We start from the raw sequence: 144,179 nt of genomic DNA on the forward strand, positions 1-144,179 counted from the left end.
ACCAGTTCGAATTTCCTGATGTATTAAGCTCAGACTATTGCGCTGTAATTTTGAAAACTCATTTACTCTATTTTTTTTGTAATATGAAGACCGCAAGTTTCATGGGTATCTGCAAACGTTTCTTGGAGTTTTGATTAAGTATGCATAACCTGAGCAGTTGCAGAGGGCCCCTGCACTGACTGAGGTTTCATTTTGTTTTGTTTTGTCTTTTATATTTAAACTGTAAATTTATCATTTCTTCCATATTGTTCATAACCATTTTTCATACTGACCCTATTTATAATGCATCATTTCTTCGCTAATGCAGAATAGTTTCTTTCAGTACAGAATAGTTTCTTTTTGTTTAATTTATTTCTAGCTTCTATCAATAGTTGGAATTTGATATCCAATAGTGCAATGTAGTTTATTTCATTTACTGTTTCACTAGTTTTTAAATTTCCAAATAGACTGATCAGTGCCATTACTGTTCCTACCATTTTATTACTAGTTTAGTGACTCGTGGAGTAGATGAATGTTTCTAAAAAGCCCTTCTAGTTGATAACTCATCTTAAACTAAGTGGTTGAATACTTCATTCATGCAATGCGTCTTTTCTACTTTTTTTTGAATTTATCTTCTCTTAGAATAATGAAGTACATAATTCCTCAAAATGTCATCCCAAGGAGGTTTGTGTTCCAAAATTGAGAGGCAGAGTAACTAAGTATTCATTTAGTTTTGTTGCAATTTCACTTTCAGTTTTTCATTTAGTTTTGTTCCTGCAATAGACTAAACATTAGGTGTAATCTCACTTTCAATTTTAGTATTTCATTTCGTTTTTGTTTCCATAATAGATAGTTTCAATTTCACTTTTTAGTTTATAACTCATGATTTGGAAATAATGATATGATTAAGAATAGAAACTTTGTTTTCATTTCTAGATTAAACTTTTCTTCCAAATCTTACTTAAGCTCTTTTAGTTCTCATTTCTTTATGATCTTAGCAGTCTTTACAAAAGTATATTTAAGATTTTGTTAGTTACACTGTAAATCATTATGGATTAAAAGATTAGAAACCCCCAAAACAACATAAAACTAAAAAACGATGAAGTAAGAAGGGTTATCTAGCACATATAGTGCACTACACTTCATCAGCTTATGATACCCGAATTTATAATTTATGTAGAGAAATTTAGGACACTAAATTGACCAAACATTTTGGCGTTATTGTAGGGGAAGTGTAACTAGGTAACCTTATTTCTTACACTCAAAAAAAAAAAAAACAAAACAATGACATGCATATAGAAAGAGACTCTAGGGGTAGATTTATAGTTAGGGGCAGAAGTTCGATTCCTACAACACCACCTACTCCACCAAGAGTTAGAAAAGACACACCTCCATCCCAGACTCATATTCCCACCATAAGATTCCTAGAATTCAAGGGGAAAAAACTCAATTAGAAGATTCTCCTACTTCATCTACCAAAGCAGTCCTAAGAGAGAAAAAGTTTGAATCTCCAACAGCAGGAATAACCTTTCTCACCTCAACAAGAGAGCCTATTGTAGTTGATGAATTAGGAATACCTAGTGAGGAAGAATAAGTAGAAATTCTCTCCCATAGTCCATTAATAGAAGAACTAGAGGAGGAGGGAATAACCTTGCAGGTTGAGCCCTATACTGACTCTGAAGAAACTATAATGGCAGAAGAAGAACAAGATGGAGAATTGTCACTATTTGGAGGAGTGGGTAGAGGGATAGGTAGAGGAAATAATGGATGAGGTAGAGGTAATAATGGAGAAGGTAGAGGAAATAGAGAAGTAGACAACCCTTTTGGATTCCCTGTAGTGGATGAGGAAACACATACCACAATGAAAAATATTTCACCATCTGTCCTCCCAAACTTCTATGGGTTGAGAAGTGAGGACCCTAAAACATTTTTGTTTGAGTTTGAAGTGTTGTGCAGAACCTATGGCTATCTAGAGGACTCTCAAAACCTAAAATTGCTCCCTTCAACAATAAAAGGGGCTACTTTGAAATGGTTCATGGGGTTAGTCACTCAATCCATTAGAACATGGAATGACATGAAAAAGACATTTTTGGATAGATACTTGGATTATTGTATGCCTACCAATCATAAAGATGAGGTGTTCAAAATGATGCAAAGAGAGGAGGAAAACTTAGAAGATTTAATTCATAGATTCAACTGTAATTTGAAAAGAGAAAAGATGAACAATTTAGATGAAGAAACTTTGAAAGCTCTTTTGTTAAAAGCCATTAGAGATGAGTGGATAGATATACTTAACATGATGGGGAAGACAGATATCTCTCAACTTCCATTGAGTGGCATAGGAGAACTATCTGTTCATCTCTCAAGAGGGAAATCAAAAACAAGGGCCGAGAGATCCTTCTCTTGTTAGAGCAAACAAATCTACAACTGGATATGTAAGCAGGGAAAAAATTGGCAATATGCTTGATGAGTTTAAAACTGACATTCTAGGGAGCCTTAGTGAGAAACTAGACACCGTTAAAATTCAAAACAAGAAGAAAATAGAGGCTGATGCTTTAGCCATATTTTGTCCAAAATGAAAAAAAAACATGCTCTAAGGGAATGCCCTTTAGATGCAAAAATTGTAGAAACTTGTATGATTTGTTTAGAAAGTCATGAGACCAAGGGCTATCCCTTAATCCTAGGTCTTAACACTATCTTTCAATAGGAAACAATCCCAAATTCTACAAAACCTCTTTGTTTTGTTTCAAGAAGACCTTTCCAGGGGCCACAAAATCAAGGATTTAACAATCCAATGTATCTTCAGCCCCTACCAAACTAGAATTCTTGGCAGCAATCTTGGCCTCAACCTCAATCTCAGTATCAATCTCAACCATGGGCAGAAGGGGTTCAAAATCATTATGGGATATTTTCTCAATATTATCAATATCCTCCATCCTATTAGAATTATCCTCCCCCACAAAATCAATAGCCACAACTTCCAAATCAGAACCCTCAACTTTCATTGCCATTTCCACAACAACGCCCACAACAAAGTCAAAATCCTCAACTCTTATTACCATTTCTATAGAAACCAAATCAGCTACCTGCCCAACCATTACCAAACTCCAACAATAAAAATTCTCAGAATGCTTACATGGTAGAAGGACAACAATTTCCAACTTACTTGATTACTCCTCTAGATCTTAATGATGTTCAACTAAGATCTGGTAGGATATTAGAAAAGGAAAGACCTTCTGTAGTTATTCAAGAACAAGACACTTTTGAGGAAGATTCTTTAAAAGTCAATAAATTTTTTGAGGGAACATCCCTCCAAAACCAAAAAATTGAAAAAGAAAAACAAAAAAAACGAGTGAACACAACTCCTATCGTTGAGAAACCAGCATCTACTTCTACACCTCCTTTTCCTGAGAGACTACAAATTGATAGAGGGGTAGAAAATTAAATCTTGTTGCCCAATTATGATTTTCTAAATGAATTGAAGAATGTCTGTATCAGAATTCCTTTGTCACAAGCCATTAGATAAATTTCAATTCTAGCTAAGACAATAAAGGAGTTGAGCATCAAAAGACCAAGAAGAAAATAAAAAGAAACAAAAAGAATTCACCTGGTAGGAAAGATAGCAAACATAATGATGGGAAAAATTGCCATGCAGAAATATGTGGATCCAGGGAGTCCAATTGTCAAGACACATATAAATGGAATTAAAATTCCAAATACATTGATTGACGTAGGGGCAGAAATAAACATTATGAGTAGACAAACTATGAAGCAGCTTAAACTTCCTAATCTTCTTTACACACCTTCCTTACTGCAACTTGCAGATAAATCAGTAATGAAATCAGATGGTGTACTAGAATATATTTCAGTATCCTTAGATTCTTGGTAATATCCTATTGATTTCATGATATTAAATCCCAAGAATAATTTAGGAGGACATCCACTAATATTAGGAAGACCTTGGTTGGCCACAGTTGATGCTTTTATTAGTTGTAGATATGGTGACATGTATATTTCTGATGGTAATTCAACAAAGAAATTTACTTTGTATCCTCCAACAAAAGCAATCACAAAAATAGATGACAAGGAATGGATTGATGATGAAGATGATATTCAGCCTCTCTTTACTATGTCAGAAATTAGTGAAGATAGTCAAGTTTTGAACACATTGGAAAATTTTGAAACATCTTCAGAATATAATCATGCACAACTCCAAGAAAAATCTAATGTTGAATACTTGTCATCTAGGCAGATGTCTCTCTATTATATGGAAGAGTTCGGTAGCTCTACAATTGAAATTTTTCCAAGTAGGACATTGAACATAAACAAAAACTTGGAGAAACTACAACAAGAAGAGCTAACCAAAACATTACAAAAGAATTATGCTGCATTTGCATGGGAATACGTCGACATGAAAGGCATTGATCCTAAGGCTTGTATCCATTATATCTATATTGAGGAAAACAATAGACCAATCAGACAACCTCAGAGAATGAATCCAAATCTTAGCGAAATTGTGAAACAAGAGCTCCAAAAATTACTCAATGTAAACTTCATTTACCCAATTTCAAATAGCTAATGGGTTTCTCCTTCGGTAATTGTTCCTAAAAAGAATGGTAAATGGAGGGTGTGCATTAATTATCGAGAACTGAATAAAGCAACCCTTAAAGATCACTTTCCTTTTCCCTTTATAGATCAAGTGTTAGATACATTAGCAGGTAAGAAGTATTTTTCATTCTTGGATGGTTTTAGTGGTTATAATCAAATTCAGGTAGCACATGAGGATCAACATAAAACCACATTTACTTTTCCATGGGGAACTTTTGCCTACCGAGTACTTCCTTTTGGGTTATGTAATGCTCCTGCAACATTCCAAAGAGAAGAACTAGAAATTTTCTCTGATCTAATACATGATTGTGTAGAGGTATATACGGATGATTTTACAGTCTATGGAAACACATTTGAAGAAGCTTTGGAAAATTTGGAAAAATTCCTTAAAAGATGTAAAGAAACAAACCTTTCACTAAGCCATGAATTTTTTTTTTATGATGTTTATAGAAGGTATTGTTTTAGGACATCACATTTCGGGAGATGGGATTAAAGTTGACAAATCTAAAGTTGAAGTCATCTCTAAGTTACTAATTCCAAATTGTGAAAAGGATGTTAGAAGTTTTCTAGGATTTACAGGGTACTATAGAAGGTTTGTAGAAAACTTCACTAAAATAGCATCTCCACTCTTCAAATTGCTTACAAAAGATTTTGAATTCAGTTGGAATCTTGATTGCCAAATAGCATTTGAAACCTTGAAAGAAAAAATATCTGAAGCACCTATTTTAAGAGGTCCAAATTGGAAGCTTCCTTTCCATATTTCCACAGATGCTTCAGATACAGCTCTAGGAGTTGTATTGGGACAAAAATATTTGATTCCTTATGCCATTTACTATACAAGTAAGAATTTGACTCCCACTGAGTTGAATTATACTGTGACTGAAAAGGAATTTTTAGCTGTTGTTCATGCAATTAATAAGTTCTGACACTATATAACATGCTATGAAACCTTTTTTCATACAGATCACTCTACAATTAGATATTTGATGCATAAACCTATTACTAATGGAAGAGTTACAAGATGGCTTTTACTTTTGCAAGAATTCAACTTTACTATGCTAGATAGACCTGGAAAAAAAAAACACAATTGCTGATTTCTTGTCCAGGATTTAGAATATCAAAGAAGACTCTCCAGTTGAAGATAAGTTTCCTGTTGAATATCTTTTTGCAATAAATACTCAAAATTCTTAGTTTGTAGATGTTTCTAATTACTTGGTTATAGGGAAGTTACCTTCACATTTTCTTCCTAGAGAGAAAAGGAAGATTATTCAAGGAAGTGCAAGATATTCATGGATCACTAATGAATTGTATAAAACAGGGCCAGATCATAGGATCAGAAGGTGTGTCAGGGAAGATGAAATTCCTGATATTATCAAAGCATGTAATGATGAGTCATGTGGTGGACACTTTGCTGACAAAAGGACAGCCTATAAAATCCTTTCTTTAGGATATTATTGGCCATCCATCTTGAAATATGCTAAAGAATATGTCAAGAGGTACGACAACTGCCAAAGGGTAGGAAAACCTGGTCCCTCAAATGAAATGAAATTATAAACTCAAGTACTTATTGAACCCTTTAAAAAGTGGGCTTTAGACTTTATTGGACCAATTAATCCTCCATCTGAGCAGAAAATGTATATATTGGTATATACTGATTATGTCACCAAATGGGTAGAGGCCAAAGCATTACCTTTTGCTAACGAAAAATCTGTAGTTAATTTTTTTTTAGGACATCCTTACTCGTTTTGGTGTTCCAAGAGAAATTGTGACAGATCAGGGATCTCAATTCACATCCAACATGATAGAAAGGCTTATGGAGGAGTACAAGATCAAGCATAGGAAATCTACTTCCTATCATCCACAAGCAAATGGTCAAGTGGAGTCTACAAATAAAGTGATTAAAGGAATCCTCACCAAGACTATGTCTCTAGATAGAAGAGATTGGGTAGAATGGCTTCCTGAAGCCTTATGGGTCTATAGAACCACATGGAGGAACACAACGGGACATACACCCTATGAAATTGTTTATGGGAAACAACTCCTGTTCTCTATAGAGTTCCAAATTAGAACTTTCAATATGGCAGTCCAGTTGGGAATGGATTTATCAGAGGCTCAAAAACATAGACTAAAGCAATTAAATGAACTTGATGAAATTATGCAAGAAGTGATTCAAAGGATTGTTATTGTCCAACAACAAAGCGCTAAACGGCATGACAAATACATCAAGGACAAGAGGTTTCAAGAGGGAGATTGGGGACTGTTATTTGATTTAAAGTTTAAATATTTTCAAGGGAAGTTTCAAACTCATTGGCTTGGGCCATATGAGATTGAAAAAGTATTTAATAATGGAGCAGTGAGGATCAGAACAATAGATGAAAGTGAAACTCCTCTCCTTGTGAATGGTCATAGATTGAAAATATATCAGAAATCAATTTCAAAGGAGGAGTTCATCAAGATCTTCCAGAACAATTCCGAAATGAAGTTAGTGAAGAAGAATCCTTCTTCTCCACCAACTTAGTCTTTATTTTTCCTATCTAAAATAATAAAAATAAAAATAAATAAATAAATTGTATAAGGTTGAAAACCAATCATTGATTGCCATGCTTATACAGAAAATACAGGGTGAAAATCAGAAGATTCTGACACCCTATATTTTCCATTTCCTTTCTGAAAAAGTGGTGACAAAAAGCCACAGTCACTCTACATTCTGCAAAATTCATTGTCTCATCTCATTTCACTATGTTTTACTTTTACAGTTTCACTTCATTCCATTGCCATATTTCACTAATAAATTTTTCCTTTTCCAGCATTTCTCTCATCTCCATTTTCATTTATCATCTTGTATTATTTTCACTTACATAGCCATTTCCATTTCATTCACTCATAAGCCATATTTTACTCTCTATTTCACATTCTACAGTTGTTTTCATGTTCTACAACTGATTCCATTTCGTAGCTGACCCTATTCTGTACCTAATATGATTCTGCAGCAATAGTTTGATTATCAGTCCAAGCATAAGTGGCCAATTCATAATAAAATCTTGTATGCAAGTAATTGAATAAAAATCAACTTTGAAGACCAATCATGCCTGAAGCACCTATGGAGCAAATATCAGAATATTAACAAGCAGAAGGTAAAAGTTTCAAAGGTAAAATAGAAAAATTTATTTCAAAAAGAAATTCAAAAACATAAGCTTGTATAACATGTATGATCACATGTCTCCTTAATTAATCATAATGTGATTTGACCGCCACAATGTCTCCGCCATATCTTCCACCTTCAATGACAAACAGTGCAATGATTCCTTCATAATTGATCTCCGCTTCAAACTCCATAACTTGTACTTAACCAGACTTTTATAGCTACACCTGTTAATGGTCAGATTAATGACATGACTTACCTATATACGAATCTTCAAACCTTGAATGTTTATTTATTACATGCCAACTCATAAATTCTTCTCTCATATTTACGCAGCGACTTTGTGCATACAGTTACTCTGTTTCCATATATTTTGTATATACAGTCATTTTGTTTCATATTCATAGTCATTTTGTTCCCATATACCCTATCATCCTATTTCCATATCCATAATCATTCTGCTTTTGTATACATAGTCTTCTTATTACCATATACGCAGTCATTCCATTTCTCAGACAGTGAGAGTAGTTTTGAAGCGTAGCCGAGAACAGAGGTTATAGGGCTTATTGTTAGAACTGAGCCCCTAGGAGTTAAATACATCGAGGGATATCAGCAGTTGAAGGGAATGTTACAGAAGGCTGGTTGGTCGTGTTTTATTGAGAAATTTAATGATTACCATAAGGAAATCACTAAATCCTTTGCTAGGTCATTTGATGGCATGAAAGTGGAAATAGGTGACATCAAATTTGCAGTTACCGAGTCCTTCATAATAAAAGCAACGGAACTCCCAAGGCTAGGAGAAAGGTTGTTTAAGAACAAAGAGTTTCCTAATGAATCTTGGAAGGTGATTCTTCAAAACCAAGGTATGGATGTTTCAGTCTTCAGATAAGGGATTCAAATTTTTGCACTCAAAAACAAATGGAGTAGCATGTTGTTAATACTACAAAAATTTATTACATGTCAAGGGAGGTTTGGGTCTATGTATGTTTATCACATACGATTGTTAATGAATTTTCTAGAGAATGGAACCCTCAATCTTCCCTTTTCCCTTTTGAATAGTCTGAGAAGAATGGCAACTAATGTTCAAAAGAAAGTTGAATCAATAGAAGCCACTCTATATCACCATGGACTAGTGAAGATTTTAGTTGAATTTCATTTAAGAAGTGTAGGGGATACATGGGAGGACTTCTTGGTAAGGAATTTCTTCCAAGATGCTCCAGATTTATCTAAGGGAAGTCATGTTAAAAGAAGTAGAAGGAGAAATGTCAGCATTGGAAGTTCCTCACAAAAAGATGATGCAAAAATGTCTCCTAAAATAGAGATAAAAAAGATGACTAAGAAGAGGAGAAAAATGAAAGAAAGGGTTGAAGAGATCCATAAGGATATTCCTGAACCTTCATCGCCTCAAGAAGATGAACAACTATTTTTTGAAAGACTAACGAAGATCAAAGATAAAACCAAGAAAGATAAGGAGAAAGGAAAGAGGAAAGAGGACACCAAAGAAGAAACCATAGGCTTCCAAAACTTGAGGAGGAGCTCTAAAATTCGAGGCAAGGTGAGGAAGGTGAAATCAAAAGAGGCCCAATTTATAAATTTAGAGGAAGAAACTCTAGCTCATTCCCCTGACAATATTCCATATGAACAAAGTCCACAGAATTCTCCTCCACAAAACTTTTAAGGCAACTCGAGTAGAGCTTCTCCTAGCATAGATCCAGTACAACAACAAATCTATGACTACGTAGAGTCATTAGAGAAATAGAGTACATTAGTAGACCTAGGGACTTTAGTTAATCTAGAGGAGCTTGTTACCTCATAAGAAACTCTAGCTAGCTCCCTCAAATAGGAGATCTTTGAGCTAGAAATTAATTAATAGGCACATCCAAACAGAAAATGAAACGTTAAAGGAACATAATAACCTGGATAGAGCTATTCATGACAACACTATGCTTCACTTGGGAATATGGTACAAAAAGAACAGGAAACTAAAAAGAAAGAATAAGAAGCTGAATAGGACACTTATTAATCTCAAATATAGATTTATTATGAGGAAGCCAAGGATGGCAGTCAGTGTAAAGAATAGAAAGAAAAGGAAGTTGGATGTGTTGGCTGAAGTATTAGAACGAATGCAATATGAGTAGGAAGTTCACAATTTTTATTGCATGGGGACATGCAATATTTTTGTAGTGGGGGTATGTTGAGCCTCAAAATTTCCCTTTCCTTAGCAACTTTTCTCCTCCCTTTTCTTTTTTTTTCCATGAAGAAAATGAATCGCTTTCATCAATAACTAGAACATATTGCCTTAAGGAGAACATTTTAGTGATTTACATGTTATTCTTTTATGTTTTGATGTTTGAATAAGTTTTTGTCTTTTAGCTATAGAACGCAACCTATTCTGCAGCTAATCGGCTATCGCACAGCTACTTCCATGCTTTAACCGGATCCACATGTCAGAAAGAGAAAATAAATACATGGGCAACTTGGAAATCATCATGACATCGTTCATGTCCTATTCACATAGCCCATGTTGACAATGAAGATGGTACAAGACTCCAGTGAAAGGAGAAGTCAAACGTAGAGACCAAAGGCAAACAAGACTTTGTTTTTTACATGTTTCAGAGTGATGGGATCGGAAATAACTTCATGAACCCATAGACTCCAACAACCATCTGTGCAACCAAATCCAACAAACATCATCTTATATTTATGTATCTAGTAGCCGAGGAAGAGAATTCTGGCTGCCTGTCTATTATTTGTTTTTGGCTATAGCTTATTTTTCTCCACAAATAGTTGTATAATTCTCTTATAAATACCTATGTAAAGAAATCAGGACCAATTTGAATTTCCTGATGTATTAAGCTCATACTACTGCTCTGTAATTTTGAAAACTCATTTACTCTATTTTTTTTTAATATGAAGACCGCAAGTTTCATGGATATCTGAAAGCATTTCTTGGAGTTTTGATTAAGTACACACAACCTGAGCAGTTGCAGAGGGCCCCTACGCTGACCGAGGTTTCATTTCATTTTGTTTTGTATTTTATAATTAAACTGTAAATTTGTCATTTCTTCCATAGTGTTCATAACCATTTTTCATACTAACCCTGTTTATAATGCATCATTTCTTCACTAATGAAGAATAGTTTCTTTCAGTACAAAATAACTTCTTTTCGTTTAATTTCTTTCTAGTTTATATCAGTAGTTGAAATTTGAGATTTAGTAGTGTAATGTAGTTTATTTCATTTACTATTTCACTAGTTTTTAAATTTCCAAATAGACTGATCAGTGCCATTACTATTCTTGCCATTTTATTACTAGTTTAGTGACTCATGGTGTAGTTGAATGTTTCTAAAAAGCCCTTCTAGTTGATAACTCATCTTAAACTAAGTGGTTGAATACTTCATTCATGCAATGAGCCTTTTTTGCGTTTTTTGCATTTATATTCTCTTAGAATAATGAAGTACAAAATTCCTCAAAATGTCATCCCAAGGAGGTTTGTCTTCCAAAATTGAGAGGTAGAGTAACTAAGTATTTCATTTAGTTTTGTTGCAATTTCACTTTTAGGTTTTCATTTAGTTTTGTTCCTACAATAGACTAAACATTAGTAGTAATCTTACTTTCAGTTTCAATATTTCATTTTTTTTTTGTTCCCATAATAAATAGTTGCAATTTCACTTTCAGTTTCAGTATTTCATTTAGTTTTATTGTTGTAATTGAATAGACAGTAGTTGCAATTTCACTTTTTAGTTTATAGCTGATGATTTGGAAATAATGATATGATTAGGAATAGAAACTCTATTTTCATTTCCTGATTAAAATTTGCTTCCAAATCTTACTTAAGCTCTTTTAGTTCTCATTTATTTAGGCTCTTAGTAGTCTTTACAAAAGTAGATTTAGGATTTTGTTAGTTACATTGTAAATCATTAGGGATTAAAAGATCAAAAACCCCCAAAACAACATAAAACTCAAAAGAAATGAAGTAAGAAGGGTCATATAGCACATATAGTGCACTACACTTCATCAGTTTATGATACTCAGATAGATAATTTATGTAGAGAAATTTAGGACACTAAATTGACCAAACAGGTACGACTATGTGTAGTGACTTTTTCTCAAAAATCATCTCGTGCTTCTTTAGACTTATCACTCCATTCATGTCAGTGGCCCAATCTATTCCTAGTAGCACGGGATAGGGATTATTTTCATCAAAAATTTCTATGACTTTGAAATCTGCAAGCGCGCTCGCACCTTCGATATCCACTGTTATTCCCTACAATCTTCCCATAGGTAGGACCTTTTTCTTGTTTTCCATTCGCAATTGAATAGGAGACCATTCTAGCGCAAGCCTGCCCATGCACTCCCATGTCTACTTTGGCAGGATGTTCAAGTCTGATCCTAGATACAAAATCACTTGATCCATTTCATATTCCTCGTCTGTGCAGTCAATCTCATCTCCCTTCCTTTTCATGTTATGTGCTTCCCGAGCTTCTGGACTACGTGCGGTTCTCCTGGCATGGTTCCATTACATCTAGTGATGAGTTCTTATATTCCCTTCATAGCTTTGCTATCATGCAGCAGCTTCATGCATGTCTTAAAAAATGTACTGAGCATTGATAGGTCCATTTCCAGTTCTAGTTTGTCTTTACTTGTTGAAGTGGAGGCATCTGCGAAACTCTTCTTAGCCTCCATGAATGTCTTCTTAGTGCGCTCTAAATCAAATTCTGGTTCCCTTGTTGGAGCCTTGCAAACCGAGGTACTCTCTTTGGGCTGCTTGCCATTGTCATCTCCTATCGTGATATCACTTTGGAGCACGATATTTACATTCAGGTCTTCCTCGAGTGGTTCAGACCTCATCATTTGTAGGTTCTGAGTCGGGGGAGGTTTGAGTGCTCCTTTATCGCACAACCTCGCTATCAACATGGGACATTCCTCTATCTCATCATCAAACTGAGTACAATATAATCATGATGGTCTCGTTAGATTTTTACAATCGCAGGCATAATGCCCTGACTCTCCGCAATTGTAACAAATCAGCTGTCTATGATCTCTTCTTGGTCCCATTCCACCTCGACCTCGTCCACGCCCCTCAAATCCAGTGCGCACCATCCCTGCATTTTGATCGAGGGCCCATGTTTTAGTCTAAACTCTGTAGGTAGGAGTCTTATCCGTCATCAGACCATAACTTCTACAGGTACGCTCATCATGGCCTATTGACCTGCAAAAATTATAGAACAACTGTTGGGAACTCTATGTATACTTTTGTAATAGATGGCAGTTATCTGTAGCATGCTTTCCTCCTATCTGAAAAATCACTCATGATAATTCAAGTACCATGCACAGTCCTACTTGTGCCTCTGGTCTCAATGGCATTGGTCCTCCTACCACCAAGTAGTTCGTGAAGACTGGAAAATGATCCTTGTCATGTCCCTGGCCCTTGCATTTTACACACCATATCTCCTCGTGTACTTCTGGGTGGGCTGACCTATCTTGTTTCAAACTCTGCATATCAAGGCAAAATTTTTTCAATTGTGCATGGATCTGTTGGACTCCGAGGTTAGGATCTTTTAATAGGGTCTCATGCGTTATCATTGCGATCTCCAAGGGCTTGGCCTGAGTGGATAACTTCTATTGTGACAACACATTCTTAGATGTAGTGTTAGTTATGCTACAAACCATGTTGGTGTTTCCCATTTGTCAAGGTCATGTTGGCTTCACGAATCATACACTTCAGTATCTGATCTATCTCCCAGGGGGTCTCGCCTAAAAGCATCACGATTTCCTTAAATCTAATAATCGAATGTGTCTCTGATTTTGGCCTGCTAAATTCCTTGTTTAATGCAACTTGGATATCTGCGATCCCTGTGTTTGGATTTTCATTGGAATGCTTAATGTACCACATTAGCACGTGATCCTACAAAGCACTGACCAGCTTGGCTTTCTTTATATTTTCTTCTGTGACTCTCTACACTTCCCATACAGGATTTACCACGAACCAAAAATGGTTTGGATCTTTGTTACCTACTCTGAACACTGACAAATTTATCCTGCTCTCCATATTGAACTGTGGTGGTGGTGGATGTGGTTTGGGCGAAAACACAGCTGAAGATGGTGAAACTAGTGGTGGTTAAGGTGGGGGTGCTATGCGTGGATTTCACTACTTTATCATACTGATCGCACTTCTTGGTGAAACTTTCACTAGCTCTTCCTCGCTTTCCCGTAGAGGTGAAATCAAATGGCTAAACTCTAGTTTTTGTCTATCTTCATTTCTATAGATCCTCCCACTCTGCGTAGCCCCAAACATCAATTTATTCGTATAACGCACTTTTCACACAGTGGCATTTTAATCCAAGTGTTCAAATATTTAACGTACTGACCTCACAGTCCTTTGATGAAGCATCGTTCTACCTTGCTATAGATGACTGAAGCATCTACTATGAACTCGGTGATAAAACCTCCTATAATTCGATCAAGCCAGTGATCCACAAGGCACGCGATCTTATCTTCTTATGCCTGCAATCTGCGCACCAACTTTGGAGTCCACACAATAGGTTTGTCAAGCCTACACCTTCCTTGACTATCTGCTAGCTTCATGATCCACTCATACAACTTCGAAGGGAAGGATGAAAAGAAAATTTCATGGATTTCTGTATATAAGTACCAATTTAACCACTCTTCCTTTGATAACTACAGATTCCTGTTTTCTTGTGCTGCGAACTTGTGAATCTTTTTGTCAAACCACTCTTCAATTCCTTTCTTTGTTGTGTTCTAGTGATACGACATCAAACATCTCTTATGCAGATCGTGGACCCGACAACAAAACCATTTGTTGGCTTATAGTGGCCTAACCCAAGTTTAGAGTTAAGTTATCCAAACAAATCCCAATACTACTGGCCCTTTCAGCAACATTTCACAGAGCGGACTGAGGTCATACCCAATGTAATATGGGAGGGTCCTAGAACTATGTTTCCACACCCTCAAGATGTTTGATGAGTTTCAATGGTCCACGGTTTGACCCTATGCACAAGTCACTTTGCGAACTTTCCCGTACCTGTCAGCCTGATATACTGCCTTTGCGTAGCCCTACTCGAGGCCTGAACACTGCACTTCTGCATTACTACCTAAGACCTTACTGTTATTCGAATGTTAGTTGATTATTTTAGCCTACTTGCATGCTTTCAGTTATACTTAACAACATAAACCATTCATACAGGCGCACACAGTAAATAAACAATATATTTGTAAATTATATCAAACATGCACTAACCCAAGAACAAATAAACAGAATTACGATAAAAATTCTCTTTATTAATTCCTTCTTTGGTTACAGACTCAACTCTACTCTACACACTCAGCTGCAGACTACTAGGCCTTTGCGCACTCAGCTGCAGAGCCTTCTCCTACTCTATAATCCAAAGACACACTTCACCTTACTTCCTTAGCCTCTCTTCCTATCTCTATACTTCCTCCATTTTACACTTAGAGCCTCACTCTATTTATACAATCCCATGGTCCATAGACCATGGGTGGGTCTATCCAGTTGACATTACATTAGAAAACTAGGGCGAAAAACCCTGTGAATCTATCATACTTTTCACGCTCCGCGCCCACAATTTACGGATCTTTACAGCAATATTGGGTAAAAACTTGGGCTTTAAGCCCTAAAACATGCCTTGGGGAGATTCCATGCCCAACACATATTCCCCTATTGTTAGCTTGATATTATGGCACTTTTTAGAGCAATTTATAGTTCCTCCATTTTGAACCATCAATTGACACTCTAGTGTTGGATATATGAAGCAATTCAATTCCTTGGCTATCTTACAATGAATAAAATTATGGGTACTACCTAAATCAATAAACACTATTACCTTTTCTATTCTTGATATATGCTTCTATCTTGAGAGTATGAGTAGTGGTAAATCCTGCCAATGCATTACAGGATATGGTCATATTCATTTCTTCCTTCTCCAAGGTTGGTTCCTGGTCTATATCCTTTTCCTTTGATGTTTATTTTTCCTTTTCTTCCTCCTCCTCAAAATATATGTAGAATAATTTCTTCTAAGAACACTTATGACCTTTAGCATATTTTATACCAAAACTATAAGAAAGCCCTTTTGATTATTTTTCCTTTAATTACTGTAGTGTCAACCTTGTAGGTTGTGGAATACAAGGAAGAACAACACTTCCATACTTATAGTTGTGAGTGGTAGACTTCCTTGTTTCCATAATTTTTCTTTCAACTTTTCTTGCCACCCTAAATGCCTTCTCCAATGAATCAGGTTCCCAAAGGTGAACCTCATGTTGAATTTTATCTTTTAAATTCCCTATGAAGACATCAATCCTATGCTCCACTGGAATATATTACCCTAATATTCTATTTTTGGAAGTCTTCAATGTTCTCCTCCATTGCACCCTTTTTTTTTAGAGGTATCAATTGGATAAAGAAGTTGTTCTTGTTTGTGTCTTCATAATGTTCTATAATTTCCTCCGTAAAAATTGACCAGGTGACAAGTGGTTTATAAGAAAAAATCCATCTATATCATACAAATTGATTGGGCTCTAAATATAAATATGCAATACATACCTTTTTTGAGGGTTTTGTTCGGAACGAGATCCACCAAGGACATTTTTGGGGCTAAAATCCCATGTTTTGGGTCAATTGTGTAAATTCTCCGCATTTTGTGGTCGCAGAGCGTGATGGCATCATGAATCATGAAGGGTTGTCCGCCATTATTTTTTAAATTCTAAATTCGGTTGTAAATATCTACCCATGGTCCATGGACCATGGGATTGTATAAAAAAAACTAAGTAGGTAAGCTCTAAGTAGTATTAAGTCTTTGGAAGAAGAATACAAGTCTTGGACTCATGGTAGAGAAGTCTAATTTTAAGGTCTTAGCATAGGTAGAAGCTCTGCAACTGAGTGCACAGAGACCTAGGGTGGAAGTCCATAGCTGAGTGCATGGACCCTTGCAGTTGTGGCGCAAAGAAGATAGAGTCTATAATAATCTGAAGATATCAATAAAGAGAAGTATTCTACAAATTATGTGTCTTTATTTCCTGTTAATGCATATGGTTATATTGTGTTTTGCATTTAATTTAAAATGTTTATGTAGTGAGCGAATATATGTGATTATATTGGGTAAGTGAACGCGAGTAAGAATATCATATTACACGGTGCTAAATGTGATTGTTTAGTAAGATAAGTAAAACACTTAAGATAACTTGGGAACTTGTACAATACAATGTCATAGCAACGCGAAAGTACCTAGACCATAGATTAGGGCTACGTGAAGGTCAATCATACTCCTTCACAGAGGTACTAAAGGACGGAATAAAGGGTTACACCGATAGACCCCTAGAACTTAACAACCTATGCGAAAGCAGGAATAAAGGGTATAAACTGACATCACGACCATCTCAAGGTGCAAAAACGTGGTTCCAGCATTCGTCCATACTGCTTTGGGTAAGACTTTGGTCCACGCTCCATGGGATGATGTCGAAAGGGACAGTATTGTAGGGATTTGTTTGACTAACTAACGCTGAACCTGGGTCAGGATCCACGCAGCCAACAAATGGTTGTGTTGCCAGTACCTGGAATCTGCATAAGAGATGTGTGATGTTGTATCACTGGAATCCAAATAAGAAAGAGATCGAGGACTAGTTGGACAGGAATATCCATGAATTTGTGGTGCAGGAGAACATAAATCCACAACTAACAAAGGAATAGTGGCTGTATAGGTACGTGTATATAGAAATTCATGGGATCCTTTTCTCTTCATTTCTAGTTGAGTTAGACGAGTGGATCGCGAAGCTAGTGGATAGCCAAGCAAGGTGGAGACTAGTCAGTCCTATTGTTTGGACCTCATAGTTATTACATATACTAGAAGCCTCTAAGGATAAGATCACATGTGTTGTCGATCATTGGCTCTATCGCATCATAGGAGGATTTGTGACTGAATTCGCGGTCAATACCTCAGTTAGTTACAACGAGGTGGAGCAACACTTTTCAAGGGTCCATGAGGTAAGTGTTTCCGGGAAAAATAGTGTCTTTTCAATCTGCTAGTCCCACTAAGACGAGTAGCTATCTTAGAAACAAACAATCAAAGAAAATTGTGATTTCCTTTATGTATGATAGATAAGGGAGAAGCAAAGAGGACAAACCTGAATCTTCCAGTTGGCTCCTTTCTTGTTTCCTCTCTCACTTGATAGAGCTTGCCACTCTTCTCCTACTTGTCCCTCTTTAGAGAATACCTATAGAGGCAAAGCAACAAAACACCATCAAAGAATCTTGATCTATAATATCATAAGCAATGCAGAATCAGAAACACATTGACCATACAATTGCATTCACAAATAACAAGATTCACAAATACACGATTATATGGAGGAAACTCTAATAACTTTATTAATAGTTACTAGAAGAGAGGATTACAACCCAGCTGTCTGATCTAGAATCATCCTCCTAGCATCAAATCCCTTTTCACCTCATGAAAAGAAAGATCACCCAACAATACAATGTCTCTTCTCAAAGAGAAACCAACAACACTTCTTTAAGATCTCTCAGATGAGGGATCCATTTATAGATATTTGCAGAGGTGTGAGTTAGCTATAGGTTTTTGATTAGTTTCATTCCACTGATAGTTCTTGGTCCCACTTTGAGATTTCATTGATCTCTTACTCATCCTTGGGCGAATTTAGAGAGGCAAGTGTCATATGAGAAGTTTCTAGAAGATTCTCTGGGTATCCACTTAGCAAACTGTCTTTGCCATTTGTCTACTCTTGCTCATCACACCCTACAAAAGGCTCTTTCAGTATGCATCACACTTGGCTAGTGTAGCAGCCAGTATGCATCGCACCTTGACCATGGAGCAGTCAGTATGGTCCAGGTTTGGCCAGTTCTAAATGGTTTTTCAGGTGGAACTTCTGGAAAATGATGTAATCAGTTGACCATGATCTTTCAGGGTATGAAACAACACTTTTAGGGGTTAAAGAGCCCTTGGTTTTTCGACATATATGATTGGGGTGGTAGTGCCCAAATATGTCTGTAGTAGTTGCCCCCTAAAGCATGAGGTCGTAAATCTTCTGATGTCGGGTGAAATGCTTTATCATGAGGATCCGAGGTATTCGAACTGGAAGGTGACATGTATAAAATACAATACAATATATCATCATCATATTATTTTCATGATCTACCTGAGGTGTGTTATAGACATTTTTGTGCCTTACATCATGAAGCATGAAATGTCAATAATCTAAGGGATCCAAAGTCCCTAAACATGTTGTTCCTACCCCTAGAGGAACAAGGTCAGCAAACCACAGCACTGAATATCAGTTCTCCACCTGAAAACACTAAAAGCCAAGCTAATTCTGGATCATGTCAACTGCTCCACTGAGCATCTGTGCTAAATGTCAACTGCTCCACTGTGTACCTGTGCTGAATGTCAATTGCAAAGAAGGCTACCTGCGCTGGGCGAGTTTGGCCAAGTGGCACAGTCATTCTTCAAGGTGTCAATGCCCAGGAAGCTTCCAAAATGACACTTGGATCAGGGAATTCGACTGGTGATGAGTAAGAGGGTCTAGATCTCCAAGTGGAAGCAAGAACCTCCAAGTGGACTCAAGAACTGAAGAATAACTGAAGTGGGAGAGGACACTAGTCAGCTTCATGCCAGCTACAAGCTGACTCATCCTTTCTCCAAAACTCCTATATATAGAGCTCTCTCATGAGGTCTAGGGAGGCTGGAATCTTGTGAATGTAAGGAAGTGATGTTGGTTTGAGTATAGAACTATTGGTTGATTTGCTTTGAAGAAGGTGAAGAGGAGATTTCTTTCTGCTGGGAGGTGATGCTGGATTGGGCCTCTTATGGTTGTATCACTTCTTGAACTTTACTTCTTCCATTAATAAAGCATTTGAGGTTCTCCTATATGCATGTGTTTCAATGGTGTATTGTTATACTTGTGTATTTGATTTATTCTAATCCTTGAATCAATTATGAATGTATGCTTCTTGTAGTTTCCATCTCTTGTTATTTTGCAGGATCTTGGTGTAGCTGGGCCAGTGAAAGAGCAAGGAGCTGGGAGCAAGCAGCAAGGAGAGAAGATTGGATCAATCATTAGCGGAAGACATCGGTTAGTGGATCTCTTCCTCCTCTCTCTTACATCTCATAAAGAAGTAATCTCAAATAACTTTTCTTTGATTGTTGCTGAGGTACTATCACCCTTAGAGTGGGATAGGGTCATTCCGTATTGGATACTTTTCCCAACAACAAATTGGCGACTCCACTGGGGATCGTATCTTGTTGGTTGTTTGTGTTTTTGCTATTCATTTCATAAACACAGGGAGTACCGAATCGAAATGCATTTGGATCTTTCAAATGCAAAGTAGAGGGCAACTACTCTAGCTCAGTTGTTGGGCATGTTTATGATTTGAAGAGCTGATCCACAAGGACACTAAATAGCTGTTAGTGATAGCTTTTCATCCTCCTTTTCATCCCTTAGTGTGTGCTTGATTGATAGCTTTTGATTTGGCCAAAAACTGTGAATTTTTGAGCAATCTGTGACCCGGAAACTGAGAAAAACGAAAGTTTATCTCTTCAGTGCAGGCACTGTGAAGGCAGTCTGCATTTCAGCGCAGATCCCGAAGGGGCTACCTGCGCTGAATGTCAAACTGACAGTGTACCACCTGCGCTGAACCAGTTTTGCATTGTGCTACTGGGGTTCCCTGCTGTTTATTGCCCTGTTTTCATCCTTGTTTTTGCAACCTGTTATCAGTCAATGTACCTATCTGAAACCAACTTTCCTTGCCACTATTCCGCCTTGGTTGTATAAAGAAACTGTATTTGTTCTTTGCGTATTTCTTATATCATTTGCAGTTTCCCATAACGAAAAGTGAACTAGTCTTGCTGTGGCCTCTTAGATCTAGACCTGTGATAAGTGTCGTTTTGATCTTAAGAGTTAGTTTGTTTGCTGTTCATAGTTGATTGAGCTTTCGCTTTCGTCATATGGTTTGAATTTATATATTTCTAGTGTCGAAACAAGTAAATCTTAAGGTGTCTTTTGATTTTGGACAAGCTTGTTTGCTTTCACTTGAAATTGAATTCAAAGTTATACAACAGCTTCCTTTTTGTATTACATCAACATTAAGAAAGAGAAAAGAAATACCTGCATTGTGCATGTGCATTTTGACAGTTTGCATGTTGATTTAGGAAAAGTGCATTAGTGTGTGCTCTATGATCTGTGTGAAAAGATGATGTCTTTCTTTTCCCTCAGTAGTTAAGATTTTCAAAGTTGAAAGATTGAAAAGCTTGCTTATCATAGACTGCATTTAGGAGTGTTACTATACATCTCGTGGTGATCCATAAAGGCAAACTGCTAAACAAGATCAACCTTAAAATAAATTGAATTTACATAACAACGCATTGAAACATAACGCAAACACATAGAGGTCTAAGCTAGAGACGTGTTCCAGCGTCGTTAAACGTGATATCTTAGCGTTGAGTGGTTGGGTGACTCCTCCACGGTGAAGCGATAAGTATCAATACGGACTTGTGCTCCCACGTACCGTCGCGTATATATTGGGAGACCCCTATAGGAACAAAGCCTTTATCCATAGGAAGCCGTGTCGGCCGCCCTACTGATCGCAATGCAGTGAACACAACATTCACGAAGATCGACCACTCGTACCGTAAAACGTATTCTGTGGTTTTACGAAAAATTTGGCACACCCTCTGCCTAGAACTCCAGAGCAGTTTCTTTTGGCCTTTTTCAAACTCTATAACTGAAAAAGTCCATCTGAGCATTTGTCACTTCGGGCTCGTTAAAACATCGAAGGAGACTAGAGTCATCTTTAGCTTTTTCTTGACTCTTAAAAAGTGAAAAAGCAAGTTGTGTCTAAAGCGTCGTTATAAAATTTATTTTAAACGGAACATAATCACCTTCTATTCCTGCGTTGATCTGTAGGTTGAGAACATGGAACGCCCCAACCAAGGAATTCCACATGATGGAAATCCTAGTCCTTTCTCCTCTTGGGGAGAAGTCGGTGCGCCCCACATGGCCACATTGTCGCTTCCAGGACTGACAATTGGCCTGCCAATTTGGCTATTCTCAACCAATGTAGTTCAGAACACCATGGTTCCTGAACAGTCGAGTCAACAGTTAGATGAGTCTAGAGCTGCCCACCATCCTTCTACTTCCTATAATTCTTCCGCCAATCCTTCATCTTCGCAAGGTAGAGCCGGCAAAAGCCAAGCTCCCATGGAGAAGAGGGAGAAGAAGAAGAGAGAGAAGAAGAAGAAGGAGCCTAAGGCGCCTGGGGGCAAGCAAAAGACATCTGACAAAAATCCACGCACAGCACAGACCGGGCCTAAATCGCCATGTGTCATATGTAGAGGAGACCACTTCCATAGAGATTGTCCCTGTATTCCCCGGATACTAAGGGACGGGTCCCCTCGTTTGCACAATTCGGGAGCATCAACCTCTGGTAGCCATGTTGAATGCTTACCGTCAACTAGCGAAAGTGAAGGTTCAAGACAAAGAGGGGGAGCAAGATCCCCCTGCAGACTGTGTGAAGGCGATCACGCCATCCACCGTTGTCCCTTCTTAGACGAAGCGAAGAGAGTTTTGGAAGATCGTCTGGTTTCACCGGTGAGACTTCCTCCTGGATACAAAAAACTCGTGCCAAGTCCTTCGTTGGTTGAGAATACAGCTGGCCCGCTCAAGTGGTCAGCTGAAGCGTCAGTCATTGAAAATGAACCTACTGAATCTAGACCGGATGAAAGTCCAAAGGTCGAAACGGCAGTTGACCCAGTTCTGCCTTCGGAGGTTTCATCTTCAAATGACACCGTCAATGAAGATTCATCTTCAAATGACACCCTCACTGAAGAGAATAAGGATGACACCATCCAGATTCTTTTCATCAACACAGACTCTGATGAGCGTCAGGGCAATTCGCCCATTCCTTTATCGCAGGAAGGAACATCGTCAGGGTCATATCCGGCCGTGTATTCGGTCCCACCACCAAGCAACCTGGTTGTATCCTTTGATTGGAACCAACTAGGCAGACCCCGGTTGCCAGCCAGTATGCCATTCAGAATCATAGTCCAAATCTACAGAATGGTAATGGCTGGCACTATCATTGATGAAGGGGCGTCTGTGAGTATCCTTTCCTCTATTGCTTGGAAAGCACTGGGTTCCCCGGCGCTTTTGCCTGAGATAAGAAATCTCTCGGGTTTTGATAAAGGAACCAGTCGACCATTAGGGATCCTCCCCAATGTACCTGTTACATTGAAAGGGAAGACCGCTCAAATGAACGTGATGGTCGTTCAAGGACCCTTGGATTATAACCTACTCCTTGGACGAGACTATATATATTGCATGGGAGCTATAGTCTCCTCACTCTTTAGAGTAATGTGTTTTCCACACGAAGGAAGAATGGTCAAGCTCGTAGACCAACTTTCATTTCTGGGATCACGCATCGCAAATAGTCACATACCAACCCTGAATGGTCTATTCAATCAAGAAATGTCTCCACCCCCAGTCCTCCTTCCCGATGAGTGCGAGTGATTCGGAAACATGGGACTGGAACCCAGGGGGCATGCATCCTGGTCTGCTTCGGGCAGAGGAAACCTTGGGTATAAGGTAGAATTTCTGCGAGAGAATATGACTAGTCCGCACCCCGTCCGTGGATGGAATAGGGGTTGTTCTAGAATAGGATTCTTTTGTCAAGGTTACTTGTTTGAAAAAGGTCATTCACCATTGTCTACTTCGATAGACACTACCAAGGAAATGTTTTCGTTTGAAGAAGTTAACAAGACAATCTTTGGGTAACCAGAAAGAGGCAAGCCTCACCCTTTAAAACAAATGTTTTAACGGATAAGTAGGGGCAGCCTTGAAATTGTACTTTATACCTGGGGACATGCAAACCTTTTGGAGTGCAAGCTAAGAGCGGTTATTTATCTGTTTTTGGGATTAGCCGTTTCCGAACTTGCATAAAGAAAGGATGAGAGGGAGCATAGCTTTGGTAAGGCGCAAGCTCTATAAAAAATGGGATCTTTCAGGAGACATTATTATCTTATGACTGGTATATCGAGCAGTTTTACCACGGAATTTATGCTCGTTAAAAAATAGAAAAGCGAGATCCGAGCAGTTTTATCACATAGTTCACACTTGTTAAAAAATAAACATAAGATTGAGCAGTGTTTTGGACGCATTCAAGCTCGTTAAATAAAAGATGAACCTATCCCGGTAAGTAACCACTGTGATCGTAAATTTATTAGCCATAAAAGGCCTTGGTCGTGTTTGCACCTACCACCTCCATTCCATTTGGCCGATCGTTCACCTCCATATGATTGTTTACCCATTTTGAGGAACAGTTGCGAAGAGTGATTTCACCTAGCCATCCTTGTGACACTGCCGTGATTGGAAAATTCCAACCTGTACCTGGAATCTGCTGCTATCCCTGTTTATCACTCGTTCCTCAAAAGACGAGTCTTCTTTGAGCTCTTTTCTCTTGACTCGTAAAATATGAAAAGTTTGCCGAGTTTTTTCCTTCCAGCTCGTTAAAGTGACCGGAAGAGCTATCCCTCCTCTAGATTTTAATCTTTTTGGACCTGAGGGATTATTACACAAAAAGGTCGAGCGCTTGTTTTATTCGACTCATTAAAGTTATCGAAAATTCATCCCTTCTGTATTGTTTTATAATTTTTTGGACTTAAGGGATTAGATGACGAAAAAGGAATTTTGGAGTTAACTTTCTGTATCTTTTCAGACTCTCTAAAAATGAAAAGGACCGAGTTTTCCTTGTCGTTAGACTCGTTAAAATGATTAAATAGCGACAAACTTAGCTTTAGACGAGAACGAGTTTCCCTATCGCTAAGCTCGTTAAAACATAGTGATGGGCTTGCCCAAAGGGCAGGTTATAGAACAAGCATATGTTATCCTCCTCAAGCTTGACAAAAATAAAGAGGTACTGGTCAGAAATGACTGGGGAAAAATTGGGAGAACCTCAAAGCTTTAATGGTAGCAAGTCGCTCTTGAACATGACACTTTTCCTCTTTATCACATCGGGTTGGGTTGTTTCATCCGCTGGTCTCATCACCATGGTCTCGCCAAACCATCCACATTTGGGGTAATGCTACCGATCCATCGCATCAGTGTCGTTATATGTTCAAGCGATGTTGTTCAGAAAGAGTCAACCGTGTCCCATCCACTGCCATACATTATCCTTCATCCATCCATGATCGCCACCCTGAATCATATGCCACAGATTGTTTTCACCTCCACTAAAATCATTAGCTCCGTTCCGTGTCACTGATGTGGGATTCATTAAGGCCCTCCTTTGACGGATCGCTTCTTGTCGACTTCAGCTCATTATCCAAGAAGTTGATCTAGGAACAACCCCCTCAGTACTTTGAAGCTTGCATGCCTCAATGGCAAGTTTCTCACTTCCGGCGACAGGCATACATCAATGACCTTCGACCAGAAGATTTTGCGTGGTGTTCGACGCCAAGTCCTTTATTCACACCATGTAAATTGTACTGCAGTACCTTGAGGGTCATTATCATTATTGGTGATTCCTCTCGCGCTTGTTAACGGTTTACATCATTGACCGGTAATCAAGCGATGTCCTTCCATGTTCGACTTCAGCGCAATTCTCACATGGATCGACTTGTACTTAGAGTGAAGATCGAATGAGTTTGAAGACCCCAGATCTAGTTTCATCCATCCGGGCTGCGATATATATTCAGGAAATATAAAGACATTTGACATGTACATCATTGCAGCAGATGATCATCCTACTCAAAGGATGATAATTTCAGCAGAGAATTATCAGTCTACCATCAGACGATCGTCTGTTCTATGTACCAAAATGAATTTATAAAGCTGAGCATGGGAATGCCCGCCTCAGCTAGATCATGAAAGCAGAATGAAAAATAATGTATTGTATTGTATTTTATTACAGGTCACCTCTCAACGATTGAATGAACTTCGAATCCTCCTGATAAAGCATTTCACCCGATAAACGACCTCATACTTTAGGGGGCAACTGTTATAGACATTTTTGTGCCTTACAGCATGAAGCATGAAATGTCAATAATCTAAGGGATCCAAAGCCCCTAAACATGTTGTTCCTACCCCTAGAGGAACAAGGTCAGCAAACCACAGCACTGAATATCAGTTCTCCACCTGAAAACACTAAAAAACAAGCTAATTCTGGATCATGTCAACTGCTCCACTGAGCATCTGCGCTGAATGTCAACTACTCCACTGTGTACCTGCACTGAATGTCAACTGCAAAGAAGGCTACCTGCGCTGGGCAAGTTTGGCCAAGTGGCACAGTCATTCTTCAAGGTGTCAATGCCCAAGAAGCTTCCAAAATGACACTTGGATCAGGGAATTCGACTGGTGATGAGTAAGAGGGTCTAGATCTCCAAGTGGAAGCAAGAAGCTCCAAGTGGACTCAAGAACTGAAGAATAACTGAAGTGGGAGAGGACACTAGTCAGCTTCATGCCAGCTACAAGCTGACTCATCCTTTCTCCAAAACTCCTATATATAGAGCTCTCTCATGAGGTCTAGCGAGGCTGGAATCTTGTGAATGTAAGGAAGTGCTGTTGGTTTGAGTATAGAACTATTGGGTGATTTGCTTTGAAGGAGGTGAAGAGGAGATTTCTTTCTGCTGGGAGGTGATGCTGGATTGGGCCTCTTATGGTTGTATCACTTCCTGAACTTTAATTCTTCCATTAATAAAGCATTTGAGGTTCTCCTATATGCATGTGTTTCAATGGTGTATTGTTATACTTGTGTATTTGAATTATTCTAATCCTTGAATCAATTATGAATGTATGCTTCTTGTAGTTTCCCTCTCTTGTTATTTTGCAGGATCTTGGTGTAGCTGGGCCAGTGAAAGAGCAGGGAGCTGGGAGCAAGCAACAAGGAGAGAAGATTGGATCAATCATTAGCGGAAGACATCGGTTAGTGGATCTCTTCCTCCTCTCTCTTACATCTCATAAAGAAGTAATCTCAAATAGCTTTGCTTTGATTGTTGCTGAGGTACTATCACCCTTAGTGTGGGATAGGGTCATTCCGTATTGGATACTTTTCCCAACAACAAGGTGGGCATTCCCATGCTCAGCTTTATAGGTTCATTTTCATGTACATAGGACAGATAATCGTCTAGTGTTGCAGACTAGTGATTCTTTGTAGAGTCATCATCCCTTAGCTTGGATGATAATCTGTGCAGCTTCTGTGCACATTTGATGTCTTTATATTCCTGAATATATCGCAGCCCGGATGGATGAAACTAGATCCAGTGTCTTCAAACTCGTTCAATCTTCACCCGATGTATAATTCAATCCATGTGAAAAGATGTTCTGAAGTCAAACATGGAAAGACATTTCCTGATTACCAACCAATGATGTAAGTTGTTAACGGGCACGAGAGGAATCACCGATGATGATAATGACCCTCAGGGTACTACAGTACAATTGACATGGTGTGAATATATGATTTGATGTCAAACACCATGCAAAATATTTTGGTCGAAGGCCATTAATGTAAACCTGTCGCCAGAAGTGAGAAACTTGCCATTGAGGCATGCAAGCTTCAAAGTACTGAAAGGGTTGTTCCTAAGTCAACTTCTTGGATAATCAACTGATGTCAAAAAGAATTGACCCGTCGTAGGTGGGCCTTAATGTATCCCACATCTATGACACAAAATGAAGCAAATGTTTTTTTGGAGGTGAAAATGATCTGATGATACAAGGTTTAGGAATGGCGGTCATGAAAATGGAGGGTGAAGGTAATGCAGTGGATGAGGCATTAGCTGGGTGGTGAATTCTCTGAATGACTTCTCTTGAACATGTTGATGACACTGAGATGGATTGGTAGCATTAACCCCAAAAGATGGATGGTGTGGAGGACCAATGGTGATATGACCGGTGAACATAATATCCCAACCCGAGTCAATCATGGTGATGGAGTGAAAGTGTCATGTTCAAGAGCGACCGGTTACCATTGAAGTTCTTCAAGTTTTTTTCCCCTTTTTCCCCAGACATTGCTGACCAGTACCTCTTTATTTTTGTCAATATTTAGGAGGATAACATGTGCTTGTTCTATAATTTTCCCTTCGGGCAAACCTGTCGCTACATTTGGTGAGTCTAGAAACAATGAAAATCGCTCTTGTCCGGATGGACAAGTTTGTTGCTATTATTTTAACGAGTTTAACGAAAAGGATAACTCAGTCGTTTTCATCATTAGAGAGTTTTAAAAGGGATGAAAGGAAACTCTAGCAGTCCTTTTTCATAGCATAATCCCTTAAGTATGAAAAAGTATAAAATAATATGAAAGGGATGACTTTTCGATCCCTTTAGCGAGCCAAAAAATACAAGCGCTTGATCTTTTTGTGGGATGATCCCTCAGGTCCAAAAATATTAAAATGTAGAGGAGGGATGGCGCTTCTCCTTACTTTAACGAGCTAGAGAGGCCAATAGCTCAACAATCTTTTCATATTTAGCGAGTCTAAAAAGAGCTTAAAAGAGACTCATTTTTTGAGGAACGAGTGATGTTTTCGGGTAGCAACTGGTTCCAGGTAAGTTTGGAACTTCTCAAAACATGGAAGTGTGAAGAGGGTGGCTAACAAGATCACTCATCACGACTGTTCCTCAAAAGGGTAAACAATCAAGTGGAAGCATATGATCAGCCAAAAGAATGGAGGTGACGGTAAGAGCACAACCAAGGCTTAAAAGGCTGATAGCAATGCAATCATAGAGGTCGTTTACTAAAGGCGGGTTTATTTTTTAATGAGCTTGAACCTTGCGTTAACACATGCTCAGTGGTGGGTTTATTTTTTAATGACCTTGAACCTTGCGAAAACATTGCTCATGATAGTAGTCAAAGATGTTCAATTTACCATCAACATGCTAAATTTCTTTCAACGGTCATACAACCTGTTCAATTTCTCCATCAAATTGATTAGAAATACAAAAACATGTCTGAAAAATGAGTTAAAAACCAAAAATTTACCTGAAGTATGTGAATAGTAACATAAAAAGAAGTTTTATCTCTCATTTTTACCATTTCATTCAAATTTTGGATTTTTGGAGCTCTCGAGGTGTTTTCCCCCTCAAATTTCATCAGCTGATTTCAGGAGATCTGGTGGACTATTCTCCGCGCCTTTAGGACCAGGTAGGATCTAACCCTGAGCTCTTTAATTACATTCCATCCTTTTCTAATTTTGAGAAAGTTTTCCCTTTCTTCTGGGCTCCATGGGTTTGAAGAATTCGTTCTCCCTCCATCGCACCTGGCCTGCATCAAAAAATGTGATGCATACTAAGCTGGAAATTGGCTAGTTAGTATGCATCTCACCTTGTGCATAGGCAGGGTGCGATGGGCATGGAAGGGAAAGTTTGTTCAATGATTTTTCATGAAATCTTTTCCTGTTTTTTCTCAAATCAGGATCTTAATTCATCTTTTGTTTTTTTTTCAGAGATTCATTGGATCAAGATGGTCGTTACATGGCATGAACGTGAGCATGAAGAAGAGGACATGATTGCCTTACATGATCTGGGTATGGTTACTGCATTGCGAAACTGTGGCTTGCTAAAATTCTTCCGCATATCTAGCATGAGGCAACAAATCAATTTGTTGCAATATTTTCTTGATGCATGGGATCTGATCAACCAGGTATTCTAGATTAGAGGAAAATCCATTCCTTTGACAGTCAAGGATATCTACTTTTTGACTGGGTTATCAAGGCGTGGTGCCCCTCTCTCACTATCGGGATCCGCCCGTGGGGGTGAATCTGTGAGGGATTATATTCGCCAGTTTTGTAGAGATGGATCTCAACCTAGCAGGGATGGAAAGATCATTATCCGAGATGTCACTAATCAATCCTTGAGGACAGTTTTGTTCACCTTTGCTAGATTGGCTGGTAGCACAACTTTTCCTTTGGCCAATAAATCCTATATGCAGTACACCCTGGAATGGTTGGAACCAAAGGTATTCAACTTGTGTGAGCTGGTACTTCCACTCATAAAAGAATAGCTCTCCAAGGTAAAGAACATAAGATCCAAGAAATTTGGTTACAGTTACATTCTGACTACTTTTTCCTTGGAGAGGATTCCACTGATGCAGCCACAATACATTTCACTAGTATTTCCAGCACCGAGGGAACCACGAATGCAGAGATGGGTTGACCTCATGGTGAGACATGCTGTCCAGTCACAAATTTCATTCTCTAATGCCTTCCTTGAGTGGTTCGACCGTCAAGAGATGGCCTTCACAGAGTATCCATACGTTGGGATGGATTTTCGAGGCGACCCGGATTTGGCATTACCGACTGGCGAGCAGTGGAGTCTTATGGGTAAAATGATCTGACCATATCTTTTTTTATTGGTTTTATAATGTTCTTGTGTTTTTTAAATGTTACCAAGACTAATCAAACTCGTATATGTATGTAGATGTTGGGCCAGTGCGACCAGCAGCAAGCCATAGGGCAGCAGCTGACGTTCCAGCAAGAGAGGATGTAGGGAGGGCTATCCTTCACGATCTAGACATAGCGGAGACCCTGGCAGTGCTACATGATCAGATCGAGGGTCTCACTCTTGCTATTCAGGATGCGAGGACCAACGAGTTACCTCTGAGGTTACTGCACCATACTACTGGCATGCCGAGTTGATGGACTAGGCTCTTATGTATGATCGCACAAACGGTGACTTGCTATCACTAGCACCATTAGTTTAGGGTGCTTTTCTGCATTTTTGAGTTTTTGGGTCGTATGACCGATTTTGTCTTGGACACAAAACATTTTGTAAAAACTATAAACAGTTATATATTTTTTATTTTCGGAGTTTTATTTTGGTTAAGTTATGTGATCCTGATGCAAATGTTAATGTGAAATGCTTTTTTTTTATAAATGCTGCAAATTTCTATCTAACACATAATTTGTTAATGAATCAGTTAATGTGTTTAAGTTTATGGAAATGTGTTGATATTGAATAGAATCAAATTGCCTTTCCAAAATCCTGACCCTTAGGAACATACGATATATAGCTGGATTCCGAATGGAATAGATGCCATTAAGTTGTAGGATGACGAGTTACAAATCTAGCTTGAAAACAAGTCGGCATATGCTGTTACACAGTAATTTATCACTGCCTTCCTGTCAGTTACCCTGCTGTGTCCAGAAGTCACAATCACTAAGTGTTTGATCCCTGAACTGGCTTAAAAACCCGTTTTTCCAAAGTTTTGTGCATCAGCGCGTCTGTTCCTAAGATAACCGCGATGACCAGCGCCTCACAGTGTATTTCGTGCGCTGCCATCGCGGAAGAACATCACTTTTCCGCGATGACGCACAGCGCGGCTTTCCCGTGTTCTTCCGCGCTGACATGACTTGTTCAGTTATTGTTATGTGCTGACAGTGCGGCAGTCTCCATATAATCCGCGCTGATCCAGTTTGGGCGAATTTGTTCAAACAACCATCCTTCCAGATCTCTCCAGGCTTGGTTGTTAGCTTTGTGAATATCGACTCCCTTCTATGGCATGTCTGTTCGACCCTTTGCAACTACTCCCCTTGAAGATAAGCTCATCCTTCCACCTTTTTAGGAGACTCCTTCTCCTATATAAACTTCCACCATTACCATGAGCAGCTAGTTAGAAACTAGTGGGAACTAGCTAGACTTAGCTTGGATTGTACAGAGCTTGTAGTGCTCAGATTGCTGCTATAGGTTTGGTGTGTTAGGAGTGGAAGTGATTGATTGCTTGGGGAAGTTTTTTTGTGACATTTGTGTGAGAGAGAGAGAGTTGTTTGTCTTGGGAGAACCATCCTCAAAGGTGAATGCTTGAGATACATGCTGACTGATCCCTCCTGAGAAGTTTATCGACGTCAGAACATTTGGTTGTACTCTTCTCTATTCTGATTAATGATAGATGACTGCTATTATTGTTCCATTCTCGTTTGTTTATGCAATGGATAAATGTGAATTATGTCTTTTCTGACTGACATATAGTTACTTCTACTAGATTTCACGCTTGCGTTTGCTTTCTCTTCGTGTGTGCAGGCGTCCGTTCGCGGGGATCGCGGAGGACGGTGACCAGCTGAAGCGAAGAAGCGAAGGAGACATCTCTTCGACCAACGACAGCGCAGGAATCCAAGTAGGTGCTCTTTACTTCTTGTTTAATTGTAACTAGGAACATGCGTGGCAGCATTGTGTGATTGTTGCTAGACCCCTATTGGGCTAGTAGGGATCGCCTCTATCCGTAGAGGGGATTTACCTCTCCAACAATTTGGCGACTCCGCTGGGGATCAGCCTTTTTGTCTCTTGAGTCCACTTTTGTGTTTGGCTTTGATTGATCTCTTTTCGAGTTTTTGGGATTGTCTTTTTGCTTATGAACTTTCTGGGCATTTCTGGGGAGCATTTTTATCATTGAAAAGCTCCTGCCTTTGGTTTGGGAAGTTTTATTTCGGTTTTCCTTGTTTTTTGCTCTCAGCGCGTTTTATTTCGGAACAGTCGCGCTGACATCGCGACTCTGTTCTTTGGTTTTCTCTTCATCGCGCCTGTACGTCTAACAGCCGCGCTGACCTCGTTTTCAAGGGCAGCGCGCTTTATTCGTGTTCTTCCGCGCTGACATCGCGCCCACTCTTCTTTGTGATTTTGGTCGTCGCGTCTGTGTGCCTTATATCCGCGCTGACCTCGTTTCTTCTAGGGCAGCGCGCCTTTTCCCTGACTTTCCGCGCTGATGTCGCAAAGTTGCTGAAGGCCTCCCCCTGTCAGCGCCAAGTTGCTGAAGGCTACCCGCGCTGAGCCTGAAAAACTCATTTTTGTCAAAATTGATCTCCTAAACCTCTTGTTGTGACTTTCCCTTCTTCTCCCCACTTGTCTGATGACTTGTTTTTCACTCTCTGAACTTTGAGCTGTTTGATTACGGAGCTCAACTCCATAGGGTTTCGTTTTGCTTGGTTTGAGTTTGCAAACAACTTCCCTTCTAGCTGCTTGGTTCGTGTTTTCATCCTTACTTTTACGATTGCTGGATTGTGTTTGGGTCTCTAATTGACTGGTTGCGACTCTGGTCCGTCGGATGTTTGCTTTTCTCTATTGATTTCACACTCTGAACCCTAGGACATCTAGTGGCCGTGTGTGTGTCAAGCCTCCCATGAGGATCCCTGTTTGCTTGATTGATTAGCTCGTTCTAGACTCGTTTTCGCATCTTTTCAGTGATTGTCAGAGTGTATTGGATTGTGCTTCCAAGTGGTCTTTTTCGCTTCCTCCTTGCTTGCGATCCTTGCTTGTTTTGCAGAGCTTAGATCACATAGCTCGTGCATTGCCTTGTTTCCTTTTGATTTCGAGACTTCGGTTGAGTGTTTTTGGGAACTTTGTGTGCTCTCATTAAGTAGTTTACTTGGTGTTCAGGTTCCTCCAAATTCCTTTAGGTGTTTTATGTCACTAAAAAGAAAACGAATTAGTAGCTTGCTTTAAAATTCGAAAAGGAAAAGAACATTTCATTGATTTGCATTTTCAAAAGAAAAGTTTCCTTTCCTCGCTTTAGTTGCATTTAGCTGCTTGTTTGTTTGTATTCGTTTTGTTTAAAAAATTCTTTGCTCTCTCGTAGCTAGAATTCATCGAACGAAACGAAATTCTTTTGCATATAGATTGCATCTAAGTAATTGTGAGCGAACATACGATAGAGCTTGAAATCGAAACTTAATCTCAAAGATCAACTATAAAATGAACCAAATGAATCTAAAAACGCATTGGAACTAAACGCAAATATTTAGAGGTCTAGGTTAGAGACGTGTTCCGGCGTCTTAAAACATAGTCACTGTTGTTTCACATTAGGTTGGGTGATTCCTCCTTCTGTGACTCGATAGTGGTCTAATACGGACTGCGCTCCCACGTACCGTCGAGTATATAGGGAGACCCCACTAGGCTTTTATCCTTTATCCATAGGAAGCCGAGTCGGCCGCCCTACAATTCGCAATGCAGTGAACACAGCATTCACGAAGATTGACCACCCGTACCCTAAAAAGTATTCTGTGGTTTTGCGAAGAGTTTGGCACACCCTCTACCTAGAGTTCCAGAGCAGTCGCTTTTGATCCTTTTCGGACTCCCTAAACGAAAAGGTGCCTGTGAGCGTCTTGTCACTTCGTGCTCATTAAACATTCGAAGGAGACTGGAGTCATCTTTGTCCTTTTCTCGACTCCTGAAATATGAAAAGGTCAAGTTTGGTCCTTGCGTCTTAAAATTAATTTGGCCACGATAACATCACCTTTTCTAGGTCTTGTGTGCGATAGTTTTGAGTAGGCTTTTATCGATAGTTTCCTTTAAGAGTTCTAAGGGGTCTGGTCATCCTGGCTGACCCATCAACTTCTGGTATAAGTGACCAAGGTTCTCAATCCTCTGTTGCTCCCGAGGTACCAGTTGTAGGCGGTACTCTTCCCATTGTTCCGAGTATCCAGCCTATCAACGCGCGGTCCCCAGGCAACCCAGATTACTTAGAGGATTGGAATCCCGTCTGGGAGGAAGATTGGGATACCCCCCAAACCCCCCGTACCCCTTTAGGTATGTCATCTCCGATGGAGGGGGCAGCTTCCAGCACGGGTGAGACACCCGCAGTCACAGACATCGAGACACCCGTGGTCACAGACATTGAGACCCCGATCCCGTCTTCATCTCCCCTCCCTCCACGATATCAATCGCTGAGGGATAGGTATGATGCTAGAACAACTTCTACCACTATATGGGATCCTAGTCTCGCTGCCTCGATCGGCCCTTTTGTTTCGCAGCCTCTTTTCCCACCCCTCACGTCAGAACTCAACCCGCCCGTCACCTCAGTTCCCACTCAACCTACTGTTTGTGTAGCACGTTCGACTCCGGTCGTCAGTGCTGTACCGGTTTCCTCGTCTGAAGTCCCTCAAGCTGGTTCTTTTGTTGGAGGCATTCCAGGATCAGGACCGTATGATGCTTATGGGGAACCTATAACGGACCCAAATTACGATGGTCATGTTTTCTTCTTCGATGCAAATGGTGAGTTCCTTGAGGAAATCTCAGGTCTCCCTCGTCGCCCTTTCGAAGAGAACGAGGAATCTTTGAATGTCATGTATGACCACACTACTAAGTACTTTGGAAACCGAGACCCTCCTCGGCAGCCCATAGGACCACCCAATCAGGACCCGCCATTCTACGTGCAGCCCCCTCAAGGGCAACCATTGTATGGCCCGCCTGACCCAGGACAATCTGGGCATCCACAAGGTCAACCTTACCAGGAACAACCTATGGACATGGGAGGTCCGCCATACCCATATCAGAATCAACCTACTGGGCAGCCAGAGCAACCGTCTTTTCAAAACCAGCTTGGTTTCCAGCCAGGGTACCCCTCTAGACCAACTGGCTCAGTTTACAATCCTTCAAATCAACCAGCCGTCCAGCAAGGGTATCCCTATGGCCAGGGTGGACAACCCTATATTCAACAGGGCCCACCTACCCCTCGAATCGCAAATCCTTCTGGGCAAGGGGGGCAACCCTCTGCCCAGCCTATATACCAAAGAGGGCAGCCTGCCGTACAGCAAGCCCAACCCTCTTCCCAACCCGGTTACGGTGGGGGACAAACGGGCCAACCGTCTATCCAGCCAAATCAACCCGGGGTCTACCCTCATCGTCAACCTGGACAAGCTGGCCAGCCTCGGCGTCAACCAGCTATCCAACCAATTCGACCACCCGCTCCGCGAAGACAACCCTTGGTGGCACATGGACAACCTGGCGTTTAGCAAGGCTATCCTGCTGGCCAACCAGGTCCATCTCGAATCCGACCAAGTCAACCTTCAGGACGTGTGGTCCAACCTCAACCGGTTCAAGGACAATACTCTGGGCCTCAGACTCAAACAGGTTATCAACCTCCATATCAAACGCAGCCTGCCTACCAGGCTCCGTATGCAACCCAGCAGTCACATGGCTACCAGCAACCCGAGGGGCAAAATCAGTATGCTCCTTACCAAAATTATCAGCAACCACAGGTCACTCCCTATCAAAATTATCAATATGGTCAACCTGGCGGGCAAGCTGCTAATTCATGGGGAGCTGGGGGGCAAACACAGGGACAGTCGTCCGCACACGGACAAAACTCCTACGGACAAACTCCCTATGTGCCAGGTCCTTTCGGACCAGGTCCATCGGGACAAAATTCCTATGCGGCCGGTCCTTTCGGGCCAGGTCCGTCTGGACAAAGTTCGTGGGGGCAACCCCAATCTGGGTGGAACCCTAATACCGCCTCGAACCCTCAGCCACAGATGTCCTTCAACCCGCAGCTACCATTTTTGGCTACGTTGGAACTACCCGATGTGTCCAAGTTAACAAACGATCCTATTTTGCATAACTCATATTGGCCACCGGTTCCGACCAAAATACCAGGTGACTGTCCAAAGTTCGACGGCAAAGCCGGAGAGGATCCTCAAGCCCACGTAATGACATATCACCTTTGGTGTTCATCTAACTCATGGCTTGATGATTCTATCCGACTGCGCCTCTTCCAGAGGACCCTCACTGGTTCAGCCGCAAAATGGTACATCGAACTTAATCGCGGTATGTTTTCAGACTTTAACTCGTTGGCTATGGCCTTTCTTACTCATTTTCAGTTACCCATCCGGTACGAGACTGGGACCCATTTGCTCACGTCTCTGAAACAGGATACGGCAACGCACATCTCTGATCATATACATGAATGGAGAAGGCGCCGTCGTTTGATTAAATTTTGGATTCCCGATCAACTCCTGACCGACTGGTTTACCACGTCCTTTGTCCCTAAAATTGCCAAAGATATTGCAATGGGGGCGTGTGTAACTGAAGAGCAAGCGATTGCGCGAGCTCAATACCTCGACTTAGTATATTCTCAGTCAGGTACTTTGTATGACTATTTGCCAGATGCCCCGAGGCACGGACAAACCAAAGCTCCACCGAAACCGTCTATTGATGGAGTTATTGGCTCCGTGAATTCATCAAGTAAGAAATCAACCGCAAACTCTGGGAAGCAGAAACAAAACGCCTCTAACGAGAATGCTTCTCAGAGCCCATCTATTCTTGGGAATACCTCCGAGGTAAATGCCGTTCAGTCCACCGCGGCAGACAAATCTTCGAAAGGCAAAAAGAAAGGAAAGGCCAAAGAAAAATCCGGACAACCTAAGCAGAATCCTCCTAAACCTCCCGCCGAGGAAGGAGCCAAGCGGAAGCCTAAGTATCCCTGCCTCATTTGTGAGGAGGATCACTACACCAAGGACTGCCCCAGGCGGTCCGAGGTTAGTCGGCTTTTAAAAGGTGCTTCAGGGTCCCCCGCCGTGCTTAAAGAGCCTTTCCCATCCCAGCAGACGCATCAGGTGGCAGACCCTTCTCAATCCTCTTCCTCGTTCGGTTCTCAAGTATTCATGGCGGGAACCATCCCCGTCCATATTACGACTCGAACGAAAGATTATCCATCTTCAGCCGGGAAGGAGCCGGAGGTCCCCTCCAGCGCTCCCGCGTCCAGTTCTGGCCCTCTTCACATTGAACGGCCCAGCACCGAGACGATCCCCCGACCCCCTCCCAAAGGTGTACTCAGGAAGTCATCTTATAACCCCAATGCTCGTGCCGCTCAGCATTATAGCATTGTTGAGGACTTAGCTCAGGCTCCCTCTGTTATGTCCGCGTTAGAAGTCCTCCAGAGCTGCCCCTCCCAGAGGAAGTCCCTGCTATCAGCAATTGGTGGCATCGACCCGGCAGATTCGGATCTAATTTCTTTTGACCTCGAAGGTTTCACGCAGAGATTGCCTCATCAGGTGGCATTCCTTATACAAGTTCTCATCAAAGGCAAGACGATTCACCGTACTGTCATTGATGAAGGAGCCTCAACCTGCATCATGTCGGTTGCTTGTTGGAAGGCTATTGGTTCGCCTGCTCTGAGCCAGTCTCCCACCACCCTAGAGGCGTTCGATGGAAGAGAATCTCGTCCACTTGGTATCCTCCCGCGTTTACCTATCTCTTTAGAAGGGAAAACTGTAGAAGTCGAGGTTGAAGTCGTTGACGCTAATCTCACTTACAACCTCCTTCTAGGACGAAGCTGGACTTATGCCATGCAAGCCGTGGCTTCCTCCTTATTCCGTGTCGTTCGTTTTCCCCATCAAGGAAAAATCGTCACGGTGGACCAGCTGTCCTTTTTTGCTTCCTCTTCTGAAGGGAATGTACCATTCGTGGAGCATACCTTCAAATCGCTCGAGAGTGTGGGTGCCGGATTATTTAAAGATCCCTCCCTGATGGGAGTCTTTCCCCTCCCACCTCCAAATCTCGCCTCCGTTAACATGATCACAATGCATTCTGATCCATGGGTTCTCCCTCCCATGAATCAAGAAGACTCCTGGGGCGAGATGATGCCGTTGAGCCCAGCCGAGCTCAACTACATCGAAATAGTTGCTGCATCGGCTTCAACCTCCGAACCTGCTATTCCAGGCAGCGTTCCCGATTCACCTGAAACCTTCCCTTGGTTGGGAGGGAAGGCCACTTCGAACCCCCTGAAGGAATCATTCCCATCCGACGAGGCTATTATCGAGACTATGTCTCCCGAAGAGCTCCCTTGGTCAGATCACCACCATCGCTCTTCGTTCCTCCCTCCTCATTCGGAAATGGCCACGTGTCTCGGAAAGTTTGCTTCGTGTCTCCCACATATCCCTCTCCAAACACCTATCCAGTTATATCAAGTGTCTTCGGAAGGGAACATGGGTAACATTACGCAGACTTTGGCTATCGACATCTCTGTCAAAACAGGGGTTGTCGAAAATATTCATATTGGAGTCACATGTACTCCTGAGGAAATTCAAATCTACAAAGATCTATTTCGTGAATTTCGTGATGTTTTCGCATGGTCTTACGAAGAAATGCCCGGCATTGACCCCAGTATCGTGGAGCACGAAATCCCTACCTATCCTGGGGCTAAGCCTGTTCGTCAGCGTTTACGCCCAGTGCACCCTCGAAAGGCTGCAGCCATCAAGGCCGAAGTTGAAAAGCTTTTTCGAGCTGGTTTCATTTATGCCATTCCCCTCACAGAATGGGTATCTAATATAGTTCTTGTCAATAAAAAACAGGGCACTATTCGGGTTTGTGTTGACTATCACGATATCAATCGCGCCTGTCCAAAAGATAACTTTCCTACGCCTTTTATTGATCAGCTTATCGATGATTGCGCAGGAAGCGAAATTTATTCGTTCATGGACGGCTTCTCTGGTTACAACCAGATCAACATAGCCGCCGCAGACCAGCACAAGACTGCTTTCATTTGTCCTTGGGGCACCTTCGCTTACAAGAAGCTACCTTTCGGTCTCAAAAATGCCGGCGCCACTTTCCAACGTGCGATGTCGTATGCTTTTCATGATATCCGACACATCGTACAACCTTACCTGGATGACCTACCCGCTCATTCAGCTAAACATCAAGACCATCCATCTCATTTACGCGAAATCTTCCTTCGCTTTCGACACTACCGTATTCGACTCAATCCGCATAAGTGTGTCTTCTGCGTGGAATCTGGCCGACTACTCAGGTTTATCGTCTCCCGAGAGGGCATCCGCTTGGATCCCCTTAAAGTCGAGGCCATTGTGAATCTTCCTCCCCCTGCCACTCTACAGCAATTACAAAGCTTGCAGGGAAAAGCCAATTTTCTCAGACGATTCATCCCAAATTATGCCGAGGTGGCCAAGGGTTTCACGCGATTACTAAAGCGAGACACGCCCTTTCATTGGGACGCTATCGCTCAGCAATCTTTTGAGTGTCTTAAAGACCTTCTGGTCTCAGCCCCGCTCCTAAGACCTCCAAATTACCACCGTGACTACACCCTTTATCTGGCCGCTGCCGATACCACCATCGGCATGGTTTTAGTGCAAGACGATGACGATGGCTCAGAGCACGTTGTATACTATCTTAGTCGCAACCTCCTCGATACAGAGACTCGCTATGCATATGTCGAAAAGTTGGCATTGGCCGCTGTCTGTGCCGTCCAACGTTTCCGTCATTACATCCTGTTGCGCACAACGACCGTGATCTCTGACTGCAACCCCATGACCTATATTTTGTCACGTCAGTTGCTGGGGGGCAAATACTCGAAGTGGATCGTAATCCTCCAAGAGTTCGACTTGGATTTTACTGCCGCCAAGTCTAAGAAATCATTGGTCTTTGCTGAACTGCTCTGTTCCTTACCATCTCAGTCTGCACCATCTCATTCAGAGGAGCAAATTCCGGATGAAACGCTCTTTCTCATCAGCACTCTCGACCCATGGTACGGGGACATCATTGTATATTTACAAACGTCTTCGTTTCGTCCCAATACATCAAAGGAAGCCCGACGACGGATACGTCATCAGGCTCAACCGTATCGCATTTTAGGCGACACCCTGTACCGCCTCGGCGTCGATTCTATTCTTCGCCGATGCTTAACTCTCGAGGAAGCTGAGCGAGTCATGAATGACTGCCACTCCGGCGCTTGTGGCGGCCATATGTCCGGATACGCTACCGCTCAAAAGATCCTCCGCGCTGGTTATTTCTGGCCTTCTATATTCAAGGATTGCATCCTTGTTGTACGCGCATGCCATGAATGCCAGGTTTACCACCGGAAGATGCGTGCACCTGTTGCACCACTGCACCCTGTCGTAACCGTAGGTCCATTTGCCAAATGGGGCATCGATTATACATCCTATAACCCTCGTTCGGCCGAGGGGCATGGGTACATTATCGTTGCCGTGGATTATTTCACCAAGTGGGCCGAAGCAATGCCTACATTAAACGAAGACGGTCACACAGCGGCGCAGTTTTTATTCAATCATATCATCACTCGCTTCGGAGTCCCTCAGGCTATTGTTACAGATCATGGAAAGCATTTCCGAAATCATATGATGACAGAGTTAACGAGCCAGTTAGGCTTGCGTCAAGATAGTTCGTCACCGTACTATCCTCAATCTAACGGTCAAGTTGAAGCCGTGAACAAAGTTTTGATCACCATGCTTCAACGCACCGTCAATACACACAAGTCAAACTGGCATCTAATGCTTTTCCCAGCCTTGTGGGCCTACCGGACTTCTGTGAAGGATGCCACCGGTTTCACCCCGTTTCAACTGGTCTATGGACTGGAGGCTACCCTTCCCGTCGAATGTGAAATTCCTTCATTAAAATTAGCTGTCGAGTTGCTTCCCAACACCACTCCGGTGGAGGAACGGCTTCTTTACCTAGAACGGTTAGACGAGACTCGTCGTTTGGCCTCTCTGGCTATCGAAGCGCAGAAGAAGAGAGTCAAAGCTCACTTCGATCAGAATATTCATCCTCGTTCCTTTGTTGAGGGAGATTTAGTACTGCTCTACGATCAAGCTAAGGATAAGCTGGGGGTAGGAAAACTCGAATCCATGTGGTTAGGTCCCTACATCGTGAAACGTGTTTTACAAAAGGGCGCATATGAGTTGATTGATTATGAAGGAAATCCTCTTGACAAGCCCCGAAATGGGCTGTATCTGAAGAAGTACTATGCATAGCTGCTCACAATCACTTTGTATATACGTGTGTTTTTGAGTTTTTACTGCATGAGTTTCTTTTGCTTTGGTGTGAAGGCGTGTTTTTTGCCCCTTATTATGCTTTCTCTTTCCTGCGCAGATGTCTCGTACTCCTTATGTTGGTTTCGCTGATGGTGCCTGCCGTAGTACTTGTAATTTGTCTTCGGCAGCGTGGGTGATCTACGATCCTCACGGGGAGTTGATAAACCTGCAGGGTGTATGCCTAGGTCGTACCACTAACAACGTTGCCGAGTACAGTGCTGTAATAGAATTACTTGCCGAAGCAGTTGACCTCGGCATCCGAGAGCTAGTGGTGAACCTGGACTCCCAGCTGGTTGTCCATCAACTCAACAGGCGATATTCCGTCAGAGACCAGCGCATATTAAGGTTGTACCTACGTGTAAGATTGTTAGAACGGAATTTCGATTACATTACTTATCAGCACATTCCGAGACGATTAAATACGTTGACTGATGCATTGGCAAATCGTGTATTAGATAGACATTTGTGAAACAGATAAACATCATACAAGGAAGGATAGAACAACATAGTAAGACCATAAGCATATGTAAATAAATCATTTCAAGCATAGTTTGCACGTGTGTGTTTTTAAGCTTGCATTAAACATATAAAATCCATGAGTCGAGTGTCGTGCAAATTCATACATAAGATCACAAATTGTACTGAACAAACGCATAACACAAGATAACACATCATCACATGTAACAACGACTCATCCAAAAATCGGTATGTATATATATATATATCGTGTGGCGCATTGAGGCGCTCAAAAATAGAAGTACATGTCCCAAAATCTCAATACATCTGAGTCATAATGTCTCAAAATAAACAGTGGAAATAAAACCTAAGTGACTAATCGGCTGGATGGTGCTCTCTGTAGTACACAGCCGCTCGTGCCACCCGCCTCAGAAGGCGGTGCACTCTGGGTTCCACACCCACTGTGTGGATCTGATGCTCCACAGGAACCTCCTCGACCCCCTGGAAGTCCGGCACCCCCTCCAGCAACCCCTCAAGGTTGCGAGCCACAATCTCTGGTATGTTGGCCCCTGGAGGGGCTAAGGCCAAAGCTCCGGCTCCCGGGCCCTCTCTCCGTGCCGTGGCAGCCAGGCCAATCGGTCTAGTAGGCCCCACATCTGCATGACAAGACATTTATTAGGACATGTACATAAAAAATTAAAAAAAAATACAAAACTCAAAAGACAAAAAGTGTCATACCTGCATCATCCCACTATTCACCTGGAGGCAGCACCAAGTCAGGATCATTGCGGAAATCCATCCCCGCATATGGCCAATCCTGTACAAAGATCTCCTGCTGGTCCAACTAGTCTCTGAAAAATGCCCCCCAGCTATGTGGTCGGCCGCCACCCCCACGTGGCATAATCCGAGCCCATCGTGAGGCCCTCGTCTCTCGAAGATCTCTGGGGGCATCCACCGCCATAGACTGCAGCCGCATGGCTGGTACTCGCTCCAGAATGAGCGGGACCAGGATCGATCCATACCCGAACTGCTTCGTCTCTCCGCGACGGCAGTTACTCAATTGCCTCTTCATGTTGTTGCACACTGCAGTGCACCAATCAAACACGGTAGGCTCGAGGCACTCGAGGGCTAGTAGGAGATGGGTCTTGGATGCCTCGTGGTTCGCCATGCTGCCCGCTGCCCGGGTCACCATGAACAGGATGGTGCGCAGCACTATGTCTCTCACTGTGGGGATCGAGCACTTCCCACTCCGCGTCTTCACCGCCCCTGGGCAAACCTGAGCCATCAAGTCATCCAGAGTACCGCCGCTAGGTCGCTGCCCCTCCAAGATGGGCCTCGCACCTCGGCGCGACAACCCAGTCAAGAAAAAGATATCCATGTGGTCAAACTCAATGTCGTGACCACGGATGGTGAATTTTTGGTCCACTGGGTTCCATGCCCTGATCAGCAGCTCCAGCAGATCATGTTGGGCCCTCAGACGCGGCGTAAGGAAGAATTTCATGAATCCGCACGCCCGCATGGCGTTGCAGCAATTCACGTCTCCCCAAGCAGCCACATCCTCTACATCGTGAACTCTCTCTTGCCATTGAAAAGCCATGATGTCCTGCATGAACAATAAAAACCAATCAGAATTGTTTTCATGGAAAAATTTACGTTCATTTATTAAAAAACAAAACTTTTCCGCGCCATCGCGGCTGTTTTAGGGACAGTCGCGATGACAATGGCGGCTCTGTGTAAAAAATGCGAGGTCAGCGCGGAAGAACACGCCTTTTCCGCGCTGAGCCGAAGTTGGTTACATTGGCTATTTTTCGGTCAGCGCGACCCCGTGGGCAATTTCCGCGCTGACCGAGGGCGCACCCATGCAAATAAAAAATGCCCAATTGGGCCCATTCAACCGTTAAAAAACTCCTAAAATGAACCAGAATGCAGGGCAAAGGAATGAGAACCTACCTGGAAGAAGCAGATCTGAAAATGGTCTCCGGATGGGCTGGAAATCGCTCCGTCAACTTTTTGGCTTCTCCACGTTCTTCGCACTCCAAATAGTAAAATGGTAAAAATGACTTATTACCCCCCTATTTATAGTAAAAACTCCTAAATTACCATATTTTTTTGGGTTTTTACCATTTTTAGCCATAAAACTAGCCTTGGTTCTGTTTTCAAGCATGTTTCAATATGTTTTTTACGTATATCGAATGGATTTATGCGGGTAGTGCCCTTGTGCAGGTACAGGTATCGCAGCTTGGTCATGACAGTCCACAATTCATGTGATTCCCAAAGTGTCGTCTCTAAGCTCTTTTCCGACGTTAAACAAGAGAAGATGGCCGAGCTCCCTTTCAGCTCGTTAAAGGGAACGAAAGGCGGTCGTTTTTAAGCTCTTTTTCCGACCGTTAAACCAAAAAGATCGCCGGGTGTTTGTCGTTTCGCACTCGATATTGGCTCTAAAACGACGTGTCTTCGACCACTTTTTTACTTTTTCCGGTCGGAGACACTATTCATGAAAAGTACTCCTCGGTTGTAATGACCGGGCGGTTCTTTTGAGCACAGTTTTATACTTTTTCGGGCTCGAGAGACACAACTGTACGAAAAAGGACCCCCCTGGAGTCTCCTTTTCCGCATTCTTTTCAGACTCTCGAAACAAGAAAAGAAGCCGAGTTTTTCCTTTGTCAGGCTCGTTAAACACTCAATGACGTCGGATATTGTCAACATGACACACATCGAGCATATGTTATCCCCGTCAAGCTTGTCATCCAAAAATAATCGGGGTACCTGCCTGCAAAGGTGGGGAAAATGGAACTTTGATTACAGTCGTCTCGGCAGTACGTCACTCTTGAACATGGCACTCCGCTGTTTCGTGTCTGGGTGGGGTCATCTCATCTCGTTTTCACTAGCCTCCATGGGTTTGGGATATCCTATTTGACCTCTCATCTGTTCATTGCCGTCATCATCCTATCCGCTGCTCATTTGATGTCAAGTACTGCCAAATCCGTTACAGTGCCGTTATATGTTCAAGAGAAGTTGTCCTCTGCCCCAATGCAACCTCGTTCGCTATCTCGTCGCAAATCATTATATCTTTGTCTCGTGTCGATGATGTGGGAATCATCATGGCCCACCTTCGATCAAGGCCACTTCTCGTCGACTTCAACTCATTATCCGAGAAAGTGACTTAGAGACTCCTTCCAGGTGCCTTGGAGCCTGCATGCCTCAATGGCAGGTTCCTCGTGTTCGACGCAAGGTTTACATCATTGACCTACGATCGAATGATTCCGTGGGTGTTCGACACCAGCTCATTGATTCACACGCCACGGATTGTACCTATAGTACCTTGAGGGCCATTGTCATTATTGGTGGTACCTCTCGCGTCTGTTAACGGTTCTCATCATTGGCCGGTAATCAGACGATGTTCATGCATGTTCGACTCCAACCCCTGTATTCACATGTGTGGACTTGTACTCTGTTCGAGTCGAGATGGAGCGCAAGACCCTGGATCCTTGCTCACTGTGGTCCAGGTTGCGATTTTGTGGATAATCATTACATGACTCATTGATGGATGGCTGCGCCCAAACCTGAGTCTTCATGGATGGCTACGACCATACCTTGTCATTATTATGGTCTCTTTAGCTGGGTGGCTGCGTCCATACCATAGACCAGTCTCGCATGTCTTTTGGATGGCTGCGCCCATGCCTAGACTGCATGTATATGATTGTCAAAGATTTTTCGGTACTTCCTGGCGGTATTCCAGTTCGGCGTGTGTTGTAAAGCATTTCACCCCTCCCACTCTCTCGGTCTTCATGCTTTAGGGGGCATCTGTTACACAGTAATTTATCACTGCCTTCCTGTCAGTTACCCTGCTGTGTCCAGAAGTCATAATCACTAAGTGTTTGATCCCTGAACTGGCTTAAAAACCCGTTTTTCCAAAGTTTTGTGCATCAGCGCGTCTGTTCCTAAGATAACCGCGATGACCAGCGCCTCACAGTGTATTTCGTGCGCTGCCATCGCGGAAGAACATCACTTTTCCGCGATGACGCACAGCGCGGCTTTCCCGTGTTCTTCCGCGCTGAAATGACTTGTTCAGTTATTGTTATGTGCTGACAGTGCGGCAGTCTCCATATAATCCGCGCTGATCCAGTTTGGGCGAATTTGTTCAAACAACCAGCCTTCCAGATCTCTCCAGGCTTGGTTGTTAGCTTTGTGAATATTGACTCCCTTCTATGGCATGTCTGTTCGACCCTTTGCAACTACTCCCCTTGAAGATAAGCTCATCCTTCCACCTTTTTAGGAGACTCCTTCTCCTATATAAACTTCCACCATTACCATGAGCAGCTAGTTAGAAACTAGTGGGAACTAGCTAGACTTAGCTTGGATTGTACAGAGCTTGTAGTGCTCAGATTGCTGCTATAGGTTTGGTGTGTTAGGAGTGGAAGTGATTGATTGCTTGGGGAAGTTTGTTTGTGACATTTGTGTGAGAGAGAGAGAGTTGTTTGTCTTGGGAGAACCATCCTCAAAGGTGAATGCTTGAGATACATGCTGACTGATCCCTCCTGAGAATTTTATCGACGTCAGAACATTTGGTTGTACTCTTCTCTATTCTGATTAATGATAGATGACTGCTATTATTGTTCCATTCTCGTTTGTTTATGCAATGGATAAATGTGAATTATGTCTTTTCTGACTGACATATAGTTACTTCTACTAGATTTCACGCTTGCGTTTGCTTTCTCTTCATGTGTGCAGGCGTCCGTTCGCGGGGATCGCGGAGGACGGTGACCAGCTGAAGCGAAGAAGCGAAGGAGACATCTCTTCGACCAACGACAGCGCAGGAATCCAAGTAGGTGCTCTTTACTTCTTGTTTAATTGTAACTAGGAACATGCGTGGCAGCATTGTGTGATTGTTGCTAGACCCCTATTGGGCTAGTAGGGATCGCCTCTATCCGTAGAGGGGATTTACCTCTCCAACATATGCCATGTGCAATGGCATCAGAGAGAAGCTCCATCAACGCACTGTACTCAGTGATGTTGTTCGTTGATTGACCAATACATATTCCTTTGAAACTCACTAACTCGCCGCTTGGATCAAAAATGGCCCAAGCTACAGAAGATAGGTTCCACGTACTACGACTAGCTCCATCAGCGTATCCAATGAATGATTCCAATGGGTCCGACATCTACAACAAATAAAAAGTGGATTACCTAACCAAAATGAAAGCTCTTGACGAAAACAAAAATGTAACAAAATCATATCTATAAAGAGATTACTACACTTAATCAAGCATAGTAATGCTTAAGATACAAATCGTTTTGGGGTTGCGACAGTGGAATCCCATCGTAATCTACTAGCTCGTACAGTCCTTTTTCTAATACTCTTTTAACAATGTAGGGGCCCATCCACATTGGTTCGAACTTACCTACTCCCAATTTATCGGAGTTCTGATCATATAGCAAGACCAGGTCACCTTCTGAGAAGACACAGGGTTTGACATTTTTGTCAAATTTCACCTTGAAATGTTTCTTATGAGCTTCGTTAGCCAATGCGGCATCACGACGGGTTTCATCCAATTGGATTAGTTCCAAGAAACAGGCCTATTCCTCCGAAGTTTTTGGAAGTAGATCGATTGCGAGCTTGAGAGATGAAATTTCACACTGAATCAGTAAGACCACTTCCAGGCCATACACTAGCTGAAAGGGTGTAAACCGATCACATTTCTTACCGATGTCCTATATGCCCACAGAGCTGACTACAGGATTAAGTGCCAATTCTATTTGTGGATTCCAATCATCCTTTGCAGTATGTGCTTCAGGACTTTGTTGATGGCCTCAACTTTTCTGTTAGATTGCAGATAATATGGAGTAGAACTGTCCTGGGACAGTCCTAATTTTGCAGCCAATTCAACCATCATGTGATTGCGAAAATGCGATCCATGATCTGTGACTATAGCTTGTGGAACACCAAATCTAGAGACTACATGATTGAAAAAGAAAAGAGCAGCCTTTTTGCTGTTGTTGTTTAATGTAGGCATCGCCTCATCCCATTTTGTAAAATAGTCAACTGCGATTATGATATACCCATGCCCCCCAGCTGAGGTGGGGTTACATGTGATGAAATCTATGCCCCATTTGGCGAATGGCCCAACAGAAAGTACTGGATGCAGTGGTGTGGGTGGTAGTTTGGCTTTGTGGTCAAAAATCTGACAAGCATGGCAACTTTTGACTGCGATTATTCAATCTTCGAATATAGTAGGTAAGAGTAACTAGCTCATAAGATTTTTTGTGCTGTGGCATAACCATATTGATGCCCCCCACATGCACCTGAATGGAAATCATTCAGGACTTCTTCGGCTTCCTCATGTGTGAGTCACCTTCGCAGAACTGTATTGACACCACGACGGTAAAGTGTATCACCGAAGATCATGTAGTCTTTGGCTTGGTATCGAGTACGCCGCTATTTGGAGTGAGAGGTGTTAGGCCTAAAGGTTTGGGTTTGGAGATAGATCAGTAATACTCCATACCATGGATCGCTTGACGATATCAGAAATAGAGTTTCATCCACGATTGATGCTTTAGATGTTGAATCGTTGGACGACGATGGGAGGTCGCATAGTAACTCTGTGAAAACTAGAGATTTCTTTGATTTGGATTTGGTGAATTCCATATCAAACTCTTGCAAAATGGCTATCCATTTTGAATATTTTCCCCCTAGTAATTGACGCGACATAATGTAGGTCATAGGGTTGCAATCTGATAGAATGGTAGTTTTGCGAAAGAGGATATAGTGTCGAAATCTCTGTACTGCTTGAACAGTTGCTAGAGCCAGCTTTTCAACATAGGAGTACTTGATTTCTGTATCATTTAAGTTTCGACTTAAATCATAAACTGGATGTTCAATTCCTTCATCTTCTTGTACTAAAACCATGGCAATGGTTGTATCTATTGCAGTGAGATACAGGTTAAAGTCTTTTTGATAGTCAGGAGCGTACATTAATGATGCTTTTATTAGGGAATTCTTTAAAGCATCAAAGGAAGCTTGCGAAACCTGATCCCAGTTGAAGGGAACTTCTTTTTTCAAAAGATGTGTATAACCTTTAGCAAGTTCAACGTAATTTGGAATGAATCTCCTTAGAAAGTTTTCTTTCCCTTGGAGTTTCTGAATCTGAAGCAAATTTGAAGGCAGAGGCATGTCGATGATTGCCTGAACCTTACATGGGTCGAGTCGAATTCCATCCTTAGAAACTATGAAACCAAGTAACGGACCATAACCAACACAAAACACACACTTGTGTGGATTGAGTCGTATCTTTTAGTGTCAGCAACATAGAAATATAGCTCTCAAATGCTGTGGATGATTAGTCTGCTTTCGCGAATGAGTTGGTAGATTGTTGTGATATGGTTGAACGATGTTCTTGATGTCATGGAAGGCATAGTTCATTGCCCTTAGAAAATTTTCCCCTGCGTTCTTGAAACCGAAAGGTAGTTTACTCTATGCGAATGTGCCCCATGGACATATAAATGCAGTCTTCAATTGGTCCTATGGGAAAATATTGATTTGATTGTATCTAGAAAATCCATCCATGGAAGAAAATATTTCACATCTGGCACATTCATCAATTATCTAGTCGATCAAGGGTGTAGGGTAGTTGTCCTTTGGACAAGTTTGATTTACATCCCTGTAATGGATTCACACTCTAATCGTTCCTTTTTTTTTCATCACAAGAACAATATTCGATACCCAATCAGTTAGAGGAATAGGGTAAATGAAACCAACATGTAAAAGTTCTTCAACTTCTTGATTTCATGTTCAACGATGCTCGAGTCTATTCCTGGAATTTCTTCATATGACCATGTAAAGACATCTCTAAATTCACGAAAGAGAGTGCAGTATATTTCCAGTTCTGAAGGAGAACAAGATTTTCCAACATGAATATTCTCTACAACATTAGGTTTGGTCGAGATATTTATGGCAATAGTCTCTTCAATATTGGACAGATTTCACTCAGAATCCATCGTATTTATAGTGTTTGATAGAAAATAAAAACCTAAAGGATGATTAAGGTCACCGGAATAATCTTCGTCATTGTCTTGAAGATGGGATCGATGGTGGTAATATTCCCATGGTGCCTCCCCTATCATCATTGACTGAATGATTCCTTCATCTGTAGAATGTATATGAGACCAAGGATCTGAAGAGGTGCCATATTCTAGAGACCTATGTATCCAAACACTTGATCAGTGTTGATTTGGGTTTGCCGCCCAGGCCTAGAGAATTGATTGCTACAAAATTTCTATGGGGCTTGGGGGCAACACTTGGCGATGATCCATACTAACAAAATGTTCAGAAATCTTCTTAATCTTTGATGATGTAGAAGATACCATATTACAAGTTTCCACTGTGACCACTTCCGCCAGATTACTCGGAGGTGAGAGGGCAAAAGTACCCATTAAGGTGGGGTCTTTTAGGAGACCTACTGTGACATTTTGAAGCGATTGAGAGCTTCCATGGATCATTGGAATGCTTCTCGTAGCTTGTGAACTATTGGGGAAAAAGGTTAGTTAGTCAACGATTGTAATTCCGCCTTGGAAGGGAAATGCAACCTTTCTAAAATATATTGACACAACAGCAGCCATAGCATAAATCCAGGGCCTTCTGAGTAGGATATTATAATCAAGGTTTCCGTCGATAACCTCGACTTCAATTTCTACTGTCTTTCCCCCTAGTTCAACTTGCAAGTTACTTAATATCCCGTATGGCATGTATGTTTTCCATCGAATGCTTTTAATGTCATTGATGATCGTGACAAAGGTGGTGACCCTGAAGTTTTCCAGCAACTCAATGACATAATATAGGTAGATTCCCCCTCATTAATGATTGTTCGATGAACAATTTTGTTGAGGGTTTTTACCTGTATAAGGAAAGCGAGTTGGGCCGGTAACTGAGGTTCATATCTTTCGTTGTTAAAGGCCATAAGATTGGAATTTGTTGGTTCAATCCCACCTATTGCCGATAATAAAGCTTTCTTTTGGGAGGGGCAATTTTGTAGTACTTCAAGTGTTGACATAGTGGATGGCGATTGAGCCAGATCCTCTACTATGTTATAATTTTGTGCTGCTCAAGCACGAGGATTAAATGTCAATTTATGTACTACTCCCTTTGGTGGCTTTATAGTTAGTTCAGGAATGATGGGTGGTACAACTTCTGACGAAGTTGTTGTTGAACTACTAGGTTGATTTGTAGCCTTGTTGTTTGACATCTGTGGATTCCCGCGATCTTTATTCCTCATCGATATCAAAGCATCATTTTATTGTTTCGAGACGGATAACATAAGCACTTGGGATGGGGATACATGATCGATAGCAACCAGATTAGTTTCTGGGTTTGTAAATGGATCAGTCAACACCACTGAGGTATTTGAAGTCTTTAAAAATTTCTTGACCTCAGCTTGATGTGGACAATCGTTCATCCAATGTTCTTCATTACATATGAAACATGGTTGACCTGGTTTCTTTCACCCAGTAGGGTTTTAAGAATATTTTCCAAGAGTTGAATCTTCCTATTTCTTCTTTTTGTTTTTCCCTTTCTTTTTGCCCCCCAATTGCTTTGGCTATTTGCCCTTGTTGGATGACAAGACATTAACCTCTGAGGCAGGAAGTTTGTCATTTGCTTTTCTACTAGAAACTGCAAGGGCTTTACCAGATTGAGCCTTTGCAGTTTGCGTACTTGAGGTACCAATCACGCCATCGCCAGCATGAGATTCCCTATATGATTTAGGCGGGGGAGGAAGGGAAAATTATGGTCTAGGAGCATTAGGGATTTTGTCATAGAGCATGCCAGAATGAGTATAGATCAAGCCCAAATATTGTGCATGAGAAATGACTTGCTCTTCAGTGACAACTCCTCCTTTCGCCACATCTTCACTAATAGAAGGTAATAATGACTTAATAAAACACTCAACTAGAAGCTGATCAGGAACATATGTCTTTACCATTCGACGATGACGTCGCCACTCATGAATATGATCTGTTATGTGAGTGGTTGTTGTCTGTTTAAAATTGGTAAGGAGTTCTGTTCCTGTTTCGTACCTTATGGGTAACTGAAAGTGGGTTAAAAGGGTACTGGCAAGGTTGCTGAAGTTATCAAATGAAACGCTAGGTAATTCAATGTAACATTTCACTGCCGTACCAATTAGCGTTCGTTGAAAAAGGCGAAGCCTAATCGAATCATCATTGAGGGTGTTGGATGAACACCACAAATGAAAGGTCATTACGTGGTTCAATGGATCTTCACCCAAATTTCCATTGAATTTAGGAATACTAGAGGGAAGTTTATGAGGAATCGCTGGCCACCAAGGGTCATAAGCAATTGGATCATTCGTTAACCAGTTCAAATCTGATAATTCTAGAGTTGCTATAAAGGGCAATTGTTGATTCAGGTTTGTCTAAGCATGCCCAGGATAAGATGGGATCACATTAGTAGTAGGTCTTTGCATACTAGCATAATGTATCTGATGCTGATAACTTTGATAAGGTTGATGGGCATATCCATTATTGTAAGGTTGTTGATAACCTCTTTGAAAATAGGGTTGCCTGTGACCTACAAAGCCTTGTTGCTCAGGTCCTCGGTAAGCTTGCTGGAATTGTGGTTGTTGATATTGTACTAGCCATGGTTGTTGGACCATTTGTTGTTGCCCAATACTAGACGATTTACCAAGATGCAGAGTGATAACACCCGTTTGAGCCTGAGTTGTTCCAGTTAAGGAAGCACTAATATGAGATTGTGATTGAGCCGTAGAGACAAGAGGCATTGCAACCTGGGATATTTGAGGTTGACATACAATAGGCTATGCTTGTACTTGCGATACAGTCACAATATCAGGCATAGTGGTAATGTTCGACACTGGTTGGGCTGCTTGCATTGAATATACACCCCTTGGTTGTCGAGGCAGTATTGGTATCCAACCACCGAATGTAATTCCAGTTTGACTTGAATTTTGTTGTGAGCTCTCATACAGTTGTTCCCCAGGAGGGAACAATGAAAAAGCATACTTCCCCCCATATGGTGGCAATCCAATGCTCAAAGGATAAATGGGTCTTTGAAGACTGGGCTGCCCAAATTGAAACTGGTATGCAGGATCAATTTGCTAAGCTTCAACATAAGAAATTCCAGATAGGATCTTGGAGGAACCAATAGGAACAGACCATGTAGTCGAAACAGTCCCTGGGTGGACTCCATCTAGTGATAGATAACTAGTTGGAATAGATGGTATACCAGAAAACATCGTAGGAGTGGTAGTAGGAAGTTATGGTGCGGCCGTATCAGATGAAACAGTCCTAGATGTTGACGGTTGTTCAGACATATTTAGTCTATCTAAAATATTTCCTAGCGATTCGACAAGACCTTGCGATGAAGGATGATTAAAAGAACTAACTTCGGGAATAGAAGGATATAAGTGAATCCCAATTCCAAAATGCAATGGAGTATTGGATGGAAGATCCTCTACTATCTCCTTTATGGTAATCAGTCCAGGCAGGGCTGGAATTTCAAATCCTCTCTGCCCGTCAAATGAAAATTTGACGACGTTTTTGAACTTTTCATGCCCTTCATTTTACGTTCTACTCAAATTTTTGAGTGTCAATCTTCCCTTATCTAGAAACTAATCTTACATCTCAGTGTCCATTAATCTCCCTCTCAAAGTGCCTTGTTTTCCTAAGTTAACATAAGTGTTTTTAAATAGCATGCAACCATACCTTTAAGACTTTATGAGATTTTTTAGCTTTTGAATTAATAATTTTGATTATATACTTAATTGTTAACACTTAAAGAACACTAAAAAAAACCACATGATTAAGATGATAAAAATCCTCAATCACCATTATTAAATGAAAAGTTGGAAAATAATAACACATTGTAAAAGTATGACATTTAAAAAGACAACATCCCTCCTAATCAATAATAAATATTGATATGATGAGGAAAGAAGTTGGAAAGTAAGTTGTAACAATATCTTGATTAAATAGAGCATTTAATAGGCCTCACTCGATACATTATAGATCAATTACTCAATTCTCCTTTCGGTGGTAATGTGAATATGGATTTTATACTTTTTTTCTTGTACATTGATGATTTCAATTAGAAATACTTTTGATGGTTTCATACTTTTGAATGTTTATGATAAAATGATGAGGCATCATGCTCTACAAACATTAGGAGCAGGAGAACATGTTAGATGTAATTAGCTTCGAGTGTTCAACTACTTTAGTATCAATTTTAAATCTCTCTATTAAAAAAAAAGACAATATATAAATATATATGAAGAGTGCATTTAATCTTCAATCTAAGTATTTGTTATAAAAAAGGAAGAGTGCATTTAATCTTCAATCTAAATATTTGTTATAAAAAAGAACCTCAACAGCTAGTTACGAGTGGCAGTGGCAGCCTGGCAGGACACAAAATGTTTCAGGCAAAAATATAATCTCATGTATTTTATAATATATGGATTTATATGTGTAAGTATCATATTACATACAATAGATATTTAAATGTCATCTCAAAAGGAAGCGTTTGGACAAAGTGAGTAGACAATCAAGCTTTCAAAATATACTTTGAGTTTTCATTTCTGGATAACATAACATGAAAATTAGTTTACTGTGATTAATAATAGAAGCAAAAATATGTCACCAGTAAAAATTTGTTTGAATCAACTGTAATAATGGTTTCCAGCGATTGCAGTAGTAATTTCTAAAATCAACTAGAATAATCATGGGTTTCAGACGTGGTAATTAAATTGAATTAAGGAAGGTGGAATAAGCACTGTTTGAGCTTGCAATGACATAAATGTGAATGCTTGAAACTATAATAAATCTTTCGCTTTCCACACTATAAATAAAAGTCAAAAGCTAGAGATTTTTTTACACAAAACAGAACATTTAAAATATGGTTAAAAGTAATATGATACATAGCAAAGTTGACTGAATGATGTACAGATTCCGACTTAAAAGAAAAGTGTTGCGGAGGACTCCTGTTGTAGTCTGGCTTGTTTGTAAAAGATTTCACAATTCAGAAAACGAACCCATCAACAACCTTGCCTATATAGAAGCTGCGCCAATATCACAATGTCGAGGCCACCTGGAGTTTCTAAAATTCAAGCCGCGAATGCCGAGACATGATAAACAAGGCAGGAATGCAATCGATATCTACCTTTCCCTACTCCTCTCGTTCGTCCTTCTCTCCTCTTTCAAAACCAAAACCCTACACTCTACGAAGTTGGAACTCTGTTGTGTACCGGTCCCTGGCTAGCATTACTAACTCAAAACAGGTATCATAAATTTTGACGGTTGAAATCCAAATATAAACGTCATTTTGACAGGTTGCAAATCTCTAATACACGTCAAACTTGACGTGGAAACATTTACACTTACCGTCAAATACGTCCTAGAATTCAAAATACGTCCTACAGGACGTCAAATTCCAGGCCTGAGTCCAGGTGGGAGAGGTAGACCGTTAGCTCCGTAAAATATTTCTGGAGCCGAAGAAGGTATAGCTTCCGCAATGATAGATACTAGAGGGGTGACACCTTATGAATTCTGGAACTCAACTTCCAGATGTTCAGGTAAGTGAAATTCAGTTTCTGGATCAGCCCTAGATGGAGCTATTTTAGGTATAGAAGTGTTTACCATTACACTAGGATTAGTTCTAATTTCCTCTTGTAACTGGGGAAATTCTTCTATAAAGGCAGATGTACCAGAAATGATCAGAGTAACTGTAGTCTCTGATGATGTTGAAACACAAGTTTCAAATAAACCAGGAGAGGTGGACTCAGTTAAATGAGACCATTTTTCCCAGAATGGTTTCGTTTCTGGCATCAAATATTGTTGACTCGCTAGCCTCCGTGAATGACAGGGTTTTGATTGACTTTCCTCCAAAATTGCGGATTACTTGATCAACTCAAAATTAAAAAGGGGAAAATTTTATTTCGAATTAAATAAATTTTAATGACGCTTTGACACAACTTTACTTTTTCAATTTTTAAGAGTTGAGAAAAAGCTAAAGATGACTCTAGTCGCGTTCTATTTTTAATAAGCCTGAAGTGACAAGTTCTCAGATGGACCTTTTCTTTTAAGGAGTAGAAAAGGAACGAAAGTGACTAATCTAGAAATCTAGATAGAGGGATTACCAAACCAATCTCAAAACTGCAAAATACACCTTGGTGGTAAATTAAAGAGGAATTACCAAGAACTTATGTACGATAGTCAATCTTCCCGAATGTTGTGTTCAGTGCATTGCGATTGATAGGGCAACAGACATGGCTTCCTATGGATAAAGGATATCAGCCTATTGTGGTCTCCTAATATATACTCGATGGTACGGGGAGAAAAATTTCGTACTAGCACTTGTCGTATCAAAGAGGAGGAATCACCCAACCTTTGATGAAAATGATAGTTACCAGGTTTTAAGACACCAGAATACGTCTCTAGCCTAGACCTCTAGATGTGTTGTGTTAGGTTCCAAAGCATTGTTATGTTCATTGAGATTTATTTTAGAGTTGATCTTGTTTAAAAATTTGTGTTTCAAGGTTCACCACGTGATGAGATGTAAAATTCCTAAATATGCAATCTAAAATGATAAACAATCATTTATTTTAGTAATGAAAATCGTAGCTACTAAGGAAAGAAGATTATGATTCTTTCAACAAAGAGCAGAGAGAACGCACTAAATGCACTTTTCCTAAATCATTTTCGCACACAGTCTAAATGCAAATGCAGATGCATGTATTTTTTTTTCATTTCCTTAATGTGAGAATGCCAAAAAGGAAAACTAAGTATAGATCTGAACTATTTTCTTCAAAGCGACACTTCGACAGTTTCTTTTCAAAATGAAAGGAAGACTAAAATGACACTTTTCGATTTCAAATAGAAAACTTCTTTCGACACTTTAAATATTAACAATTAAAATCAAATACAATGACAAAAGTACAATCAACTATCTAGAGGAGGAAGATTTTACGACACTCTTCTTTTTGATTCAAAACAACAATTACAACACTTCTTTGCATCAAAAACAACAGTTCGATTGAGCTACTTTTAACAAAGAAGGACTATAAATGATAGACAAATACATAAAAACATTTACAAATTCCTATCAATGGAGGCTGAATAATGTAAAAGAAAGAGGCTTCAACAATGAGATACTGATCATGAGCAGCAAAACTACTGAATAGAGCTAAAAACAAGGAGGAAAAAACCAAATTTCAAAGAAAAAAACAGTATCATTGAGTCATCGCACCTCTCCTTAAGGGAAACAGGGATGCATCTCACCTACAACACATGGGAGGTGTTATGCATACAAGTTTCCAGTTACAGACAGTGCGATGGGCCAGGGAACGAAACTGAGTTTGGTTTTTGCTCAAAATTTGCAGCTAAGTTTAGTGATTTAAGCTGAGCTATGACAGACAGTAAAAACAAAGTACAGGGGTATGATCTTTAGAGTTTATTGAGCTACCACAAGGGTGTTTAGGATGCTTGTAAGTAATATGTTCAGTTCATAAACCAACTCGGAGATTGACTAAATCAACATTCATCTACTTTGCAGTTTCATAGCAAAAGCAGTTCGAAGTCTAGCTATCTAACTTTAGGCTCTGTCTATAGTTTATAAAGCAAACAAAAATAACAAATAAACAAACTATTCTCTCCCCAGTGGAGTCAGCACTTTGTTTCTGGGAAAAATAGTGTCTTTTCGATTTGCTAGTCCCACTAAGATGGGTAGCTATCTTAGAAACAAACAATCAAAGCAAATTGTGATTTCCTTTATGTATGATAGATAAGAGAGAAGCAACCTAGATATTCCACTTGGCTCCTTGCTTGTTTCCTGTCTCCCTTGATATAGCTTTCCACTCTTCTCCTACTTGTCCCACTTTAGGGAATACCTATAGAGGCAAAGAAACAAAACACCATCAAAGCATCTCGATCTATAATATCATAAACAATGCAGAATCATAAATACATTGACCATACAATTGCGCTCACAAATAACAAGATTCACAAATACACGATTATATGGAGGAAAACTCAAATAAATTTATTAATAGTAGAAGAGAGGATTACAACCCAGTTTTCTGATCCAGCATCATCCTCCCAGCATCAAAGCCCTCTTCACCTCATGAAAAGCAAGATCACCCAACAATACAATGTCTCTTCTCAAACGGAAACCAACAACACTTCTTTACAAACTACAAAATTCTAGCCTCTAGTTCTCTCAGATGAGGGATCCATTTATAGATATTTGCAGAGGTGTGAGTCAGCTCTGGGTTTTTGATTAGTGTCATTCCATTGATAGTTCTTGGTTCCACTTGGAGATTTCATTGATCCCTTACTCATCACTGGGCGAATTCAGAGAGGCAAGTGTCATATGAGAAGTTTCTAGAAGATTCTCTGGGTATCCATTTGTGTACTCTTGCTCATCACACCCTATGGAAGGCTCTTTTAGTATGCATTGCACCTGGCTAGTGTAGCAGCCAGTATACATCGCACCTTGACCATGGACCAATCGGTATGGTCCAGTTTTGGCCAATTCTGAGTGGTTTTTCAGGTGGAACTTCTGGGAAATGATGTAATCAGTTTACCATGACCTTTTAGGGTATGAAATAACACTTTTATGGGTTAAAGAACCCTTAGTTGATCGACATATATGATTGGGGTTGTAGTGCCCAAATATGTCTATAGTAGTAAGTACTTAAAGTCTTTGAATACCTGGATTAAGATGTTATTGTGCAAAAAATGGGTTATGCAACTACCTTGATGTTCGAAGCTACACGAAGCGGAAAGACTTATAGGAATGAAAGAAGAAAGGGTCCTAAATATAGTCCATTGATTTCACCTCCAATGGGTGACGAAGAGGGAGTAGTGCAGGCTTCTTCACAAAGTTCAATTCATCTAACAAGACAATGATTCCCACGACTACCACCTCCATCCACACCATCTCCAAATTCACCAATGTCACCTATGACTTCACCCATACCACCACTACCTCCACCATAGTTCAGCATGGAAAATTCAATGAAGCTTCCTTTGTTTAAAGGCTTGGGAAATGAGGAACCAGACCAGTTTTGGTTTGTCGTGAAAGTTGTATGGGAAGCTTAGGTTGTTACAGATAATCACATGAAGAAGGCAACATTGGTTATTGCTTTGCAAGATTGCGCAGTAACCTGGTACATCAAGTACTCTAATGATGACCCAAATGCTAGGGTGGTGGACATCCATACTATGCTGAATAAGGAATTTAGTAGGCCTAAATTTGAGGCATAGTTGATTGTGGGGTTCAAGTAAATCATGATGGAAAGAGGTGAGACAACTTGGGAATTGGATTAGAGGTTGAAGTGTAAAATCCGCGAAGCTAACATGAACTTAACATATGGAGAGCACCATGAGTGGTTTGTGGATTTGCTCCTACCACACCTAAGGGTTGCACTGTCACAACCAAAAATTACAACTCAGGTAGAGGCCTTGGAGATTGTAATGAGACTGCATGAAACATCGATCAAAGATTCGAATCTAGGGGTTCAATAGATCCATGTGTAGTTACAAAATATTTTCCTTGAAATGCAAAGTTTGAAGCAGGATAGAACAGTTTGACCAAAGGTGCATGAAGAGGTATGGTGCCTAAAATGTAAAGGTCAAGCGCATGACAAAGACCATTGCCCGGTATTTGTGAATTGTGTTATATGAGGATGACTGATACCTTTGAGGCTGGAAGCTCAAGCAAGACCGAGCACGGGGCCTATGTTGTGGTAGGTTATATGTCATGTAGTAGGGAAAGATACGATGGATAACCATCATTTGCTGCAGAAGTTTGTACAAACACTACAGGAACTGTTTTGAAACTTCTGCAGGTTGGTAGGGCATGATGAGTGCAACTCTAGAAGTTATGAATTGATGATGGACATAACAGCTTCCTATGTGGTTCAGGCAGAGAAGAGACCACTTGACCAGAGTGTAGGGATGGCGCGAACAACCTTTCAGTGTTGTGGATGAGGCTGAGGCAGAGGTTGTGGACAACTAATCTACTACAATTGCAGAGGAACAAGACACTATGCCCGCGCATGCAGTAACCCTACATGACCATCATGAAAATATTGTACTTAGTTTGATCATGAGACAGAAGACTGTCCTATGCTGATAGCAAGGATATGCGACAAAGGGGCGCTAACACCTCAGCCAACTCAGAACTTACAGATGATGAGGTCTAAGCCTCGCAAAGAGGATCTGAATGTGAATATAGTGCTTTGAAGTGGAATTGCAATAGGAGATGACAAGGGGAAACAACTCGAAGATAGCGCATGGGTTCACAAAGCTTCGGCAAAGGAGGCAGAGTTTGACTTGGAGCATGCATGCAAGACATTCATGGAAGCAAAGAAGAGCTTAGGTGAGGCCTCCACTTTAGGGAGCAAGGATAATATTGATTAAGAATTGGACCCTTCTATGCTTATGACCTTTCTAGAGACCTGCATGAAGTTGTTGCATGATAGAAAGGCTATGAAGGGATTACAAGAGCTTATAATAGATGCATCGGAAACACTCCAGGTGAACCGAACATGGTATGAAAGATTGGTAAGAATAAAGCATGGACAAGATGAGAGATGAGACTGACCGTGCAGATAGGAGAATATGAAATGGATCAGGTTATTTTGGATTTGGGGTCAGACGTGAATGTCCTACCAAAGCAGACATGGGAGAGGATGGGAAGGTCTGCACTGTAGTGGTCCCCAATTCAGTTAAGGATGGAAAATCAACAGGAAATCATCCCCATGGGAAGGCTGCAAGGAGTAGTTGTAGATACTGAAGGCACAAGCACGTTTGTAGACTTTGATGTAATAGAAATTGTGGATGACAACGACCCCTACCCTGCACTTCTTGGCATCAATTAGGCTACTGACATGAGCGGAGTAATCAACCTAAAGAAGCGAAAGATGATATTTGAAAAGAAATTTCTCTGTGTAATAGTACCACTAGATCCTACTGAAGGATCATGCTATACTGAACCAATCTGCGATTATGAGAGCAATGATGATTTGCACTATATATATAAGATAACAGTGTGACACCAAGATTGGTTGAATCTAATAGTGGATGGATGAAATACATGGGATCACGAGAGTTCTTGCACCTCAAACTTTGATGAAGAATCAGAGCACTGGTAGAATCAACTACATGAAGTAACCATGCTAAGATGTGACATGATGACCCGATTGTTGCACTATGTATTGTTAGAGGTAAGAAATTTGACCACTTATGATGTCTTGAATGCTGTAGATGTATTTCTGGATGCATTTGAGAGGGAAGTACTAGAGAAGTAGTGCTTCCAGGCTTTGGACTTGGCACTGCGTGCTACGCCCGCGAGATGGTGGGGTACACACAAGGTTATCTTTGATGATTGGCGCGAGAGTAGGAGGATGATGAGAACATGATTTGGGAAACTGAAGGTACGAACGATAGAAACATATGATGGGAAGGATGATCCGTGTGCACATTTGGCCAAATAGGCTCAGTCTTATGGAGCGAAGCCCCAACCAGAATCAGTGCACTTGTTCTATCATCCCAATGAAAAGGTACTTGGAAACAAAGCTCCACCATGGTACAAGGTAATGGGATATTCTATTTGAAGGATCCATAATGACATTTAGCTTTGAAGATGGGTTTGACTGTATTGATGAAGCACTACAAGAAGTAAAAGCAGTGATCTTTAGGATACCACAAGATTCTTTGGATCTGATTCAGTTCGATTGGAATACTCAGCTCAGCCATTCATTGGAATTCTATAACGTGGCTGTTGAAGAAGAAGATGAGGATTCGCGAAAGATTAATATCCCTAAAACGGAGGGTCACCACGAGGTTGAGGGACCATTGACTGAGAATCCTGATATAACCACGCCACTAAAAATGAAATAGGTAAATATTGGTACGGAGGTAGAGCCCAAATTCACGAATATTGGAGAATACTAGGATGACGCAATGGTGGATAAGGTCACTGAATTGCTCTGCGAATACTAGGATTTATTCCCTACCAAGTTTACAGAGCTAAAATGGATAATAGGAGACCTGGGCATTATGAATATCACATTAAAACCCGACGTAGAGCTGGTTAAGAAAAGACCTTACCGCCTCAATCCAAAGTGTAAGGAGAAGGTTTGCTTAGAGCTAGACAAGATGCTTGCGATAGGCATCATTAAGCTCATAGAAGAATCTGATTCAGTAAGCCCAATGGTGGTACAGAAAAATAAGAAGAAGGATGAAATAAGGATACGCGTAGATCTCAGGAAGTTGGATGATGCTTGCATACATGATCCTTTCCCGACTCCATTCACTGATAGGGTATTGGATAATGTAGGCAGCCAGGAAGCATACTCCTTCACGAATGGGTTCTCTGGGTACCATCAGATCAAAATCACATCGGAGGTTAGAAGCAAAATGACCTTTACGACTGAGTGGGGATGTTTTCAGTACACTGTAATTCCTTTTGGATTGAAGAATGTGATTGCAATTTTTTCGCGCTTATTCATTGTTGTGTTCAAGGAATTTATTCATAAGTTTCTGGAAGTGTACTTTGATGACTGGAATTTTTTTGGGTTGGTCAAATGCCATGTTGCAAGTTTGTGCTTAATGCTAGATACTTCTCGAAGGTACCAAATGTGCTCAATTTGAATAAATGTATGTTTTGTGTTTCTTTTGGGACTCTGCTGGGTCATGTGGTTTGTAGGCAGGGACTAATGGTAGATCCCACGAAGATCGCAGTGATGCTTAACTTGGAATCACCTATGAGTGTGAAACAGCTATGCGTAACCCTAGGACATACTGGGTATTACAGGAAGTTTATCAAGGGCTATGCCCAGATCATGTGCCTATGGAAAAGTTGTTGACAAAGGATGTCATGTTCTGTTAGAATGAGGACTGTAAGAAAAGCTTCGATGTATTAAAAGAAAATATGGTCACCTCCAATGACCATCTTTTCTTTTAGTCTTCCCAGATTGGAAGAATGAGTTCCATGTACATGTCGACGCATCATGTATAGCGCTAGGAGTAGTACTAACACAACCTAGTAGAGGAGAATTGGGCCATCCTATAGCATTCGCCAGTAGAATTTATCCAAGGCTGAGAAGAACTATTCCACCACCGAATGTGAAGGGTTAGCCATGGTATGTGCACTCTAGAAATTTAGACACTATTTACAGGGTGGCCATTTTAAGATGTATACGGATCATTGCACATTGAAATACCTGGTCAATAAGCCTGTGTTGGGGGGGATAATTTGTAGATGGTTGTTATTGTTCCAGTAGTATGATTTTGAGGTTATTGTGAATCTTGGATGACTGAACATGGGACTAGACCATCTATTGTGCATCGAAACAGGGGAATAGCCCACTAATTTGGAGGAGGGATTTCCTGATGCGCAACTATTTGTTGTGCACGCCATGGTTGGTCACTTTGAAGACATAATACACTTCTTAACGATAGGAACCGCCCCGGAAGGTTACACCCTCCAATAGAAGGAGTTAGTGGTACGCACGGCAGACTTTTCTATCATTGCTAGGCATATGTACAAAATGGGGTCTGATGAGATATTGTGATGATATGTACCAGAGTTTGAAAGGAGTAGTATCCTTGCAGATGCTCATGGGGGCACCACGAGAGGTCATTATCCAGGAAGAGCGACCACGTAGAGGATTCTATGTGCAGGCTTGTGGTGGCCAACCCTCCATCAAGATTGAATACCTTACTGCAAGGCATGTGATGTGTGTCAAAGGATAGGTAGGTCATCACGAAGGGATGAGCTACCTCTAAATCCATATATGATGTTACAACCCTTTGAGAAATGGGTGAAAGATTTTGTGGGACCCATTCAACCCCAAGGGAAGAAGACAAAAGCATGGCACATTGTCACCACGATGGAGTATTTGACTCGATGGGTAGAGGCACAACCTGTGAAGGATTGCATAGGCGCGACTATTGCGAAGTTCCACTTTGAGTATGTACTAATGTGATTTGGGTGTCTAAAGATTTTGATGAGTGATCGCGGTACGCACTTTCTAAATGAGATTATCAGTGCACTGACAGAGGAATTTCAGGTATATCACCACAAGAGCATGCCTAACCACCCATAGGCTAACGGGACGATGGAAGCATTCAATAAGGTGTTGGAAACCACACTAACCAAGGTTTGCAATGCTCAGTGAAGAAATTGGGAACTACGCATATCTGTAGTACTATGGGCCTATCAGACGACATGCGAGAAGTTGACTGGACATACACCCTTTAGGCTTGTATGCGACGTTGAAGCAGTGATGCCCATGGAATAAATTGTGCCTATTCTATGCATAGCAGCACTCACAGGTATGAAGGATTGAGGAGCCCTGGAAGAGAGGCTCGTGCAACTGAATGAGCTTGAGGAAGAGATATTTCTAGCTGGATTCCACCAATAGGTCCAGAAGCAGGGTGAAAAAGCATGGCATGATCAACACATTAAGCTGCACACATTTAAGGTAAATGAATTGGTTTTGTATATGACAGCAAGTTTGATAAATTTACACAGAAATTCAGAATGTACTGGTTAGGGCCCTATATCATTAAGGAAATTACCAATGGTGGAGCGGTTTAGTTGGTTAAATTGAATGGAGATCCCTTCCCAAGAAAGGTGAATGGTAGCAGATTGAAGTCATACACTAATGGTCCGACCATGTGACTATATGAGGGTAGCATAGTCTTAGGACTCCAGGCAATTGAAAGGAGGAGCAAGACTATCAACTACATTGCCTAGGTTGGGGAGCTACGCGATTGGAGGATTGAGCGAAGCAAGGAAGTGTCACAGGGTTCACAACAATGCTCAGGGAGCTGCAATACCCATGGAGAAATCATGCGGGTCAACCAGAAAGTGATCATTAAAGTCATTGTTCATGATTTTATGGTAGAAATGCAGCCAAATGCAATAGGCAGCTGACATTTAAGATGAACTTTATGGGTCAGATCCTTGAAAATATGTTGCCAGTCTAGCATTAATGAAGCGAATGTGGGGGGACTAGTCAAATCTGAATTCAAAATTCCCTATAAATTGTAGGCGGCTAACCAACAAAAAACACTTGGCATTTTGAGAATTGAGTTGTTGAGCTTTCAGGCACACATGAATCGAGACTTCTTCAAAGGTCTCATAGCAAGTTTGGTGTTTGAGAAATTACCAAATACGAAATGAGAACTATTGAATATCATCATGTTGACACCTGCAATAGCTATCGACACTGAAGCAGTGACAACCGAGGAGGTTGTGCGAAACGTTGTTAGGGAGGTAGAAGACGCTACCCAGAGGTTGCATAAGTATTAGCGAAAGTTCCTAAATCACCATGGAAACCCAGACCGAAGCCAACCCCAACCAAGGAGAGTATGAAGGATAAGAAGGGCAAGCATTTTGTGATACCAGTGAGTGCGTCGCTGAGAAGAAACCCACCAAAGGAAAAGCACACCACATAGGAAAAGGGAAAGGCCATCAATCTAGAGTTGGAGGGGGAAGAAATCAAAGACATCCTGATGGATGATAAGGACTTGGGGATAGACGTGGAGGAATTTGAATTCTAGGGTGCTGACCCTATCACTGAGTCACCTAAGTACATCCCTCCATGCAAGGTCAAGACTAGGGTGCCAAAAGAGATCGATGAGAGTAAGGTCCCCTTGGAAACCCCTCTGTTGTCGGACGAGATTGTCATTGAAGGACCACACTTGGGGTAGCTTCCTATGTTAAAGTTCGAATATTGGAACTTAGTTTCTCATGAGAAGTTCCCAAACTTGGTTAATGAGTAGCTAATGCACCACATTATTGACAGAACCACTAGGATGACCACATTGGAGCCATAAAAGTGGCTTAGGGGAGTAGACAATGCAGGTTTTCTCAACCTCCTATGGGTGTCGCACTACAACTACACCCTGACTATAGTATTGGTCATCAAGTAGCTACTATGCTTGGTGCATGATGGGTGTTTGTGGCATGAGGAGCCAATACCCATCACTGACAGATTGATCCATAGGATCACGCGGCTGCCCTACACATGTGAAAATTGAGCCATGATGTTTGGCGGAAAAGATGGCGAGCAGGCCCTGGTGGAGGCCATGAAGGAGAATTTTAAGCTTGTGAAGAAACCGCGATGCTATGCCATCTCAAGTATCAGTGAACCTGTAATCAAGGTGGCCACGCAGATTTTGGTAGGAAAGGTGATGAGGCAGTATCGCACAAATGAGGTGCTGACAGCTGTCGTCGCGTGAGCAGCCTAATGCATTGATGGAGTCAGTTCAATTAGGTGCACTATCTCTACGGTGAGTTCCTTGCGAACTTTTGAGAGGCACAGGAGCTCAACAAGACCTTACACTATGCATGGCTTTTGTTGCAAATTATACTGATAGCATGGGAGCTGCTAGAAGATAGTCAATTCCCCTCGGTCACACCGAACCTACCAGAAGCAATGAAGTACACTTTGTTGTGGGTGATCAAGGATGCATAGTGCATCAAAGATAATAAGATCTTCTGTATGTTTATGGAGGTTAACATCCACATTGCTATCAATTGTAAACCATGGTTATCACTTACTGTGTTTTCCAACCTGCAGGACTATGTGGAGTTCAAGGCATATTTTCACCATGTGTTGATCAAGGCAGAGATGGACCCTTCACAAACATGGTATGACTTGCCTTACTTGGCAACAAATGATGCAATTGATGCAGTTCTTGATTGCTAATTGTCAGAGTGGTGCACTACATTAGATTTGGCGGTGGGGGCGAGAAATTCCGTTACACAATGCAAGAAGGAGGAGGCCAAGCTCAATATGGTGTAGTTGATCGAGAAGAGGAAGAAGGAGGCCATTGACAAGGCCCAGATGAAGCGCGATGCTTCCCAACAAATAGGTGGAAGAGAGTGGGGCTCTAACAAAGGCGCTAGGTCACCTTCACTTGAGACAGAGGAAGAAATGGATGAGAAAACCAAACAGCACGACATAGACCCATCGACGACATCCTCCCACAGCAAGCGTGTAAGGGAGAAAGAGAAAGGAGGGTCGAGAAAGAAATCCAAGGCCACTAAGACGTCACTGGACCCAATCACCCTCACAAAGGCGATTTGAATGAAATTGGAGACACAGTGCGGGATGTCACTGCGAAGGCCCTATAGTAGTTTGAGCATCAACATCAACTGATATTGGTGGCCATCTAGACAGGTCTACAGGAGCTAAAGAATCGCGCATCACAGGCTGGAACAGTGTCCACCAGCCTCGCTATCGACATTTCATAAGCTATCGAGATGCTACGTGTGAAGGTCTCCAGTGTGATAGTGCTGCCTGATGGGGCACTAACTACGAAGAATGAAGCTGACAGGCCTGCTGTCAGTGCCATCAAGGGAGTGGGGTTGAATCTGGAAGTGCTCCCTCACAAGGCACTCCACCTACTATAGGATGGAGTGATCATGGAGGTGAGGGCCCACGAGCACCCTAATTTGTAGGTGATCAGTGAGCAGACAATTAACAATGAGCATATGGCCCTAAAGTGAGACTTTACCGTCGCCTCCGTGACCGAGGTAACCAACCAAAACAACCGTATAATTCAGGTCATGGAGGAGGCATTCCAAATGGTCTCAAAGTTGGCCATTCGTGAGGAAGAACCAGTCAAGGTGCATGTCCACCAGCTTGCTATAGGATTATGCGATGCTCCCATACAGATGGATAGGATTTAGTTGGAGATGAACATATAGATTACATAATTATAGTTGAAGGCCCAGCCTTCAACTCCGTCAGAAGTAAAGGAGGAGCATGCAATCATTGTCACAAAAGTGATAGCGGCAATTGGCGTGCATAATAGACTGCACACAAAGTTTTGAACAGTCATTCAAGGTCATGACGAGCCTACAGGAGGACCCTAATGTACAATGAAAGAGACAAAAGCGCGATAACTGCAACAACGCTATGATGTGGTAAAAGGCACAATGTGAACCAGCGTTCTCACGCAGATACTGGAAAAGCTATAGGGGGCCAAGCAGTTGAAAGAACAGGTAGATGCAACACAGGACAAGGAGGCGGTGCTAAAGGTGCAATTGAAGCCCTGGTTGGATGAGTCTTATGCGGTTATAGCCTTAATTGAAGGAAAGCTTGTGAATCTGCCACCAACTCAGTAGAAGCTTCAGGCTGATAGTTCAAGAGTAGTGATTGAGCAAATGGTTAAAGAAGAAAAGAAAGGGGTTTTACATTTCACTACAGAGGTTGTGGTCATATAGATCGAGTTCGAAGGTCTTTATGCCAAGATCTCCGCACCCACAGGATGACTCGAGGGAAAGTCATGATGTTTGTGTTGGGGGCCTATTAGGAACAGGATACCCCAAGGATAGTTTTGGGGCTAAAAGCTGATGTTTTGGGTCAATTGTGTAAAGTCTTCGCATTTTGTGGTCGTGGAGCGCGAAAGTGTCATGAGTCGTGAAGGGTTGTTTGCCCTTATTTTGCAAAGTGTAAAGTCAGTTCTAAAGATCTTCCCATGGTCCGCGGACCATGGGATTGTATAAAAAGAGCTATGTAAGCTCTAAGTAGTCTTAAGTCTTTGGAAGAAGAAGACAAGTCTTGGAGCCTTGGTAGAGAAGTCTAAGTTTTGGGTCTTAGCATAGGTAGAGGCTCTGGAGCTGAGTGCACAGAGGCCTAGGGTGGAATTCTGCAACTGAGTGCGTGGACCCCTGCAACTGTGTGCATAGGGCATATCGAGTCTGTAATAATATGAAGATATCAATAAAGAGAAGTATTCTACAAATTTTGTGTCTTTATTTCTTGTTAATGCATCTTGTTATATTGTGTTTTGGGTTTAATTTACAATGTTTATTTAATGTTTGAATATATGTGATTATATTGGGTAAGTGAACGCATGTAAGAATATCAGATTACATGGTGCTAACTATGATTGTTTAGTAGGATAACTAAAACACTTAAGATAACTTGGGAGCTTGTACAATACACTTTCATAGCAGCACGAAGGTACCTGGACCACAGGTTGGGGCTGTGCAAAGGTCAATCATACCCCTTCATAGAGGTATTGAAAGACAGAATAAAAGGCTAGAATGACCGACCCCTAGACCTTAACGACCTAAGGTATTGAAAGACAGAATAAAGGGCTAGACTGACCGACCCCTAGATCTTAACAGAGGGTATAAAGTAACATCACGACCATCTCAGGGTGTGGAAACGTGGTTCCAGCATCCCCTCATAATACTTCGGGTGAGACTTTGGTCTGCGCTTCGCAGGATGATGCCAAAAGGGCCAGTAGCGTAGGGATTTGTTTAGCTAACTAACGTTGAACCTAGATCAGGCCCCACATAGCCAACAAGTTTCACATCATGTAGATCAAAATATTTGTCCATTTATAGTATCTAAGTTACCAAATCATTTCCATCAAACTTCCTCATATCTATCTTTAGAATGTGGTGGTTATTACACCCAACATTTGAGTCTCTAAAATTGTACTTGATATTCCTTTTGTCTTCATCATGATTTTCATAGATTGTCTTGTCACCACTGGAATGCCTTTCTTCTAGTAACTTTGCCAAACCTTCCTTCAACCCGTTTATCTTGACATTCATCATTGCTTCCATGTCTTCTTTTACACCAACATTCAAAACTTCCATGTGCATTTTAATACCATATATCTTAACTTCCATGCCATTCTTCAAATCATCCATCTTAGCTTCCATGCCATTCTTCAAACAATTCATATTACCTTCTGTTATTTCTTGTGAGAGTCAAATTTGTTGCACTTGGTCACATAATTTTGATATATCATTTTGCATTTCTTACTCTTCTTTATGCGTCATAGTAGATATTTCAAGTTTTTTACTAGGTGTTTCCATTTTCTTTCTTCGGGGTATCAATTAATGATATTTATGCTTCACTATTCCCTTTGAAACACTTAAAATTATTTTTTCCAACAAAACTTATAAAAATTTAAAAAAAGAACACCTTTTTCTTACTTTGTAGGAACCCGATATTGAATCTATTGTATCTCTGAAAATTTGGATCTCTAAGGTCTAAACTTTTGTCATGTTGTAGCTCTCTAAGTCCTCTTTGCAACACCCCAAGTCAGATCAAGATTAGGTTCTTCAATGGAGATTTATACCCAATATCCCCTAATGACCTGATTATAGGCTAATTTAGTAGAGTGAAATTATACAAAGTGCCACGTGTCATTGTTTCATCCTTCGACCTGTTATCCTCCACAATTTCTGGGGCTAAGAGGAATCGACAAAGTTAACCACAAACCAAGCTTTCAGTTTGGTAGCTAGCCCTACCAAACCAGAGAGTGCTCTGTCTATGAGATCATAGCCAAAGAATTGACTATAATGTAAAAGGATTTTAGGCTATATATGCTAGGCTCAAGTAGGTTTTAATTTTTTAGGATTTTGATGTTGGATAAGGGATGAAAACTAGGTAACTAGGTCAAAGGATCAAAAGGGTAACAACAACAAACATATAAAGGAGAAAGGAAACAATAGTTTTGTGATGGTTTAGGGTTTGTCAGTGTAGTGTAGTGTTTAGAAGAAATAATAGGTGTTAATGAGCATATATATCATGAATTCATTAAGGAAGAAACAAAATAAGATATTCCCATCAAAACAGAGCTTTCTGAAAGGAATTATGCTTATAAACTTAAGGAAAAACCATTAAAGAACTGATGAATGGTAAGAGAAGGTGAATATATTTTAGATGAAACTATAACAAAGAAAATAAAAGATCACACACTCACTGCACATGTATTCCTAGATAACAGTTGCAACTGGTCCTTTCGTTTCCTAAAAATGCTCAAGCACAAGCTACAAGAGTTCTCTCCTCAAATGTCAAAACCTTCTCTCTAGTTGAGAAAATGATACATATAGATGAAAATAAAAATTTTCTGCACCATCAGGGGTTGAACCCATGAGTGGTGTGACAGTTCCCATGAATATCTCAACCAACATTAGAGACTAAGAAGGTTGGATACAAACTCTTCATTTAGACTTTGACTTGAGTTCTCTTCATTAATGAGGCCTAAGTTTACATAAAAAAACTTAACAAGACTAATTACCCACTATAAAAACATATTTATAGTAATATTACTCAGTTACATCATCCTTTTTAATTTTACCAAACTCGAACTAAGGATTACAAAAAATTACACAGAGAAAAGTTTACACAAATCTCAAAAATTTCCACGTGTGCAACAAGCTATTCGAGGCCATTTTTGAGTGCCTTTTTGAAGTCAAAATCAAGATATCTAGCTCATTATGTAAATATGAGAGAGTTTATATGTCTTTAGATTATTTTTTCACTCAGCATAACCCATTTTTGGCTGATATATGGCCCTTATCCCTAGGTATCTCTAGGTGTGCAACAAAATGAAAAAAGAGGGGAAGAAAGGAGATTTTTAGCTTCGTTTTTGCAAATTTCTCAAATGATGAGCCTTGTACCAGGAAAGTGGGAAAATGGGTTTTGAGAGGGGGTCGAAATATTTCCAAAAAATTTATTTTTCATCATTTGGAGCACTGAGGAAGAAGCGCAGCGTGAGCTTGCTATGCTCCTAGACAAAAATTACCAAAAATTGCAAGACTGCACCAAAACACAAAATTTTCTCCAAATCCTCCCAAAATTTATCCAAAGATGCCTGATGAGGTATCTTACACAACCCTGGATGCATAATCAAGAAACTCTAACTTACCCTTCTCCTCCTGGCTGATTAGGGTTTCTTCTAGTTTTGCCTTCAACTCCTTGATTTTGCCCTTGCAAAGCTAATTTTCCTTGTAGTAATGGATGTCCATTTTCCTTTGCACCTTGTTATTCTTGTTGGCCTTTTCAAGGAGATTATCAAGGTAGAAATTGATTTTTTTAAGAAAAAACTCCCTATCCTCATTTATTTCCATCGCAATCCTCTCTTCAAAGGTCAATTCTTCCATTAGTGGCTTTTGTTCTCTTTCCCTCTGAAGTGCCTTCCTAAGACCCATTGTCCTTGGTCTCTTCCTTGCCACATGTCTTGTATGATACTCAATGTCCTAATGGTCCACCACTACCTTACATTTCATCTCTTGCTTCTTGGCTTTGAATTGTGCTTTCTCCATGACCAGTTGTTTTGCCTTAAGTTGACTGTTTTCTTGCACAAGGAATGAAATGATGAGTTTTCCCTAGACAAATTGTGCTTAAGCTCCATGATCTAAGAATCCTTATCTTCGGTGACATGTTGCAGGGTTTCATGCTAATTTTATGCCTCTAAGTAAGCTAGGTCAAATTCATGCTCTATGGGCTCCTCATCATGCAAAGAAACCTCATGATGTGATGGTGATCCCTATTCTGCCAATGTAGTAGGTGTGACCCCTTCCTCAGTCTGAGGAGAAAACACAACCCTTTTGTCTCTCTGATATGTCTTTCTCACCTTAGGCCTAGGTGTCTTGGAAACCTCATCATGTTTTCTTGATGACCCCACCTCCATGGTTTGTGCTCATATGTTTTGGTGATGGCTTGGTGAAGTGGTTATAGGCATTTTCAAGGATACCTCAATGAAGGTGTCCCATGTCATGTTCTTCTCTGCCAACTGATGGAGTACTACAACCTTTATCAGGCTATGGTGAAGGAGGCTAAGATAGTGCGCTTTTCCTTTCAATTTCACCCTCTTTAACATTTTGGTTAGGCTTCTATACAAGTAGCTGCACAAATTGAGAGACTTGGCAGTGGTAAAGTGCATGAGCAGTCTTATGTGGTATTCATATAACATAGAAAATCTACCCTCAAATGTGAAGAACTTGATGAAAACCTTCATTAATGGTGCATATCTATCCAACAAGTCTATCAATTGGAAAACATGTGAGTGAGCTCTTTTGCAATGTGATTTCAAGTAGGTTTTGTACTCTTCTAGGTCTAGGTTCATGCCTTTGAACCAGTTTTCACCATGGTTTGATATGCCTATAGCTTGAGAGATTGCATCCACTGAAAACATGAAATCAGTACCTGCAATGGTTATTTTGTATTCCTTCAAGGTGAGGGAAAATATACTTGTGAGATGCTCATGGTAACCTACTTCCTGCACTCTTTGACAAAACCCTAAACAATTGACATCTTCAAAGCATTTCATGACAAATGGGGAGGAGGTGATTTCATTGCAACTAGATGGCTCAAAACATAGTATCTTCCTCCCCCCCCCCCCCCCCCCCCTTTTTGTAATTCCTCTTCTCTGATGGTGACGAGTCACACTCCATACTTCAAACCCTAGGTGAAAGGCAAGAAAAAACAATGAAATTTGCCACTGTGAGGGAATGAGGTGGTATGATAGACTTAGGAGTTGGCTAAATTTTTAAGGAAATTTAGGAGGGTATGGGATGATGTCAGTGAGTAGGGGAAGAAGGAATTTTGTGAAATGAGTGAGGGGAGGGGGTGGAAAACACCAAAACACATGCCTACCCTAGAAAGAGATAAAGTGGACTAGAGTTTAGAGGAAAATGATAGAAAATGAGGGTTTAAAGATTTGTGACGGTTGAATATTGTGTATTAGCTGCAAATAGAGGTGTAGGGACAAGGAATATATGGTTTAGGGCACAAATTCATCATTTTAAGATCAAAACCATGAAAATCATGTAAACCCTAAGAAAATAAGTATTTGATCAACTTCTTGACATATCAGGCAAAGGAGTACTATAGACATATTTGGGCACTGCAACCCAATCAAATATGTCCATAAACCAAGGGCTTCTAAGTCCCTAAAAGTGTTGTTTCATACCCTAAAGGAGCAACGTTAGCTGATTACATCATCTCCCAGAAGTTTTCCATGAAAAACCACTCAAAACTAGTCAAAGCAGGACCATACAAACTGCCCAGTGCAAAGGGTGCGATGCATCTCACCTACGACATGCAAAAAGTGCGATGCATACTAGAAAGCCCTTCTGTAGGGTACAATGAGCGAGAGAAACTAAATGGCATAAGCAGTTTGCTAGGTGGAGACCCTGAGAATCTTCTAGAAGCCACTCATTTGACACTTGCCTCCCTGAATTCGCCCAAGGATGAGTAAGAGATCATGAAATCTCCAAATGGAACCAAGGACTATCAGAGAGATGACACTAATCAAAATCCCAGAAGCTGACTCACCCCCCTACAAAAAACTATAAATGGATCCCTCATCCCAGAGATCCAAAGGTTGGAATCTGGTAATTTTCAAAGAAGTGTTGTTGGTTTCTCTTTGAATACATTGTTGAGTGATCTTGCTTTGTATGAGGTAAAGAAGGCTTTCAAGCTAGGAGGATGGCGCTGGGTCAGACCAAGTGGTTGTAATCCTCTCTTCTACTAGTTTTACTAATAAATCTACTTGATTTTTCCTCCATATTCTTATGTATCTCTGCATATTTTGTTGATATATGCATTTGTATGGTCAATATATATCTGATCCTATATTATTTACAGTGATAGATCTCTATGCTTTGATGGTACTATGCTACTATGAATCTACATGTGCTCTTTGAAGCGAGACAAGTAAGGAAGCAATGGTCAGATTTCGTCAAAGGAGAAAGGAAACAAGCAAGGAGCCAAGTGGAAGACTGAGTTTGGTACTCTCTGATTCTTTCTCATCTCTCTCTTGTAAAGGAAAAACAAGCGACTTTAATCTGTTTGTTTCTAGGATAGCTACCCATCTTAGTGGGACTAGCAGCTCTGAATAGACACTAGATTTCTAGATAAAAAAATGGCGACTCCGCTGGGGAGCGATTAATTTGATTTCTTGTCTTTATTTGTTTGATTCATAAACCACAGACGGAGCCTGAAGTTAAGCCAGCTAGCCTTCGAACTGCATTTTCTATGCAAGTGCAAAGTAGATCAATGCTGCTTCAGTCAATCTCCAACTTTGTTTATGAACTGAACAATTGACTTGAAAACATCCTAAGTGCCCTAGAGGTAGCTTGAGTAACCTCATTAGATCAGACCCTGTACTTTGTAGTTATTGACTATCATTTTCTTGGCCTAAATCCCTGAACTACACTACAAATTGTGACAAAAAACCAAGGTAAAGTCTTGTCCCTGGACCATCGCACCTTCTCTTCTTGGCAATCTGGATGCATCGCACCTCCTGTGTGCAGTAGGTGGGATGCATCCCTATTTCCCTATGTTATAGGTGCAATGATCAGAAAATACTAGTTCTGCCTCCATATTTTGGCTTTTTCTTCACTCTCTTCATCTTTATTCAGGAGTTTTACTGTTTGTGATCAGTAGACCACTGTTGAAACCCCCCTCCTTTGCATCATTCGACCTCCATTGTCCAAATATTTGTGAATGTTTTTATGTATTTTTTGCCATTCACAGTTCTCATTTACAAAATGGTAACTTAATCGAACTGTCGTCTTTGGATTTGAAAGTGTCAAAAGTGTCATTTTCAATCAAGGAAAAAAATCCTTCTCTTTTTGATAGTCGATTACACTGTTACTCTTGTATTTGATCTGAATTAATAGTACTTCAAGTGTCGAAAGTAGTTTTCAATTCAAAATCGTAAAGAGTCGTCTTGTCTCCCTTTTGTTTTTTTGAAAAGAAAATCGTTAGTATTGTCGCTTTGAAAAAAGATATAGTTCAAATTTGTGCTTAGCATTCTTTTTGGTCATTCACACATTAAGAAAGAAGAAAAAAAATACATGCATGTGCATTCGCATTTAGACCACTTGTTGATTATGATTTAGGATAGTGCATCTAGTGTGTGCTCTCTCCTCTATGTTGAAAGGATTTCATTTCTCTTTCCTTAGTAGCTAGGACTTTCATTGCAGAAAGAAGATTAAACGACTATTTATCATCTTAGATTGCATTTTAGGAATTGTATATCTACATCACACGGTGAACCTTAAAGGGAAACTTCTTAAGAAACATCAACTATAAAATAAATTCAATGAACATAAAAACGCTTTGGAACTTAACACACAACATCTAGAAGTCTAGGCTAGAGACATATTCCGGCATTGGGAAGCCTGGTAACTATCACTTTCATCGTAGGTTGGGTGATTCCTCCTCTTTGAGATGACAAGTGCCAGTACGGACTTCTGCTCCCACATACCGTCGAGTATATATTGGGAGACCACAATAGGCTATATCCTTTATCCTTAGGAAGCTGTGTCTGCTGCCCTATCAATCACAATGCACTGAACACAACATTCAGGAAGATTGACTGCCGTACCGTAAAAAGTATTTTGTAGTTTTGCAATTGGTTTGGTAATCCCTCTGTCCAGATTTCTAGAGTAGTCTCTTTCATTCCTTTCTAGACTCCTTAAAAGAAAAGGTCCATCTGAGCACTTGTCAATTCAGGCTCATTAAAAATCAAAGGTGACTAGAGTCATTTTTAGCTTTTTCTCGACTCTTAAAAATTGAAAAAGCAAGTTGTGTCAAAGCGTCTAAAAATTATTTTAATCGGAATAACGTCATTGTTCTCTTGTTCGTCTTAGGTTTAGAAAATGGAGTCCACCAACCAAGGATTTCCCCTCGGGGGAAATCCTAGTCCTTTCTCCTCTTGGGGAGATGTTGGTGCACCTCATATGGCCACATTGTCCCTTCCACGACTGTTAATTGGCCTGACGGTATGGTTTTTCTCGACCTCTGTCATTCAAAGCACCGTGATTCCTGAAAAATCGAATCAGCAACTAGATGATACAAGAGTCACCGCCAAAACTTTTGATTCATTTGTCTCTCCCTATCCTTCTTCCTCTTCGCTTGGTGAAGATAGTAAAACTAAAAACCAAGTAATTGAGAAGAAGAAGAAAGGGAAGGATAAGAAGAAGAAGGCGCCAACGGCAAAAGGGGGCAGTCGTGCATCGTCTAGCGAAAGTCCACACACTGCACCATCAAAACCTAAATCTCCATGTGTCATTTGCAAAGGAGACCACTATCATTGAGATTGTCCTTGCATCCCATGGATCTCAAGGGACTAGTCTCCCCGCTTGCACAATCCGGTGTCGTCAACCTTTGACGATCATGTTGAGAGTACATCGTCAACTAGTGAAAACAAAGTCACCGGAAAGAAAGGAAAATCTAAATTTCCTTGCAGACTGTGTGAAGGCGATCATGCCATCCACCATTGTGCCTTCCTAGATGAAGCTAAAAGAGTCTTGGATAATTATTCTACATCGCCGTAGTGACTCCCTCCTGGATATAAGAAACTCTTGCCGAATCCATTGCTAGTTGAAAATCCGACTAACCCACCTTTGTTGTTGGTCGAAGCACCTATGATTTAAGATAAACCCTCCGAGTCCACATAGGACCAAAGTCAATAGGTTGAGATGGTAGTCGACCCCATCTTGGCTTCAGAAGATTTACCTTCAAATGATACAGTCACCAAAGATAATGAGAACGACACCGTTTAAATTCATTTTGCAAACACAGACTCCGATGAACATGGGGGAAATCTGCCTATTCCTTTACTACAGGAAGGAAATTCGTCAGAGCTGTATCTGGCTGTTTATTCAGTCCCACCTCCAAGCAACCTAGTTGTTTCCTTTCATTGGAACTGTTGTGGGGAAAAATGCCTATGCAGGACGACCTTATCCACCTAAGGTGTGGCAGTGCCTTAGCAACAAACGAGTACAGCTATTCTGGTTTCTTCCTTTATGAAATGTGAAAGAAGAGAGATCAATAGACTTACCGGTGTCTTCCGTTTGTCCCTCGATCCGGTCTCTCTCCTCTTTGGGTGTTCACAACTACTTGCCTTCTTGGTTATCCAACTTCAACCTGCAAGAGCACAAGAGAACAACTACTTGCGACAAGAGAACAGCTACTTGAGACAAGAGAAGAACACTACACAAAAACATATGTTCACATTCATAACTAGTTTAGGATTAGAAATAAACCAAATACACTAATACATTCATACATCAGAATACGTCAGCATATAGGAGAAACCAAGATAGATTTATTGATGAATAATAAGGTTCAGGAAGAGATACAACCCAGAGGGCTCCAATCCAGCATCTCCTTCCCAGCAAATGGAATTCCTATCTTCACCCCTTTCAAAGCATTAATCACCCAATGATTCTAGTCTCAAACCAACAGAAATTCTTTGCAATAACAAAATTCCAGCCCCTAGATCTCATGGAGGAGAGATCCATATATAGATGTTTGGAGAGAGGATGAGTCAGCTTGAGATCTGACTAGTGTCCTCTCCCTCTGTCAGTTCTTGAGTCAACTTGGAGGTTCTTGCTTCCACTTGGAGATTTGGAACCTCTTACTCATCACCAGTCAAATTCCCTGAGGCAAGTGTCATTTTGGAAGCTTCCTGGGTTTTGACACCTTGAGAAATGAGCTTGCCACTTGTCCACTCTCGTTCAGCGCAGGTAGCTAGTGTTCCAGTTGACATTCAATGTAGGTAGCCAGTGTTGGCTTTGACATTCAGCGCAAACAGCTAGTGTAGCCACTGAAATGATCCTGAATTGACTTGTTTTGAGCAGTTTTTGGTGGAGAACTTTTGTGAATTGCTGTGGTTTGTTAGCCTTGTTCCTCTAGGGGTAGGAACAACATGTTTAGGGACTTTGGATCCTTTAGATTATGGACATTTCATGCTCAATGCTGTAAGGCACAAAAATGTCTATAACAGTTGCCCCCTAAAGTATGAAGCTGTTTATCAGGCGAAATGCTTTATCAGGGGGATCCGAAGTTCATCCAATGCTGGGAGGAGACCTGTAATACAATACAATACAATACATTATTTTTCATACTGATTTCATGATCTAGCTGAGGCAGGAATTCCCATGCTAAGCTTTATAAATTCATTTTTCTGTACATAGAACAGACAATCGTCTGGTGGTAGACTGATAATTTTGATGAAATTATCATCCTTTGAGTAGGATGATTATCTGCTGCAATGATGTATATGTCAATGTCTTTATCTTTCCTGAATATATATCGCAGCCCGGATGGATGAAACTAGATCCAGGGTCTTCAAACTCGTTCAATCTTCACTCTAAGTACAAGTCGATCCATGTGAGAATTGTTCTAAAGTCGAACATGGAAAGACATTGCTTGATTACCGGTCAATGATGTAAACCGTTAACAAGCGCGAGAGGAATCACCGATAATGATAATGACCCTCAAGGTACTGTAGTACAATTCACGTGGTGTGAATAAAGGACTTGGCGTCGAACACCACGCAAAATCTTTCGGTCGAAGGTCATTGATGTATACCTGTCGCCGGAAGTGAGAAACTTGCCATTGTGGCATGGAAGCTTCAAAGTACTGAAGGGGTTGTTCCTAGATCAACTTCTTGGATAATGAGCTGATGTCGACAAGAAGAGATCCGTCAAATGAGGGCCTTAATGGATCCCACATCAGTGACACGGAATGGAGCTAATGATTTTAATGGAGGTGAAAACGATCTGTGACATATGATTCAGGGTGGCGGTCATGAAAGGATGAAGGATAATGTATGGCAGTGGATGGGACACGGTTGACTTTTCTGAACGACTTCTCTTGAACATATGGCAACACTGATACGATGGATCGGTAGCATTACCCAAAATATGGATGGTATGGCGAGACCATGGATGTGACCGGTGAATGAAACAACCCAACCCGATTGTGGTACGGAGGAAAAGTGTCATGTTCAAGAGTGACTTGCTACCATCAAAGTTTTCTTTAGTTTCTCCCAATTTTTCACCAGTCATTGCTGACCAGTACCTCTTTATTTTTGTCAAACTTTACGGAGGATAACATATGCTTGTTCTATAACCTGCCCTTCGGGCAAGCCCATCGCTATGTTTTAACGAGCCTAGCGATAGTGAAACTCGTTCTCGTCTAAAGACAAGTTTGTCGGTATTTAATGATTTTAACGAGTCTAACGACAAGGATAACTCGGTCCTTTTCATTTTTAGAGAGTTTGAAAAGGTACATAAAGTTAACTCCAAAAGTCCTCTTTCGTCATCTAATCCCTCAAGTCCGAAAAAGTATAAAACAATACGGAAGGGATAAGTTTTCGATAGTTTTAACGAGCCGAACAAAACAAGCGCTCGATCTTTTTGTGCAATAATCCCTCAGGTCCAAAAAGATTAAAATCTAGAGGAGGGATAGCTCTTCCTGTCTCTTTAACGAGCTGGAAGGCAAAGGACTCGACAATCTTTTCATATTTTACGAGTCAATTGAAAAGAGCTTAAAGAAGACTCGTCTTTTGAGGAACGAGTGATAAACAAGGATAGCAGCTGATTCCAGGTACATGTTGGAATTTTCCAATCACAGCAGTGTCACAAGGATGGCTAGGTGAAATCACTCTTCGCAGCTGTTCCTCAAAATGGGTAAACAATCATATGGAGGTGAACGATCGGCCAAATGAAAAGTGGAGGTGATGGTGCGAACACGACCAAGGCTTTAATGGCTGATGATATTACAGTCACAGTGGTTATTTACCGGGATTATCCATTTTTGAAATCGTCTTCTGATATCTTCTTGGAAGATATCATGTTGCAGGCTCTTACGAATGCTACTTCTCCTATATAGAATGGAGGTGGAAGTGCGAAAGTTCCCATTAATGTGGGGTCTTTCAGTAGGCCTACTCCGATGTCTTGAAGCGAGTGGTTACTTCCATGGATCATGGGAATGCTTCCTGTAACTTGTGAACCATTAGGGAGGAAGTCTTGCTGGTTGACGATTGCAATCCCTCCTTGAAAAGGGAATGCGATCTTCCTAAAATAAGTCGACACAATAGCTGCCATGGCATATATCCACGGTCTTCCCAGTAGGATGTTGTAGTCTAGATTCCCATCGAGGTACCCAGTAGGATCTTATGTTTATGGCATATATCCACGGTCTTCCCAGTAGGATATTATGTTTATTTTTTAACGAGCATGAACTATGCGCTAAAACTGCTCGCTATTATATGGTCAAAGTTTTTATTTTTACCATCACTAGCTTTTCCCTTTTCAAAGATAGTACTGTATCCTCAATTGCTGCATCAAACTAGTTAGAAATGAATAACATTTGCATGAAAATGAGATTAGAGCCCTAATATTTCACTTTGAACTACGTAAAAAGCAATTAAAAGGTGTTTTTACCTCTCATTTTACCATTTCATTTGAACTTGGTTTGTTGGAGCTTTGGAGGTGCTTCTTCCCCCTTGATTTTCACCAGCTGATTCCGAGAGATTCTGCGGACGATTTTCGGCGCCGTCTGGACCAGGTAGGAGCTAAACTCTAGCTCTTTCTTTTCATGGTTTCCTTTTTCCATTCTGTGCCTATTTTCCTGTTCCCATGAGCACCTGGGGTTTTGCTAGGGCTCTCTGTCATCAACGCAGGCAGTCCATTCGAAACCTGCGTTGAATGTCAAGCTGTATGAAGGCAGTTTGACCTTCAACGCAGGTAGGATACTAGCCAGTTGCGTTGATCATAGAAAAGCAGTTCTATTGCACAGTTTTTGATGAAATTTTGCCAGTTTTTCATCAAATCCAGGATCTTACTCTTTCTCTTGTTTGTTTTGCAACGACTTTTGAGAAAAATGACCCTCACATGGCGAGAACGAGAACATGAAGAAGAGGACATGATTGCCCTCCATGACCCTGTCATGGTGAATGCGCTGCGGAACTGTGGCCTGCTGAAGTTCTTCCGCATCTCTAGTATGAGAGCACAGATCTCTTTACTGCAGTATATGCTTGATGCTTGGGATCCTATTAACCAAGTATTTCAGATCAGGAGCAAATCCATCCCTTTGACCGTGGTAGACATTTACTTCTTGACTGGTTTGTCGAGGCGGGGTGCCCCCATTTCTTTGTCAGGTTCGGCCCGAGGGAATGACTCCGTGAGAGATTATGTCTGCCAGTATTGGAGGGAGGGATCCCAGCTGAGTAGAGACGGAAAGGTTGTTATCCGTGAGATTACTAACAGGTCTCTCAGGTCCATCTTGTATACTGTTGGTAGGATGGCTGGTAGCGCATCTCTTCATGTCGCTAACAGATCTTACGTGCAGCACGCCTTGAAGTGTCTCCAACCGAAAGTATTCAACTGGTGTGATGCAGTACTTCTTCAGATGAAAAGTCAGTTGAACAAGGTAAAGGACGGGAAGCTGAAGAACTTTGGATTTGGTTCTATTCTGATTGCCTTTGCCTTGGAGAAAATACCACTGATGCAGCCTCAGTATATTGCACTCAACTTGCCTTCTCCTACCGAGCCACGCATGCAGAGATGGGTTGATCACATGTCTAGGCATGCCGGTCAATCTCAAATTTCTTTCACTGATACCTTCTTCAGGTGGTTCGAGTGCCAGGAGATGGTGTATTCCGAGTATCCATATGTTGGTATGGATTTCCGAGGCGATCCGAACTTGGTACTGCCGGATGGCGAACAGTGGGGCGCTATTGGTAAAATCTTCGACCATATTACTGTTTACTGTTCTTATTTATAATGTCCTTGTGCTTTATTCTATCAAGAATTTAATCAAACTCATGTGTGCATGCAGATGTTGGTCCTGTTCGTCCAGCAGTTCGCCCGAGAGCACCAGTTGCTGCCCCAGCAGGGGAGACTGCTGGGAGAGTTATTCTCCGCGACCTTAATGTGGCTGAGACCCTTACAGCTGTGCAGGAGCAAGTTGAGAGCCTTACTCTCGGCATTCCCGATGTGAGGATTGATGAGTTACCTTTACAGTTGCAGCAGCATACTACTGGCGTGCCTAGACGATGGACTCGTCTCTTGCGCATGATTGCACAGGCCGTGACGTGCTATCATGAGCATCACTAGGCTAGGGTGCCCCCTAGCATTTTTGATTTTTTGGGTCATGTGACCGATTTTTGTCTTTGTTACAGAACATTATATATGAACGATAAACAACTTACATATATATTTTGATTTTCGAGGTTTATTTTGGTTGAGTTATATGATCCATATGTACAAAATTGATGATGTGTCTCTTTTTATAAATGTCGCAAATGTCTATCTAACACATAATTTGCTAATGAGTTGATTAATGTGTTTAAGTTTCTGGAAATATGCTGGTATTCAATTGAATCAAATTGTCTTTCCAAAATCTTAACCCTTAGGAACATGCGATAAATAGCTGGATTGCGAACGAAATATATACCATTGAGTTGTAGTATTATGAGTTGTGAGTCTAGCCTGACAATTAGTCGGCGTATACCATGGGTGATGGCATCAGAGAGTAGTTCTATCAAAGTGCTATACTCAGCGATGTTATTCGTTGATGGCCCAATACACACACCTCTGAAACTTACTAACTCGCCGCTTGGATAAAAAATGGCTCAGGCTACGGAGGATAGGTTCCGCGAACTACGACTCGCTCCGTCGGCGTATCCAACACATGTCTCTAGAAGGTTTGACATCTGCAATAAATGAAAAAGGGTGGATCACTCGACCAAAACAAACACTTTGGCGAAAACAAAATACAACAAAAGCATACAGGTTACTATTTAAGCATAGTAACGCTTGAGGTACAACCCATTACAATTTACGGGGTTGCGCCAGTGGAATTCTGTCATAATCCATTAACTCGTAGGATCCTTTTGCTAACACTCGTTTAACAATATAGGGGCCCATCGATAAAGAATTAAATTTACCTGCCCCAATTTATCAGATTCTTGGTCATAAAGCAAGACCAAGTCACCTTCTGAGAAGACACGGGGTTTGACATTTTTGTCGAACTGCGCCTTGACTCGTTTCTTATGGGATTCGTTAGCCAAAGCAGCATCATGACGGGTTTCATCCAATTGGATTAATTCCAAGAAACAAGCTTCTTCTTCCGAAGTTCCGGGGAGGAGATCAATTGCGATTTTAAGAGACGAGATTTCACACTGGATTGGCAAGACTGCTTCTAGGCCATACACCAGTTGGAAAGGTGTGAACCCGGTCGCGTTCTTTACCGATGTTCGGTAAGCCCACAAGGCTGAGTACAGGATTAGGTGCCACCTTCTTTTGTGAACCCCGATCATCCTTTGCAACATACGCTTCAGGACCTTGTTAATTGCTTCAACTTGTCCGTTGGCTTGCGCATAATACGGGGTAGAGCTGTCGTGAGATAGCCCTAGCTTGGCAGCTAATTCAACCGTCATGTGATTGCGAAAATGCAACCCATGATCTGTAACTATGGCCTGTGGTACGCCGAACCTGGTGACTACATGATTGAAAAAGAAAAGGGCAGCTGTTTCACCAGTGTTATCTAATGTAGGCATCGCCTCGACCCATTTGGTAAAATAGTCAACAACGACTATAATATACCCATGCCCCCCGGTCGAGGTGGGGTGACATTGCATGAAATCGATGCCCCATTTGGCGAAAGGCCCAACAGCAACTATTGGCTGTAAAGGTGCCGGTGGTCTTCTGGTTTTGCTATCAAAAATTTGACAAGCATGGCAACTTTTGACTGCGGTTATGCAATCTTTGAACATGGTTGGCCAGAAGTATCCTGCTCGTAAGATTTTTTGTGCTGTAGCATATCCAGATTGATGCCCCCCACACGTGCCTGAATGACACTCATTCAGGGCTTTTTCGGCCTCTTCATGGGTTAGGCACCTCCTCAGAACTGTATCGATACCACGACGGTAAAGCGTATCACCGACGATCATGTAGTATCTCGCTTGGTAACGTATACGTTTCTATTCTGAGTGAGAGGTGTCCGGCCTGAATTTTTGGGTTTGGAGATAAATTATTATATCCCCATACCATTCATTGCTTGCAGATATCAGAAACAAACTTTCGTCCACGATTGACTCTTCTGATGTTTCATCGTTGGACGACGATGGGAGATCGCACAATAATTCTGCGAAAACTAAAGCTTTCTTTGATTTGGATTTTACAAATTCTAGATAAAACTCTTGAAGGATCACTATCCATTTTGAATACTTGCCCCCCAGCAACTGTCGCGACAATATATAAGTAATGGGGTTACAATCTGATAGAATGGTAGTTTTCCGGAAGAGGAAAAAATGTCGAAATCTTTGTATCGCTTGAACAGCAGCGAGTGCTAGCTTTTCAACATAAGAATATTTGCTTTCTGTATCATTAAAGTTTTTACTTAAATAATATATAGGATGTTCAATTCCATCAACTTCTTGAACTAAAACCATCGCAATGGTCGTATCCGCTGCAGCCAGATACAGGTTAAAATCTCTTTGATAGTCTGGGGCATACATTAATGATGCTTTTACTAGAGAATCTTTCAGAGCATCAAAGGAAGCTTGCGCCACCTGATCCCAGACAAAAGGTACATCCTTTTTCAAAAGACGAGTATAACCTTTAGCAAGTTCTGCGTAATTTGGAATGAACCTCCTCAGAAAGTTTGCTTTCCCTTGGAGTTTCTGAATCTGAAGCAAATTTGAAGGTGGAGGCAAATTAATGATTGCCTGAACCTTACAAGGGTCGAGATGAATCCCATCCTTAGAGACTACAAAGCCAAGTAAGTGACCAGAACCGACGCAAAACACACATTTGTGCGGATTGAGTCTTATCGTGTAGTGTCGGCAACGTAGAAATATCGCTCTTAAATGCTGCGGATGATCAGTCCGCTTTTGCGAATGAGCCGGAAGGTCGTCGAGATAAGGTTGAACAATGTTCTTGATGTCGTGGAAGGCAAAATTCATTGCCCTCTGAAACGTCGCCCCTACGTTCTTTAAACCAAAGGGTAATTTTCAATAAGCGAATGTGCCCCACGGACAGATGAATGCAGTCTTTGACTGGTCCTTTGGGCGGATATTTATTTGATTATACCCGGAAAATCCATCCATAAATGAAAATATTTCACATCTGGCGCATTCGTCAATTATCTGGTTGATGAAGGGTGTAGGGTAGTTGTCCTTCAGACAAGCTTGGTTTACATCCCTATAATCGACACACTCTAATTGTCCCTTGTTTCTTCATAACAGGGACAATATTTGATACCCAATCGATTAGAGGAACCGGGTAGATGAATCCAGCATGGAGAAGTTTTTCAACTTCTGCCTTAATGGCAGCGACTTTCTTGGGGTGCACCTGCCGAAGTCGTTGTCGTACTGGTTTGACATCAGGATGCATTTTAATTTCATGTTCAACGATACTCGAGTCAATTCCTGGCATTTCATCATATGACCAAGCAAATACATCTCTGAATTCGTGAAAAAGAGTGTTATATATTTCCAGTTCTGAAGAAGAACATTGCCGACATAAATATTTTCTACAACATTTGTTTTAATCGAGATATTTATGTCTATAGTCTCTTCAATATTGGATAAGTTTCGCTCGGAATCCACCGTACTTACAGTATTTGATAGGAATTCAAAAACTAAAGGGTGGTAAAGGTCATGCTCAGTATCTTCTTCATATTCCGGAAGAAGGGAACGATGGTGGCAATCATTCCATGGTGCCCCCTCAATGAACATTGATTGTAGGATTCCTTCATCAGTCCGATGTACTTTCGACCAAGGATCTAACAGGGTACCATATTCTCTAGACCTATTTACCCAAATGCTTGATGAGCGTTGATTTGGGTTCGCCTCCCATGCTCGAAACATTGATTGCTACAATATTTCAATGGGGCTTGGGGGCAAAACCATTGCATGATCCATTTTGACATCGTCTTCTGAGATCTTCTTGGAAGATATCATGTTGCAGGCTCTTACGAATGCTACTTCTCCTATATAGAATGGAGGTGGAAGTGTGAAAGTTGCCATTAATGTGGGGTCTTTCAGTAGGCCTACTCCGATGTCTTGAAGCGAGTGGTTACTTCCATGGATCATGGGAATGCTTCCTGTAACTTGTGAACCATTAGGGAGGAAGTATTGCTGGTCGACGATCATAATCCCTCCTTGAAAAGGGAATGTGATCTTCCTAAAATAAGTCGACACAACAGCTGCCATGGCATATATCCACGGTCTCCCCAGTGGAGTCGCCAATTTGTTGTGGGGAAAAATGCCTATGCAGAACGATCCTATCCACCTAGGGTGTGACAGTGCCTTAGCAACAAACGAGTACAGCTATACTGGTTTCTTCCTTTATGAAATGTGAAAGAAGAGAGATCAATATACTTACCGGTATCTTCCGTTTGTCCCTCGATCCGGTCTCTCTTCTCTTTGGGTGTTCACAGCTACTTGCCTTCTTGCTTATCCAGCTTCAACCTGCAAGATCACAAGAGAACAGCTACTTGCGACAAGAGAACAACTACTTGCGACAAGAGAAGAACACTACACAAAGATAGATATTCACATTCATAACTAGTTTAGGATTAGAAATAAACCAAATACACTAATACATTCATACATCAAAATACATCAGCATATAGGAGAAACCAAGATAGCTTTATTGATGAATAACAAGGTTCAGGAAGAGATACAACCCAGAGGGCTCCAATCCAGCATCTCCTTCCCAGCAAATGGAATTCCTATCTTCACCCCTTTCAAAGCATTAAGCACCCAATGATTCCAATCTCAAACCAACAACAATTCTTTGCAATAACAAAATTCCAGCCCCTAGATCTCATGGAGGAGAGATCCATATATAGATGTTTGGAGAGAGGATGAGTCAGCTTGAGATCTGACTAGTGTCCTCTCCCTCTGTTAGTTCTTGAGTCCACTTGGAGGTTCTTGCTTCCACTTGGAGATTTGGAACCTCTTACTCATCACCAATCGAATTCCCTGAGGCAAGTGTCATTTTGGAAGCTTCCTGGGTTTTGACACCTTGAGAAATGAGCCTGCCCCTTGTCCACTCTCGTTCAGCGCAGGAAGCTAGTGTTCCAGTTGACATTCAACGCAGGTACCCAGTGTTGGCTTTGACATTCAGCGCAAACAGCTAGTGTAGCCACTGAAATGATCCTGAATTGACTTGTTTTGAGCAGTTTTTGGTGGAGAACTTTTGTGAATTGCTGTGGTTTGTTAGCCTTGTTCCTCTAGGGGTAGGAACAACATGTTTAGGGACTTCGGATCCCTTAGATTATGGACATTTCATGCTCAATGCTGTAAGGCACAAAAATGTCTATAACAGGAACCTACTAGGAAGACCTCGTTTACCATCTAATGTACCATTCTAAATCATAGTGCAAACTTACAGAATGGTCATGGTTTGTACCATCATAGATGAAGGGGCTTCTGTGAGTATCCTTTCCTCGACTGCTTGGAAAGCACTTGGTTTGCCATCACTTTTGCCTGAGATGCAAAATCTGACGGGCTTCGATAAAGGAACCAGTTGACCGTTAGGGATCCTTCCAAGTTTGCCTATAACTTTGAGAAGGAAAACCATTTATCTGAATGTAATGGTAGTCTAAGGACCTTTAGATTACAATCTACTCCTTGGGCATGACTACATTTATAGCATGGGAGCTATTGTTTCCTCATTCTTTTGAGTAATGTGTTTTCCGCATGAAGGTAGAGTGGTCCAACTCGTAGACCAACTTTCATTCCCTGGTTCACACACAAATAATAGTCAAATGCCATCCCTAACAGGTCTTTTTGCGCAAGGAATGTCTCATCAATCTCTAGTTCGTCGACCTAATGAACACGAGTGATTCGGTGGCTGTGATTGAAACCCAGGGGGCATGCACCCTGGTCTGCTTCAGCAAGAGAACTTCAGGTATAGGGTAGGTTTCCGTAGAGGATATATGACTGGTCTGACACACCCATCCATTTAGGAAAATGAGATTAGACCGGAATAAGATACCTCTGTTAGAAGGTAGGCCTTTCCCTATAGAACAAATGTTTTGTCTGCAAATTGAAGGGTAACCTAGAAAAGGTAGGCCTTTCCTGATAGAAAAAATATTTTGTCTACAAATTGAGGGGTAACCTGGGAAACTCTACTTAGCTATACCTGGGGGCATGCAAACCTTTTTGCATGAAAGTAAAAAGCGACCATTTATTTTCCTAGTTTGTAGATTCTTAACCCTTTAAACTCGTAGGATCGATCATTCCTAGCTTACATAATAAAAGGAGTTGGAGCATAATTTTGCATGGTGCAATCTCCCTAAAAAAATAACCTACCAATGAGACATCCTTATTATACGACTGGCACAAGTAGTTTTACACGAAGTTTGTGCTTGTTAAAAATTAAACGTAGAAATGAGCATATGTTCCACCAGAGTTTAAGCTCATTAAAAAATGAACCCACCTCTGGTAAATAACCATTGTGAATGATTATCATCAGCTTTTGAGCCTTGGTCGTGTTCTTATCATCACCTCCACTCTGTTTTAGCTGATCATTCACCTCCATTTGATTGTTTACCCCTTTTGAGGAATAGCTGCAACGAGTGATCCTATTAGCCACCTTCTTTATACTGTCATTATTGAGGAAGTTCCAAAACTTACATAGAACCAGATGCTATCTGAAAACATCACTTGTTCCTTAGAAAACAAGTCTCCTTTAAGCTCTTTTCATCTGACTCATAAAATATGAAAAGATTGCAGCAATTGGCCTCTCCAGCTCGTTAAAGTGATCGGAAGTGCTATCCCTCCTCTAGATTTTAATCTTTTTGGACCTGAGGGATCATTACACAAAAATATCCAGCGTTTGTCTTGTTCGGCTCGTTAAAACTATCGAAAAGTCATCCCTTTTGTGTTGTTTTATATTTTTTCGGACTTAAGGGATTATATTACGAAAAAGGAAAATTGGAGTTTCCTTTCCGTCTCTTTTCAGACTCTCTAAAATTTAAAAGGATCGAGTTATCCTTATCATTAAACTCGTTAAAACAATAGTGACAAACTTGTCCATTCAGACAAGAGCGAGTTTCATTATTGCTAGACTCGTTAAAACATACCGACAGGTTTGCCCGAAGGGCAGATTATAGAACAAGCATATGTTATTCTCCTCAAGCTTGACAAAAATAAAGAGGTGCTGGTCAGAAATGACTGGGGAAAATTTGGAAGAAAACTTGAAGAAACTTTATTGGTAGCAGGTAGTTCTTGAATATGACACTTTCACTCCATCACCCATGATTGAGTCGGGTTGGGTTATTCCGTTCACCAGTCATATCACCATTGGTCCGCCGTACCATCCACTTTTTGGGTTAACACTACCAATCCATTCAGTGTCGTCGATATGTTCAAGAGAAGTCGCTCAGAGAATTCACCTACCCAACTTGTGTCTCATCCGCTACAATACCCTCATGCTTCATTCTTTCATGATCGCCACCCAAAACCTTGTATCATCAGATCATTTTCACCTCTACAAAATCATTTGCTCCATTCTGTGTCATAGATGTGGGATCCATTAATGCCTTCCTATGACGGGTCACTTCTTGTTGACATCAGCTCATTATCTAAGTAGCTGACCTAGGGACAACCCTTCTGGTACTTTGAAGCTTGCATGCCTCAATGGCAAGTTTCTCACTTCCGGCGAAAGGTTTACATCAATGGCATTCAACCGAAAGATTTTTCGTGGTGTTCGACATTGACTCATGTATTCACACCACATGAATTATATTACAGTACCTTGAGGATTATCACCATCATCGGTGATTCCTATCGCGTCTGTTAACAACTTACATCATTGGCTGGTAATCAGGTGATGTCCTTCCATGTTCGACATTAGAACATCTTTTCACATGGATTGACTTGTACTTTCAGGTGAAGATTATACGAGTTTTGAAGACCCCGAATCTAGTTTCATCCATCTGGGCTGCGATATATTTAGGAAAATAAAGACATCAAATGTACACCATTGCTGCAAAGATAGTCATCCAAACTAAGGGATGATGGCTCTACCAGGATCATCAGTCTGCACACAAAAGGTTGTCTATCCTATGTACATGAAAATGAATTTATCAAGTTAAGCATGGGAATGCCCACCTCAGCTAGATCATGAAAATATTATGAAGATAATGTATTGTATTGTATCTTATTACAGGTCACCTTCCAGTGTGAAAAACCTCGGATCCTCCTTATAAAGCATTTCACCTGATATCAAAATATTTATGACCTCATGCTTTAGGGGGCAACTTTTATATACATATTTGGGCACTGCGACCCCAATCACATATGTCCGTAAACCAAGGGATTCTAAGTCCTTAAAAGTGTTGTTTCATACCCTAAAGGAACAAGGTTAGCTAATTACATCATCTCAAAAGTTTTCCAAGAAAAACCACTCAAAACTGGTCAAAGCAGGACCATACCGACTGCCCAGTGCAAAGGGTATGATGCATCTCACCTGCCTCATGCAAAAAGTGTGATGCATACTAGAAATCCCTTCTGTAGGGTGCGATGAGCGAGAGCATACAAATGGACCAAGTAGTTTGCTAGGTGGAGACCCTGAGAATCTTCTAGAAGACACGCATTTGACACTTGCCTCCCGGAATTTGCCCAAGGATGAGTAAGAGGTCATGAAATCTCCAAATGGAACCAAGAACTATTAGAGAGATGACACTAATCAAAATCCCAGAAGCTGACTCACCCCCTTGCAAATATCTATAAATGGATCCCTCATCCCAGAGATCTTGGAATTTGGTAATTTGCAAAGAAGTGCTATTGGTTTCTCTTTGAATACATTTTTGGGTGATCTTACTTTGTATGAGGTGAAGAGGGCTTTCAAGATGGGAGGGTGGCACTGGGTCAAACCAAGTGTTTGTAATCCTCTCTTCTACTACTTTTACTAATAAAGCTACTTGAGTTTTCCTCCATATTCTTGTGTATCTCTGAATATTGTGTTGATATATACATTTGTATGGTCAATATATATCTGATAATATATTTTTTACAATGATAGATCTCTATGCTTTGATGGTACTATGCTACTGTGAATCTACAGGTGCTCTTTGAAGCGAGACAAGTAAGGAAGCAGTGGCGAGATTCCGTCAAAGGAGAAAGGAAACAAGAAAGGAGCCAAGTAGAAGACTGAGGTTGGTACTCTTTGCTTCTTTCTCATCTCTCTCTCATAAAGGAAAAACAAGTGACTTTAATCTGTTTGTTTCTAAGAAATCTACTCGTCTTAGTGGGACTAGCAGCTTTGAATAGACACTAGATTTCTCGATAGCAAGGAGAGCATGAAAATTATTAAAATTACATTTTATAGAGCCTGGATGGTGAAATGAATGAAGAGGAACTTTGAAAAATGAATTTTGGTGGTCAAACAACAATTTTGAACAACTAAGCCCGATGTGCAGTGAAGGCCTCCTGTGTGTGGTGTGTTGTCTAGGTGCGTAGCGTGTGCTTTCTGTGCACAACGAGGGCCAATTTGTTTCCAATGAGGGATATGGAATCATAATTGCTTACAAAGGAGAGGGGGAATCTTAATGCTAGGATGGTATACAAGTGCAAATGAGTGTGAATGATCTCCTCCATGTGCTTTTATAATTTTCTTTTGGTGTCTAAGGGATTAATGAGGTAGGATGGCCCACCTCACCAATTCACTTTCTTTTTTAGTTTTGTAGCCCTTAGGACCTCTGTTGGCATTATGATTCAAGTGTTGTCCTTGATGGCAACTCACTCAGAGGTTGGTACAGATGCTCAGAAGTTGGTACAGGTGATGGCAACTTAATCAGAAGACAGATCCTAGTACAGCTTGCCAAGGAAGTTCATACACGCAGGTTTGTTAAGCCCAAGTCGTGTGTACACGCAGGTTGGCTTCAGAAAAAGCGCGTGTATGTGGAAAAGTAACTTTGGTCCATGGTGGTTAGTCCTTGGAAGTTGTGCCTATGGTTTCGGACCATTGTGTCTCGACGGGCGTGTCGATCCCTAGTTTTGAAGTTGATGGTATTGTGTTTCTATGGTTTTGGCTCTTGGTATTGAAAAAGGCCTAAGGCTATATAAGGAGAAGATCACTAGGCAAAGATATGGTCGTGGGTGTCTGACGCAGTGAGAGGATCTGGTATTGCTGGTTATCTGTTCGGGACGCTTGGCAATGGTCGGATCTGACAGCAAAGGCAGAAGTAATCATTTCTAGATCTGCACGCGGGTTGCCTTTGGAGAAAGCGCGTATACACGCGGTTTTGGTACAGTGAAGTAGCGTATGCATGATAAGGGTTGATATTTCAGGTTGCTGCTGATTCTGGTGGTTGTTGCAAAGTTCTAGATTCTGGTTTGGGTTTTGTGTTCTTGATGACAGGGTTTCAGTGATTCGGTATTGGGTTGTTTAATGAATTATGATGCAAGTATAAGTTGATGTTTGTATTGCGGTAATGTTTGCTTTGTACTCTTGGATCCAGTCTGAAAATTGATGAAACATGGTCCCTGAAGGTTGTAGGGTCAGCACCTACGTACTAGTAAATGGATCAGCTAGTACAAGAGCTGAGGGGGTTGTAGCTCCCTTCCAAAAGTAGTTGGAAAACGAGAGAGGGTTGTAGCCCTCTGCAGGTTGTAGCCTGCGTGCTAGTAAAGGACTGCACCAGTACATTGTAAAAGAAGTTTCTCATTAAAGAAGAAAGAGACGAATTGCAGCAGGTGGTTTTCACCCACATTAGGTTTCCACCTTATATCATGGTGTTCATGTGTGTGGCTCTTGTGTGATGTTCTGTTCTGTTATACTGCGCCTGTTTACTGTTAAATTGCTTAATAATGTTCTGATGCATTTACTGAAGATTAAGCTAACTGAATTATAAGATCTCTGGGTATAGGCTAGTTGCATTAGACACAGTCGCGTGTACACGCGGGTTCACTTATCTGAAGTCGCGTATATGTTTCTGAGTATGAAATTGAAAAGTTTTATCTGATCTGATAATACTGATTCACCCCCCCCTCTCAGTATTATTTCCAACAATTGGTATCAGAGCAGGTCCTTCAGAGAAAGCTTGACCGCTTGAAGGAAAAGATCCATCAAATGGCTAATCCAGAAAGAGAGGCACACATCAGGCCACCAGTCTTTGACGGGAACAATTTTACTCACTGGAAGATAAGAACCACTGCATATCTACAGTCGCTTGGAGCAGAAGTTTGGGGAATCGTAGAAGGAGGATACAAATTCCCATCAGCAACTCCTACAGATCCAGCAGAGAAAAAGCAATATGAGCTCAATGCCAAAGTAGTTACTGTCCTATTGAGTACTTTGACTCAATCAGAATTTATGAAGATCATGCATCTCAAATCAGCTAAGGAAATATGGGACAAAATCGTTACAAGCTACGAAGGAGATGATCAGGTAAAAATAGCAAAGCTTCAAACTCTCAGAATCCGGTATGAAACTCTTAAGATGCGAAGTAATGAAAGCGTAGCTAATTATTTCCTGCGTATGGATGAGATTGTGAATTGTATGAGGGATCTGGGTGAAGAATTTGAGGAAGTTGTCTTAGTTCAAAAGATTTTGAGATCTCTGTCTACTAAATTTGATTCTAAAGTATCTGCCATAGAAGAAAAGGAGAATGTGCGGAAAATTACCATGTCACAGCTTCACGGGATCTTAACTGCTTTTGAAATGCGACAAGAGGTACCACCAGAGGCCGCACTCGAAGTGTCAGAGGAAGAAGATGAGGTAAATTTTGTCAAGAATCTTGAACGGGGAACTGGACGGTTCAAAGATAAGCTACCTTTCAAATGTTTTCTATGTGGTAGAGTTGGTCACTATGCTGCTAGATGTCCTCATAACAAAGGAAAGATATATGAAGAAGATGGTAGAAGCTATTATACCCATATTAAGAGTTCATTAAATGATAGTGAAGATATTAGAAGTCTCATGGCACATAAGAAGAAGAATGCTTCATCCAATAATAGCGAGGATATTAAAAGTCTCATGGCACATGAAGAGAAGAATGCAGAAACTGAAGAAGTTACCAAATTAAAAGAACAATTGGAGACAGAAACCCGAGTAAGGGAGAGATTGCAGGATATAGCAAAAGATCAGAGCACAACTATTCAGAGACTTGAATCAAAGATTCTCTCTCTAAAAGAAGATCTTGAAGATCAAGAACATAAAGTGATCAAACTAAAGCGACAAGTGGAAGAAGGGAGAAAAGCTGAAGAAAACCTAAGGAAGCAGTATCTGAAAAAGGAAGAACAACATCAGGTCGAGGTAAATATCTTGAAAGGTAAACTAGAAGAAAAGGATAAGCTCTTACGATTTCAAGATAGTTCTAAAGTCTTGGATGATATTCTTAATAGTCAAAGATCTCCTGCTATCAAGACTGGTCTTGGTTTTCATGAATATGTTGAAGGTGAATCTAGTTCACAAGGTGAAGCAAGAAACTCTAATGAGAAATCTGAAATGCTCAAGGAACAACCAAGGAAAGAAATTTCTCAAGGAAGATCCTTTACTCCTAACTATGGACGTGATAGACGATTATTTCCTCCACTGAATAATGTTGAATGTTATGTATGTCATAATCTTGGACATGTTGCAGCCAGATGCAGAAGTAGAATGGTTCAAGAAAGATCATCGCATCCGAGGTATTTCAGAGGGTATTGCTTTGCCTGCAATGCATATGGACACAAAGCAATTGATTGTGATAGAAGGAACATGAAAAATATAAGGTGTTATACATGCAACAACTATGGGCATAAAGCAAGGGAATGCAGGAGCAGATTTCAAAATTCAAGACAAGGGGACCATACATCATCACAGCTGCAGGAATTGAAGAAGACAGAGACAGAAAGGTGTGGGATAACTCAGTCAGCTGACATAACAGACACAGGGGAATCTGAAAGTGATGAAATTCAGTATTCCATCCTGCATACGCTGATATAATGAAGACAAGTCGCGTATATACGCGAGTTACAGGCTGAAAAGTCGCGTATATGGAAAAAGGGCAGCAGAACAGACCCAGGTTCAGTCATGGTTGGCTCAGGCTCAGGGGGAGCAGAACAGACTCAGGAAATGGTTCAGACATGGTTGGCTCACACTCAGGGGGAGAATATTCTTCAAATAATGCATTGTTGGCATTATGGTTAGAAGTTGTTGATAAAGTCTATGAAGTTAAATGATACATCTTACTGTTTAGGAATGGTATTGCAGGCTGATGCTTATGGTACAGATCATGATGCTGTTGGTGGCTTTCATAAGTCTTGGTCTAGATATTTCATCACTATGTCATGTATCTCTTTTATGATGTCAAGGTCATGTAACGGCCTATGTTGGTTTCCCCACTATGCCTGGGATGAATGATGAAATGTTCATGTATTATCATGTATCTTCACATGGTTAGGTGGATGAGTCAATATTGGTATATCCCCACTAGGTTGGGTGATGAACGTATGTTGAGTCTTTTGGTGATAGGAAGGTCTTCTATGATGTATAAGTCTTTGTTCTTCTTGAAGAACATCTTTTGCAGATCTTGCCTACAGTCAAGGGGAGCATGAACAGCACAATTCAGCAAGAGCAGGATGGATAGATTGGTACACTCTGGCATACACAAAGGGGGAGCACATTTGGAGATTTCAGCAGGAACTTAGGGGGAGTATGGACAGCAGAAGGTATACCAAAGAAGAGAATATCTTGGTCCACCCTTTGCCCTTGATGTCAAAGGGGGAGAGTGACTTGGTGTGGTGGTTGCCATCAAGTCCAAAGGGGGAGATTGTTGGCATTATGATTCAAGTGTTGTCCTTGATGGCAACTCACTCAGAGGTTGGTACAGATGCTCAGAAGTTGGTACAGGTGATGGCAACTTAATCAGAAGACAGATCCTAGTACAGCTTGCCAAGGAAGTTCATACACGCAGGTTTGTTAAGCCCAAGTCGCGTGTACACGCAGGTTGGCTTCAGAAAAAGCGCGTGTATGTGGAAAAGTAACTTTGGTCCATGGCGGTTAGTCCTTGGAAGTTGTGCCTATGGTTTCGGACCATTGTGTCTCGACGGGCGTGTCGATCCCTAGTTTTGAAGTTGATGGTATTGTGTTTCTATGGTTTTGGCTCTTGGTATTGAACAAGGCCTAAGGCTATATAAGGAGAAGATCACTAGGCAAAGATATGGTTGTGGGTGTCTGACGCAGTGAGAGGATCTGGTATTGCTGGTTATCTGTTCGGGACGCTTGGCAAGGGTCGGATCTGACAGCAAAGGCAGAAGTAATCATTTCTAGATCTGCACGCGGGTTGCCTTTGGAGAAAGCGCGTATACACGCGGTTTTGGTACAGTGAAGTAGCGTATGCATGATAAGGGTTGATATTTCAGGTTGCTGCTGATTCTGGTGGTTGTTGCAAAGTTCTAGATTCTGGTTTGGGTTCTGTGTTCTTGATGACAGGGTTTCAGTGATTCGGTATTGGGTTGTTTAATGAATTATGATGCAAGTATAAGTTGATGTTTGTATTGCGGTAATGTTTGCTTTGTACTCTTGGATCCAGTCTGAAAATTGATGAAACGTGGTCCCTGAAGGTTGTAGGGTCAGCACCTACGTACTAGTAAATGGATCAGCTAGTACAAGAGCTGAGGGGGTTGTAGCTCCCTTCCAAAAGTAGTTGGAAAACGAGAGAGGGTTGTAGCCCTCTGCAGGTTGTAGCCTGCGTGCTGGTAAAGGACTGCACCAGTACATTGTAAAAGAAGTTTCTCATTAAAGAAGAAAGAGACGAATTGCAGCAGGTGGTTTTCACCCACATTGGGTTTCCACCTTATATCATGGTGTTCATGTGTGTGGCTCTTGTGTGATGTTCTGTTCTATTATACTGCGCCTGTTTACTGTTAAATTGCTTAATAATGTTCTGATGCATTTACTGAAGATTAAGCTAACTGAATTATAAGATCTCTGGGTATACGCTAGTTGCATTAGACACAGTCGCGTGTACACGCGGGTTCACTTATCTGAAGTCGCGTATATGTTTCTGAGTATGAAATTGAAAAGTTTTATCTGATCTGATAATACTGATTCACCCCCCCCTCTCAGTATTATTTCCAACAACCTCTTCTTGTAACTTTAGAACCTTAGGAACATTATTACATATTAAAACATAATTAATTTTCAAATCAAGTGTTATTGAACAAATTTACCTATTGCCACTCCTCATTTGCCAAATTTATACATGAAATGACTAATTTTTTGACCTTAACCGTAATGACCTAATGGTGACACTGAGTTGAATGGACACCATGGTGATATGACTGAAGTGATTTTAATGATATTTTAATGATGGTAGACTCAACTGAGTGATGAAAGTTACCGACATATGAAATTCTTGAGAGAGTGGAAATATCCCTAAACACACTAGCCAATGACCAATTTTTTAGTTGAAGACTCACTGAAATGACAAAAAATTGAATTAAGACCATAGTAAAAAACTTTGTAGGAGCACATTTGATCATCGGTGAATGACATGATTGATAGGCACTAACGTTGGCTCCATTGAGGATGACAACTCCTTAGGAGGTGTCAAGAACACTGTAGACCAAGTAGCCTTATTCACTGGGCATGGACTCAAAATGGAAAGACCAAAATGGAAACTAAAAACTGACTGACTAACTAACCTTACTATAAAAAACACACTGGCTGAAATTACTTATGGCAGTAGACCATCGAGATTGTAGGGACTTCACCCCAGGCTTCAAATGCTAATGATAACCACCCACCTGGTAAAGATATATATACAATCATGTGAAACGATCCCTCCGGTGTAACCAATCCAACAAATGGATACTTATTTGAATCATGCTCGTACTTTCCTTAAGTAGGAAGAAAAAAAAAGATTGGCCACTCCATGTGTCCACTGAACCTGTGCTCATGATCCATAAATACAAGAAAATTCATCTTCCTAGATGGTTGCAAAAAATTGTCAATAAGTTCTATAATAATCTGGAACATTAGCATATCTTAAAAGTCAGAAGAAATACAAGCACACTCTTTATTTTCTGAATCTACAGGAAGATCATCATGTGCAAGAGGTTCTAAAGCAACCTCTTCTTTATTGCTTCTCTCCACTTCATAATTTGCTTGCAATGTTTGATGATTATTCTCTTTCATAATTACATTATCTGGAACCTTCACACATGCCAATTCAAAATTATGATTCTTACGAATTCTGCCCTTGAAATAGTGCTTCAGAAAATGGATGAGATGGAGAGACATATGAGTGGTGAATGTCTAGAGATCCTTATTCATACATTTCATTGAAAACCACATCTTGGTCTTCAAAAACTTGATCATGAAATAAAAAATCAGAGAAAGAGCAATATGAAAAAACAAGTGAATGAGTATCTTCATACCTCTCATCCAAAAGACAGGGTTTTGGATGCTCATGGAAAACTTTAAATGCAACAAACAGTTCAAGTATATTTGATTTTGTTATGGAACCAGCTCAAGAAAAGATAGAAAAGAAAGATCAACGCCTTAGAATTCAGCCTCTTCGAGGGGGCAACCTCCTTTACATTACATAAATGAACAATTCTTGGATGATACAAATGACAAAACCTCCTTTCTATATATAGGAGTCTAAGGAGTCACAATATAATCCAGCCGACCTAACAATAATAATATAAAGCCACAAAAATAATAATAGAGGGATTCTATGGGGCACAGAAATAACAATATGTGGGTACAACAATATAAATAAGGGGTATAACTACAATAGTAATGGGGTAATCACTAGTATTATAGGGACCCAACATGCCCCTCTCCTTCAAAAAAGTGTTGTCCTCAACGCTTGAGCAGTTCTGGATACTTCTGCATAAAATTCTCATCCTCCCATGTGGAATCTTCAGCGGATAAGTTCTTCCACTTGATAAGATACTCTGAAATTGATCGATTTCGTAGCTGTCGAGTTCTTGTTTCTGTGACTGCTTCCGGTTCCAATATAATTTTTCCTTCCTCGTCAAGTTCTGGCAATATTGTTTGAACTGGGAGCTTGTCGCCTATAACCTTCTTTAAACATGAAACATGGAAAACTGGGTGCAATCGAGAAGCTGCAGGAAGCTCCAATTTGTATGCCATAGTACCAATCTTTTCCAACACCTTGTACGGACCATAATACTTTGGTGATAATTTATTATCCTTCTTAGCTTGCTTTAGGGACATTTGCTTATATGGTTGTAGCCGTAGGAATACCCAATCACCTACATCAAAACTTCTTTCACTGCGATGTTGATCTGCCTGTTGTTTCATTCTATTTTGTGCCAACACGAGGTTATCCTTTAAGAGTTGGAGGACTTGTTGTTGATGTTCGATGTGATGTTCCACTGCCTGAACCTTAGAATTTTCTCTTAAATATGATGTGATTGATGGTGGTTGGATACCCATAAAGTGCCATAAATGGGGTCATTTTTGTTGCTGTATGGAAGGAAGTGTTATACCACCATTCAGCCAGAGGCAACCATTTGACCCATTGTGTCTGTTTATCAGATACAAAGCAACGAAGATATCCTTCCAAACATTTGTTTACTATCTCAGTTTGCCCATCAGATTGAGGATGATAAGATGAGCTATGAGCTAACTGAGTACCAAGACAAGAAAATAATTCTGTCCAAAAATTTCCAGTGAAAATGGGATCTCTGTCACTTACAATAATCTTTGGGTTTCCATGTAGCTTTTGAACTGTTTCCATAAATGCAGTAGAAACTGTACTGGCTTTAAATGGATGTGATAATGCACAAAAGTGTGCATACTTGGTAAGTCTGTCAACTACCACCATGATGACACTCTTTCCCTCAGACTTGGGTAAACCTGTGATAAAATCCATTGAAACCTCCTCCCAACGTTGGCTTGGAATGGATAAAGGTTGTAATAGACCCGGTGTCTTAATTGTTTCAACTTTATTTTGTTGGCAAACCAAACATTCCGCCACAAACTTTTGAATATCTGATTTAAGGCCATCCCAAAAAAATTCCTTCTTAACCCTGTGGTAAGTTTTTAAAAATCCTGAGTGCCCTCCTAAGGGAGAAGTGTGCAATTCCATAAGAATCTTTTGTTTTAGCTGGGAATTCTTACAGAGGTATAAGCGATCTTTGTACCATAACGAATCATTTTTCCAGCTAAATGTATCAGAAGTACTGGAATCTTGTTGTAGCTTTCGAATAAGTGCCCACACTTCTTCGTCATTCTTCCATTCCTCCCTTGCTTCGTTTATCCAATCTGGTTGGATAATAGAAATGGCACACAACAATGCTTCCACATCCTCATCCTTTCTTGAGAGTGCATCTGCCACCACATTTTGCTTCCCTTTTTTGTAGATGATTTCAAAGTCATAACCCAACATCTTTGTGACCCACTTTTGTTGCTCTTCAGAGGATAATCTTTGTTCTAAAAAGTATTTAAGGCTATCATGATCCGTTTTTACCTTGAAGTGTCTTCCCATTAGGTAGGGTCGCCATTTCTTAAGTGCATGGAGTATTGCCAACATTTCCTTCTCATAAATAGCTTTGCTTAAAAACTTTCCCTTGATTGGACGACTTTCAAAAGCAATGGGTCTTTCATCTTGCATTAGAACAGCACCAATTCCATTTCCTGAAGCATCACATTCCACAATAAAGGTTTTTGTGAAGTCCGGTGTAGCTAAGACCGGTGCTTGGCACATTGCCTCTTTAAGATGTTCAAAGGCCTTTGTTGCTTCCGGAGTCCATGAAAATGAATCTTTCTTCAATAATGTTGTTAGAGGTGCTGCTATTCTCCCATAATTCTTAACAAACTTGCGATAATACCCTGTCAACCCAAGAAATCCTCGCAGATGCTTTATGGATGTGGGGATTTTCCATTCCTTAATGGCTTTAATTTTGCTAGGGTCTACCTTAACTCCTTCATGAGATACAATATGACCCAAATATTCCACCTCCTGGACTCCAAAGAAACATTTGGATCTTTTTGCATATAATTGTTTCTCCTCCAATAGTTGTAGCACCTTGTCAACATGTTCAACATGATCCTTCCAAGACTTGCTGTAGATTAGTATATCATCAAAAAATACTAACACAAATTTTCTAAGGAATGGTTTGAAAATTGAATTCATCAAACCTTGAAATGTTGAAGGTGCATTGGTAAGGCCAAAAGGCATGACCAAAAATTCATAATGACCCTCATGAGTTCTAAATGCCGTTTTCGGAATGTCTTCAATCTTCATTCTGATTTGATGATATCCCGAACGAAGATCCAACTTGGTGAAGTAAATTGATCCATGCAATTCATCCAGTAATTCATCAATGACAGGAATGGGGAACTTATCTTTAATAGTGAGCTTGTTGAGCTCCCTATAATCTGGACACATGCGCCATGATCCATCCTTCTTGTGCACCAATACTACTGGAGCTGAGAAAGAACTTTGACTCGGTTGAATTATACCAGCCTCTAGCATTTCTGCAACCATACGTTCAATTTCACTTTTTTGGACATATGGATATCTGTACGGCCTGATGTTTGGAGGAACACTTCCTGGAATCAGATGAATAGCATGATCATGATCACGCATAGGTGGGAGACCTTTGGGAGTCTCAAATACCTTGGAATGATTGTCCAGGACTTTTTGGAGATCTGGAGAAATAGATGATTCCAATGTGGAAACATCTAGCGAACATAATTGTGCAATTACACCTCTTTGCTCCTTTTTTAGAAGCTTTGTCATGCCATTAGAGCTGATTATCTTTCCTGGTTTCCCTGCAATACCCCTTAATTCAACTTCCTTTCCTTCCACAGAAAATTTCATGAAAAGTTCTTGAAAATTAAAAGCTATTGTACCCAAGGATTGTAGCCATTGGACTCCTAGTACAACATCAGCACCTCCCATTGGAATGGAAAGCATTGGGCTAGTCAATACATATTCTCCCATGGATAGCTTGATATTATGGCACTTTCCAGAACAATTTATTGTTCCTCCATTTGCAATCATCACTTGACACTCTGGTGCTGGATATAGGAAGCAATTCAATTCTTTTGCTACCCTACAATGAATAAAATTGTGGGTGCTTCCTGAATCAATCAACACTATTACCTTTTTCTTCTTGATTTGTCCTTCTATCTTGATGGTTTGAGGAGTGGTAATTCCCGCCAATGCATTACAAGATATGGTCGGATTTATTTGTTCTTCATCTAGGCTTTGTTCCTGGAATATATCCTCTTCTTTTGACCTTTCTTGCTCCTTTTCTTCTTCCTCTTCACAATCTATGTAGAATAATTTCTTCTCAGCACACTTATGACCTTTTGTGTATTTGCTATCACAATTGTAACAAAGCCCTTTTGCTCTTTTTTCTTCCAATTGTTGTGGTGTCAACCTTGTAGGTTGTGGAAGACTAGGGGCAACAACACTTCCGTCTTTATAGTTGTGAATGGTATGCTTCCTAGTTGCCATAATTTTGCTTTCCATTTTTCTTGCTAACCTGAATGCCTTCTCTAATGAATCAGGTTCCCAAAGGCGCACATCATGTTGGATATTATCCTTTAAAGACCCTATGAACACATCAATCCTATGCTCCTCTGGAATATCTTTTACCCTTATGTTCAATTTTTGGAACTCCTCAATGTGCTCCATTATTGAACCCTTTTGTTTGAGACTTATCAATTGGCTAAAAAAAGTGTTGCTTTTTGTATCCTCATAATGTGCTATCAATTCTTCCGTAAAAATTGCCCAAGTGATAAATTGTTTACGAGAACAAAGCCATTGATACCATACAAACTGATTTGGTTCCAAATATAAAGTTTCCATACGTACCTTTTGTGTGTTTTGCACATTATTGAGATCGAAGAATTGCTCCATCTGTAATATCCATGTGGCGGGATCCTTGCCATCAAACTTCCTCATATCGATTTTTGGAACATGGTGAGTCTTTGATCCAACATTAGAGTCTATGGAATCATGATTAACATTTCTTTTGTTCTCATCATGAGTTTCCTTTAGTACTCTTTCACCCTTAGTGACTATTTCTTGTAGCAACTTATCCATCTTATCATCCATGCCATCAATTTTAGCGTCCATGCCATTCACCTTAGCTTCCATGCCATCCATCTTAGCTTCTACACCTTTCTTTAAACCATCCATCTTAGCTTCTACATCTTTCCTTAAACCATCCATTTTAGATTCTGTTGCTTTTTGTGCAAGTGACATTTGTTGCACTTGTTCTTGTAATTTTGATATATCATGTAGCATTTCTTCTTCTTCTTCATGAGTCATGCTAGAGCTTTCAGGCTCCTTACTAGGTGTTTGCATTTTCTTTCCTCGGGGCATCAGTTAACAATAATAATTCTCTAATATGCCCTTTGAATTCCTTCAAAATAAATTTTTAAACCAAGCTTAAGCAAAAATTAAAGAAAATCTACACACCTTTTTTCACTTTGTAGGAGCTCGATATTGCCTCCTATGTATCTTTGTACTTTCTGATTATCTAGTTCTGAATTTGTGACCTTTAGTATCCCTCTATGTCCTCTTTCCAATGCCCCAATTCTGACCCAAATTGGATTATCCAAGGAAGAGTTATGTGAAATCTCCCACAGTGACTTGATTATAGACTAGTTCAGTATATTGAACTTGTACGACGTGCCACATGTCATTGTTTCAACCTTTGACTCTGAAAAATATATAAACAAAAACTACAAGCCGTCCTCTTTCTGTACCTTCTTACGAAATTTCAATCCGATGCTCAGAAAGAAAGTTATGACGATTTTCCCCAGGTCACCTGTTTTGAGTGTAATTCAAGAGTCTGCAAAAAGACCAACTTACTTAGATCATATCTCCGAAAATATCGTGTAAAAAACTCTGAAATTCGGACCCAAGGTTCAGCGTGATTTCTTCTCAAATGGGTTTTCTTTGCCACTTCTGAAACGTCACAAAAACAAAGTTATAGCGAAAATGCCACGATGACCTTTTTGGAGCAGCGAAACCCTAGAATCCAAAGCTCTGATACCAAATGTTATGGAACCAGCTCAAGAAAAGATAGAAAAGAAAGATCAACGCCTTAGAATTCAACCTCTTTGAGGGGGAAAACTCCTTTATATTACATAAATGAACAATTCTTGAATGATACAAATGACAAAACCTCCTTTCTATATATAGGAGTCTAAGTAGTCACAATATAACCCAGCCGACCTAACAATAATAATATAAAGCCACAAAAATAATAATAGAGGGATTCTATGGGGCATAGAAATAACAATATGTGGGTACAAAAATATAAATAAGGGGTATAACTACAATAGTAATGAGGTAATCACTAGTATTATAGGGACCCAACAGATTTCTCATGTGCTTCAATAAGAAGAATATCAATTTGATTGTCACAAGAATCAAGGAAAACAACTTCTTCTTCACTATTTGCTTACAAAAGTAGATGATCATTTTCATAAGATGGTTCAATGCTTAAGTTTTCTGTACATGCAATTTCATAATTATGACTTGGACCAATTTCTTCTTTCCTCTTAGGGTGTAGATCTATGTCATATTCAAGCAAAGAAAGAGTTGATGTGTGTTGTGAATGACTCTTTGTATCCAAGAAACTAACCTTTGTTATTTTTGTTTGGGAAGAATATTCAGAAAGGGTCTCTATGATCTCATAATCTAGACATTATTCATCACCAAAATCCTCTTCAAGGTATTGAATGAAATTTTCACGGGATTCACATCAAGAATGAATGATGAGATTTTCCATAAAACCCAAAGAATTTTATGTGGAATTCTTTAAGAGGGAATAAGCTATATGGCTTCAATCCTTCATACCATGATCTTGCTCTCCCTTCTAGGGTAGCCATAATCATCAAACAATCCTCATGAAAACTAATTCCAAGCTTATGTATATGCCAATGAAATTTGATTAGATGCAAAATAGCCTCATCCTCATTTGCACCTATGAATTTAGGCAGAGTAGTTTGCCAATTTATGCAAGGAATTCAGTTTGGAAAACCAGGAATATTAGTTTGATTCATAGGAGCATACCTTTGTGAACTTGAATCCGTCTTGAAAATAATTAAGTCACCAAGAAGTTCTTCAAACTACTGGTTTCTGAATAGTGGAGTCTCCATGAAAATTTTGAAGCTCTGGATTCTTTGACACTTGAGTCTCGTAGTGAAAGATGCACAACCTTTCTTATGTCTGACCATTTTTCACCATCAATAATTAGATCTGATCCTTGTCATTCATTCCCAGTAAATATATGATCTTTTGTTCCCCGACAATGGCACCAAATGTTATCCTCCACAATTTCCCAAGTTGAGAGGAATCAACGGAGGTAACCACAAACAAATCTTTTAGCTTGATAGCTAGCATTAACAAACTAGAGAGGGCTCTCTCTATGAGATCACACCCAAATAATTGACTAGAATGTAAAAGGATTTTAGGTTATATATGCTAGGCTCATGTAGCTTTTAAGTTTTTAGGATTTTGATGCTAGATAAAGGATGAAAACTAGGTAGCTAGGTCAAAGGATCAAAAGGGCAATAGCAACAAAGATATAAATGAGCAAGGTAGCAACAGTTTTGTGATAGTTTAGTGTTTGTATGTGTGGTGTAGTGTTAAGAAAAAAGAATAGGTCTTAATGAAAATATATATCGTGAATTCATTCAACAAGAAAGAAAATAACACATAATGGTATTCCCATCAAAATAGAGAATTATGAAAAGAATTTTTCTTATAAACTTAAGGAAAAACCACTGAAGAACTGATGAATGGAAAGAGAAGATGAATATATTTCATATGAAACTATAATAGATAAAATGCAAGATCAGAGAATAACTACACATGAATTCCTATATAATCTCTGGAACTATTCCTTTGATTTCCTGAAAATTCTCAAATGCCCAACCCTTCTCTCTGACTGAGAAAATGATACATATAGACCAAAATAAACCCACAATAGTTCCCATCAATATCTAAACCAACAATTGAGACTAAGGCTGAATGCAAACTCTTCATTTAGACTTTGACTTGAGTTTTTCTTCTTTAATGAGGTCTAAATTTACATAAAAACAACTTAAAAGGATTAATTACCCACTATAACATCATATTTACAATAATATTACTCAATTACATCATCCTTTTGAATTTTACCAAGGTCAAATGAGGAACTAAAAAAAATTACATAGTGAAAAGTTTACAAAAATCTCATAAATTTCTATGTGCGCAACGAGCTTTTGGAGGCCATTTTTGAGTGCCTTGTTGAAGTCCAAATCTAGAAATGTAGTATTTTCTATAAATATGAAAGATTTTATATGTATTTAGAGTATGGTTTCACTCAAAATAACCCATTTTTGGCTTAGATATGGTCATTCTCCCAAGTTTTCTCTAGGTGCACAGTGAAATGGAAAAAGAGGGGAAGAAAGGTGAGTGTTGGCCTCTTTTTTGAAAATTTCTCAAAAAATGAGCCCTGGACCAAGAAAGTGGGAAAATGGGTTTTGAGTCGGGGTCATAATGTTTCCAAAAATTCTAAGTTTCCCTCTTTTGGAGCCCTGAGGAAGAAGCACAGCGTGAACTAGTTGCGCTCCTAGACAAAACTTGCCAAAAATTACAAGTCTACACTAGTCTCCACCAAAAAATAATTTTTTCTCCAAATCCTCCAAAAATTTGTATAGAGATTCTTGGTGAGGTATTTTATGCAACCATGGATGCATCATCTAGAAAATCTAGCTTACCCTTCTCCCCCTGGATAATTATGGTTTCATCTAGTTTGGCCTTCAACTCCTTGAATTTTCCCTTGCAAAGTTGATTTTCCTTGTAGTAGTGGATGGACATTTTCCTTTGCGCCTTGTTATCCATGTTGGACTTTTCAATGAGCTTCTCAACGTGGAAATTGACTTTTTCTAGCCAAAAATCCCTGTCCTCATTTATTTCCATGACAATCCTTTCTTCAAAGGTGATTTTTTCCATTGGTGGCTTTTGTTCTATTTCCCTCTGAAGTGTCTTCCTAAGACCCATTGTCCCTGGTATCTTCCTTTACACATTTAATTCATGTTTCTTAATGTCCTCAGGGTCCACCACTGCTTTACATTTCATCTCCTGCTTCTTGGCTTTGAATTTCTCTTTCTCCATGACTAGTTCTTTTTCCTTAAGTTGATTGTTTTCTCGCTCAAGGAATGAAATAATGAATTTGGCCCTAGCCAAATTTTCCTTGAGCTCCATGATCTGGGAATCCTTCTCTTAGATGAATTGTTGCAGGGTTTGATGCTCATATTGTGCCTCTAATTCAACTAGGTCAAAGTCATGCTCAATGGGCTCCTCAAGATGCAAATAAACCTCAAGATGTGATGGTGATCCCTCTTCTGTTGACGTAGTTGGCCTGGTCCCTTCCTCAATTTGAGGATAAAACACAAGCCTTCGATCTCTCTGATATGTCTTGGTCACTTCAGGCCTAGGTTCCTTGGAAACCTCATCATCTTTTCTTGATGACCCCACCTCCATGGTCTATGCTAATATGGTTTAGTGCTAGCTTGGTGAAGTGGTTATATGTATTTTCAAGGTTGCCTCAATGAATGTGTCCCATGTCATGTTCTTCTCTACCACTTGGTAGAGTATTGTAACCTTTGTTAGGCTATGGTGAAAGAGGCTGGGATAATGTACTTTGCCTTTCAAATTTCACCCTTTCAGAAATTTTGGTTAGGCTCCTAAACAAGTAGCTGCACAAATTGAGAGACTTGGAAGTTTTAAAGTGCATGAGAAGCCTTATTTGGTATTGATATAACCTCAAAAATATACCCTCACATGTGAATAACTTCATTTCAACCTTCATCAATGGTGCATATCTCTCCAACAAGTATCTGATTGGAAAAAATGAGAGTGAGCTCCTTTGTATTGTGATTTCAAGTAGGGTTTGTACTCTTCTAGGTCTAGGTTCATGCCTTTGAACCAATTTTCACCATGGTTTGGTGTGCCTGTAGCTTGAGAAATGTAATCTATTGAAAACACGAAATTAGTGCCTACAATGGTGATTTTTCCTTCCTTCAAGGTAAGGGAAAATATACTTGTGAGATGCTCATGGTAACCTACTTCCTGTACTCTTTGACAAAACCCTAAACAATTGACATATTCAAAGAATTTCAATACAAATGGGGAGGAGGTGATTTCATTGCAATTAGAGGGCTCAAAGCTTAGTATCTTTCCCCCCTCATTTTACTTCCCCTTCTCTAATGGTGATGAGTCACACTCCATACTTCAAAGTCTAGGTGAAAGGAAAGAAAAAATAGTGAAATTTCTTGTTGTGAGGAAATTAGGTGGTATGATGGACTTAGGATTTGCCTAAACTTTTAAGGAAATTTGGGAGGGTAGGGGATGATGTCACTGAGTAGGGGAAGAAGAAATTTTTGGAAATGAGTGAAGGGAGAAGCTGGAAAAGACAAAAGCAAAGGCTTACCCTAGAAAGAGATAGGGTAGACTATGGTTTAGAGGGAAATGATAGAAAATGAGGGGATAAGGCTTTGTGACAGATGGATATGGTGTATTACCTACAAATAGAGGTGTAGGGACAAGGAATATAGAGTTTAGGGAAGAAATTAATCATTTGGAAATCAAAACCATGAAAATCATGTAAACCCTAAGAGAAGAAGTATTTGATCAATTTATTGACATATGAGGCAAAGGAGAGCATGAAAATGATTAAAATTACTTGTTATAGAGCCTGGAGGAAGAACTGAGTAAATAGGAACTTTTGAAAATGGTTTTTTCATGGTCAAGCACCAATTGTGGATAGCTATGCCCCATGTGCAACAAAGGCCTCCTATGTGTAGTGTGTTGTTTAGGTGTGTAGCATGGGCTCTCTGTGCACAATAAGAGCCATTGTTTTTGCCAGTGAGGGCTATGGAATCATATTTTTTTGTGAAGGAGAGGGGGGACCTCGATGATAGGATGGTAGAAATGTGCAAATGAGTGGGAATGAGGTCCTCCTTGTGCTTTTATAATTTATTGTTGGTGTCTAAGTGATTAATGAGGTAAGATGGCCCACCTCACCAATTCACTTTATTTTTTAGTTTTGTAGACTTAGGAGCTCTTCTTGTAACTTTAAATCCGTAGGAACATTATTCAATATAAAAACATAAATTACATTTGAAATCAAGTGTTATTGAACAAATTTACTTATTGCCACACCTCATTTTCTATATTTATACATGAAATGACTAATTTTTTTACCTTAACCCTAATGACCTAATGTTGACACTTAGTTGAATGGAGACCATGATGATATGACTGAAGTGACGTTAATGATGTCTTCATGATGGTAGACTCAACTTAGTGATGAAAGTGACCGGCATATGAAATTATTGAGAGAGTGGAAATAACCCTAGACACACTAGCTAGTGACTAAATATTTATTTGAAGACTCACTGAAATGACAAAAAAATGGCTTAAGACCCTAGTAAAAGACTTTGCAAGAGAACATTTGATCACCCGCGACAGACATGATTGCTAAGAACTAACAGGCCCTAAAAAATATACCCCAAAAAGTAGAGCTTGTCCTCTTTCTGTCACATTTTATGAAATTTAAATTTGATGCACAGAGAGAAAGTTATGATGATCTTACCAAGGTCATCGGTTTGAGATGGAATTCTGGAGCCTAGAAAAACCATAACTTTCTTAGATCATATCTCCAAACATTTAGCGAGACAAGATATTAAATTCATACAAGAGGTTCACCAAGATTGTGGCTCCACGTGGTTTCAATTTCAGCTACTAAATCTTCGTAGAAAAAATGTTATAGAAAAAATTCCATGATGACATGCTTGATGCTGTGAAACCCTAGAATTCAAAGCTCTTATACAAAATGTTATGCAACAAGCTCATAAATAGATAGATGAAAGGCTTAAAAATTATCCTCTTCAAGGGGTAAACCTCCTTTAGATTACATAAATTAACAATTCCTATTGGGACAGGGTCCCTTGGGGTTAAATTTTGTAAAAGTTTTGTTATTGTTGTAAAGTCTCCAGATTTTGAGGAGTGGAGCATGCAGGTTGATAAGTGTCAAAGGGGATTTAGAAATTTCAAATACCCTTAGTTTTTTAAGAATTGAGATGTTTTCTAACCCACCCATGGTTCCCGGACCATGGTATTGTAATGAAGTATCATATAAAAAGAAGTCATAGAAGAGTTATAAGGAGATAACGAAGAGCATAGATAGGAAAGTTTTTGGTTTGTATCGTCTATTATGTACTTGGGTGAAGGGGAAGGCTCCTATAGCTGTGCACACAGAGACCTTGGTAACTCCAAAACTAAGTGTGTGGGCCCCTGCAGGTGTGTGCACAAGGTTGAAAGACTCTATAATAGAATATATAAGCATAATAAAGGTTTTTAGTAGAGGAGGAATGACCTGTTATAGAGTTTTGTGAACCCAACGTTTCGGACTACTAAGTGAGTCCATCATCACGGGATGCGTCAATAGATATTTTCAGATCTTAATGATGTATCCAAGAGCTAGAATTTAAGTTATATATATAGGATATTAAAGAAAATATGTAATAAAATAGGTCGGCTATTATTTTACTCGTTTCTACTTTATTTAATTAATTAATTAATTTAATCATTATTGTCATTATTAATTAATTATTATTATTATTTAAAGGATAAATTAATTGATTAATAGGTTAAAGGGATAACTTAATTAATTTTATTATTTATATAATTCCTAATTATGTTTATTAATTTTCTTTAATGTTTAAATTAATTTTTTATTTTTATTTTTTATTTTTTTTATTTTTTAATTGATTTATTACTTATTATAAATTAATTGGTTTAATTAATTAATTAAAAGAATATTGATAAATTAATTAATTTTACTAATTATTTTTATTGATATGTTTATTAATTTATTTTAATAATTTGTTTATTTGATTAATTATTTGATTTTATTGTTAGTTTTTCTTTTTTTTAATTGTTATTTATTATTATTATTATTATTATTATTATTATTATTTTAATGTGAAATTAGTTAGTTACTTTTATTAATATTTTTAACTAGCTATCTAATTTGTTTGATTAAATTAAATTTATTAATTTATTATTTATTATTTGTTAATATGTCTATAATTAATTTTTATTTTTTTTTTGTTTTTATTTTATGTTTAATTATTTATTTATTTTAATTAATTGATTAATTTATTCAATTTTTAATTGATTAATAAATCCTTATAGATTTCTTATAATGTTATCTATCAATCCTAGAAATAATTTAATTTTGTTAATATGTTTGTAATTAATTTTTAATTTTATTTTTGTTTTTATTTTATGTTTAATTATTTATTAATTTTAATTAACTGATTAATTTATTCAATTTTTAATTGATTAATAAATCCTTATAGATTTCTTATAATGTTATCTATCAATCGTAGAAATAATTTGTTTAATGTGAGGAATCTATAAGGATTTATTAATCAATTAAAAATTGAATAAATTAATCAATTAATTAAAATTAATAAATAATTAAACATAAAATAAAATTAAAAATTAATTATAGACATATTAACAAATAATAAATAATAAATTAATAAATTTAATTTAATCAAACAAATTAGATAATTAGTTAAAAATATTTTTTTTTTCTAGTTAAGACTAACCTAAATACCCACAGGGATTTGAACCGGTGACCTATCGCAAGGAGTGCCTTAACAGTGCACCCATTCACTGTCAATCCAAAGCCCCATGAGCAATTAGTTAAAAATATTAATAAAAGTAACTATAACTAATTTCACATTAAAATAATAATAATAATAATAATAATAATAATAATAATAATAATAATAAATAACAATTAAAAAAAAACTAACAATAAAATCAAATAATTAATCAAATAAACAAATTATTAAAATAAATTAATAAACATATCAATAAAAAACAATTAGTAAAATTAATTAATTTATCAATATTCTTTTAATTAATTAATTAAACCAATTAATTTGTAATAAGTAATAAATCAATTAAAAAATAAAAAAATAAAAAATAAAAATAAAAATAAAAAATTAATTAAAACATTAAAGCAAATTAATAAACATAATTAGGAATTATATAAATAATAAAATTAATTAAGTGATCCCTTTAACCTATTAATCAATTAATTTATCCTTTAAATAATAATAATAATAATAATAATAATAATAAATTAATAATGATAATAATGATTAAATTAATTAATTAATTAATTAAAGTAGAAACCAGTAAAATAATAGCTGACCTATTTTATTACATATTTTCTTTAATATCCTATATATATAACTTAAATTCTAGCTCTTGGATACATCATTAAGATCTGAAAATATCTGTTCATGCATCCCCTGATGATGGACTCACTTAGTAGTCCGAAACGTTGGGTTCACAAAACTCTATAACAGGTCATTCCTCCTCTACTAAAGACTATTTTCACCTGTATGGATTCATTATTTAACATAATAAAGGTTGTTCTGTAGAATTATCTGTCTATTTATGTATCTTTGCGTATCTCTAAATTTATTGTATTATTGATTTGTTTATGCAATTTATCTTGAAAATGTACTTAATAGATACACTAAGTGAGTAAATCAGTTTAGTTACCTGATGTTATTAACATTTAGAACAATCACCGAAGTGCTTGACTCTCTTATCTATTAGTTATTGTAATTTCTAGGTTTTAAGGGTTAGGGTTCGCAAAGGTCACAATAAAGCCATAAATATAAGAGAAACACATCACATATTCCTTTGGATGAAGAAGCCTAGTTCTAACATCCCCCAATGCTTCATCGGCTGTGACGACAACCTACGCTACACACGTTGTTACAGAAAGCACCGATAGTGTAGGGTTTTGTTGGTTAGCACATCTAACTCTAAACGTGGGTCCAAGCCCCGTCAAGCCAACAAATGGTTCCATTGCATGGACCAAGATCTATCTAATGAATGTGTGGTTTGGCATAAGTGGATACCAACAAAAAAAGAGATTAAAAGTGGATAGAGTAGAAGTTGCACGAATTTGCAGCGTAAGTAAAAAGGAATCTGTGCCTATCGAAAGAAGAGTGGTTGAATAGATACCTCTATACAGAAGAACACAAAATTTTCCTCTGCTCTTTTCTGTGAGAATTGTATGAATGGTTGTCTAAATTGGTGGATGGTCAAGGTACTTGGAAGTTAGATAACCATATTGTGTGGACTCCGGAGTTAGTAAGGCTCCTGGAAGGATCAAAAAACAAAATCACGAGGGCTGATGATTACTCGGTCAATAGTATTTTGGGTCGATTTGTTACTGAGTTCGCTTAGTTATAGCAAAGCTGAACACTATTTTTTCAAGGACGAAGAGGTAAGTATCTGAACTCCCTGAAAACTTGGATTAAAATGATATTGTGTGAGAAACAGGTTATGCCATTGAATTGATGTTTAGACGAGACTTGAGGGGAGCTACACAAAGGGGGAAACCTTTCAGAAGAGATCCAAATTCAGGTGTTGAGTATAGTCGTTTGTTGGGAGCATCTGCTAGTGATGAAGAAAGTAGTAGTCTCAAGAAACCTTAAGGTGTGCTGTAGATGGTAAATCAGGGTATTGCAGGAATACCACATCCATCCACTCCACCTTCACCTCAAACACCTATGACTACACCTCTAACTCGACCTCCACCTCCACTATTTAGTATGGTGAATTCTATGAAGATGCCTATATTTAAGGGTCTAGGGATAGAATACGCTGAACAATTTTGGTTTGTAGAAAATGTTGTGTGGGAGTCATAACAGACAATAGATGATGATATGAAGAAAGTGCAACTGGTCACAACATTGCAAGATAGGGAAATGAGCCAGTACATTAAGTATAGTATGACTCATCCAGTTGCAATGTTGAAAGATACGAAAGAAGCATCGAATATGAATTTAGGAAGGTTAAGTAACAAGCCCAGTTTGTAACGGAGGTCAAAGAAATCAATCAGAGGGTAAATGAATCTACATGGGATTTGGATCAAAGATTGAAATGTTTGCTACAACAGGATAATCTACAGATCATGGATGAAAAACATAAGGATTGGTATATTTATTTGTTTTCACCTCATCTAAGATTGTCGTTGTCACAACGGAATATTGGAACGTAGGTTGAGGTGCCAGAGATTTCTATGAAGTTAGAAGCCTCACCTATTCGGTATATGAATCTGCGAGTGCCACAGATTCAGTCGAAATTGGCTAGCCTTCATATGGAGTTGCAGAGTCTCAAAAAACGAAAAGAAGTCCAGAATGAGACCCGTGTGGAAGTATGGTGCTTAAAATGCAAAGGCCAGGGTCATGACAATGATCATTTCTTGGTGTATCAGAATTATGTATTTGTGGGAGGTCATGTCCCCATGAAGCTAGAAAATACTATTGGGATGAGCACCGATGTAGTTCCATGGTGCGCTATCTGCTATATCACAGGAAAACATATGACAAACAATTTCGACTTGTTACAAAATTTTTGTGCAGACTCCCCGCAACTATTTTGTAATTTTTGTAAATCTGTAAGTCATGAAGAGCACAATTGTTGAAGTTATGAATTAATGATGGAAAGAAAACCAACATATAGAGTACAGACAGAGGCACATCCTCAACAATATCAATGAGAAATTGCAATGCACGGAGGATTCTAGGGACAAGAAAGAGGATGAGGGGGAGGAGATGGAAGAGGTTGTGGCTAGATAATTTGTTATAACTATGGAGAAGAAAGTCAATTTGCATGAGACTGTCAGAATCCAATGCACCTCTCTTGTCAATATTTCCGATAGTTTGATCATGTCATAGAAGTCTGTCACGTGCTGATCTCAAAAATGCAAGAAAACAAGACCCGGATCCAACAACCTACTCAGAACATCCAAATGATGACATTATAACCGGGTGAACATGGGCCTAGTGTTAATATCATCAAGGGAATGGTGATCCCAAATTCAGCTGCAAATGGTGAACCAAAAGAAGATAATTTTGATGGGGCACTTACACAAATTTACTGTAGATATTGAAGGGGTACGTTCCCTCACTGATTTTGAAGTAATAGAAATAGTGGATGACAATAATCCCTACCCGGTGTTGCTTGGAAATGATTGGGAAATTGATATGAGTGTAGTCGTCAACCTGAATAAGCATAACATGATATTTGAGAAGAAGGAACTGAGAGTGATTGTTCCATTGGATCTAGCTGAGGGTGCGCGGTATAGTAAACCAGTCTGAGATTACCATGAGGAGGATGCCATTGAAAAAATATATAACATTACTGGACCCGATGAGGATTGGATCAACCCTATGACATATGGGTGAATTACTTTGGATAAGGACAACTCCTACAACTCAGATTCAAATGAGCAGCTTGAGAATTGGCATAGTCGTTTTCATGAAGTATCAACGTTGTGAGGAAACATCCTTACTAAGTCAGTATGAAGTACATCCACTGAGGTACACAACTTATTGTATTATGATAGCTTAGAAGATGTAAATTTATTTCTAGATAAATTTGAAAAGAATGTACTAGAGGAACATTAGTTCTAGGCATTAGACATCGAGATGAGACCTACGCTTGCTAGATGGTCGGGTACACATAAGAACAAGTTTGCAGATTGGAAGGAATATCGTAGGATGATGAAGTTGCAGTTTGCGTACCCCAATAGCCGCATGAATGAAAAATATACAGGGAAGGATGATCAGTGCAAGCATATGGCTCATTGGATGAAAGCATGGGGAGACTAACCACAACCTGAATGGGTTCACATTTTCTGCCACACTTTGGATACTATCTCAATGAACTAGTATATAGAAACAGAGCTGGGACTTGGAACCATAGAGTGGGATGTTTTAAAGGAAATTTTTCTGCTAACTTTCATTTTTGATGATAGGTTTGAATGTATTGATGAAGCATTACAGGAAATTAAGACTATAATATTCAAGATTCTGGAAGAACTTGTCACCTGGGTACAACTAGAATAGAGTACACAGTTCCACTATGCTATAGAATGCTACAATGTGACGACTAAAGAAGGTGAGGAAGATCTTAGAAATATCTGTACCCCTGAGTTCGAGAGATAGTGCAAAGTTGTGGGGCCTAAATATAAAGTCCCTGACATCTCCAAACCATTGAAAACTAAGCAAGTAAAAATTGGGTTAGATGCGTAGCCATAGTTCGTGAATACAGGTGATTACTGGGATGAGGAAACAATTGAAAAAGTCACGAAACTATTATGAAAATATCAAGAATTTTTTTCCAACAAAGTTCTATGATCTAAAGGGGATAGTAGGTGATCTGGGTGTTATGAAGATCAATCTAAATCCATATGCAAAGTTGGTAAAGCATTGGCCATACTAGTTGAATCCTAAGTACAAATAAAAGGTGCATGGAGAACTGGATAAGATGCTTGCAACAGGGATTATTGAGCCTGTAGAAGAATCAAACTAGGTGCATCTTATGACTGTTCAGGATAAAAAGATGAAAGATAAATCAAGATCTGCATGGAAATTGAATGATTCTTGTGTACATGATCTGTTCCCTACACCATTCATAGATGTAGGATTGGAGAATTTCGGAGTTCAAGAAGCTTATTAATTTACAGATGGATTCTCTGCATATCACAAGTTCAAGATCACGCCAGAATATCAAAGTAAGACTACCTTCACCACAGAATGGGATTTTTTTCAATATACAATTATGCCTTTTTGACTTAATAATTCCCCTCCAATCATTTCTAGGGTGGTATTCGCAAAATTTAAAGAATGTATTCTTAAGTTCTTGGAGGTTCACTTTGATTATTGGACAAAGTTTGGGTTAGTAAAGAAGAATGTTTCTAGTCTACATCTAATGTTGGATACTTGTAAGAACTATAATATATCCCTTAATCTAAAGAAGTGCATATTTTGCGTACCTTATGGGATACTCTTGGGCCATGTTGTTTGTAAGCAGGGGTTGATGGTGGACCCTACCAAAATTTTAGTGATTACCAATTTGGAACCTCCAAGGAATTTCAAACATTTAAGGGCAACATTGGACCATACCAGATACTATAGGAAATTCATCAAGGCATATGTGTATATCGCTGCACCCATGGAAAAATTATTGAAGAAGGATGCGACATTTTTTTGGGAAGATGATTGTGAGAAAATTTTGGATGTACTGAAGGAAAAGATGGTCACAACACCTATTCTAGTGTTCCCTGATTGGAAGAAATAATTCCATGTACATGTAGATGCGTCTTTCATAGAGTTAAGAGCAGTGTTAACCCAACCAAGCATAAGTCATATCGACCATCCAATTGAATTCGCGAGTAGGAAGTTATCTAAGGCAGCGAAGATTTTTTTACCATGGCACATGAAGGATTGGCGAAGGTGTATGCACTCCAGAAGTTCAGACATTACTTTCTTGGTGCACACATCAAAATGTACATAGATCATTCTACTTTCAAGTACCTGGTCAACAAGCATATGTTGAGGGGGGGGTGGGGAGGGCGGAATCTATGGGTGGTTATTGTTGCTTCAGGAGTATGAATTTGAGGTAGTTATGAAGCCAGGAAGATTAAACACTGGACCAGATCACCTTTTGCGAATTTATCATGGTGAAGAATCTACAGGTATTAAGGATTTCCTGATGCGCAACTATTTACTATGCGTGTTTCCGATGAGAACTTTTCAAATATCATCCAATTTTTTTCTATGGGTATAGCTCCTGAAGGGTATACGATGCAACATAATAAAGAGTTGGTGGTCAGGGTTGTGTATTTTTATGTCATCGTAGGGAACTTATAGAAAATGGGATTAGATGAAGTTTTGCGCAGATATGTATCAGATTATGAAGGAGAAATTATCCTCACTAAAGCACATGGAGGAGATGTTGGGGCATTATGATGGAAGACAAACTGCGTAGAAGATCCTACGAGATGGGCTATGGTGGCCAGCTATGCACAAGGATTCCAAGGAATATTGTAGGGCATGTGATATCTGTTAGAGGATGGGGAGGCCATTGGGACAGTATGAGTTGCCTCTAAAGTTGTAAGTATCATTACAGGAATTTGATAAATGGGAAATAAACTTTGTGGGATTAATTTAGCCACCTGGAAAGAATACATGAGCATGGTACATCATCACAACAAATGAATCCTTGAGCAAAGCGGCTGAGGCGTAGCCTATAAAGAATTACAACATGGATACAACTACAAAGTTCATATTTGAATATATTTTGTCTCAATTTGGCTGTCCTAATATTTTGATGAGTGAAATAGGTTCACACTTCTTAAATGAAACAATTTCTTCTCTGCTTGAATAATTCTAATGTATCATCAAAAAATCATGCCTTATCATCCTCAAGCGAATGGTACAGAGGAATCCTTTAATAAAATCATGAAAAGTGCTTTGATGAAGATTTGTAATGAAAATATTAATGATTGGGATATGCAAATACCAGTTATCCTTTGGACATATAGAAGTACCTGCAAGAAGTTAACTAGACAAACACTGTTTAGACTGGTTCATGGATAAGAGGAAGTAATGTCAATGGAGCATATTGTGCCCAGTTTGCAAATTTCTATAGTCACAGAAATGGTAGATTAGGATACTATGGAAGAATTCTTTGCACAAATCGTTGAGTTAGAAGAATATCACTTTCTGGCACATTTTCATCAGCAGGTCTAGAAGGATCGCGAAAAATTATGGCATGATCACCACAATAGCAACACACCATTAAAAGTGGACATTTAGTATTTATTTATGATAATAAGTTTATGAAGTTTCCTAGAAAATTTCAGATGCATTGGATGGGACCATATATCGTCAAGGAGATTACAGATGGAGGCGCATTTCAACTCGCAAAGTTGAACGAGGAACCATTTCCAAGAAATGTCAATGGGACCTAACTAAATTTTTAGTGGGAGATCCCACCCCTATGCAATGACTATATGGATGCAGGACAATCTTAGTGCTTCATAAAGTTACAAGGAAGTACGAGAATATAAAATACACTTCCAAAAGGAATGTTTGGGGAAGGAGAGTGGTTGCACAACAATTGGAAGAAAGGCACAGAGGAGATATGTGATGAAGGAGCTGCACTAGCATGGTTGGTCCCATGTAGCCTAGCCAAAAAGTGACCGTTGAAAGCACTCTAGATGATTGGATGGAACTTTTTCCATTAAAGAAAGTGAGGGAAGAACATTTAAGAAGCATATCTTTGTAAATATGCCACCAAAAGCACATTAATGATAGTGGTCTAGAAGGAACAGATGGATTTGAATTAAGAATTCTCTATAGATAGAACATCTCACCCCACATTTAACCCTTTTCTTCCTAACAAATTATCTTGACCTTTTGCACTTTAGTTTATGTCAAGATAATTTTTTTAGTTGAGAGAAGTTTTTGTAGCAAGGATTTGGGTGAGAGGTGACTTTACCTGAGTGGCAGCGCAAAATATTCGAGGAGAGGACGACTAAAGCCTAACCTGACCTGACCCAACCCGTACCTGCCATAGCCGATAGGTCACCGAGGCCTAAACCCATTGCTTTCACGTCAGAGACAAGAAGTAGAAGAAGCCCCAGCAGGAGTTGGTGAGGAAATATCTGCACAAGAATCCAATAGAAGTCTGATAGAAGTGTAAGATGGATGAAACTAAGCACCCGACAAAACCCTTGGCCTTAGATGAGGAGGAGTTAACTATGGGATTCAAGGATATTGATGCCAATGACGTAGTGCCGATTACTCGACTAAAACCTTATGTACCCCCTAGAAAAGCCACGACCAAAGTTCCTAAAGACTCTGATTTAGGAAAATTCCAGTTCTCCATGCCATTGTTATCCAAGGAGGCACATTTTGAGGGGAATTTATTAGGTAGGATACCATATTTGAATATAGAGGATGGGGACCTGGGGGATCACGTGAAGTTCCCACAGTTCAAACCGAGAAAATATATTAAGTAGGTCTACTATGAGGAGTAGGAGGTTACTCGACTTGAGCCAATGAAGTGGGTGACCAGATTTGAGTGCACGAGGTTGCTCAATATGTTGTTGGTGCCACATTTTAGCTGTAACACCATTAAAACTTTCTGTTTGCATTAGTTATTGGGTTTGGTTCATGAAGGTTTTCTTTGGTTGGGAGGGCCCATTCCCATTACTGATATGTTGATCCATCGAATAACAGTGTTGCCTTATCAAGGCGTGAACCCTATCGATACTTTTGTGAAGAGTGAATTTAGATTGGTGAATAATTCACGCAGCTATGCAATTCACTCCATCTCAATTGGCAATGTGCAGTTTGCTACAAAAATATTGGTCAGGAAGATCATGAGGAAGTGTCGAGCTGATGAAGTGCCGATGTGAGTAGTATATCTGGCTGCGTAGTGCGCAAAAGGATTCCAATATAATTGGGCTTAGTATCTGTGTCATGACTTCCTACAGGATTTCTGAGAGGCCTAGGATGATGGCAAGGCATTCCACTACGTGTGGCTACTTTTTATCTTTTCTTGGTAGACACCAGAGGAAAGCCAATTCCCGCAACATGATCTTGACTTATGCAAGGCCATGAAATTAGCCTCACTGAGGGAAATGAGGGAACCTAAGCACGTCATGGAGACAAAGATATTTTGGGTCCTATTTGAACCTAAATTGAGGTTGGTGATTAACCATCACCCATGGTTATCACTAAGCTTGCATGCACAGTACACCAGCATTACATATTTCAAGGAAAACTTTCATAATATATCTATCTACATGGAGAAATATGTCATGGGAAAATGGCATAAGTTTCCATACTTGGTTTCCAAATAGGATATTAATGGGGGCATCAGTAAATGGCTAAAATATTAGCTCACCCCATCAGATGTAGGAGCAAGAACCAGTAAGGTTAGTGAAGGAGAAAATATGAACACAGTAGAGAAATACTAGAAGAAAGAACCACAAAAGTATTCTATGAAGGAAAAGACGGTGCAACAAAAAGAGGCCTCTACAAAGGAGAGAGAAGCACAGAAGGAAAATGTATTTGGAAAAGAGATAGATGCACCAAAAGAAAAAGCAACCACTTCGCACACCACTATTGACCTCGAAGAACCATAGGGAATAGATCTACAGGTCGAATCTCAAGATGAAGAGGAAGGGGGTGTAAACTCATCTGCCTTCATAATCAAAAGGAGGAAGAAGTGAAGTTCCATGGGACCTCGAAAAAAGTATAAATTTGACAAGAACACGAGTGCATCACCATTGGTCCTCACGAAGGGGGACCTGGATGAGATCTGCGATATGGTCTGCAACACAATGGAGACTATTTGGAACCCCATTGAGAATGAGTACCATGAGAGATTATACAAGGTGTAGCAGGGCCTAAGGGAATTTCAGGTCTAGACAGGGCGATTCAAGCGAGCGTAGGGCAAGCGAGCCTACGTCAAGTGACCCTGAAGAAAAAGAGCTTGGTAGCATTAGAAAGATAGATCACCATAGACCTCCATGCAGTACAGTTACCAGAGGGGTCCTTGCACATTAATACTTTAGAGGACCTGGCACACCTATTACATCTAAAGAATTCGAGGCTTAACCTTGCGGTGCTCAAAATTCAAACATTGCACAAGCTGAATCAAGGAGTATGATATGAGCTCAGCATTCAGGAACGATGAGCATTACTGGTTATCAGTAAAGTCAATGCTAACAACCAATAGATTTTTGAGGAAAAGGCACAAGCACTCAAAGAACGAGAAGAAGTCATTGCGCTTAGTGAGAAGCTGGAAGCAGCAACAATGCAGGATTACAGTGAGCTTCTCGATCTCTGGATCCCAATAGAAACAAACTTTGCAGACAAAATCTATAAGTTATTTGTTGCGGTAAAAGAGTCAAAGGAGGATATTTGCAACGTTCTCTTTGAGCTACAACTACAGATATATGAGCTTCAACTTAAGCTGCAGCCAACTACTCCTCCAGAAGTCAGAGAGAAGCACAAGGCTACTATTAAAGAAGAGATCGTTACACTCAAGGGTGCAGTCAAGGATCACTACGAGTTGTTTGAATAGACCATGGAGATGTGGACCTCACTGCAGGAGGATCCACACTTGTAAAAAATTGAAGTAGGTATTCGAGAAAAATAGGTGAAGTTTGACAAAATCCGAGCTACAACACAAACCTTAGGACCAGTGCAAAGGTTCACTAGACTATAGGAGGGAAAGTTTATCTTGACCTAGATTGATGAGTTATGTCGAAAGGTATCCATCATATCCTTAAGGACACAACTGTGTGTTGATGAGGCAATCCAGTTTACATAGATGGTTCATAACAAGATGAAAGTTATGTAGCAGACACATATTACCATGCGCATTGCAACTAAAGGTCCAACTACATAGAAAGTGGTTGGGGAGGTCCATCAGGTCCATGCACACGGAGCAGTCAATATTCAAGCATTGAAGACATAATTCAACGGTCTGCAGGTGAATATTGAGGCAACACTAGCAGAGTGACTCGGGATGAGTTGTGACTTTGTGTTGGGGGCCTGTTGTGATAGGGTCCCCTGGGGGTTAAATTTTGTAAAAGTTTTGTCATTTTTGTAAAGTCTCTGCATTTTGAGGAGTGGAGTGCATAGGTTGATAGGATTCAAAGGGGATTTAGGAATGTTGATGCCCCTTAATTTGTAATAATTAAGTTGTTTTGTGACCCGCCCATGGTTCGCAGACCATGGTATTGTAGTGAAGTATCATATAAAAATAAGTCATAGAAGAGTCATAAGGAGATAGTGAATAGCATAGATAGGTAAGTTTTGGATCTATATTGTCTATCATGTACTTGGGCAAAGGGGAAGGCTCCAGCAACTATGTGCATGAAGACCTTGGTATGTATGCAGTTGAGGGTGTGGACCCCTACAAATGTGTGTGCAGGGTTGAAAGAGTCTGTAATAGAATATCTAACTATAATAAAGTTTTCTTTGAAGAATTATCTATGTATCTTTGTGTATCTCTAAATTTATTGTATTATTGATCTGTTTATGCAATTTATCCTGAAAAAGTACTTAATAGATGCGTGAAAGGAGTGGATTTGTTTATTTACCCAATGCTATGAATGTTTAGAACAATGGATGAAGTGTTTGACTTTGTTATCTATTAGTTATTGCAATTTATGGTTTTTAAAGGTTAGGGTTCATGAAGGTCAAAATAAAGCCCTAAATCTAAAGAAACACATCACATAGTCCTTTGGATGCAAAAGCCTAGTTTTGGCATCCACCAATATTTCCTCAGGTGAGATTGTAGACTACACTACGTGGGTTTTTTCTAAAAGGGCCCGTAGTGTAGGCTTTTGTTGGTTAGCGCAACTAATTCTGAACCTGGGTCCAAGCACCCTCAATCCAACAATTCCTCAGTGATACAAATGACAAGAGATCCTTTGTATAGATAGGGGTCTAAGGGGTCACAATATAATTAGACACTACATAACAATAATAATGTAAAGACACAACAATAAAAATAGTGGGCTTATATGGGGTACAACAATAACAATATGGGGGCTACATGGGCACAAAAATAAAAATAAGGGGGATGCACTAGTATTATAGGTAGCTCAGGAGTTAGGTTTGTTCATGAATACTAGGAACATGTCCCACACACTTAAATGCATTGAAATTTGATGTGCGATGAGATGATGCGAAAATAAGACATGCATTGAGATGACATGATGTGCGACAAGGAAAGTCGATGTGCATTGAGCTAATATGCCATGTAGTGGGGTGATCCAACATTCTTAAGTGAGGTGAGATAGCATGTTGAACATGCAGGCCAATGCTAAAGCCAACTGAATCATATGGATGTATGGGATTTTTCTCCCTTAATATCCCTATACAAGATTTGTGAAAGCCTAAAGAGTGTCCCGTTTGTCTCTATCCAATTTCCTAGACACATTTATGTCCTCAATTGCAAATGCTTGAGTTTAATTAACCAAGATGGATGTATTGCAGGAAAATCATGTTAATATTGTGTCAAATGGTTCAACCTAAAGGTTTTCCAAATGTTTATGACCCTTCAAATTCCCCTACCATGCAACATATAAGTAATAAAAGGTTGAGAAATATGGAGAAGTTGAAGAGGAGAAACACAAAATGTTATATCATATTGCATAACTAGAAGATAGAGTGAGGGATGGGATATGAGGACCACCACAACCAAATTTGAGGTTTCACTTAGGAAAGGGATGCACTCAATGGTGTTCTATTCTAAATGGTATAGACCCAACCCTTAGGTATGGTCCTAGTGTACTAAATGGTGTGATACCTAAGGGTTGGGATAGACTAGAAGGTTGTTGTATGTGGTGTATATTGTTGCGCTTGGACCAAGAGTTGTTGTGTGTGGGTGGAATGAATTGATAATTCTACATTGGTTCTTATATTGAGATAGTTGGTGTCAGTAGGTAAATTGAATCGAAAATTTTGTAGCCCTTATACTTTGGCACATATGTATTTGTAATTTTTAGGACTGTTAGGTTGTGCACCACTTTTCCTAATTTTAGTGTTCCATGATATAAATGATACATGACATGTTTATGGAATCAATGTGTTATATTTATGGTCATGATGATATATGTAATGTGATTTGAGAATGTTATATGTGAGAAAAATATTACTTGGGTTTAAGTTAGGAGTAATTCCATTGCTATAATTAACTAAGGAATTCCAACTAACTAATGTGATTTTAAGACATAGTCTAGGTAAAGTACTACTAAAGTGGTTGATCCATTCATGGGAAACATTCTAGTGTCACACAATTATAGACTTTGGGGTACTCAAAACTATGTGAAGCCTATATGGGAGTGACTGGTGGCATAAAATATAGTCCCCATAAAAGTGGCTTAGTAATGTGGATATCAATGTTTACAAGTGCAATGTTCTGAGTAGAGAGCAAAGAAGTTATCATTTGGATGAGACATGGTGTAGGTTTATTAGAAAGGATATATTTAAGACAATTGTGTAGGAATATCCAATAATATGGGAGGTTCATAGCCAAGAGGGAGTGATTCAAAAAATGAGATGAACCCCAAGTTGATGGAGATAGTCTCTACTATTGAGGAATGTATGGCTAAGGTGATGCATGCTATGCCAAAGCAAGGGAATGAGTTTGATGAGATAAGGATGTATATGGAAACTATCAGGGCATATTTGTTTTGGATAAATTATGAGCTTGAAGGCACTTCTCAGACAATGGAGGAAGTCTGAGATGGTCCCTCGAGTGATCATATGAACCAATTGGATGATTAGTTGCCTTCTCCCATAGCCCTAACTCTAGAGAAGGTAGAGATGATTGCAATATTTAAAAATGAATTAGTGCAGGCTTCATCAAGTAATTTAGTGAGAGTGAATATTAAGGAACGAAAACCATATGATGGATTAGGAGTGGTAAATTTGTTGGGAATTGGATGATTAGTTGCCTTCTCTCATAGCCCTTACTCTAGAGAAGGTAAAGATGATTGCAATATTTAAAAATGAATTAGTGCAGGCTTCATCAAGTAATTTAGTGAGAGTGAATATTAAGGAACAAAAACAATATGATGGATTAGGAGTGGTAAAGTCACTGGGAATTTCTATTGGGATTTGGAGTAGAACGTAGATTATGTAATCAAATGTTCATATGAGGTTAAGGTTAATACTAGAGAAATATATTTGACAGGCACAACCAATTTGTGGTTGAGGACACGAGTGGAAGATTTGGCATCTTATTGTATCACATAGAGTATTTCCACATAGACAGAGATAAATGACGCATTGTGTGTGTATTTTGGTTTAGGGAACTGTTGTGCTGTACAACAACCCCCCATTTCATAAAATTTTTCTTTAAAAATCATAATATGAAATAGGTCCCTTTTAAACATAGATGTGTGAATAAATTGGTATTAACTTATTATTAGAAAAAACCCTCATCAAAAGGTCAGACTGAAATATGATATCCCTTTTAAGCAATGATAAAAGAGGCCTTTTAAACAAATCATAAAGCTTTTTATTATTATGATAAAGCGATCGCAAGATCACATATCGCAATAATAAAAGGAATATAAATAAAGGCCCAATGAATTACTCCGATCCGAAAAGGGAAATCGCTATCGGATATCGGGGAAAAGCAAAGCACATCATTTATAAGGCATCCCCCATTCCTCCGATGCGATAAAAGGCATCGCTATCGGTAATCGGCTGTGGTAATCAATGCGTTAATTGTGACACCTTCAAATCCCCCAATGAGGTAAGACGTATCGCCATTGGTGATCGGCGATTTCGCAATGGAATAAATAAAGTGACCCGAGCCCTGTCCCGATTGCGATGCATTAAATTAGGGCGCGTGTTTCTAAGCATATTAAAGATTGGCATGCATTATATCACCTTTGGTGATTGAACGATATTTTGGACGGTTATGAAAACCCTCCCTTTCATGTCGCCAATCATCAAATGCGATTAACTGCCAAAAATCTAAGCGACGCTTGAACCAATAGACATTATGATGGATTATTTAAAAGCCTCCTTATCATGATTGACAGGTGAAGCAGCCAATTAATGAAGCAGTTATGCCGATATTTTCCACTTAGATTCTATCTATGACCATTTTACCATGATCTTTGATTATTCGTTAAAAGATATAACTCTTTCATATTGGCTCTTGCTATCTATTTCTCTGTATCACGCTAGTTTCCTTGTGAAAAATTTCATCGAAGTATCAAGTTTTAAGCAAATGGGAGAGAAATCTAAGAGATCCACTGCGGTAGCGGCCCCTACAGTAACAGTCCAGCCCACCAGTGACCCTGGACCAAGCAAAAAGGGCCTAATTTTGGAAACTACATGTCTCGGCCTTGGAAATACAAGTTGGAAAAGCATATATAATTTGATTGAGGTAGAAGAACCGAAGAAAGTGTTGGAAGAAGCTACGGCAGACTCAACTAGCAAATTAGAAGCCTCGCTAAAAGATTTGGCCGACTCCTTTTTACACAGGATAGCAGCTCGGGAGAAAATTCTTCCTTACACTGATGTGATCAAATGGATGGTCGAACAAATTCCTTTTTCTAATAGGACCTTTTGCACAGTTGATGGAAGAGTTTTTGGTTCATTTCAACCTGATGACTTGAGGAAAATGTACCATTTTCCCGAACCTGAAAAGAAATACAACAAAGCTTTTCTAAAGAAATTCACAGAGGAGAATGAGATGGAATCATCCCCGATTAGACAGTGGAGACAGAATCCCACAAAGCACAAACATGAATCATCGGGTAAGTACTCCGTGGATTCATTAGCATCTCCTTACTGTTACGCTGGGGCAATGATGTGTAGGATATGGGGAATGCATGATTAAGCAAAATTTGATATCGAAATGGTTCCTTTAAAGGAAGCGAAAACTAGTAGTTATGTCATGGATTGGGCCAATATATTGTTTGATAAATTAGCCTCTGCAATTCTTGATTTTAGATTCAATTCACGCAAAACCACCAGGACTATTCCTCCCTTCTATTATAGTGCTTATGTTATGGATATGCTTTTTTTTAATTATGAATACCCGATACTTGGGTGGAGGTGGATGCCATAGGATCCTAAGCCAATCCACATCTACCATCAGATGTTATGGAAGGCACATTATAAAGACCACTTGTATCAAATCTGTAACGGTTTCATGTTGCCTATCTATTATGCCATTTGATAAGCCTGCCCCAAGGATTTCTGAGGAGGCAGAAGTTGACTTGACTGCCATGGGAAATTGGTTCGGGGAAGATAAATTCACATATATACGGGTGTTTGGTAGTGCCACAAAGCCCCATGTCCTCCCATTGTATGTACCAGATAAACTGTTGGCACGAGAATTAGCTTACCAAATCACAACCGCTGGAACATCCAAAACTCTTACGACTTCCAAAAACCAGATATGGCACGTATTTCCTTTGAGATGCAGTGTTTATACCATAATTGATTGGAGGCATGCTGAGAAGGAGGCAGGAAAACTAAATATGCTCAATCTTGCGACCATCCCTAACAGGCAATTCGATCCCCAGAAGGTTGCCTATAATGTGCTTGAACAGGCCAAACTTACTAAGTTTGACCATGAAAAGGATGAATTTCATGATTTATTTTCTTCAGCAGAATCATTTTCTTAGGTTAAAACATTGGCCAGGATGAAATATAATGATGAAGGGCTAGTAGAATTCAATAGGCTCAGAGAACAGAGGTTGCAAACTCTGTGTCTAGACTTGTTGGCTACTACACCAACAACTAAGTCAAGCGAGCCTGGGCAGAAGAGTATTGACGAGTCTCCTGCTACAGAGAAAATTCCCGAAAAGGAAACAGAGCAGGAGAAAGGAAAAGAGCAGGAAACAGAGTAGGAGAAAGGAAATAAGCAGGAGAGTGTAGTTTTGATTTAGATACTCAAATTGATCCCAAACTCCTCCAAGAGTGGCAGCAATTTGACTCTATTATAAACAATCCTAAGATTTCTCAAGGATTTGGCACACCCCAAGTGACAGTCAGTCATGAAACAACCACAACTACGGTTACGATGGAAGGAACTAGCGACCTACCTAGTAGTAAAGATGCGGAAATAATTCCCAAAGATACATCTAATCAGATTGTTTTACAGATAGAAGACATACCACCATTAGACGTCTTTTACATTCCTAAAAACAGGGCTGTGATGAAAAGACAGAGGAAAAGGAGGAGACTTGATCAATCTTCCCTTTTTCCAGATCAAACAAAGATGGCTAATGTGGTGTGGAAGGAGGAATTGAACCCTTCCGATGACCTTACGAAACTCTCCCATTATGCCGAAGCATATTCGGCATCCACCATGGATAAAGCCTTGGAAGTGAGCAGTATCCTTAAGGAAAAAGATCAAATGATTGATTCATTGCAGTCGCAGGTGTCTGAAGCACAACAGCAAAATAGAACAATTGGAACAACAACTATCAACACAGCGGTAGACAAACAGCCAATTAAATGAGCAATTGCTCAAAGAGAAACAGAGGATAAATTCAAGTGTAGTGCAGAAACAGACGGAATTGTCTGAAGCATTGGCCAGATTAAAGGCGATAAATGAACAAATGAGCAAGACTAAGGATGAGAAAATCGCTCAACTGTCACAAGAAGTAGAAAATTTCTAGAGCCTTCCTCAAGTAGCAGAGTTCAGAATAAAAGCTCTACAAATCAATAAGGCATTGATTACACAACTAAAAATACTATTTCATAACATTTTTCTGGCTGAACCTCTTTGTGAGATTACTACATCAATAGTTGATAAATCAGTTGAAGCTAGACAGGATTTAGAATAGGCCGATGAGACCTTAACCAATTTTCTTGCTTGGTAAGACTCCCTTGAAGGACAGGCTTCAGATTTGCCCAAAATTCTTGAGTAACACGAAGAAATCCTGTTCCTAGAATGGCAGACACAACTAATGAAGGTAGAAAGAGAAACCTCAAGATGTCGGTTATCTACTAGCAATTTAATTGAATTTTTCAATGACACCCTTTATCTATCTAATATGATTTCACAGTGTAATCTGGGAAAAATGACATCGGCCAAAGCCTTGGAACAAACATGCAATTAGGAATTGGAAAATAAAGGAAGACTAATCACTGGCATCCAAAGTTTAACTTGGGATACCTTTTGGTTTTTCTTAATCAAGCCATACAATCAGAGGGCCGCACTCAAATGTTTAACTGATGCTATCAGTTGCATGATCCCCAAGATCCAAAATGCCACATATTCAGCTCAACTGAATTCTCGCCTAAGCCGCCCCCCAGAGTTGCAACCAATGCTAGATATCTACCAGCTCAAGCCGAAGGGAGATCATCCGACACAATGAATCATGCTGCCGACTAAGGACAAGCCGATTTTGAGGAGATATTCATAGCATAGTTGTACCAATTAAATAACACTTTTATTTTGTAATTAGTTAGCTCAATTAGTATTTATAGGCCCTTTCATGCATTTGGAAAGGGTCCTCAATTTTTGTATAAACTCAAATCATGAAGTCACACTATTGTGCTTTTGATCTATTTTTATAAAGACTGGGCCAGTATTCTGAATTTTGACGAAGAAAGCTTTGATGATATGTGCACTATTGCCTTTTGTCGAAGTGTTTCTAAGTTGGAAAAAGGAATTTGAATGCGATTGATATCAAGAGTGACTCAAACAACATATGGTACTATTATCTATGCTCTTGTGTCATTTTTATGTGAATCGACATTCTTTTAAATTTTGCTATCATTGAATATATGTATGTGTTTTAACATCAATCCTTGTACTTTTCACTATTGAATATCAGAGGACTGTTATTCTTTCAATCATATCTATGTCTATGATATATATGAAGAATAGTGTAATAATGTTTTCTTGATTTCTTTGTTCAACTATTTGGGCTTAGTAATTATCATATGAATAGACATCTTTGCTTACCAACAAGAGTCATCTATATGCCTGTTTGTGAATGAAGACCATCCAAAGTTACACTAAAAAGCAGCAATTTCTCGGGATAGAATAGTTGTTTATAATATTACTTTTAGATTAAATCATTCATCCATTATCATTAGATATTAGAAAATCAATTATTTATCCATCCTATTTAACAATCATTGGGAAACTATTCCCATTATATCCAGTTGGAGCCACCACAACAAACGGAAAAGGAGTTGCCTTTAAGGTCCGGACCGGGTGGTTATCCCCAATGTTGATGCAGTGATTTTCGAGGCCCCAACACTTTTGGTGCTAGAAGGAGGGCATGAACTGTGAATGGCGAGTAAACCCAAACCTATAATCCATTCTGAGAGTAAATCTCCCTCCACCTCACCTCGTACCTCCCGTTTGCATGCTAGATCTCCAGTATCCAAGCGAGAAGAAGAGGAATCAACTACCACTGCTCAAACCCACCATACTTCAGAACAATTAAGTCCTGAGTCCCCTGAAGTTTAGTCTCTCATCCATAAACTTCAAGGCTTTTCGATATCACCACAGAAATCTGAGGTATCTCAAGGAAGTGAGACTTTGCAATGCAATCTACCTCACCCTCTCACCAGACTTCAGAGTGGAAAGCTCGGTATCGAACCTACTGAGTTGCCTTTACCTAAAAGGAAATGGGCAAAAAAGAATACTGAAGGATATGACAGTGAAACATTCTCATCAACATCTTCCATCTCATCTTCCCCAGCGCAAAGTCAACCATCCACTCCTTCATTACATTTTATTGTCCATCAAGGATCAGGAACTTCAACATCCCAACCTATTCAATCCTCAATATCAACTCCTTCCCAAACATCTGGAATTTCATCAGCAATATCATCCACTACTAGTGTTTCAATGGTGAATCCATGGAATAGTCCCGGTGCAGTCAACATTCCTGCACCATTACATCCATTGCCTGATTCTCCTAAAAAATGGTTACCCAAGTTTAATCCAGATGCTGGAACACAAGCCAAAGAACATATTAATAACTTCATGTTATTAGTTACTTTGAAAGGAGTGATAGAGGAAGATGTTGTCATTAGGCTTTTCCCTTATACTTTGCAAGGATCAATGAGATCTTGGTATTTTTCCCTTCCCTCTGGATCCATTACCAGTTGGAGCATTTTCCAAGAACAATTTCTTACTAAGTATGGCGATGATAGATCTTTAGCCACATTAATCAATGATCTCTCCAATCTTAAGATAGAGCCTAAAGAACCTATTAAGGAATTCACCTCACGATTTAATAAAATCTTGAATAATATTCCAACCGCCTCCAAACCAAGTGAGCAAATCAGAAGCGAATGGTATATAACTTCCCTACCCTTAAATATAGCTATTCTCGTAGACAGGGCTGCAAAACCAACTTTAGCTGAAAACATGAAAGAGGCGCTTGCGGTAGAGAAACATATTACTGCTTTAGAAAAGAAAGCTACTCTTGAAGATAGAAAATCCAAAAAAGTTTCTTTCAAGGATGATTCAAAGAAGAAAACCCCCAAAGATCCATATGATATGGAAGGTTTACAAAAAGTCCTCAAGACTATGTCAAATGAAATGGTCGAAATCAAGAAGCAAGTAGCTGAAACCTCAACAAAAGGGCCATTTAGAAATTTTAAGAAACCGGAATCAAAACCACCAAATGTTATATCCAATGCTGATTCAGATCCTGAAGAAGAAGAGGAAGATGAAACAGTCTTGCCATCCGAGGAACCCGAAGAAGAAGAGACTGTCAAATGCCATGGGATGTGGGATTTTATTTTACCCACCTCCGACACAAAAAATGAACAAGAAGCTTTCCCTGTGACTACCAGGAGTAAAGGTAATCCTGAACCTGTCCAGACAACTTCGAAGAAAAGGAATGCAGCTTCCACTACTACCAAAGAAAAGATTCCTATTGTTAGAGTTGGTCTGGTCAGCCCTCCGTCAGAGATCAAAACTCTTTATGCATTTCATTTTTAGGTGTCCTACTCCATTCACTTAGCTGCATTCTGCTAGGGGCATACCATGATCTGATGGAGAAGGTCATGCTAGTCATTTCCCCTCATGTCTGGCTCCTGCTAGCTTATGTCTTTGTGTCAAACAATCAAAAAGTCCACAACAGCCAAGGTCTGGTCCTTTAATGGAAAAAGTCATTTTTGGTCATTAGGTCTAGGGATTGATCAATTTGGTCTTTAAATATGTCTAGTAAAGCCATTCAGGCCAGATGGATGCTCTTGCAACGTAATGATCCACAGAGTTTCACCATCATATTGACAGACTTCGACTATTCTTCAAAACTATGTTTTGAAGAAAAGTCAAATTGTGTCATTTGTGACAAAATTTTCAAAAAGAGTCGACAATTGATTTCTTCAAGTGCAGTTATGGTTTCTATGGCCAAAGTGATCTTTCATGCAATCCCTGCGAAAAATGTCGAAAATTTCATCATTTGAGCCCAAAATTTAGAGAAAACGTAAAAATCAGGGTTATATTAAAGTCAGGGAAAGGTGTTGAACAAGACATTAGAAAAATGGGTCTTTTAAAAAGGTTAATTTAAAAATATGACCTCCAAGCCTATATACACAAATATCATCATAAAACAAGTTCATTGTGCAAGCAAGGCATTGGAGGAAGGCTGCAAGGTCGTGAGTTGAAGGTTGGAGTGATTTGGAGCAGCTTGGGGCGATTTCTGGGTGCGCGGCACACACAAACAAGAGCACAGCGAACTCATCGGGCGCGGCGCACACAAAGCCTGCCCATCATTTAAAATCACCACTGGCACAACGCACTAAGAGCACGCGTCACACTGGGCTTTGCGTGTGGCGCATAGGGGGAAAGCACCTAGAACTTACCAATTTCACTCAAAAATTTTTGTGGAGCTCATCCAATTGCAAGGTAGGCAACCTACATCCACTTGTGCATCAAATTTGAAGAAGATACGATGGTTTTATGATGATAATCAAATGAAAAAAAAAATTATAAAACAAACACAAGAAAACCATGATGCTAGGGTTTGTGCTACAGTGATATTGCTGCCAAGGTGTTTTTCCTACCCTACCCCTGTCAGTCATTCCCCTATGCCATTTTCCCCATAATCGCTACCCTAACACTACTCAAATCATACTCCCTTTCCCCCTCCTCCTATTGCTCAAAAAACCCAAACCCTACCTTGTCAACAACAAAAACACTACCCTATCAAAATACCCCAAAACCCCTTGTATATCCCTAAATAAAATTTTCCTATAAACCCCTATTCCCATTATATTGTCCCCCATCCTAGTGCTCCCTTTTTAATTGTCCCCTTGGTGGCAGATTGTCAAAGCAACTACCAGCTTCATTTAAATCAAACGGTAGCCTAAATTTAGTTTACAAAATAGCAGTTATGGCATCCACGGTTTCATGAGAATATGAGGAGGAGACCCACAGTGATACAGCTTCAGGAGAACAGGCCCCCAAGAGACATCAGCGGAGTGGAAAACATGTTAGAGATGAGCCAAACACCCTCACCGAGTTGCAGGCATGCCCTCTTGCTATGTCATGCTTCCATCACTTAGCATGTTTTGAATTTTGTCAGAAGGTGGCAAATGTCAGAGTTCATCATGAGTTGACCTATCTTTTTGCACTTCACCTACATGGAGGACAGTCTATCTTGGCTGGGGTCACTTTCACATTGACACCCGAAACCATATCAGTGGCAACAGGCATACCAAATGTTGGAGAACAGTGGCATAAGAAGAAGAAGGTGGAGAGGCATCATTATGAGCCTTACATTAAGGCTAGTTGTTTGAGTCAGCTTACAAGATTCTTCCTGTTTAGATTTTTGAGAGATGAGTATGCTTCGCTCATGAAATTGATCATGAAATACTTCAGTTGTGAGGGGAGATTTTCTCGCCTTTATGCCTATCACATCAGGTTTCTCATGCACTTTACCAGGGTGTGAATGATGAACCTCCCATTTTTCATCTGCGGGAACATAGAGAGGATGAAAAATTTCATGCAGCACAAGACCCCTCGACAGCAGCTCAACAATGCTTATCACTTTTCTCTTATCTGTATTTTGGTGGACCATCAGTTGGGATCGCAGGGTATTGCTTGGGAGGAATTCATCTCTCATGAATTCTTCAGCACTCCACAGGTAGTATCAGAGGCAGAGCATGAGATAGGTAGCGCATCTCATCAGTATGAGGGACATGAGACTACTACTATGCCAGTATACATCATCTATCAGAGAGGCAGTAGACCCTTATTTGCAGCAGAAAAGCGAGTGTTATCTCCACCCAGGGTGGAAGGGGCCTTGCTTCCAACATCAGCATCACATGAGCAAGGCATAGGTAAGGAGCCAGTGCAGCAGGAAGGGCCATCAGGTGAACGAGAGACCGAATTCGTTCCCCTCCATGATGATGAGACAGATGAAGAACCAATGAATGCAGAGCTTACAGAGATCATCCAGGAGCAGCAATCAGTGATTGAGTCCTTATCGCTTGATTTGGAGAGGGCCAAGTGGAACATGAAGTACCTAGAGTAGAGAAACAAGTAGCTTGAGGGTCAGCAGGCGATTATGGAGCTACAAAACATTCGTGAGCATCGCCAAGCTGCTCAAATAAGAAGGGTTGAACTCACATCTTTGGAGCAAGAAATCAATGAGGATCAGGAGGCCAACCTCGAGAGGGTCAACATGCACTTGGACAGGCTGCTAGACCAGGCGGATTAGGACCTTCCCTTACTGAGACACATGGCTTATCATTACAGGACACAAAATATGAGTGCAAAGGCCCGGATAAGGAGCTTGAAGGCAAAATTGAGCAAAGCAACAAAAGAGGCAAAAGAGGCAAAAGAGGAAAACGAGCAAGATCAGATTCAAATCTTCACTGAGGCTTCCTTGCCCCATAATAACACCCCATAAAGAACCTCTAGCCCAAATTTCAAGAAATTTGGGGAATTTTTGGTCACATGACAAATTTTTGGGCAAAACACAGGGTTTTTCTCCCTATGCACCACGCCACTGGTGCGGTGCTAAAATTCTAGAGCTCCAAATGAGGAATGGTTTGCATTTTTGGATTCAGCATGGAAAATCATGACTACTGGTGCTCGGAAAAGAAATTTGAGCAAGATATGAGTCTCCAAAAGGTCAAAAAACACCCAAAAATGGCCTCTCTGCCCCTTTTTTGACACACAGGAAGAAGTCTTGGGAGAATGAATATTTGGAGGGGAAAATGAGCACCAAATTCAAAAATTCCAGTGGGGTTAGAAAGTAGACAGGACAGGCTTTCCAACACGCCCACTTGGGCATATTTTGGACACCTGTATGTACCCCAAAATAGGCCCCAAAGTAGCGCGAAACACAGAGGAAAAATTGCCAAATTTGCTTCCGTTTCGCGAAATTTCGGTTTGCGACTTCTCCAAGTGGGCCCGCTCATCTACACTTTGGTTTTTTGGAACCAAAGGTAGCATTTAAGGTATTTTTTTCTCCAGATTGGCTTCTATCCAAGTGGCGAAGGAAGGCAAACAGTCACCGAAGCCAAATGTCATGTTTGTAGCGCTGTACCTGTAGCTGATGGTTGGCTCTTCATCTCCCTTTCGTAATGATTCGAGTAACTCCCCAACCCTTGGGCATTCTATCTCTTCCTTACACATTCTATATATTGTATGCAAGCTATTTGCAAAGGGTTGGTTGGATTGTAACTTCTGGGAGCTTGTGGGAAAGAAACTCTGTTTCTTCACTATGTATTTTTGACAGAGAATTAATGAAAGGCAGCGGCTCTGTTTCATGAGATTCTTGTGGTTGTGAGTGTAGCAAATGTGTCTCTTATGTTTTCATATGTATTTCGTTATGTTTCATAATTCAATTCATGTTCATTTCCAGTGAAATTTTCTGAGTGAGATTAGGTAGAATTCAATTTTATTGCTCTGCCTATGGGAAAATTTCATGTTCAGTGTTTTTCCTCTGTTGAAAAGGATTCATGTAACTATGCCCTTTTCACTTTATTTAGCAATCTATTCATTCCACATTACCTCAAACTAAATTGCTACATTTTCCACCTACCTTGCCTCACGGAATAATCTGTGCGTTTGCATTAAATTCTCTGTTCCTTGCTGACCATTGGTCCCATACCATCCCAGAAGATCGGTCATTCATGAAAATGGTTTCTTGTATACCTATTCACTTACTAGCCTAAGATCAATATTTCACTGTAAGTCATCTCAGACCATTTTTGCTTATATATTCACTGAGCGTGACTCGGAGAGAGCCCTCTCCTGTTTTGGTAGGGCTAGCTACCAGACTGAGTGTGGTTTGTGGTTACCCTAATTTTTTCCTTCCTTCTGCCTAAGGTAGATTTAAGTGCTAACATAGTGGCGACTCCACTGGGGAGAAAATGGTTTGCGTGAAGACTGTTTTCCCTTGTACATCTATCAAGATCAGATCTGATGCTTGATGGTGAACAACGATCAGACATAAGAAGACCGCTGAAATCATGCACCTGGTGACTCCATTCACTGAAAGAATCCAACAATCGGTGCTTCATGGTGACTCCACTGCAGAGAGGTCAGTAGCTTTGAGATTTTCAAGATGGATCGGGTTGCAAGAAGATATACTCCCATGAGCCGAGATCACATTAAAGGCTTTCCAAATAAGATTATGAAAGTAGATTGGTCAAGGAATTTGCCTACATTTAAAGATGATGGTAAGAAGGACGTTGCTTTACATCTAGTTCGATTTCACATGCATATTCGCAAGTTGAATGTTGATTTTCCTAAAGATTGCTTAATGAAGATATTCATGGCCACTCTAGAAGGTGAAGCCCAATCTTGGTATGAAAGTTTGCCGCCTGCTTGTATTTATTGTTTAAAGGATTTTCATGCCATGTTCATTGAGAAGTATGAAGACTCTTATCCAGCATTAAATTCAGTTCATGACTGTTGCAAATACGCTGATGGTTTTATTGAAAGCCTTGAAAAATATCATGAAGATGATGATTTCATGGATGACGAGATCATGGAAGCCCTGTGTGAAAACCCATTTCAGCAGCATAAAGATGATCATGAAAATTTGCAGCAGGATCAAGAATGTAGTACGGTGGAAGATGAAAGAATTTTGCATCTTGACAGTCCACAGGAATTACATGAAATGGATTAGCAGTATAAGGAATATTTATATACACCTTCACTTGAAATTAATGAAGACAATCATTGTTTGAGCGAAAGGAAACAAAAGGTCTTATCTCCTTTGTCTGAAGACGAGATAGGTCAACTCTTGCACGGTTATGTTCCAGCTCAAGCTAAAGTGGATTTGAAGTGCACACATGGTCAAGAAAGTGTTGGTGAAACTTCTTCCTCTTTTGAAAAGGATGACAGTCTGGTGAAAAACTTTATAGATCAGCAGGTTGAAGACTTCCATATGGCTGAAAGTGATGAAAGAAAAAGTGTCGTTTCGGGTCTGTCCATAGAAGAAGACAGCATGCAGGAAAGTCCAGTTCTATTTTTAGAACGTGATAATGTTAAGTCAACCCTTCCAGATCTAGATTCGGATTATGGTGACCAAGAAAACCTTGTACTAAGTCCCATGAAAGAGAACTCTGCTGCTGAAATCATCTGGGATGAAGAAGACAGAGCTTTGGATCCAAATTTTCTCATGACATCAGAAAATAGTCTTCATGAAGAGGTAATCCAGTCAGCTCATGAACGACAAGATGAGAATTTTGTTCAAGTAAGTGAAAAAGGTTCCTTAGATGAATCGTTGGTAGATGATAGAAATGTCATGCTTGGGTTTCAAGAATCATTCGAAGTTTCTTTTCTCATGATTGATGAATGCAAAGACAATCTGGCTGTCATATCATATGAAGGTGACCTACAATACATTCAGGCTACCGAAGAGCAGAACATTCAGGGATGTCTTTCAGACTCTTCCTCATATGTTTCATGTTTTAAAGTGTTCTTTGAAGAGGAACTCCGCTCATTTGCTTGTTCAGAATGTTTTGAGGACCAGGAACATACTTTTTATGAAGTACATTATGAAGGAAGATTAGAATCAAAATAAAAAGACATCTTGTTTCCTCAGCAGGAGGTAAATCTTCATGTTTTTCATGATCCAATGGCAAATCTGTTACAGTCAGTAGTGAAGGTCATTATTGCAGTATTTAGTTATGAAGGAGATCATGTCAATTATGTTTTTGGAGGCCCAGTTACCAGTATCTATTGTTGACCAAAATATCTGATTCGGAGGATCAATCAAGGAGGCATCTACTTGATTGGTTACATTGGAAGACACATTACACATCATTGTACATATTGCATTAGTACGCAGGTGGCTGTCATCATGATTTGAAACCATCGAATCTTGATGGACTGCTACCTGTTAGAGTTGGTCTTGAGCCCTCCAACAGCGATCAAAACTCTTTGCATTTGCATAGGTAGGTGTCTCATCAGTGTCAATTTTTGCATCCCATTAGGCATGCCATAACCCTGATGGAGGAGCTGGTATATTTTACCCCTCTTGGCATTGCTGGATCAGGTCATTTCAGTCATTGAGCTCTTTCAAAGCTTGTCTTGTCTTGTCTTGAGGTCAATTTCCTAGGTCTAGGGTTTTGGTCAAAAATGTCTACAAGGTTATGTTTTTGAAGGTCAATAAGTGCTCAGCAAGCCAAAGGGATGATTGTAAAGATGTTCATTCAAAATTTTTATCTTGTACAGTTAATTTTTACCTTGGATTTAAAAACTCTGTTTTTAAAGCCAAGTTCATTTTTCAAATTTTTGTAAAAAGTGATGAAATTTCAAAAGACTTCAGCGGACAGCATGTAACCCTGGTCCCCTTGCCAAGATTCCTCAGATGATATACCTGCAAAAATAATCAAGAAAAAGCACTAAATGAGTCAATTTCAGGATAAAGGAAACCAAAAAGTCAGTTTTATAAAGTGTCAAAGAGAAACATTAGAAAGTGGGTTTGAGCATCAATTTTTTTCAAATGAAACTTATAAAGACCCAATCTCCCTCCTTTTACTCTCATTGTCCATCCAAGACACTTGCAAGAGAGATTGGACGAACATCCAAGCGATTTGAGTGAAGACTGGTCGAATTTAGGAGCAGGACAGGCGCGCGACCCGTCAGGCCAGGCGCGCGACCCGTCAGGCCAGGCGCGCGACCCTTTAGAGGGGTTCCTGCAGTGCATTTTCATAACGGGCACGACCCGTCAGGCCCGCGCGACCCGTTGGGTGAGGTGCGCGACCCGTCAAGAAACCTCCCTCCCAATTCATTTCAAGTTTGGTCAAGCACCCTCTAAATCATCAAATCGTTTGAGGTAGGTTCTCTAAACTTGGAAATGGTTGCTGGTTATGTTGAAAGACATCATGAGTGTGTTTTTAATGATCAAATTGTGCAAGAGAAAATGCTCCATATGGCTGTATAGTAAATGTGTAAAAAGATTCTAGGGTTTATTGCTGTTTCATTGTTTTTACCCTTGTAATTATTCTCTTCATTCCCATTTCATTTTCCCTATATTTCCATGTCATTTTCCCTTTTAAATTTGTAAAGAAAATAAACCCTACCCCTTTTCCCTTTAAAAATAAAAAATCACATCCTAACCCTATCTCTCCTTATGCCCATGTAAACATATGAATTTGATGATATATATTCAATGATGTTTGCAGTCTATTTCCCTAAATTCCCTGTTGTATACATGTATTCCCATTTTCCTTGTAAAAATGTCCCTCCCCTAACATTTCCCTCATGTTCCTTGTCCCCTTGAAACAACATATAAATCAGCTTTTTACAGGCAGAAACAGCAGTACATTTTGTCCACTTTGCTCCTTAAACAATGTCAGAAACCGAAACCTATGAGCAAAGTGATGACCAGTCATCAGCTTCAGAGATTGAGGTACAGAGGAGGCCTCATAAGGGTGGAAAGGGTGGACATCATAAGCGAGAGGAGCCCACCTCTTTAGCAGAATTACAGGCTTGTCCTATGGCAGTCACATGTTTCCAGTATATGTCTTGCTACGAGTTTTGTGAGAGGATCTCTCGGATTCAGCACCACAGAGAGGTGGCTCACCTATTTTTTTTACACTTGCATGATGGACATGTCAACCTTGCAGGGGTGAACTTTACATTGACACCCGAGGTGATCTCACATGCCATAGGGATACCTAATGTTGGGGAGGTGTGGAATAAGCGCAAGGTGCTGGATAATGTTCACTTTGAGCCTTTTGTCCGGCCACCATTCATGAGACATTTGGCAGGTGTGTTTCCATTCAGCTTTCTCAGGAGCGAGTATGCTCCCATGATGAGGCTCATCATGCACTATTTTACCTGTGAGGGCAGATTTTCACAGGTATATTCATATCATATTCGCCTCTTGATGCACTTCACCCGAGTGAGGATGATGAACATCCCTGTGTTCTTCTATCAGAACATTCATAGGATGGTGCCCATGTTGTAGAGGAAGAGCCCGGCACAGCAATATAGGAGCCTGTACCATTATGGTTTGATTCAGCTTGTAGTATTGCATCAGTTGGCTTAGTAGGGCATCTCATGGGAGGAGTTCATCTCTCGTGAGTTTTTCACAGCACCACCTTCGCCATATATTGAGGTTATTCATGAGGAGGGAGGACCATCACAGCAGCATGACATCCCTATCACTAGACATGTCAGCTCCTCACCTTGGGTTACCTATCAGAAAGACCCGAGGGCCTTGTTTGCAGTAGCTCGGCGAGTACTATCTCCACAGCAGGTGGAAGGGGTCTTGCCTTCATCATCAGCTCAGCGAGTGTTATCTCCACATCAGGTGGAAGGGGCCTCGCTTTCTTGACTAGCACAAGTACCAGAGAGGGGCAAACAGCCCGTGATTGAAGAGGGGCCATCAGGAGTTCCAGATATTGAGCTTGTTGATCTTCATGCCATTTCTCCGAGCCAAGAGGCAAAGGAGGTCATTTAGCATCTCAGAGCTGAAAATGATGCCTTGCAGAGGAAATTAGAGGGTGCACAATGGACCATCACATATCTGGAGCAGCACAACAAATAGTTGGAGGAGGAGAAAGCACTTGATGAGTTGTGGAGGATTCGTAGTGACCGAATCTTGAACCGAAGAAGACCCGGTGACCCATTGCCCACTGACCGAGAGTCCATGCTCATCCGAGTAAATGCACACTTGGAGAGGCTGTTGGCTAAGGCCAACCAAGAGAAGAAATTGCTGAGGAAGATGAAGAACCATTACTGAGCAAGAATTCATGTGTGCAAAGCAAAGATGAAGATGTTTCAAAGGCGGTTGACCGAGGCACTAAAACGGAGAAAGAGGCCAAATCCCCTCCGTATCTTGGCTGAGGCTTCACTCAAGGATCAAGGCACTAAATAGCCTAGCCACAACACAAATCCCAAAAAAATTTGAGAATTTTGGGTGAATTTTGGCATTTTTTGGCAATTTGCAGGTTTTTTCCCATTAACGGGCCTCACCCCCCGCGCGAACCTTCATTAGGGCAACTCCTTTTGACCAAAACTCAGCATTTCTAGATTTTTCATGCAAAGTTACACATTCTCATGGATGGACTTGAGATTTGGTGAAGTTTTGGGCCTCCAGAAAGTCAAAAAACTAGCAAAAAATGACTCTCTGCCACTTTTTTGAATTTCAGAAAACAATCTTGGGAGATTTGATTCTTGACAAGGAAAATGAACTCCAAATTCAAAAATTCCAATTGGGTTGGAAAGTAGACTCACAGACCTTTCCAACAAGCCTACTTTTGCTCAATTTGGGCACCTGCAAGTGCCCCAAAGATGGCTTCAAAGGTGCGCGACCCGTCAGGCAGGGGCGCGCGACCCGTCAGGCAGATATTTTCAAAAATGCACTGTACAGCTCAGAAAATGCAGATTTGACTCAGTTTGACTTTTTGGGATGAATTGTGATCCTATTTGATGTAATTATTGTACTTTTTAGACACTTTTACTCTTATGTAACATTTCTAGAAGATTCATTCATGAAAAGGGTAAATATTAAATGAATGAATTGGTTTCCAAGTTTATAGAAGCAAGTTGTTTTGACTGCCTAGTTTGTAGTGCTTAGTTTAGAAGTGGTTGAAACAACTCCTAGGATAGTGAGCTAGACCCATGGAGGCAGGGAAAGAGGTTAGATCATCTATATTATGTACTTTCTTTCTCATTTTCATGGTTGGACTCTTGAGGGATAAGCTATCATTGTATTATTCACTGTATCTCTACAATTTTTGGCTAAGGAAGACCAGGGTTTTGCAGTCCTCTTTGGGATTCTTGTGGACTCATGTGTTGATGGTGTGTTTATCAATGTACTTGTAAGCTTGTTATGTGATTCATTTCCTTTCTTTTACTTCTGCACATTAAACAAATGAAGTGTTAAAGTAAGAATTCATGTTTGCCATGCTCTGCTTTTAAGTTTGTTTAATTTCAATGTTTTCTACTGTTTAAGGAGAATTCAAAGTTATTGTTTGCTCTCCTTAGCTCCTCACTTGTCATTCCTGACCATCCACCTCAATCAAAAGCATCAATACTGTCTCCTACCTCGCCCCAAAGAACCCCCTGCAGAAACTGTGTCCAATCCCCGCACCCAAAATTGCCATCCCCTCAATTTGCCACCAAAAACCGTAAAAACCCTCAAATCAAACTCTTTGATCAGTTTACTAGACTAATATCAGTGTTACCTTATTGGTCATTTCATCTATTGAATATTTTACGAGATAGACTGGAGAGATCCTTCTCCTGCCCCGTAGGGCTAGCTACGAGGCTAAATGGTTTGATGTTGCCTTGAGGTTTACCTTTCTCAGCCTGAGGTGAAATTTCAAGCGCTAACACTGCCATTGAATACGTTTTGTCAATTTTTGTTTTAGTTAAGTCAGTCATGAGTCATTTCCTTTTGCATAGATTCAAGTTTCAGTCAATAAATTGAGTCATGTTGGTTTGTCGAAAAGATGACTCCATAGCCAAATGGACAAAAGGCATTGTTTAGCTCCTCCAAAGATTTGTTGTTCTTGGCACCTCCAAGGAGCTACCATCCCCCATTGGAGCCAATGTTAGATTCGGTCTGGTCAGCCCTCCATCAGAGATCAAAACTCTTTATGCATTTCATTTTTAGGTGTCCTACTCCATTCACTCAGCTTCATTGCACTAGGGGCATGCCATGATGTGACGAAGAAGGTCATGCTAGTCATTTCCCCTCATGTCTGGCTCTTGCTGGCCTATATCTTTGTGTCAAACAATCAAAAAGTCCACAACAGCCAAGGTCTGGTCCTTTAATGGACAAAAGTCATTTTTGGTCATTAGGTCCAGGGATTGATCAATTTGGTCTTTAAATATGTCCAGTAAAGCCATGCAGGCCAGAGGGATGCTCTTGCAATGTAATGATCCGCAGAGTTTCACCATCATATTGACAGACTTCGACTATTCTTCAAAACTCTGTTTTGAAGAAAAGTCA

This window comes from Pinus tabuliformis, chromosome X, assembly GCF_031772625.1.
Source record: "Pinus tabuliformis cultivar Carrire ecotype Pingquan chromosome X, CPIR1, whole genome shotgun sequence".
Lineage (NCBI taxonomy): Eukaryota > Viridiplantae > Streptophyta > Pinopsida > Pinales > Pinaceae > Pinus > Pinus tabuliformis.